The following is a 122,338-nucleotide window of genomic DNA, read 5'->3' on the forward strand; positions in this document are numbered from 1 at the left end:
AAAACTCCATGTTCCAATAACACATCCTTCCCTGGACCCGACCATATGAAACAACTACAGACCAATTTCTAACCTTCCTTTTCTGGGCAAGGTTCTGGAGCAGGTGGTTGCCTTGCAGCTTCAGGGATTCCTCAATGACACCCATTTTCTGGATTATACGCAGTCTGGCTTCAGGCCTGGGCACAGTACCGAGACGGCTTTGGTCGCCTTGGTGGATGACCTCCTCAGGGAACTGGACAGGAGGAGTGTGACCCTGCTTGTTCTCTAATCCTAACCCTTTCCCTTAGTCATCTGTCATCCAAGGTAAACCTTTCTGTTGGAATTCAACTCCACGCTGCCGAAGTCTACAGTCCTCAATTAGGAACAGTTAGCTTTAGAAGAGGCTGAGGGATCCCTCCCCCCATGACTCCTGAATGTGAGTTGGACATTCTATTTGCGCTCTCTCTCTCTCTTTCTGCTCTCATCCTGATTGGTGATGTAAAACAAATACTTTTCAGGTTGCATGCCTTTGTTTAAGACCTCTGCGTTTTCTGCCTTTGCAAGCAGACCTCTCTCTGCTTTGCATGTTTGAAGAGATGTAGTGTTTGGAGGTCTTCCTTTTGTTTACGCCTCTGAAGAGATGGAGTTCGAGAGAAGCTCAGACCCAGTTCTTTTCTATCAAGAAATGTAGTTCTTATGTTTTTAAATAAATCTTTTTGAAACTTTAAAGATTGAACTCTGCATCTTCAATCCCTTCAGGGAGATAGGGCGGAATATATATAAAGTCTTATTCTTATTCTCTTTGCCTCCTACGCTCAGCATTCTTTTACAGCCACAACACTTCCCCTTCTGCTTGATGTGAGCTGACTGCTCAGTGGAGTATCCTGTTTATGTTTTTGAATGCTCTGCTATTTTGGGGAGTTTTTCCTAACCATTTCCAGGTCATTCCTCACAAAGATCATATCCAAACTATCTTTTGCCCGAAACTCCAAATGTACAAGGTCCATCTGCTCCATTGCTTTTCCTTTCTTTTGCTCTTTCAGGTCATACCAAGCCCCTATACCTTATCTTACACACACACACACCTCTTACATTCTTACAATCCAATCTCACCCTTCCTGTTTCTTTGTGGACACTTCACCCCGGCCCTCTCTCTTTTCACTATTTCTAAAAATAACTTCTGAGGCCAAATGGAGCCCAGAGAAGTCACGTGGATGAAGGCCCTCTAGTCAGTTTGCAACTTTCCTGTGCAGTGCCTGAAATCAGTCCTCAATAAAGGGAAATTATAAAAGGAAAAGTTTGAAATCCACAGGACATTATGTTGCTACAGTAGAAGGTGTGTGTGAACTTTCCTGGTCACAGGGCCCCCTGACTCATTACCTGAGCAAATCAAACCAGCAGCTTCTCCAGATTCACAGGGTCCCCAATCCCTTACATCACAGAGTATAATAGAATCCCTTTTGATGATGCATTCGATAAATTTGACAAGATTATATTTTCTTCCAATGTGGGATCCTCTCAGGGTAGATAAGGCTGGTCCACAGTTTAACGTCCTACAAAAAATTTCAGCCGTCTTCAGATTCCAGTTATCATCACAAATGTCAGTCCACTGCTGCTCCCTGAATACTTCCAGTCTCCCAGAACATGGACTTGAACCGCTGACCAATCTAATCTGACCTGAAATGATGGAAAAGAAAGCTTGTTTTTTCCAACTTCATCCACTCTCCGTAGGAGCAGGCTTTTCACATTGAGGCTGTCCCAAGAGTTTGAGTGGTCATTTTAAGAGCACAGAGCCACCCCAAATATTTTTGTTCATTTACCTCGGGATATTAATGTAATGGAAATCCCCCCTCCCAATAGTGAGCATTTAAAAGATAAAGCACAGCACAGCAGAATAGCAGGAGGAAACAGTGTGACTGGAGGAATCCTAAGCTTAAAAACAATGAGCAGCAGGGCTTACCTTAAAGTGTGAAAAACAGTTTATTACAACACAAAGAACAATGTTTTATAGATAGGAATAATGGGATCTAGACTGTCTAAATCTTAATAAAAAAATTAAACCAAAAGGAAAGACTCAAAACTACATTCTGTATTCAGCTCTTACACACAAAGAGAGAACACACTGACTACGTAGTGTTGGTGGCTGAACACAAAAGGCATGCAACCTGAAACACATCAGATGTGTGACCCACACGATCTCTTTGATCATCTGGAGAGGCCCTGCTCACGCTCCCACCTCCAAGGGAGAGGGCTTTCTTGGTGGTGGCCCCTCGACTCTGGAACTCACTCCCCAAGGACATCAGGCATGCCCCAACCCTGGCAGTCTTTAGGAGGAGTCTGAAAACGTGGTTGTTCCAGTGTGCCTTCCCAGAATAAGGAAACTCCCAGCAATACGCCCTCGAAATGCACTTTACTATTGGTCTAGGAATGTCTGCATGCCCCATCCCTCTCTGAAAACTCTATCCTAGTTCATATTTCATCTGTTCATGCTCAGCACTATTCTTAAATTTTAATTATTACATTTGGCCCAGCCATTGGTTTTAAATGTCGTTGTGTTACTGCTATTGTTTATTGTTTATTTTTTGTTATGAGTTTTATTTTATTGTCTGTATTAATTGTTGTTATTGCTTTATCATTGATGTATTGTGGGCTCAGACTCATGTAAGCCGCACCGAGTCCCTCGGGAGATGGTAGCGGGGTATAACTAAAGTTTATTATTATTTATTATTGCGTCATCAATGAGGAGGGAATAGAGTGTGAGAAGACAGATAGAGACAACAGGTATTCCTCAGGGAGGATAATAGGGGAGGTCTTCCCTAGCCCAATCCTGATTGCTGCTTGAGTTCATATGTGCAGATGTGCATGTTTGCATCAATTCAAGACTATAAAACCCATGATCCAAAGACAATCAAAAATTGCACTTTTATTGCACGCTATCTTGTCTTGTCTTGATTGTAAGGATCAACGTTTAGTTAAACTATTGAATTTCAATCTCCCCAGTTTCTAGTCTCTGAATTGGGAAATAAAAAGGACTAGAGATATTAAGGCGTACAGATTGTCTGATTTGTTGACCTTAATAAATTTCAATCATTAATTCAGGGGTAAACCACTCTGAGTTGCCCTCGGGCTGAGAAAGGCGGTATATAGTAAATAAATAAATAAATAAATAAATAAATAAATAAATAAATAAATAAATAATATGGTACATCAACAATTTATTTTCTTTGTGAGAAAGTGTCCAGCCTACTAACTATAAAACCCGATGCTCTGAATTTTGCTTTGGTTCTACCTGTTCTAGCTACCTGCTATTCTAGAAACTCACCTGAGCACTTTACACTCACGTCCTGGCTGTGGTTGCAGCTGTGCTTTCCCCAAGGGCTTTTGGGACAGGCAGCCAGAGATTTTTCTCCTCCCGTACAGTTCACATTCTCCAGCCAAATCAGACCAGACCCTTGGCCATAGTGACCTCTTCCAAATGCTGTTGAGGCATCTCCACAATTCAGTTCCCGGCACACAACTTGAGCATCACGGGCATCCCAGCCACTGTCACACACAGTCCCCCACTGCTGGTTGTGTAGCATCTCAAGATACCCGGAGCAGCGATTGGGACCATTTACTAGGCGGAGCTCTGATGGGACAAATGAGTTAATTGTACAAAAATTTGTAAAATTAATTTTGAATTATCTCATCATAATCTTTTCATGGTTATGTTATCGAACACAACTACCCCCACTCCCAATAAAAAGGTTTTTTTGGTCATGTCAGGAGCGACTTGAGAAACTGCAAGTTGCTTCGGTGTGAGAGAATTGCCCGTCTTCAATTGCCTAGGGGACACCTGAATGGTTTGATGTTTTCTCATCCTTGTGGGAGGCCTCTCTCGTGTCCCCGCATGAGGAGCTGGAGCTGATAGCGGGAGCTCATCCGTGCTCTCCCCAGATTTGAAGCTGTAACCTGTTGTATTCAGTCCTACCGGCACAAGGGTTTAACCCACTGAGCCACCGGGGGCTACACCTAATAAAAAGTGATTTATAGTTAGGAATTTATAGTTTTCCAAGGGCAACAAGCCAGAATGCAATAAATTGGTGTCCTCTCTTTTGTATGTAGCCCCATCACCCCCATACCCTTCTCTCTCCTCATCTATCTTCTTTACCATAAACTATATTTTATTCCACTTTTATTTCTATAAATTTATGAAACATGCTCCATTTTACTTCTTGGCTCAAGGGCCATCACTCAAGAATGCTTCTCAGTCTCAGGCAAAGGATATAACAAAAGATAGACAATAGCTCTCAACTCCCCCAATGCAGCACCCTCAATGGACTTCCTGAAGACCCTTCTTTGTTTACCTGGAAAACCCTGTTTGTCTGCTTCCAGGAGCAAAGGCCTGGAATACATTTCTTTTGTTGTTTTATAAAACCTTGCCTTTGTGTTTGTATACCACCTTGAGTCGCCAACTGGCTGAGAAAGACGGTATACAAATACAGTAAATAAATAAATGATGTAACAGAAAATTGGATGAAGCTACATTTCCAGGCTGGGTCTTCCCACTTGATTTTTTGAATGTAAGCACATGATAAAGTGACAAAAAAGCATATGGAACTCCATGCTGAAGGAGAAATCTATGTAAATTGAGAAATACTATCCCCCTTCTCCAAAGGGGTGGTGGGGAGACAATACAGAGGATCATAGAATCATAGAATCAAAGAGTTGGAAGAGACCTCATGGGCCATCCAGTCCAACCCCATTCTGCCAAGAAGCAGGAATATTGCATTCAAATCACCCCTGACAGATGGCCATCCAGCCTCTGTTTAAAAGCTTCCAAAGAAGGAGCCTCCACCACACTCCGGGGCAGAGAGTTCCACTGCTGAACGGCTCTCACAGTCAGGAAGTTCTTCCTCATGTTCAGATGGAATCTCCTTTCTTGTAGTTTGAAGCCATTGTTCCATTGCGTCCTAGTCTCCAAGGAAGCAGAAAACAAGCTTGCTCCCTCCTCCCTGTGGCTTCCTCTCACATATTTATACATGGCTATCATATCTCATAGGAGTTGAGTCTTAAAGAAGAAGTATTTATTTGTCAGCCAGGAAATGGCAGGTAGTTTAGCTCCAGCTCAAGGAACTGCCATGTGTCCTCTCTGGGGTTGTAGCTTTCCAATCTCTTTACAGTGGATCAAAACAGTACATTTTTTAAAAAGTATTTTTATTGTTTTATCATAGTTATTACATTTGTTATACATTTGTTATAACAGTTACATATTATTCAACACACTCTTTAACATATAGTCTTATTATTCTGCTTAAGCATTCCCCCCCCCTTTTTCCCACCACTGTGCTCCCCTCCCCCCATCTCAAGCCACAACTTTTACATATCATCTGTCCAAAATCTCATTTCTTCTTGTGATGGTAACTTTCCTTCTTTGTTTTTTAAACCATTTACAACAAATTTACCCCATACAACATCAAAATCGCTTTGTTTCCATATACCTTTTTTAACTTTTAATATACATGTCAGCTTATCATTTATTGCCAGTTTCCATGCTTCCTTGTACCACTTCTCTATTTGTATATTGATTTCTTTTTTCCAGTTCCTTGCTATGAGCAGTCTTGCTATTGTTAATAAGTTTGTTATCGCTTCTTTATCCTCCTTTTTCAATTGTTTGTTGTTGTTGTTGTTCATTCGTTCAGTCGTCTCCGACTCTTCGTGACCTCATGGACCAGTCCACGCCAGAGCTCCCTGTCGGCCGTCACCACCCCCAGCTCCTTCAAGGTCAGTCCAGTCCCTTCAAGGATGCCATCCATCCATCTTGCCCTTGGTCGGCCCCTCTTCCTTTTGCCTTCCACTTTCTCCAGCATAATTGTCTTCTCTAGGCTTTGCTGTCTCCTCATGATGTGGCCAAAGTACTTCAACTTTGTCTCTAGTATCCTTCCCTCCAGGTTTTATTTCCTGGAAGATGGACTGGTTGGATCTTCTCGCAGTCCAAGGCACTCTCAGAACTTTCCTCCAACACCACAGCTCAAAAGCATCTCTCTTCCTCCGCTCAGCCTTCCCTAAGGTCCAGCTCTCACATCCGTAGGTGACTACAGGGAATACCATGGCTTTGACTAGGCAATGGATCTTTGTTGCCAGTCTGATGTCTCTACTCTTTACTATTTTATCGAGACTGGACATTGCTCTGCTCCCAAGAAGGAAGCGTCTTCTGATTTCCTGGCCACAGTCTGCATCTGCAGTCATCTTTGCGCCTAGAAATACAAAGTCTGTCACGGCCTCCACATTTTCTCCCTCTATTTCCCAGTTGTCAATCATTCTTGTTGCCATAATCTTGGTTTTTTTGATGTTTAGCTGCAACCCAGCTTTTGCGCTTTCTTCTTTCACCTTGATTAGAAGGCTCCTCAGCTCCTCCTCGCTTTCGGTCATCAGAGTGGTGTCATCTGCATATCTCAGGTTGTTAATGTTTCTTCCAGCAATTTTCACCCCAGCAGAGAAGTGTGAACATTATTTTACTGTTCCTATAAGGTTGCAATTCTGTGAGAAGGCAAAATGAAGTCAAGAAAAGGAGTTGTTGTTTTTTTCCACCCTCATATATTACAATAAAATTTATACAAAAAAGAGAAGTCAAAGAGTTTTCTTGTAACTATAACAGAAAAGCTATTTTTATTTATATAGAATTCCAAAGCTCTTTTCTTCCAAACACTCACTAATGACATGGCATGTGCAGTGGCCACCGTTACATATGTTAGATTTGAACGTTGGTCATGTCATGGTGATTATAAAATTGTAGGGTCTCTGTTATAATGGGTCTACGTGTTTCAGTTGTGCTTGATGTATGCCTATGTTGCCATCAAGGCCAGTAATGTTTATCTGTTGGAATCTGCCCCAATTCCAAAAGGGGAAGTAGGGTGAGATAACAAAAATTAGAAGTCTTTTGCTTATTTCTTTCTGACAACTGACTCAATCAAAATCTGGGAACACCAGGAGTTAGAGATTGGTTTTAAGGAACAACAGCCTTTCCGTTGTTTCAGGGTTCAGCTGGCTGCGTTGAGCAGTGGCCACATATCTGGCCATGTTGAACAGCCTCTCACTTGACACGCTGGTATGTCGGCAGGTGAGGTACTTCCTGGCCACAATGGCCAGATCTGGCCACCTCTGGTTGTGGGATGCCCAGTAAGACAACAGTCACAGGACAGATCCTCCAAAGGATCTTCCAAGTACTGCTGTACAGAAGTAGTTGGGTCTGTCTTTCGTTGCTGGCTGCTGCTCCTGGTTCTGAGTCAAAACTTCCTGGCAACTACCCTGGTATGGAGCCTTCTCTCAGAGTCCCATTGGTGCTGGCCTCCCTGGCTGCAACACTGGAGCTCATGCTCTGAGTCAGAGATATAGAAAGGGATTCATTCTCCAAGATGTTTGCGGTGCAAGGTGGTGATCACATTGCAATCCCCCCCTCCTCTCGTTGTTTGCACTTGGTGAGCGTTCTTCACAGCTTACAAGAGCTTGGCTTTCCATTCCTCCACATTGTTTGAGCTGCAGAATCCCACATTCAGTTATGGATTGCACATAGCAGTCAACATGTGCTCCATACTTGACATGAAGGGGTTGAGGTATCCGACCACAGATTTTGACAAGTGATTCACCACCTCCTGGACTTGTGGGGTCAGGTGTTGGTCACCAACAGATATGGCCACTCTCTGTTGCTGGCTTAGAGTGCTGCAGCACCGCACCAGCCCTTCCAGATGTTCCTTTATCCCCACCACTGAAGTCGAGGAGGAATTTAGAAGGGTCTTGCCCTGGAAGAAGAGACCCTACGGACCCACCAAAGAGGGCTCACTACTTTGGTGAGCAAAAGAAAGGAGAAGCTGCACTTTTAAAATTTCCCTAAGTTCCCAAAAATAATCTCACCAAAGCTGAAGGAAGCACCACTGAGTTGATTTTATTGCGATCCAGCTGGAAAGGATGCAAAGCCGCAATAATTTGTCAAGCAAAGCATACAGTGTACACAAAATACACCATATCACTCAGAGGCTCACCAGGCTCCTCAAGCCCTATCACCGTCCTCCCCTCATGTTGATTCATGTAGGAACCAATGATACTGCAAGGCATACGTTTCAAAAGATCACAAATGATTTTCGAGCTCTAGGAGCAATGCTAAAAGAATGTAATGTACAGGTGGTCTTTTCATCCCTCCTCCCTGTTGTAAGACACGGACCCACAAGAGCCAGAAAAATAGTACAGGTCAATGACTGGCTTAGAAAATGGTGTCAGGAGGAACGCTTTGGCTTCCTCGACCATGGCCTGCTTTTCCAGGAGGATGGCCTACTGGCAAGGGATGGGGTGCATCTCACACAAGTAGGAAAACACCTTTTTGCTCACAGACTCGCAAACCTCATTAGACGCACTTTAAACTAGGTCCACCGGGGGAGGGGGACAACAGCCTTGCGAATACTACTTTACCCATAATGTCTGGGAATCGCCAGAAGGCTAAACGGAGGGCTGCACAAACACAACAAGGACCAAGTACCAAAAGCACAATAATCCCAATTAAACAGCTCAAGGGAAGATCCCAGGGGCTCACATGTCTTTACACTAATGCACAGAGCATGGAAAATAAACAAGACGAACTCCAACTTTTAGCACAACACCACAAATATGATATCATAGCCATCACTGAAACCTGGTGGGATGACTCCTATCGCTGGAATGTAGATATCGAGGGGTATAACCTCTTTCACAGAAACCGAACAAAGGGGAGAGGAGACGGAGTAGCCTTATATGTCAAAAACTCTTATGCTGCAGAAGAGATTCAAGACAGCAATCTGGGAAACCAGCTTGAAATCATCTGGATAAGAATCAAGGGAACTGGGACTCAAAAAGATGTCGTTGTAGGTGTCTACTACAGACCCCCAAGCCAGGAGGAAGAACTTGATGAAGTCTTCTGCCAACAGTTGACCAAACAGGCACAGAAAAGAGATGTAGTAGTCATGGGCGATTTCAACTATCCCGATATTTGCTGGAAAACAAACTCGGCCAAGAGTACAAGGTCCAACAAATTCCTCACTTGCCTTGCAGACAATTTCATGGTCCAGAAGGTAGAAGAGGCAACAAAGGGATTGGCTACTCTTGATCTCATCCTAACAAATGCGGAGGACCTGATCGATGCGGTCGAAGTGGTAGGATCCTTAGGGGCAAGTGACCATGTGCTCCTGCAATTTGAGGTACAAAGGAAGGCCGAAACTAAGACAAGTCAAACCCGCATTTTGGACTTTAGGAGAGCTGATTTCCAAAAAATGAAGGAAACACTGAGCAGCATTCCATGGACACAAATACTAAAAGACAAGGGAGTTACGGATGGATGGGAATTTCTCAAGAGTGAAATACTCAAGACGCAAATGCAAACCGTGCCAACAAAGAGAAAAAATAGGACAAGTGCAAAGAAGCCAGAATGGATGTCCAAAGAACTTCTAACTGTGCTAAGACACAAAAGAGACATGCACAAGAAGTGGAAAAAGGAAGAAATCACCAAAGAAGAATTCAAACAAATAGCCAACACCTGTAGGGAAAAGGTCCGCAAGGCTAAAGCACAAAACGAGCTCAGACTTGCCAGGGACATTAAAAACAATAAAAAGGGCTTCTATTCTTATGTCAGTAGAAAAAGGAAAAACAAGGAGGCGATAGGACCTCTTCGAGGAGAAGATGGGGCAATGCTGACAGGGGATAGGGAAAAGGCAGAACTACTTAATGTCTTCTTTGCCTCGGTCTTCTCACAAAAAGAGAGTCTTCAACCTCAGCAAGATGGAGTGGATGAGGGATTGGAGGACATCCAACCCCAAATTGGGAAAGAAGTCGTCCAGGAATACCTGGCCACTCTTAATGAGTTCAAGTCCCCAGGGCCAGATCAACTACACCCCAGAGTATTGAAGGAACTAGCGGAAGTCATTTCGGAACCATTGGCAACCATCTTTGAGAGTTCTTGGAGAACGGGAGAAGTTCCAGCAGATTGGAGGAGGGCCAATGTGGTCCCAATCTTCAAGATCCCAATCTTTTGGCCTGCATCAATAGGAGAAGAGTGTCTAGATCGAAGGAAGTAATGCTACCCCTCTATTCTGCTTTGGTTAGACCACATCTGGAATATTGTGTCCAATTCTGGGCACCACAATTCAAGAGAGATATTGACAAGCTGGAATGTGTCCAGAGGAGGGCGACTAAAATGATCAAGGGTCTGGAGAACAAGCCCTATGAGGAGCGGCTTAGGGAACTGGGCATGTTTAGCCTGAAGAAGAGAAGGCTGAGAGGAGATATGATAGCCATGTATAAATATGTGAGAGGAAGCCACAGGGAGGAGGGAGCAAGTTTGTTTTCTGCTTCCTTGGAGACTAGGACGCGGAACAATGGCTTCAAACTACAAGAGAGGAGATTCCATCTGAACATTAGGAAGAACTTCCTGACTGTGAGAGCCATTCAGCAGTGGAACTCTCTGCCCCGGAGTGTGGTGGAGGCTCCTTCTTTGGAAGCTTTTAAGCAGAGGCTGGATGGCCATCTGTCAGGGGTGATTTGAATGCAATATTTCTGCTTCCTGGCAGGGGGTTGGACTGGATGGCCCATGAGGTCTCTTCCAACTCTTTGATTCTATGATTCTATGATTCTATAAAGCCTTTTTATACATAAAACAGAGCTGTCAGATTTTAATTTCCTGCTCCCCACCCCTCTGTCAGCTCGGCGATGATTGGCTGGTGCTCTATAGCTGGGAGGAGGCTTGGCCGCGTCCTGAGCACCTTAGCCAAAAGATGAGCTTCTGCCACCTCGGCTTTCTGGCCAATCAGGAGAGAGGGAGGCGGGACGAGAGGGAAAAAATGAATTCTTGAGTGGATTATGGAATTATGTGGTGTCCAAATGGCTGACGAGTCCTCAGGGGCCTTCTAGCCAACTAGCTTATTGTCTTAATGTGTGGCAATCAACGTTGAGGTCTGGCAAGCTAACCAAAAACCAGATTTTCTTTGAGCCGGGATATGGAAACAATGAGGCAATCTTGGCTGGAGTTTCGGCTGAGATAAGTTTGAATGAGCGAACAGGTCAGGACAAAGTGTGGCTTTCCGAAGGCCCTTTGCCCTGTTGAGATATGATTGCTTATGCCAAGTGGGCACCTTCCACTGGGGGGGTCAGACTCTGAGCCCCAGGGTCAAAGGCCATTGTATTGTCCATGCAAATATGTCCTTTGACAAAGTTCTTTTCAAACAGGAGATTTCCTCCTTCCAGGGTCACTGAGAGTGGCTTCCCATGATTTTTATACATTTTATAAGGGGAATAGGACAGAAGGGTCAAGCAAGGGTTAAATACATAAGGGAAAAATATAGAAATCATAATGTAGGAAATATATTTACTTATCCCACCCACCAGAGTTCCATAGAGAAATCGATGAGAGCCTCGATCATGGCTCAGTATATGTTCATAGTTCATAATATTTATATGAGAGTTCATAAAGGGAAGAAAAACCTTAAAGGGGCAGAAAAGGGTCTTTGGATCATAAGATGTGATTTGGTAAGTCCACTGAGCCAGAGCCGGGGGCTGAAGCTTGCCCTATGGTCCAAAGAGAACTACAATTCCCTCCAAGGTCTGGAGCGAGAGTGGCAGATCCACTTCCCGAGGGCCTCATGGAATGACCACATCAAGTTCCCCGGGTCCTGGGGTTCCAAAAGGACGAAGAAGCATCGGCGGGAGCAGCGCAGCAGCAGGAAGCCCAGTTTGACAATCAGCTGTTTCTTATTAAAATATATTCTTAAAACAAAAAGGTTATTCCCAGAGCGTAGGAGTCCGAAATACAAAAAGTGAGATAGCAGTTAGTGTTGGAATTTGGTTAGGAAAAATATGGCACCAAAATGGAGTCGTTTGGTTAACTTGCGAATACGGGGGCCCAAGGGCTTTCCGTATCTGTGGTTTAAAGAAACGCAGTTTCAGCCTCCCCGGGACAGCAGGAAGGCATCCCGGGCAAGCCGGCAGCTGCCCGCGGCTCGGAAAAGGATACATTCATGCATTAGATACCCTTGAGTCAAAAAATAGGCACAATGTATCACTATGAAGAGGTGAAGGTTACAATTCAATTAGTCTTTAATAGAGGTTACAATGTTTGGGCTGGTGAGAAAAGCAAAAGCATGAGGTTGGAGAGAGTCCTTGGTTGAGGCTGCTGCTGGGGCATATTTCATTTAAGTTGGCCCAACAAGGCATCCAGGAACTGTGGAACTCCCTGCAGCTGGTCAGATCAGCTGGAAAGCAGGAGCCTCGGGCGGGCTCGCCCTCACCACCAGAAGAACCACCAGGCTCTGCAGGGCTGCTTCCACACTAATGGACTTGGTAGCCTCCAGGAAGGGATGGAGCACTGAGACCAGCTGGGCATGATGTCTCTTTGCATCTTTGACAGGTGGCACATGTTGTGGCAGTTAGTGTCAAGGGACAGGGCATCAATGACTTTCTGCTGCTCCACTGACCATTGTAGCATGAGAAAGCTGGAGTTCCAACAGGTGCTAACATCCTGAAGGAGTTTGTGTTTGTTTGGCCTGCTTCTTCCTCAGAATTCTTCCACCATTGACACTGTGGTGGAAGTAGCCCGATAATTTGCGGCACTGTTCGACCAGCTGTCTGATCTGCAGAATGTTGTTAAACAGCCTGTGAAGCTCCTTTTGGCCCAAGGACAGGCCTAGTCTGCACCGTGATGTGAAGTCTGTAATCCAGACATGACACACCTGTAAACCCCATGGCTCTGACTGCCTGCACCACATTTGCCCCAGAATCTGACACAAAAAAGCAGGCCTGACCGTGAGCTGTCGCATCTTGGGAAGCCACGCTTCTACCATGCGCTTTGTGGCCTCTGTGATCTCTGCAGAAGTGTGGGCCTCATCAAAGACTTTGACGCTGAGCATGGTTCAGTGATGCCCTGTCTCCAGGTTCCCCTCTCTCTCCCACCAATGTCCTGTTAAGACAAGGTAGGCGTGGTCTGCCCCGGTGCAAGTCCACACAGGTCACGGGTGAAGTGGAAGAAGGTGACTGGCATTACAATGTAGGCACAATGCCATCCTTGAATATTCTGGATACAGAAATATAATTATTTTAAATTAATTTTGATAGGAGAGCCTCAGTAGACTGCCCCAGGACTCCATTCCCTGACGAACTACGGCCCACTCCCAAACCAACTGCCACTGGGCATCTCATAAGGATGGAAGGATGCAACTATCTTAAGGTCTAGGAAGGGATCCAGCTGGCAAATCAGATGGAGCTGGTAGTAAGCAGCACTCGTGACCATTGCATCTCCCTGGGCTGCCCTTGGAGAGATGATCCTGGAGCACTCCCAAGCTGTGAACACAGACTTTCAGTGGGAGTGGGGCTCCATCCAGAATTGGGTGAAACATCTGCAATCCTAGGTTAGGACCCTTCGTGCACTTTTGTGTTAGCTGGATTCAGTTTCAATTTGGTCAGCTCTAGCCATTCATTTAGAGGAGATATACTATCCTTTGCTAAAACCATTTTTGAAGGCATGGAGAAATAGATTTGGGTGTCATCAGTGTCTATCAGCATCCCACTGAATACTTCTGGATGATTTCTCCCAGCACTTTCATGTAAATGTTAATAATCCCTTGTGGGGTGCCATATCACAGCTCAGAGAAGCAGCTATCCCCAGGCACCACCATCTGGACCCTGCCTGTGAGGGACAATAGGAACCACTGCAAAACAGTGCCTCTGATTCTTATATCACCAGGTGTTCCAGAATCATAGAATCATAGAATCATAGAATCAAAGAGTTGGAAGAGACCTCATGGGCCATCCAGTCCAACCCCCTGCCAAGAAGCAGGAATATTGCATTCAAATCACCCCTGACAAATGGCCATCCAGCCTCTGCTTAAAAGCTTCCAAAGAAGGAGCCTCCACCACACTCCGGGGCAGAGAGTTCCACTGCTGAACGGCTCTCACAGTCAGGAAGTTCTTCCTAATGTTCAGATGGAATCTCTTCCTAATGTTCAGATGAAATATACCACTGTTGATATCAAATGCCATTCATAGATCTAGAAGCACCAACAGCAGCACACACCCCTTGTCAGTGGCAAAATGGAGATCATTCACTAAGATGGCCATAGCAGTCTGAACTCTGTATTCTGCTCTGAAGCCAGATTGAAATGGGTTGAGGAAATGTGTGTCATCCAAGCCTGCCTGCAGTTGAAGGGAATATGTGGTATTATTGAATATATATCATCATACATTACCTGAGCACACAACTGCAGCATCTTTTCCAAGTTGGCAGTATGCATATTTCTCATCAATATAGTCACAGTCACTGAGAGCATCTTCTGTTCCTTTACAGTGGAAAGAGAGTGTCCAGACAGGACTGTTTGTTCTTCCAAAGTAATCTCCCCAAGGAACTGATATGACATCTCCACACTCAAGTTCCTTGCACAAAACCTGAGCACGATTCAGATCCCATTTTGAGTCACACAGGAATCCCCACTCCTGATTGTGGAATACTTCAATTCTCCCAGAACATCGACTGAAACCATTCACCAGTCTGATCTTTCTTGGATCTGAAATAGGCAGGACTCCTGTTACTTCTTCTCACCATTGCTTCACCAAAGATACAACACGGATGATCACATTGTGGAAGCAGTTCAGAAATATTGCCAGAATGTGTGACTCTATAGCAGGCATGGGCACACTTTGGCCCTCCAGGTGTTTTAGACTTCAACTCAAATCATTCCTAAAAGCAGGAAAGGTGACGGGGATTTCTGGGAATGAAGTCCAAAACATCTGGAGGGCCAAAGTTTTCCCATGCCTGCTATAGAGTCACTCTCTGGATGCATCTGAAATTACATCATATGTGCTGCTTACTGACAAAACTTTTACTCGCATGTTTTGACTGTCACCCCATTGGCTTGATCCTGGGGAAGTTTCACCGCTTTCTACCTCCCAACGTTGGGCTTTAAATACCTTCAGTGAGCAGGAAGATCCTGAGATACAGAATCATAAACTCATAGAATTGGAAGATATTGCATGGAGCATCTAGTCTTACCCCTTGACATACAGGAAAAGCAAAATCAGATGGCCATCCAGCCTCTCTTTAAAAGCTTCCAGAGGGGGAGCTTGCACTACACTCCTAAGCAGGGAGTTCCACTGTTGAACAAGGGTCCTTCTACACAGCCATACAACCCAGCATGTCAGGGCAGAAAACCCCACAATATCTGCTTTGAACTGGTTATCTGAGTCCACACTGCCATAGATTCCAGTTCAAAGCCAATAATGTGGAATTTTATTCAGCTGTGTGGAAGGGGCCCAACTCTTAAGATCAGAAAGTTTTCACTGGTGGTCAGGTGGAATCTCCTTTCCTGTAATTTGCTCCTAATCTACAGGGCAGCAGAAATCAAACCTGTTCCCTCTTCTTTATGGTATCCTTTCACATATCTCCTGTCTCTTCTCACCCATTTCTTTAAGCTGCTCCACATGATCTCCAGACCTTTAATCACTTTAGTCACCCTCCTCTGGACATATTGCAGCTTGTCAATCTCTCTCTTAAACTGTGGTGACCAGAACTGAACACACCATGACTTCACTCGATCTAGATACTACAGGCAGTGTCCACTTTATGAACAAGATTGGTTTTGTAGGTTTGTTTTTAAGCTGAATTTGTATGTAAGTCAGAATACATACATATTTCAAGTCTAGATCCAGGTGTGTGTGTGTGTGTGTAGTGTATCTCTTCAGATAGCATTGGGGAAGGGTTAATATGGTGCTGCTGAACGCCAGATCTGTCAATGGCAAAACATCTTTCATCCAAGATCTAATCTTGGAGGAACGGGCAGATCTGGCGTGCATTACAGAGACCTGGCTGGATGAAGCTGGAGGAGTTAATTTGACCCAGCTTTGTCCGCCAGGATTCTCTGTACAGCACCAGTCGAGACCTGGAGGGCGGGGAGGCGGAGTTGCGGTGGTCTATAAAAATTCTATCCCTCTGACCAGAGGCCCCATTCCACAGTCAACCAATTTCGAGTGTGTCCACCTGAGGGTGGGCGACCGGGACAGAATAGGGATTCTGTTAGTGTACCGCCCACCTCGCTGCACTACGGTCTCCCTACCTGAGCTAGCGGGGGTGGTCTCGAGCCTGGCATTGGAGTCTCAACGGCTTCTTGTGCTGGGGGACTTCAATGTACATGCCGAGACTGCCCTAGGAGGAGCGGCTCAGGACTTCATGTCATCCATGGCAACCATGGGGCTGTCCCAACAAGTATCTGGCCCCACCCACTGTGCGGGACACACATTAGATTTGGTTTTCTGTCAGGGATGGGAGCAAGGTGGCGGTGTTGAGGAGTTATCCACCTCTCCGTTGCCATGGACCGACCACTATCTGGTCAGATTTAGACTCACCACACCTTCCAACCTCTGCAGAGGTGGGGGACCCATTAAGATGGTCCGCCCCAGGAGGCTTATGGATCCGAATGGATTCCTGACGGCTCTTGGGGACTTTCCTGCCACCTCGGTTGGTGATTCTGTTGAAGCCCTGGTGTCTCTCTGGAATGGGGAGATGACTAGGGCCATAAACACGATTGCTCCGGAACGTCCCCTCTCAAGTAGCCGAGCTAAACCAGCACCTTGGTTCAACGAGGAGCTGGCAGCGATGAAGCGAAGGAAGAGGAGACTAGAGCGCGTGTGGCGTTCGGACCCGAGCGAGTTAAATCAAACACGGTTTGTTGCCCTATTAAGGGCATATGCCGTGGCAATAAAGGCGGCAAAGAAAGCTTTCTTTGCGGCCAATATTGCGTCCGCAAAGAACCGTCCGGCGGAGTTGTTTCGAGTTGTCAGAGGGCTATTGAACCCCACCACTCCGGATGGGAACCCTGACAACTCGACGGCCCGCTGTGAAGCATTTGCTCGGTTCTTTGCGGACAAAGTCGCTTTGATCCGCTCTGGCCTGGATACCACGTTAACGGCAGTCTCTGAGGATGTAACACGAGCATCTGCTTGTCCGATTTTGATGGATTCATTTCAATTGGTGAAACCCGAGGATGTGGACAAGATACTTGGAGGAATGAGAGCTACCACATGCATCCTAGACCCCTGCCCATCCTGGCTTCTAAAGGAGGCCAGAGGGGGATTGGCCGAGTGGGTGGAGGTGGTGGTTAATGCCTCCCTTCGGGAAGGCAATATTCCAGCCAGCTTAAAACAAGCTGTAATAAAACCGCTGTTGAAAAAACCATCACTAGACCCCACTCAATTCGTCAACTATCGGCCTGTTTCCAATCTTCCCTTTTTGAGCAAAGTCCTGGAACGTGTGGTGGCCTCACAACTCCAGGTATTCTTGGTAGACACTGATTATCTGGATCCGGCACAGTCTGGCTTTAGGCCGGGACATGGTACCGAGACAGCCCTGGTCGCCTTAGTGGATGATCTCCGCAGAGAGCTCGACAGGGGGAGTGTGTCCCTGTTGGTCCTGCTGGATCTCTCAGCGGCCTTCGATACCGTCGACCACGGTATCCTTCTGGGACGCCTCGCGGGAATGGGCCTTGGTGGCACTGTTTTACAGTGGCTCGGGTCCTTCCTAGAGGATCGTACCCAGAAGGTGTTGATGGGGGACAGCTGCTCGTCCTCACAACCTTTGTCTTGTGGGGTCCCGCAGGGTTCAATACTGTCCCCCATGTTGTTTAACATCTACATGAAGCCGTTGGGAGAGATCATCCGGAGTTTCGGGGTGCGGTGTTATCTGTACGCAGATGATGTCCAACTCTGTCACTCCTTTCCACCTACTTCTAAGGAGGCTGTTCAGGTCCTGAACCGGTGCTTGGCTGCTGTGTCGGACTGGATGAGGGTGAACAAATTGAAGTTGAATCCAGACAAGACAGAGGCACTCCTGGTCAGTCGAAAGGCCGAACGGGGCATAGGGTTACAGCCTGTGTTGGACGGGGTTACACTCCCCCTGAAGACGCAGGTTCGCAGCTTGGGTGTGACCCTGGATTCATCGCTGAGCCTGGAGCCTCAGGTCTCAGCGGTGGCCAGGGGAGCATTTGCACAGCTTCGGCTCGTGCGCCAGCTGCGCCCGTACCTCGGGAAGTCGGACTTGGCCACGGTAGTCCACGCTCTGGTCACATCCCGCATAGATTACTGCAACGCGCTCTACGTGGGGCTGCCCTTGAAGACTGCCCGGAAGCTCCAGATGGTCCAGCGCTCGGCAGCCAGGTTGCTAACAGGAGCAGCTCTCAGGGAGCATACCACTCCTCTGTTGAGCCAGCTCCACTGGCTGCCAATTCCCTACCGGGCACAATTCAAGGTGCTGGCATTAGCCTACAAAGCCCTAAACGGTTCCGGCCCCACCTACCTCTCCGAACGCATCTCCTCCTATGAACCGACACGGACATTAAGATCGTCCGGGGAGGCCCTGCTCTCGGTTCCACCTGCGTCACAGGCACGGTTGGCGGGAACGAGAGACAGGGCCTTCTCGGTGGTGGCCCCTCGGTTATGGAATGCCCTACCAAGCGACATCAGACAGGCCCCTTCGTTGCTGGCATTTAGGAAGAAGCTCAAAACCTGGCTTTTTGAGCAAGCGTTTGGCTAATCAGCGCAATTGTACACAGAATGACGGTAAACTGAACATAGGAACGGTATAAGGATATGAGACTGGATCTTGGTTGCGATCGAGGCATTGTATGAATGGTTGTGTGTTTGTTATTGGGTATGCTGTGTTTTAATTGTTATTGTTGTGGTAATTAATATTGTGTAAACCGCATTGAGTCACCTATTATAGGTTGAGAAACGCGGTATAGAAATAAAGCAAATAAATAAATAAATAAATAAATAAATACAAGTTGTGGTGTTTGTTTTGCTGTCTGTGCCCCTGTTCAGAAGATTCAGAAAATTTTGCCTCACTTTCTGTCCTTGTGATAATTGGATTTTGAATCTGTTGAATAGCCCTGGTCCTAGGACAGAACCCTGCGGCATCCCACTGCTTACTTTCCTGATATTGATGTCAAGCTTACTGGGTGGTAATTGTTTGGGTTCTTATTTGTCCCCTTCCTGAAAACAGAGACAACATTTGCCGTCCTGAATGGAGAGTAACTTGAAAAGCTTTACTCCCAAAACCAGTAAAACCAAACATTTCTGTAATTGTCGAAGGCTTTCATGGCTGGAATCACTAGGTTCTTGTGGGTTTTTTCGGGCTATAGAGCCATGTTCTAGAGGCATTTCTCCTGACGTTTCACCTGCATCTATGGCAAGCATCCTCAGAGGTAGTGAGGTCTGTTGGAATTAGGACAATGGGTTTATATATCTGTGGAATGGCTGGGGTGGGGCAAGGAGCTCTTCCCTGCTGGAGCTAGGTGTGAATGTTTCAACTGATCACCTTCGTTAGCATTTGAAGGCCTGCCTGAGCCTGGGAAAATCTCTTGCTGGGAGGTGTTAAGATGTGCCTGGTTGTTTCCTCTCTGTTTTGCTGTTGTAATTTTAGAGTTTTTTAATACTGGTAGCCAGATTTTGTTCATTTTCATGGTCTCTTCCTTTCTGTTGAAATTGTCCACATGCTTGTGGATTTCAATGGCTTCTTTTTTTTTGTTTTTTGTTTTTTTTTTACTAACGACTTTTTGTATATATTCAGCATACTAGTCCATAGTCCAATGTCCTTAGCATATAGATATAATCCAAACTGTATAACTGTGCTCACTGAAGTTTGAAGAGAGACAAACCACCTCCATTGAGGTCTAAAAGCATACTGTATAACAAACATGGAGTCCTTCATCCTCCCACACCAAAGAGGTACAGTCAGAGGCGGCCCTAGGTAATTTTCAATGGTAAGCAAACAGTATTTTGGCACCCCCCTCCCCCAACCAATCACTGATATATATTTTCTGTTCCTTGTGGGAGTTCTCTGTGCCATATTTGGTTCAATTCCATCATTGGTGGAGTTCGGAATGTTCTTTGATTGTAGGTGAACTATACATCCCAGTAACTACAACTCGCATGTGTCAAGATCTATTTTCCCCCAAGAGTGCCCCAAGAGCGCCCCTGGGCAAAATCAACTATACTGCAAATGCTTACTTTGCGTAATGGGTTGAGCCGCCCCTGGGTACAGTCAAACTGGCAAACCAAAATGTACATACAGTACAGGTTAACAATTATACACATTTGCAAACAAACATCCTCAGAGGTTGTGAGGTCTGTTGGAAACTAGGAAAATTGTGTTTATATATCTGTGGAATGTCCAGGGTAGGAGAAAGAACTCTTGTCTGTTGGAACTAGGTGGAAATGTTTCAACTGTCCACTTTGATTCGCATTTAATGGCCTGACAGTTTTTAGGTGTGGTTTGTTACTGCCTTGGGGAATCCTTTGTTGAGGGTTGATTATGTTGAGGGTTGATTAGCTGTCTCTTACTGTTTCCTGTCTGAAGTTCCCCTATGTTTGAGTGTTATTCTCTATTTGCTGTTGTAATTTTAATTTTTTAATACTGGTAGCCAATTTTTGTTCATTTTCATGTTTTCTTCCTTTCTGTTGAAATTGGCCAAGGCACCCCCACCCTCCAAACACTCAACCACAAAAGGTCTCAAGCAGAGGTACAAACACATTGATACCTCAGCCACCAAAAAAACAACAAAGCCTTAAAAAAACTACCTACCTTACAAACAAGAAATAACTGCTCAGTTCTCTAGAACACTTCAAAAGGTCATGTTTTTCCCAAGCACAGGCCACCTCCTGCTTCCTCTTCAGCCTCTGAGTCTCTGCTACCACCTCCCCCTCCCTGAAAGCTCAGATGATCTAGCTGATGCATGTGACTGGAAAATGGTAATTTAGAGGGTTGTTTTAATTCAGAATAATTTATTTGTAGATGTTTTTCATTAAGACCGTTGTTTTTTTCTTGTTTATTTTGAGGCCGGCCAGATTGCCAGACTCTTCAATTTTATTCAGCCATTTCTTGATGTTGTCTCTCGGTTCTTCTACGAAGCAAATTAGGTCATCCGCGAAGGCTTTTATTTTGTATGTTTGTTTACCTACCTTTGGTCCTAATAGTTCCTGGTCTGTCCTTATATTTCTCATTAGTATCTCAATGGCAAGGATGAAGATTAAGGGCGAGAGGGGGCACCCTTGTCTTGTGCCTTTTAATATTTGAAAGCTCTCCGTCAGTTGGCCGTTTATCCATAATTTCGCGTTTTGTGTTTCGTAAATTGCCTTAATTGCATTGTTGAAATGAAAATCAATGTCGACTTCCTCTATTAGGAGTTTTAAAAAATCCCAATTTAAGTTATCGAATGCCTTCTCCGCGTCTAACGCAAGGAAGGCTATTTCTTTTTGATGGTTGGTCTTGTAAAATTCTATTAGATCTATGACCGTTCTCACATTGTCCTTAATGTGTCTCTCTGGTAGGAATCTGCTTTGGTCTTCTCCGATCCATTCTTTCAGCCATACTTTGAGCCGTTCTGCTAAAATATTCGCAAAAATCTTATAATCGATGTTGAGTAGCGATATTGGTCTGTAATTCCGGACGTCAGTCTCATCTGTATTTTCTTTGTATATCAGTGTGATAACGGCTTCTTTCCAGGTATCCGGGATGTTCTCTCCGGTTAGTACACGGTTCATCAGTATCTTGAGGAATGGTGTTATGTCCTCCTTCATTACTTTGTAAAATCCTGCCGTCAGGCCATCTGGCCCTGGTGCCTTGCTCCCATCAAGGTTCTTTATCGCTTTCTTTATCTCATCCTTGGTTATCTCTTTATTTAATATTTCTCTATGGTATTCTGATATTTTGTCTAGTTTTTGTTTTCCCAGGAAGTTCATGATGTCTTCTTTTTTGATTTGGTCTTTGCCGTACAATTTTGTGTAGAATTTAAAGAATTCGTCTTTGATGTCCTGTTCCGACACTAGTGTGTTGTTTTCTACTTTGATTCTGGTTATAAAGTTCACTTGTTTTTTTTTCCTTATCTTCCTAGCGAGTCAACGACCCGGTTTGTTTGCATTTTGGAAGTTTTTTTGTTTGATAAATTTTAATTCTTTGGCCATTTGTTCTATCTCTAAATGATGTTTTTGCTTTTTCAATGCATCCAGGTTTTGGGCTGCCTGTCTATCGTTTGGTTTTTGTTTAAGTTTTTTTTCCTCCCTGTTTATTTCTGTTTGTGTTTCTTGTAGTTTTTGTCGATGTTGTTTGTTTTTGGCCGCCGTTTGCTGGATAAAGTGGCCTCGCATAACCGCTTTGCAGGCGTCCCAAATTATCTCTGGTTTTACATCTGGTGTGATGTTTTTCTCAAAGTATTCTTTTATCAGTCCTTTGTTTTTTTAAATGTCTGTCTCTTTTTTCAGTAAGTTGTCATTTAGCCTCCATCTTCTTGTATTATTTCTGTGGTTAATTTTCATTTCTATTGGGCAATGATCCGAGTGGTTTCTGGCCAGAATTTTTATTTGGGGTATTTTGGAGGTTAGAGATTTTGAGGTCCAGGCCATATCGATCCTGGACCAGCTTAGATGTCTATTGGAGAAAAATGTATAATCCTTTTTTGTTGTGTTCGCCAGGTATCTTGTAGGTCGAATTCATTTTTCAATTTTAGCAGATATTTTGGGAGTGTGCTGATTTCTTCTTTTTTCCTGTTTTTCTTTTTGGGGTTTTTGTCTGCGTCTATATCTAGAACACCGTTGAAATCCCCAAAGATGATCAGATTATCAAAGTTTTGTTCTTCTATGAGTTGCTTTAATGTCTCTGTGAATTTGGTCTTTGGACCGTTTGGGGCATATATGTTACAAACTAAGGTTGTTGACCCTCCTATTCTTAGCTTTACCCCCACTATTCTGCCTTCCTGATCTTTAAAGGCGAGTTCAGCTGGTATATTCTCTTTTACATATGTAACCACCCTTCTTTTTTTTCCGTTACCAGAGAGTAAGATTCTTTACCTAAGTTTTTATTTGTCAAATATGATGCATGTTTCTGTCTTATATGGGTTTCCTGTTTGCATGTTTCTGTCTTATATGGGTTTCCTGTAACATCACTAGATCATATTTCGTTCTTTTAAGGTAATTAAAGACCTTTTCCTTTTAGACAATGAGTTGAGTCTGTTAATATTATTTGAGAAACACTTTATTTCTATCTGTATATCATTCATCATCATTTTTATTATTAAAAGGTATCTCATCCGGGGTAATTTCGCCTTCTTCGGTGTTGTTTGGCTGCTGGGAGTCTCTGCTGGTTGTTGCTTTGGTATAGTCTGGCGAGGAGTGGCGGCGTTTCTTCATTGTTCTTGTCTCATTTGGTTTGTTGGTGGTATTTTGTACGTTGTCTTTCTTCAACTTCTTATAGAAATCCCGTGCCTTTTCTTCGGAAGTAAGCCAATATCTTTGTTCTTTATAGGTAACCATTAGACCTTCGGATTTTTCCCATCTAAACCTAATTTGGAGTTTTTTTAGTTCGTCCGTCAAGAAAAAATATTTTCTTCTTTTGCTTAGAGTGGACATGGGGTGCTCTTTTAGGATGATCACTCTGTTTCCATTGGAGAAGGTTGGTGTCTCGCTGTTCTTCTTGAGAACTTCATCACGTGTTCTTTTCCTATTAAATTGCACCATTACATCTCTAGGGACTTTATTTCTTTTGGCAAAGGTAGTGGAGATCCTGAAGGTCCTGTCTATTTCCTGGTCCGTTTGTTCTATTTCGTTTTGCAGGATTGACGCTGTCATTTTCACAATTATCTGTCTTATGTTTTCTTTTGGTTATTCTTGGATATTTCTATACCTTAGTTGAACTTCTAATTCTTTTTGTTCTATTTTTTCCTGCATTTGTTCTAGCTTTGTGTTTTTTTCTTGTGTTGCTTCTATTTTCTCTTTGTCTTGTTGAGTACTTTCATTTCATTACATACTGCTTTAAGTTCTGCTTTTATAAAAAAAAACTAGAGAAAATAACAGACATGAAAACTTCATCCAAAATCAAATACCTAGGAATCCAAATTACAGCCAAAAACTCTCAATTAATGAAGAACAACTACGAATCACTGTGGTCGGACATCAAAAAAGATCTATCCTCCTGGAAAAGTTTAAAACTATCATTACTAGGCAGGATTGCAACAATCAAAATGAATATACTGCCAAGATTCCTATACCTGTTCCAAACTATTCCAATCATCAGAAACAACAAAACATTTGAAAAATGGAACAAGGACATTCTACGATTCATATGGGAAGGGAAAAGGCCCAGAATAAAAATCAAACACCTGATAGACAGCAAAAAAAAAAGAAGAGGTCTCGGCCTGCCAGATCTCAAACTGGCAGGATAACCCAAAGCGTGCGGGTTATCCTGGCTAAAAGATTGAATCACGCTTAAAAGAGAGAAAGTTCTAGCTCTGGAAGGGTTAGAAAGTTCTAGCTCTAGCTCTAGCTCTGGAAGGGTTCAACTTACGAGTTGGATGGCACGGCTATCTCTGGTATGAGAAGACAAAAGTAGAGAAGAACTTCAAAAACCATTTCGTAAGAGCGGCACTGATCAGGATTTGGGAGAAATACAAGAACCACTTTTACACAAAAACTCCGACTTGGATCTCACCCCTAGAAGCGAGCCAAAGGAGACTACTAGGCTGGTCGGAATGGCCAAAATACAGCGACTTACTAATGAAGAAAGAAAGGAAAATACATCTAAAACCACGAGAGGAGATAACAATTCAACACAAAAACATTACCTGGTTCCAATTCTTACAAATCAAAGAACACTTTAACAAAGACTCAAAGATAGGATTTACAGATAAGGAAGACTTCTGGGAACCCCTAATAAAGAACGGAAAGAAAATCATAACCAAGATCTACTCAAAACTACTAGAGTGGTCAACTGAGACCGAATTAATAAAGGAATGTATGATCAAGTGGGCCAGAAACATTATCAATAAACCTAAGAGAATGGGAACAAACATGGAAACTGAAACTAAAATACACGGAAACTAAAGGAACTACCAACCAAAGAAGAATGGGAAGCTAAGGTTTCTGAAATAATGGACATGGATCTATTAACATACTATCTGAAAGACCCAGAGGGCAAGCCAATAAACCCAACAGACTGGACCCTCTTCAAAAATTACATGGAATCACAACGAAACCCATGAAGACTTGCTACCCCCGAGTGAGTACAAGTGACAGAAATGAAAACAAGAAATCAGAGACTTGGAAAGTCCAAAAAAGAAGTGACCAATATTAAACAAAAATGCGGCACCAGAGTGAAGATAAAGGGAAGATAAAGGCAGAAGTCAACAAAAAGAAACAGTTTCTAAACTATCTCTTTTTTTTAACTGTCATATATCTGTCCCTTTTCTGCCTTCTTTCTCTCCCACTACTTCCCCCCTTGTTTCTTATCCTCCCCCCTTTTTTCCCCCTCGCCATCCCCCTGCCTTCTTCCCCCCTATTCTTGACGCCCGAATGCGTCCATCCCCTACCCCCAAGCTTACCCCTGCCTTCTCCCACACCTATCCACTATCTTCCATTTTCTCTTTCTAAGAATTCTATTGTTTTTAAATGTTTGTCAGCAAAACTACAATAAACATATTTTTTTTAAAAAAAGAATAATTTACTACTCAGGGAAAAGGTGTATCTACTTCACTTAGAACACAGGAAGTGTTGTAGTAGAGCCTGAGCCTGAGGCTGATGGGTGCACTGATGATTTAGAGAGAATTGTGGAATTTCCTGTTAGATTTCCTGGGGCACAAAGTGATGAAAATTCAAGTCAGAGAAACGATGGTTTTCTCTGGAGAAAATCTGACTCAGAAAGTACAAGGCTCCAAGGTCAGAGGAGCCAAAAACTGCAACATTAGATAAGGAGTTGGGTGAAGAATTAAGTGATACGGAAGGCTCCTGAGAAAAACACCTGGAGCTATGGAGGTAAACAAAAGCCTTTGTTTGCAGATTAGAGCAGAAAATAGACAGCTCCAGTCAGAGCGTCTACGTGGAAAAGTTGAAGAGGGAATTTGTGGGAAATGAAATGATTTCATGGCTGCTTATTAATTAGCAAGTTGTTTTTCCTAAGAGTTAGTTCAGGCAACATAATTACAAGAGAGAAGCTAGGCCTGAGTTCTCTGATTCTTGTTTCAAGTCAAGGCTTGGTTATGCATTCAAGTATCCTGGAGGTTTTCTATGTTCTTGTTTTCTATTCTTCCTCAAGGTTTACTAAATGTACCTTTGCTTGTGGACTTGTGCTATACTTGTGACCTTCTGGCTATTCCTGGACTATATTACCTTGGGATTCACATGAGGCATTTGGATTACTGCCTGGTTATCACTAATTGCTGACCTTTTCTTGGATTATACAATTTATATCTTTATTCCTGGTTTTTCATATATTTTATCTGTTTTTACAAAAAACGGTACGCTTGTACTTTGAACTCTTTTGTGGTGCTGCGGTCATAGGCGTTTCCAGGTGCAACAGAAAGTGGGTTTACAGAATTTAGGCCAAAATAGAAGGGGGGGGGGGAATAGAAGGAGCAGAAAAGAATACTGACATCCTGGTATCTATTTGGAATCATTGGAGGTTTTTCAATGGCCTCCTCTTGGGAATACTTTAACTGGCCATTCCCACACTGGCATTTTCACATTACATATGACCTCATCATAAAGACTTGCATTTTGGTGAATCTATGGGCTGCCAGAGAGATGTGTGGAGAAGCAGTCACTCCATGCATTGCATCACGCAAATTTGCTTACTTCTCATTCCATGGGGGGAAGCGTCACCATCCAACTTCCCCTTATTGCTGGGAAGCCAACACAGGAAGACTCCCGTGTTGTCGCTAAGACAGTGTGTGCCGCTTCCTCTCTTCTTTCAGCACAGAGCCTGGCCAGAAGTGCCTGTGTGTCATCTAATGGGCTCCATACTGAAAGTGGAGGGGAAACAGCATATGGAGGGCAAGTATTTATTTTTATTTTATTTGCTATACTTGTATACCGCCGTTTCTCAGCCTAGCCGGCGACTCAACGCGGTTTACAACAACTTATAACAAACAACAGTATACAGTTTAAAAGCATAAAAACATAATCCACAATACATATATCAATAAACAATCCAATTCATCTCTTGACTAAAATCGTGATCCAGTTTCGTCGTCCAGATTGCCAGTCCTTCAATCATTACACTTATTGCACTGAGTTAACCGAACGCCTGCTCGAACATCCACGTTTTTAGTCTTTTCCTGAATACCATCAATGAAGGAGCTGATCTTACCTCCATGGGAAGGGTGTTCCATAGCCGCGGGGCCACCACAGAAAAGGCCCTGTCTCTCGTCCCCGCCAGCCGCACCTGTGAAGCAGGCGGGATAGAGAGCAGGGCCCCCCCAGAAGATCTTAGGGTCCTGGTGGGCTGATAGGCCGAGATACGTTCGGATAGGTAAGTTGGGCCAGAACCGTTTAGGGCTTTAAAGGCCAACGCCAGCACTTTGAATTGAGCCCGGTAGCAAATCGGCAGCCAGTGGAGCTAGTGCAGCAGAGGAGTTGTATGCTTCCTGCGCTCCGCTCCTGTTAGTATCATGGCTGCCGAGCGTTGGACTAATTGGAGCTTCCGGGCCGTCTTCAAAGGCAACCCCACGTAGAGAGCGTTGCAGTAGTCTAAACGGGATGTAACCAGAGCGTGGACTACCGTGGCCAAGTCAGACTTCCCAAGGTACGGGCGCAGTTGGTGCACGAGTATTAACTGTGCGAATGCTCCCCTGGTCACCGCCGAAACCTGGGGTTCCAGGCTCAATGATGAGTCCAGGATCACACCCAAACTGCGAACCTGCGTCTTCAGGGGGAGTGCGACCCCATCCAACACAGGCTGTAACCCTATACCCTGTTCGGCCTTACGACTGACCAGGAGTACCTCTGTCTTGTCTGGATTCAATTTCAATTTGTTCGCCCCCATCCAGACCGTCACAGCGGCCAAGCACCGGTTCAGGACCTCGACAGCCTCCTTAGTAGCAGGTGGAAAGGAGTGACAGAGTTGGACATCAACCACGTACAGATGACATCGCACTCCGAAACTCCGGATGATCTCACCCGGGTAGGCTCATCTGATGAGGTGGATAGTCTTACACTGGATTTAACTCAACTATTCATTAAACCATTTCTTGATTGAATTGATACCCCGCCTTTCTCCTGAGATCAAACCAAAGGTCGCTTCAAACGATGCAACACAAGATTCAGACAGAGAAGAGCATTTTAAAAAAAAGTCTTTTTAAAGGTGAATTTGAGAGGGAGAATGGAATAATATGTGTCTTCACCTGACCTTTCTATGGTTACTCTTTCATGACAATTACCTGCACATTCCACACCGGCATCATTCCTGTGGTCACAGGTGTGATTGAGGCTCTTCTCTTGGGGACATTCCTTCAAAACTTTCTCTTCCCCTGTGCAGTTCACTTGATCCATCCAAATGGGACCAGACCCTTGGCCAAATCTCACTCCAGTGGTTGCTCCTAGAGGTTCTCCACAGCCTACTTCCTGGCACACCACACGGGCATCCTCTAAATCCCAGCCATTGTCACACACAGTTCCCCAACTCTTGTTAAGGAACACCTCCACTCGACCAGAGCATGGAGTGGGACCATTGACCAACCTTACCTCTGATTAGGGAGAGATAAAATAATATTAATATTTATTATTCACCTCTCCTTTCAGCCCGAGGCAGGGCACAACACAGTGAAATACCTCTATAAAATCATAAATTAAAACATAGTTAAAATGCAATCATAAAAACATATATTAAAACATACACATATTAAAACACCTGACTCAAAAGTCAAAACACAGTGAACATCGAATGTGATTTAATAGTCATAGTTAAAATTGACTGGGTAGGCCGGCTGGAAGAGATAGGTCTTCATTTGTGTTTTCAAGTCCGACAGCTCATTTTGAACAGTCTAACTTAAATGCATCAGGCTTTTATAAATAGGAAAACAACTGCCTATACAATCACTGCACAAATTCATAACACTGCTGTTTCTTTTAGATCGATTATGCACTTAGACTGTAACCTCATTTTGTAAAACCTGGTGTGCAAATACAGGTCTAATAGACATGTAATCACACACCTACTGAAGGGTTAAGTAGATGGCAGCTATACTATCCGTGCAGGCTGATCCAACTAAATTTGAGAAAAGCTGCTTATATGGTTGTACCCTGGATAAATCACTCAGGAAAACCAAACACCACACCAGGATTCTGGCAGTAGTTCTCATGCAGAATTGGCTATGGATTTCCCAACATCCATTGCATGCTTTCTGGGTTCATGTGACCTGGGGACATGGGATGGCTGTCCCCTCTGTCCCTGTCAGTGTCGGCTGCAAGAGCAACAGGGTGACTGATCACAGAGGATCTTTGGGGAAGAGAGAGGGTGGTCTTTCCCCTCTCTCTTCTCTCAATCACATGGCACAGAAAGAAGAAGAGGGACTGCCAAGCAACAGGTAGGTTCCCTATAGCTGGAGGATAGATATTTTTGTATTAGAAGGGATTCCAGGGACCATTTAGTCCAACACCACTAAAGTACTCTAGAAAGATGGTCACCTTGCTGTTGAAAACCAGACCTCAAAATGATGAAACGTATAGTCCTCAACCCCATAGAGAGTAATTAGGGAGCCCACGTGGTCATCATTCCTACTTTCAGAGTTATTTCCATTAACCCCCCTGGGATGTTGCATAAACACACCTCAGGGGATGACGACACCTTAGTTAACATAATCCCCTCACGAAGCCCTGGGAAGTCACATGGGACAAACATGGGTGGCTTTCAAAAGAGTGTCTGGGTGTTCTTTTGTTATGACCTGATTTATTTATGGGAATGTTTCCTCATATCTGTTTACCTGGCTGGTGCCCATTGTATTAACTGGAGCTGAAATACCAAAGCCCATTTCAGTCCATTATTCCTTGCCCCAATACATTCCTTTCGGTTCGCACTTCTCTCCTGGGAGGATGAATAAATGGGCACAAATTTTTAAAATAATCCAATTAGTTTATTAAATTTCCCACCATGGCTGGGACCCAGGTCTCCCAGAGTCTTGGCCCAAGACTCAAACCACTATGGCATACTTCTTTCTGTTAAATTTCCCTAATCCCTTCTGTTTGGAACAGAGCTGCAGTTCAACAGCATCTGGAAGGGGCCAGTTGGAAACCTCAGTTACTGAAAACAAAATGTATTCAAGCTAATCATGGTTGATAAACTTACCTGAACACACAACAGAAGCCGTTTCCCCACTCTCACAGTCATATCTCCCCAAAGGACTTGCCAAGCACTGATGCAGAGAAGATTCTGTCCCTCTGCAATGGATGTCATCCAACCAAATGGGGCCGGTTCCAGTCCCATTCCATGTTCCGCTTTGATCCATCCTGGCACTTCCACATCCCATCTCTTGGCATACCACTGTGGCTTCCTCAACGCCCCATCCATCTCCACAAATCATGCCCCATTCACCATGATGGAACAATTCTACTCTTCCACTACAATTATTTAGGCCTTCCACCAGTCGGATCTCTGTTTGGTGCATAGGATCAGAGCCCAAGAGCTGCCCTATGTAAAGCGTATGAGAGAAAGAGTAAAGAGACAAAGTATGTGGCTTTTCTCCTTTTCTATTCCTTTCATAACAAAGCCCTAGGAAAATCATGGGATTGGCATTAATTTACATGTGACTTGCAGGCATACACAAACACTGCCATCGAGGGCAGCCCAGACCCCTGCCTTCAAGCTGGTTTGACCGGCAGCAGGGAGTTCCGCAGTTCCTGGATGTCAAGTTGGGAAAACTGATGAAATGTGCCCCAGCAGCAGCCTCAACCAGGGACTCTCTGCAGCCGTCAACTCTGCTTTCACTCCTTTGCCTGCCCCAACAATGTAACAAATCCCTAAATAAAGGATAATCAAATTGTAACTTTTAAACTCTCTAACTTGATACTTTGTGTCTTTTTCTTGCCTAAAACTATCCAAATGCATGAAACTAACCTTTTCCAGGCCGCGGGAGACTGCGGGCCTGCCAGGAATGCCTCCCTGGCATTCCGGGGAGGCCGTATCTGCGCTCCTCCAAACCGCGGATACGGAAACCCTTCGGGCCCCCGTATCCGCGAGATGGAGGATCGACTCCATTTTGATGGCATATTTTTCCTTGCTAAATTCTAAGGCAAACTGCTATCTCGCTTTCTGCATTTCGGGCTTCTGCGCCTGGGGAATAACCTTTTTTATTTTAAGAATATAATTTTAAGGAAACAGCTGATTGTCAAAATCCAAGCCTCGCTGGTGCTGTGCTGCTGCTGTGTTAATTGCTTCTCCGTCCTTGCAAAGCCCCTGCCCTGGAGACTTGGTGCAGCTACCCCATGAGGCTTTTGGGGAACAGCCGGACTGTGGGGCTTCTGCCCTTCGTGAAAGTTGTAGTTTCCCAAGGACCAAGGACCAGCTTCGATCTCAGTGCTGCAGGACTCCATCCTTTGGCTCAGTGGAAATCAACAGACTCTTTTTGTGGCTTTGAACTTTCTACCAAGTGATTTGGACTCACACGGACATCCTTTGCACCTATGAATTTCCCTTAAATGAACTATGGACTCATGTTTTTCATAAATTATTTCTTTATTAAATTTCTCTGGTGGGTGGGATAGGGTGGGGGTGGCCGATATGAATTTCTTAGGGCTGGGCGGTTTCGTTAATTCGTAATTCGTTAAAAATTCGTTATTTTTTTTTATAACGAAGCGATAACGAACCATTCTGGAGCAACTTAAAAACGAAACGAATTTTTCAATTCGTTTTGTAAATGCTTCCGATTTCGTTATGTATTCGTTTCGTTATCGGTTTGATGTTGTTTTGTTATTATTTCCGCATGTCTGGGGCAAGTTTTATAGTTGTTTTTTGTTTAATTAGTGAAAAAAATTTATAATATCACACCAACAGTCAACAACAGAGGGAGAGGGAAGCTTCAGAAGTTCCCCCTGTCCCATTTGGAGGTTTTTTAGCATATTGCGCGGTCACGTCCGCCATTAACGAATCGATTCGTTATTGTCTCGTTAATGTTTCGTTAATGTTTTGTAATTTTTTAACATTTACGAAATTTCGTAAATATCGAACTTTTTTAAAGACAAATTTCAGAATTCTTTTAAATATCGAAACGCAAAAAAACCCAAAAAAGAATCAATTTTAGAAACAATTTTTTCCGTTGTTACCCAGGCCTAGAATTTCTTATGAAATTCTAGTATTTCTAGAATTTCTGGTGGGTGGGATAGGGTGGGGATGGCCGATATGAATTTCTTATGATTCCTATATTTCCCCATGTATTTTCCTTCACATTTCTGACCCAATCTTGAACCTTTTGCCCCCTTCCCCTCTCCGTGGGGGAAGTCAACAAGGAAGCTGCCCTTTGGCTCTGAAAAGGCAATCAGCAATCACAAAAGAACCCTGATCTTGAAACTTGTGCATGGACAAGAGAACTGGAAATCCCTTATTGATTTCGGAGTCGGGCCATCAATTCGGGGTTTCGCTTGGCAAAATTTTTGATCACATCACAATGGGGGTGAGACGACTCTCGGAAAGTCTCTTTCCCCCAACTCTGTTTTTTATTCAGCATTCCTCACAGTAAACATTCACCCCAGCCTCTCCTTTGTGCCTTATCTGACTGTAACAGGAAAACCCGTAATGATTAAGTAATCATTACTAATCAAAGACCCATCGCAGAACAATAAAGTTAGTTTCTTTAGCAGGTCGATCCCCCGGACTCAAGAGACCCAGGACATTGGAAATCTATAATCCTATCAAGAACGCATTGTTTCTTTTCCATCCTGCCTCCTTCCTTTTGATTCACTAGAGCACCGAGGCAGCAGGACCTTTCTGATAGGCTCCTGCATGCCGCAGGAGCTCTGTGATTGGCTCTGGTGAGGGGAGGGTGGCCGAGCCTCCTCCCAGCTGTTATCCTGCCAGCCAATCATCATCGAGCCGGGCGGGGGGTGGGAAGCGGGAGTTTTGAAACTTCTAAGCCTGTTTTTCCTATAAAAATGCCTTTGTTCTCTGGAATCACATGCTCTGTAGGTGAATGATTGCTACATTGCATCCTTTTCAGCTGAATCGCTAATAAAAACACCTCAGTGCCACTTCTTTGCTTTGGTGAGATTTATTTTGAAATCTTAAATTAAATAAAATTGCTGAAAATCAGGCTTCTCTGGCTCGCCAAAGTAGCGATCTCTCTTTGGTGGGATCCTAGGGACCTCTCCTCCTGGAGCAGACCCTCCCAAAGTTCCCATCGACTTCAACACTACCATTTCAAAACCTGAATAACAATGGACAAGAGCAAAAGCAAATGTGAATGATCTGGCTGACTCGGGCAAAGGCTTCTCTCCCTCAGCCAATATTATTTTCTTTAAATATCTGCCATAGTTCCTGTGGCATGGTGGCTTCATTTGACAAAGCTAACAATGCTTATGATAAAGAAAATCCTTGCACAAACTCTGTTTCATGCCAATCCAGTATCCCCTTTTTCCTTCTTTCTCTATTCCAAGGGTTCCCAAATTTATCCAGCCACTGAGTCCTTTTGGAAGCCAACGTTTCTACTGGAGCCCCAAGAAATGATTAAATGTTATATTATATTTGGTATGCTACTTGTACTCTATGGCACGTCCGGCCCTTCTATAGCCCGGTTGCACCCATTGTACTACTTTGCTGAGCATGATTTTGATTGGTTTTTAATGTTCCTGTTTTATATTGATATGTTTTGTTTTAATTGTGTTCTTATTTTAATTATGTTTTGTGTTATTGATGTTTTGTATTTGTGTACTGATCTAGAAGTATGTGCCTCTAGTTCATCTTCCATTTGGATTACTGAAACAAGCTCTACGTGAGGCTGCTTTTGAAGGTGGTTTGAGAATGTCACCCGGCCCAGAGACCACCTCCTCCCTTTTCTACCACTGCAATGCCCTTCCAGGGTTTGGATGTACGAATATTTCTCCAGAACAGATTGAGAAAGAAGTGATCACTTATCATCTGGACTGTGAAGAGGAAGCAAGTGAGCTCACTGATACAGTTCCTAAGCAATGCAGAGATGTGGAAGATATGAGAACCTTCACACTGATAGGAAGATTGTGATCTTTAAAAGATATCATGGCCAGGAAGACATCTATTTCCTTGGCTAAAGTACATTTGTATGTGAGGTCTATGCAGTTTGACTGGCCTTGCTTTGCACACTAAAAACTGTAGCCACCAAATTCAGCTATGCACCCATCTGCGAAACTTCCTCACCAGGAACACGTTTCCTTTAAGGGGAGAGTCCCTTGAAAGAGTAACCCTCGACCGCAGTCTTTGCTGAGGAAAGACTGAAGAAGAGCATGCCAGGTTGGGTGGCCCTGCTTGAAAACCATCAATCATTGTAGAAACATGCTCATTTTTGTTGTTGGCCACCACTAGCCTTTTGAAAAGGTAATGTGTGCCAGGAGAATGGAGAAGTGGGCATTCTTTCTTCAAGGGTGCTGTCATTTAGAGCAATAGATACAGAACAAATATGATGGTATTAATGGCTTGGTGCAGAGATTGCCCAGTTGAGGCTACTTGAGGTAGACAGCGATCAAAGCTGTGAGAATGCAGGGCTTTGAGGTCTATAGGCCAGGCATAGGTCTATGAAAGCTCAACCAGAATATAGAAAAAGTGAGTTTGCTTGTTGGAAAAAAATATAGAGAGAGAGTAAGATGAAGATCTGGGATCAAGAGTTATAGATGACCCCAAGAGTTATAGATGGGAAATATATTTGATGTAACTACAGAAAGAGAGACAGCAGGATCATGATGAAATGATAAAAATACAATCTAAATGAAAATTGTAGAAACGTCTTTGTAGACATTAATAATAAATAATTCAAGAAAAGTTTAAATGTGAAATAATCTGCTTGAATGTATTGTCGAAGGCTTTCATGGCCGGAATCATCTGCTTGAAAATTCAGTTTAATTTCCATTGATGAAGAATTGGAAAATAATATATGAAGACCAGGAGACAGAGTGGGAAGACAGAAGACGATACAATTAAGGTATAATGAAGACCAACACAATTAAGCAATTAATTTTGGTCAACACTGGGTGGGGTGTGGCCTCCGCTTCTGGTTTCGCTTTCGCTTTTGGTTCTCACTCCTTTGACACAAGACGATGCCATGCTTTTTGGGCTTTGCGGTGCTTGCAAGGACTGTGTAAGTTTCTTACACCATAAGATTTGTATTTGATGTAACACTGCAAGTTTATGTTTGACTCTGCTCAAAAGAGTAAAGTTTTCTGTTTTTCCCTTTGCAATTGTACAAAGTTATTGTGGTTTGGTCAGACTAGACTGAATTCCGCTTGAAACACAACAGATACAACCAATGGACTTAAAATTAAAATGGTTAGAATCCTCAATATATTATGTACTATGGGTTAAAGAAATAGAGATGACTTGTTGTAAACATGACAACATTGTAAAAGAACCCTGCATTCCTCAACAACCTTCGCCCTCTTTGTTTTCTCCCTGCAATATACTAGACATTTGTAAAGATGCTACTAACCAATAATTATCTATTATCCCCCAAAAATTATTTTTCCTTCCCTTGTCTCCCCATCCCGTTTTCCTAGTAAATGATTAATAAAAATTAGTTGGAAAAAAGATAGAGATGGAGACCTGGTGGTTGTTTTTGTGGTTGCTGCTGAAAGAATTTAAGATCCATAGTGATCAACTGCCCTGGGTATGTCTTGTAAACTCTGAGCCATGGCTTTCTTGATTGAATCAATCCGTCTGTAGTGCAGTCTCCCTCTTCCTTCACTACTCTGCACTTTACTACCAAATATTGCCATATTTTCCAATGAGTCACACTGGTCCAGGATATGTAAAAAATGTGATACTTGCAATTTAGTCCTCTTGGTGTCTAAGACCAATTTATTACCTGTACAACCTGCAGCCCTGCAACTGTTTTGGCCTCCAACTCCCAGAATTCCTGGTCATTGAACATGCTAGCTAGATTTTTTAATTTTTATCCCTCCCTTGCTCCTGATATAGAGACTCAAGAGATTAAGTGAAACTAAGGAACACATGTATATGTATCTCCCAGAGGGAATCTGGAGCATGTGAAGCTGATGAAGTCAATCAACCCACCTGAGCATATAACCCCAGCGGTTTCTTCATGGCTGCAGTCATGTTCTCCCCATGGACTTGCTGGGCACTCACTGAGGCTGGATTCCATCCCTCCACATCTGACATCATCGAGACCAATGAAGACACTTCCATTTCCAAACTGTGCTTCATGTGTGGCAGAGACTGCAGATCCACAGCCTAGCTGGCGGCAGACAACCATGGCCTCCTCAATGCCCCAACTGTCATCACAAACAGATGTCCATTGACCAGAAAGGAAGACTTCAATCCTTCCACTGCAGAGATCTGGACCTTCTGCCAGCCTGATCTCCATGTGGTCTGACTCTGCAATACTTGAGCGCATTACTACACATAGAGGAAACAGAATGGCAAAAATGCTTAAGGAGATGGCATCAGAACAATTTCTTCCCTGGGTTTTCCTTTGAAAAAGGCAGAAACACAGACAGGCACATTTTGTCACATGTGATGGTCTTGTAGAAAAGCAAACAAATATTGGAAGAATATATATGAGATAACACAGAAAATATTGAGGACAAGACTCCAGTTGAACCCAGAGTATTTTTAATTGGAATAACTGACATAAAATGGGATCAAACCAAAGACATTTTATTTAATTATTTTACTCCTGCAGGAAGAAAAATGTATGCAAAAAATGGAAGGCCAAGGCCAAGAGAAGAATGATTACTAAAGATTGCTGATATTATGAACATGGACAACTGAACACATCATCTGAAGAACTACCAAGGTGCCCTGAAAAAGGAAACAGATTGGACTCTATTTAAAGAATATTTGATACAAGAAGTAATGAAAATGTTAATTTGAACTCACAAAATAGTTTTGTACTGAAAAAGGTACAGAGGTGAGAGTGGGAGAAAGGAAAAATAAAGAAAAAATAATAATCAAAACTATAACAGAATGAAAATGATTGGAAGTCAACATACCTTTTTTCTGCTTTTTTGTCTGCTTTTTTTTTATTTTGCATCCCTTTCTTCCTTCTCCCATCTATCCTTTTATATATTTGAATCAAGGACACTTAATGGACTGTAAAAAATTTCTATCATTCACTCCACTTGCTTTTCCTTTGACCTCAGTCTTCCCTATCTGGTGCTTTAATTTGATTAATCATGTAAAATAGATAATAATCAAAATTGCTTTTAAAAATGGCAGAAATATTGGTTTGCTCGAAATTGCAGTTGCTGGATCTCAACAAGCAAAACAGTACGTCCAAAAAATTCAAAGTTTCAAAACAGCTTATGAAAACCTCTTTAAACTCCAACCCACAAAGAACATATAATAATGAAGACAAGACCGTGAGGCAATGATGCCTCACACACACCTGGGGGCAGGATTAGCATTCACCCCCCCCCCCCTCCAGCCTTGAGGAGGGGGTCATCCCATAAACAAGCATCAAAAGCAAAAACAGACTCAATTTTGGGGGAGAGGAGGGGGCCACTATGCAAACCTGATTAAAGGATAGGGTGGTTACCTATGATATTCTGGAATGCACAGAAAGCGACCATTCCTCATTAGTAGTGTCCTTGGGTCCACTTCTTGAACAGGCAAAATTAGCCAGAACAAAAAGTTTAACAGGAGAATTGCTGGGATAAGGAGGCAGAAGTGGTCAATTGGTCTAAGTAGTACTATCAAAGAGAAATTACACAGCAACTTTTTGATGAGCATACGTCAACAACTTTGTAACAAGTCAGCAAACCCTCTAGATATGTACCAACAAACTGTAAACAAACTTAGACCATGCATAACAACTACATATAAAAACTTTCAATCCACAATATATGGTTGATTTGACACGGAATGCAGGGCAGCCAAAAGAGATTTGGCAAATAAAATAAGAGAATCTCATAAAAATCCATCTGGAAAAAATATGGAGAACGCAGCCGAATGTAGGACAAAATATAAAAGTCTACTCAAAGATAAGAAAGGCAAACACACAAAATCCAAGTGGCAAGAACTGGACCAGGCACTCACAGAACAGAAGGAAGATAAATTTTGGGAACTTGTCACCAGAGGAACACAAGGAATAAGATACACATCAAAAGCTTCAATTGCTGCATCTACATGGATTAAGAATTTTTTGCCCCAAAGAAAATACATTGGAAATCAAAGGGCCGGACAAAGACAACGACTTCTCTGCTTCATCTGAGTGGGAAGCAGTCTCTAGCAAAGAAGTAAAATCTTTAAGTACATCCTTGAAACCCAAGAAAGCACCTGGAGAAGATATTCTTCCTCCAGAACTCTTCAATAAAATGCTGAATGGCAAAGCCCTTTCCTTGCTAACCTCTTGACCAGCATAAACAGCACAGGACGAATGCCATGTGGGTGAAAAATGAGCATTATAGTTCCAATCTATAAGAAAGGTGAGAGAAACAACCCACAAAACTATTGCCCAATCAGCCTACTTAACATCACCTCAAAGCTATATGTTCAATACCTGCTATACAAACTGACAGACTGGCGACAATTCATATATGAAGGACAGGCTGGGGTCCGAAATCAATATAGCACCATAGACCAATGCTTCACATTAAATCACATCATAAAAAAATCTTTCTTCTTTTTTGTGGAAAATATAGCTTAATACAAATTATTTATATATATAAAAATAAACCCTTTTTGAATAAGGATAACATCCCTAATCTAAATGGTCAGAATTATCATTAGACTAACTATGTCATTTATTATTAGTCGTATTCTTAGGAAAATCATCTTCAGGGCTTCAGTCAGAAAGCACCATTTTAGGCCCCTTCTACACTAATATATAATCCAGTTTCTGAATCCCAGTTATCGGTTTTGAGCTGGATTATATGGCAGCCAAGGCTCATACAATCCAGTAAAGACAGGTTATTTGGATTCAGAAACTGCATTATATGTCAGTGTAGATCCAGGCTTAGAAAGAGGAGAAAGACTAAGAAAAGAAGCCAATTCAGTTTGTCCCATGAGAAAGTTCCTGAGAATGCAAGGGGGGAAATACATGTTTGTTTGTTTATTATTATTTACTATATTTGCATACCACTTTTCTCAGCCCTTGGGCATCTCATGTCTCCTCTTTCCACCCTGTCATTACACCACCACTGGTCCCACTCCATTTCAACCTGTGCTACTCACCAAGGAAGGCGATGCCGAGAGAGAGCCACATGCTGAAAGGCCACTCAGCTCTTTGCTCAGCAGTCCAAGCTTTATGTCTCTGCAAGTGGAGCTCTCAGCGGAGGCTGCAGCTTCGGAAATGCAGTGTTGCTCAGGAACACTCCTCTGCCTTCCTATCCTTTATCAGTTCTCTTTGCTTTGAGAAAGAACACATCACGTGTCACCCTATAGACCACATCCCGTTTTAATCTGGAGCCAAAAAGCAAACTAGATGAATTGACCAGATGCCAAAGTCCTCATCTATAGCACTGTATTGATTCAACCTGGAGGACCTCTTTAGTGTTGAATTGAGGAGCCATCCTTTATTGTAGTCTAAACACAACCAATGGGATAGTGTTTTGTTTGGTCCCTTAGGGGAAGAATGTATGGGATCCTCTCCAGAGTCCTAGTTATATTCTGATGGATGCTTGTCCATCTTGGCAAACAGATGAAGTAGTTGCAACTTGCCTTATGACTAAACCTGCAGAGAACACCTTTGCAAAATATCACTTTTTGTCATTGTACTATCCTCAGCCTTTTGTTCAGCCATGTTCTCTCTCTCTCTTAAACATAATTATTGCATTTTGGTGCTACTATGAAGGCATTGTTATTGTTGTCTCATAACACATCCATGTAACGTTGCCAGATGTCAAGGCCTAGACCAGTGGTTCTCAACTTTCCTAATGCCATGACCCCATAATACAGTTCCTTATGTTGTGATGACCCCCAACCTTAAAATTATTTTCGTTGCTACTTCATAACTATAATTGTAATGTAAATATCTGATATGCAGAATGTATTTTCATTCACTGGACCAAATTAGGCACGAATGCCCCATACACCCAAATTTGAATACTGGTGGGGTTGGAGGAGATTGATTTTGTCATTTGGGTGTTGTAGTTGCTGGGATTTGTAGTTAACCTGCAATCAAAGAGTATTCTGAACTTCAGCAATGATAGAATTGGCCCAAATTTCCCACACGGAACCCCAATAACCAAGAAAAAATACTGAAAGTGTTTTGGTGGGCATTGACCTTGAGTTTTGGAGTTGTAGTTCACCTACATCCCGAGAGCACTGTGGACTCAAACAATTATGGATCTGGACCTAACTGGGCATGAATACTCAATATGCCCAAATGTGAACACTGGTGGAGTTTGAGGAAAATAGACCTTGACATTTGGGAGTTGTAGTTGCTGGGATTTATAGTTCACTTATAATCAAAGAGCATTCTGAACTTCACCAAGGATAGAATTGGGCCAAACTTCCCACACAGAACCCCCATGACCAACAGAAAATACTGTGTTTTCTGATGGACTTTGGGGACCCCTCTGACACCCCCTTCGTGACCCCCTCAGGGGTCCCGACCCCCAGGTTGAGAAACGCTGGCCTAGACCTAGGTCTCCAATTTTCAGGTTCAGCTCAACGTGGGAGGCCAGCTTTGGAGGACTCACCTCTAGTCAGGATGAAGCAATTGTATCTTAATATCCAGTTCACCCAGGAGAGCAACGGTTTGCTACAATTGGCAATGCTTCGTAGATTGCTTGCTGCAACTGGTAAACATTCACTTTGTGGGCCTGAGGTCTACATATCAGCAGTACAATGCTATGTAATGCAGTTTGAATCTGTATTATATGGTCCATGTATAGAATCATGGAATCATACATCTGGAAGAGACTGCATGGCTAACTAGTCCAACCCCCTGCCATGCAGGATAAGCACAAAGTACCCCTGACAGATGGCCATCCACCCTCTGTTTAAAAGCCTCCAAAGAAGAAGCTTCCACCAGACTCGGAGGCAGAGAGTTCCATTGCTGAACAGTTCATCTTACAATCAGGAACTTCTTCCTAATGTTCTGGTGGAATCTCATTTCCTGCAGTTTGAATCCATTCCTCCTTTTTGTCTTAGTCTCTGAGGCAGTAGAAAGCCAGCTTGTCCCATGCTCAATCTGACACCTCTTTAAATATTTAGACATGGCTATCTTATGTCTCCTTTCAGCCTCTTTTGCTTCAGGCTAAACATACCCAACTCCTTCAGCCTCTCCTCATTGGGCTTTTCCCCCTCATCTTCTTCCATTTGGGTCACCCTTCTCTGGATACCTTCCAACTTCCCAATGTCCTTCCTGAATTGTGGGGCCCAGGATTGGACACAATGTTATTCACAATGGGATTGGAAAGGAGCAGAATATTTATTTATGTATTTATTTACTTTGCTTATATACCGCTGTATCTCAAGCCCAAAGGCGACTCACAGCGGTTCACAAACAGTAAAAACAGTAGAAACAGCAGTGGTTCCATACAACATATAACAATTAACTTAATACATTATCCACTAATAACCAATAAGCAATTACAATGCACAATTATCACAAAAACAGCCGTACCCAATCGTTTCATCATCCAAGCAAAGTCCAGGTTCGTCGTCCATTATTCCATTCCTATGTTCAATTACCAGATTGCACTAGATTACTCAAACACCTGCACAAACATCCAGGTCTTCAACTTTCTTCGGAATGCCATGAGAGATGATGCCATCCTAATGTCTGTAGGGAGGGCGTTCCACAGCTGAGGCGCAACCACCGAGAAGGCCCTATCTCTCGTCCCCACCAACCGTGCTTGGGAAGTCGGCGGGATCAAGAGCAGGGCCTCCCCGGAAGATCTCAAAGTCCTGGTGGGTTCATAGGCCGAGATGCGGTCGGCTAGGTATCTTGGGCCGGAACCGTTTAGGGCTTTATAGACCAATGCCAACACCTTGAATTGAGCCCGGTAGCAAATCGGCAGCCAGTGGAGGTGGCGCAACAGGGGGGTTGTGTGCTCCCTGCGCTCCGCTCCTGTTAGAATCATGGCTGCCGCACGTTGGACTAATTGAAGCTTCCGGGCCGTCTTCAAGGGCAGCCCCATGTAGAGAGCGTTGCAGTAGTCTAGGCGGGATGTGACAAGAGCGTGAGACTTGTTTTTCCCTCAATGAGTCCAAATCTCTACCCATCATACTACACTGAAGTAGAATATGCCTCACGATTGTCTAACCTTTAGAGGTACAAGTCTCCAGCTCATCTTCCAACTGCAATGACATTTGGATTACTGAAACATGCTCTATCTGAGGCTACTTTCGAAGAATGTTTGGAAATGTCATCTGGCCCAGAGACCCCCCTCCTCCCTGTGATGCCACTGCCATGCCCGTCCTAAGTTTGGAGGTACCAATCTTTCTTCAGAAATGTTTTTGTAAAGGAAATGCTCAGTTATCATCTGGCCGGTGGACAGGAAGCAAGTGGGCTCACTGATAGAATTCCTAAGCAATGGCAGAGATGTGGGAGATATGAGAATACGCACACTGATAGGAAGATTGTGATCCTTAAAACAGGCTGTTATTGTGAAATAACACCAGAGAATAAAACAGTCTCATGAGAAGAGTGAAATAGCTGAAGGAAGGCAATGGGAAAAAACCCCAGGTCAGAATTGTACTGGAAAGGGCTGATGATTCTTAGAGGAACTCCAGAGGCAACTCAAGATGGTTCACACTCGATAGCGATTCGATGCCATAACAAATATCAAAATACAGTTAAAACAATTATAAAAACAATTCAACATTTAAAATGTTAAACAAAAAGCAATACAGTCTGAAGCCTTCTCAGTGTTGGGGGGGGGGGGGGCTACATAACACCAAAATAATATATGCCCACAAGTTAATGGTCAATAAACTGGTATAAAATACAAACTTATATTGAACTAGCAGTCCCCTGCCACGCGTTGCTGTGGCTCAGTCTGGTGATCTGGAAAATAAAGTAATGAGGAAGTGTTGGCTTCTAATATATGTAATGTCTTTCTGTTTGTGGGTAAACAGTATTTCTTGCTGTTTCTTTGCCAGTGTTGATGTGGAGATCGTCTGGTTTGCCTACTCTGGAACATGCAACATATAGTTGTCCTTCTTTAGGGGTCCCTTTCAAATCTTTGATACTGCATCTGTCGTATACATATATATGTGTGTGAATGGCTGGATGGCCCTTTGTCAGGAGGGCTTTGATTATGTTTTCTTGCCCTGGTGAAGGGAGTTGGACTGGATGGTCTTAAGGCAGCATTTCTCAACCCTGGGGGGGGGGTCACCAGGGGTTGTCAGGAGGGTCACCAAAGGCCACCAGAAAACACCGTATTTTCTGTTGGTCATGGGGCTTCTGTGTGGGATGTTTGGCCCAATTCCATCATTGGAGGGGTTCAGAATGCTCTTTGATTGTAAGTGAACTATACATCCTAGTAACTACAACTCCCAAATGTCAAGGTCTATTTTCCCCAAACTCCATCTGTGTTCACCTTTGGGCATATTGAGTATTCCTGGCAAGTTTGGCCAGATCTATCATTGTTTGAGTCCATAGTGCTCTCTAGATGTAGGTGAACTACAACTCCAAAACTCAAGGTCAATGCCCACCAAACCCTTGTAGTGTTTTCTGTTGTTCAGGGGAGTCCTGTGTGCCAAGTTTGGTTCAATTCCATTGTTGGTGAAGTTCAGAATGCTCTTTGACTATAGGTGAACTATAAATCCCAGCAACTACAACTCCCAAATGACAAAATCATATTTTTTTGAGTAATGGTCACTCCTTGTGTTGAGACGATTTGTTGCCAAATTTGGTGTGATTTCGTTCATTGGTTCTTTTGCTTTTAAGGTACTCATTACGCACAAAGCATTTTTATATATATAGATGAGTACAGAATTTACAATTGTTGATGCTCCATACATCAAAATGAATATATAACTAAACAATGCGTGCTCTATGTATAGTTTTGTCACTTGTATAATCAATCAGTTGAACTGTAGAGCATGTAGAATACACGACCGGTTTCAACTCTTGGTCCTCTGACTTTTGATGGGGTTATAGGCACTGTTTGTTCCATTTGTTTAGAACCCACCATTAGAAAAGGATCTAAGAATACAAACTTGAGAGAGGAATGTAAAGTGCTTTCATGAGAGTGTACATCAGTGAGTGCTTATACCAGATTCATGACTGTATTTATGTGGATTTGTTATACGCTCCTATTAATTTATTATAATATTCTCAGATAAATTCACTTGAGGAAGACTGAGTCAAAACTGGTCATGTGTTCTACATGCTCTTCGGTTCAACTGATTGATTTCGCAAGCGACAAAACTATATATAGAGCACACATTGTTTAGTTATATATTCATTTTGATGTATGGAGCATCAACAATTGTAAATTCTGTACTTATTGTATTTAATTCAATATAAGTTTATATTTTATTGACCATTTCCCAATGCATATTGTTGTACTTGTGGGTATATATTATTTTGGTGTAGAATCAGGAACCCTTTTGATAGAATCATAGAGTTGGAAGAGACCTCATGGGCCATCCAGTCTGACCCCCTGAAACATTACTTAATATGTGTCTACATAACAAACATCAGTCTTAGCTCTTGAGTGTTTTTGTTTTCTAAACGCAGAGTCTTGAGAATTTATTAGAGATTCTGCCTAAAGATTAGGAAGAACTTCTTTACTGGAAATGACATGCAAGAATGGAATAAACCACCTTTGAGTTTAGGGGCCTCTCCTTTTTGGGAGGTTTCCAAACAGAGGTTGTGTGGGTGTCTTTCAGGAGTGCTTCATTTGTGTATTCCTGGATAACCCCATGGCTGTAGTATTCTATGATCACTGTCGGTGGTTCTCTGGTGGTGAGAGACGTTCCTAGTCCCTGCTGCCTGTCAAGTGAGCTATGGAATAGTTTCATGGTTTCATTCTACACATCTCTTGCCTTGTTTCATCTACATTTTGGTTTTTAAGATCATGATATGAGCTTGCATGTCCTCATATCTATCACATCTCATGAAATGTTTCACTGCCTCCTGCCAAATTTTTATGGTATTTGTGCTGTTAGCATCCTCTGATGCTCATGTGAGGCTGCGCTGAGTCCCCCTTGTGGGGAGAAGGGCAGGATATAAATATATGAATAAATAAATAAATAAATAAATAAATGTCTCAATGCCTCCTGCCAAACAGCCCAGATCCTTTCTTCTGCAGACTCTGCTCTGAGGAATCTTCAATCATCACGCTATTATGAGATAGGCATGAGTAAGTCCTGCTACTCAGGAGGGGTAGAATATTCACCAAAAGGCAAGGGATATATTGTGCTAACAGAAGGAGAAAAGGCATAGCCCTTATGTTTCACGGTGCAAGGGTACCCAGTCATTGTCACATGTTGCACATGGTTCACACTCTGTTTAGGGGCTGGGTTTGCTGGCACTGTTTATCTCCACTTGGAGATATATATACTACACTGAGAAGTTGTGGTTGGAAACTCCTCAAGTATCAAGTGCTTGGAGCTTGTTTTAAAACCAATCACATCCTGATGTCTAGGCTTCCTGCTCCAGGATACATTATCATAATGCAAAGGTTTTTCCAAATTCTATTTAAATGTAAGTCGACATCTATCATCAGTTTCAATTCTATTGGATTGTCAATAAAGTTGGTATCAATCAAGCAGAAAACGAAAGCTAGTTTTCTATCAGCTACTTAGTTTAGTATCCTTAGTTTTATTCATCCACAACTGTTCCATAGTCACGACTTCTGCTTAGTAACAATGGTGACACAACTGTAATTCCTTTCAATCTACTTTAAGGGGCAGGAGCCTATGGAGAGAAAGAGGTCCATTCTGCTGGCAATGGGAGCATGGGGAGAAGACATTGCTCTCAGCTGGGAGAACGTTCCAGGCAAAAAGATTACTTACTTTTGTAGCTAAGTAATAATAGAGAATACTGGACAACACAGCATACAATTTTTCATATTATTTTTTTTTGTGCAGAATAAATCCTTGGTATAGTCCTGCCTCGTGTAAGCATTGACCCAAGACAGTTAGGCTTCCCTTGACTTACTGAGGTCTAATTGTCTGATCTGAGCTCTTGTTTCTGGTCTTCTCTTGTAAATAAAAGGAAGGGCAAAGGAAAGAGCTACTTTGCTGTTGGAGGAGTGATCAACAGACTACCTGAAGCTCGGTGGCTGCTCCCAGATAGAGAACTCCTTCCCTAAGAGGCTGGGATGGCTCCTCTCTTGGTCTCCCTCAACTGTGAAGTTCCCATTTTCCTATTCCGCCAGAGCTTTCATGAATCAGCTGTGCTTGGCTTTTTAACAATGTGCCGTGCTATTTTGTTGATTGATATTGTTTCAAAGTGAATTTTAAATAGTTTAACTGTACTGATGATTTAATATTTTCTAAAATATAACTTTGTGAGAACGAGTGTCTTGATTGGACAAATAACTGTGTACAGTGATCCAGAATGTCTTTGTAGCAATTGTGTTTGAGCTAAAATAAGAAGCTGAAGACCAGAAGAATGAGTTTAAAATGGAGAAAAGCCTCAATGCATGATGGCATACAGGTTCTGGCAGCCAAAAGTGAGGAATTGTTAGGGATTCCTCATCTTTGGAGGAGGAAGGGGAGCAGGGAAGTGCTCAGAAACAGAGGTGGCCCTAGGTAATTTTCAATGGTAAGCAAACAGTATTTTGCCCCCCCCCCCCAACCAATCATTAACATATATTTTCTGTTCGTTGTGGGAGATCTGTGTGCCATATTTGGTTCAATTCCATCATTGGTGGAGTTCAGAATGCTCTTTGATTGTAGGTGAACTATACATCCCAGTAACTACAACTCGCATATGTCAAGGTCTGTTTTCCCCCAAGAGCGCCTCAAGAGCACCCCTGGGCGAAATCAACTATACCGCAAATGCTTATTTTTCATAATGGTTGAGCCGCCCCTGTTCAGAAATTGGAGAGAGAGGAAGAGTCAGATGATGAGGCATTGCAGGTGCCTCCTTTTTTAGAGAGACGAAGGGAAACAGAGCACAGACGCAGATCAGCTCAAATAGCTGCTAAAAGATGCTGAGCTAATTAGGAGATGCCCTAGTACCTCCTGCGTGGGGAATTCAGGGCTATAAATCAGAGGCAGGTTTTAGTCAGTTTCCGCTGGTAACAACAACCCTGATAGTGCTGTTTTCACTTCTATGGAATTCTGCTTTATGTCCGCTGCTAAGAACTTTGTTCATTGTCTGTTGTCTGATAGAAGACTGGTGTTTCTTTTGAGGACCTTGTAAGAAACTTGACATTGTGTGTGGATTAAGACTTCCTTGTTTTCTTTTGCACTTTTCAATTGCATTTTGAATATCCTTTGTGTTTGCTGGAGCATTTTTCTTTTACTTTTTAATATTGTCTAAAGGCTGTTTTTGAAGGGCAACTCAGGACAGGAATATCTGAACCATGAACCGAACTTTACCAACTTGTTGAATGAAGAACATCAAGGGCTGGTACAGTCAAAGGAGTATTGCCCTTTGTCATTGTAGGGGGCTGCGTTTTGTAATTTTTTAAATCCCTTACCTATATAAACCTTACTCAAAATTTTGGTTTTTTATGAAAGTGTTGACAGGACGTGTTCTGCCTGACATTCGCTATTTGCTCACAAGATAAGGTCATGCAAACTGCAATAATGAATTGGCTTGCTGGATAATGTGTACGTGGGATGAACTATGAACATGTCACCTGAGTATAGTGATTACGTGGAACAAACTATGGACACTTCACCTGACGTGATGAATAATAACTTATATAACTTTACAAGACAACTACGGATGTCCAAAAGGATTGTAATAATCAGCAAGTTCCATTGTTAGCTCTCTGCGCATGCTTGTGTAAAACTCTCTAAATTGGAAAGCCACTACAGGAAAGGTGTGGCGGTGCATTTTCCGGGCATTAGCTAACTGTCACTTGCTCTTGGCCAAAAGTAAACTATCTTGAAGACAACTTGTGCTGTCAGTCTGCTTTCTTCACCCGCGTTCAAACAAAATTCTGCATCATGAGGGACTGAACATGAACTGAGTGGGAGGAGGACATGAGAGATTGTTCCTTCAACATGACTGATCAAGTGTAGACTAAGTTAAGAAGTAAATTGTGGACTACGTTGGAGCCCCCAGTGGTGAAGAGAGTTAAACATGGACTACGTTGAGGAATAACAAAGGAATAACTCCCTGATACCAGAACCAAGACATGGAAGGAACGATGAGATTACATGAAATGGAACGTAATGTTTATTGCCATAGAAGTCATAGACTAAACTTGCTCCTAAATAATATAAAAGAAGAGCTTCTTCTGATCTGGCTGTTGTTGTCAAATGAAGCACTGCATCAGCATCCCCTCACTTCTGCAAAGGAAACTGATCAGTCCTTTGTGAGAAGATTGGTGAGTGTGAGTGAATGTGTGTGAGTGTGGGTTCGCTTGGTGCCAAGGCAATGTATGATTTTAAATGCTGAATAAAAGTTACATGCATAGTGTTTAAACCCAGATCTGGTGTCACTGGTATATTCTCCAGAGCTATATAGTCTCAAGTGTACAGATTATCCAGTTTCTCCTCTTCTACAAAGAAAGGACACAAACTGTGTATTTGTGACAACTTTTATAACACACTCACACATGAACTGTCACTAGATTAATGGGGCTCACTAATTTGGGTTTTCAAAGTGCTCCTGAGTGAGAAATGTAGAAGTAGGCATAAAGAACCCAGATCCACACAGGTAATTAAGATTCATTAAATGGTTTATTGATATAAAATGTTCAATTCAGGAACATTAAAGAAATAACAGTAATATGAATTTCAGTGATTACAGGAGTTGTTTTCATTGTGTGCCTTTAAGAAATTTCTAACTTATGGTTAGGGTCAGGTGAACCCATCATGGAGTTTCCTTCTGGGGCAGAGAATTGGGGATTCATCCGAAGCACCCAGTGGGTGTCCATGGCCAAATAGAGCCCTGGTCATGGTCCTCCTCTCCTCCTCCTCCTCCTCCTCCTCCTCCTCCTCCTCCTCCTCCTCCTCCTCTTCCTCCTCCTCCTTCTTCTCCTCCTCCTCCTCCTCCTCCTCCTCCTCCTCCTCCTTCTCCTTCTCCTCCTCCTCTTCCTCCTCCTCCTCCTTATTTGTTGCCCATATCTCCTCATGGCTTCAAGTGGTGCGGAGCACAATTAAAGCATTGTATTATAAAATACATGCCATAAAATACAAATATTTAAAAATTAGCATAAAATATATGTAATAAAAAGCATAGTACAAGAATTAAAATTCAATACTAGTAGAATCTACATTTAACATTCGTAATATTAAATTGACTTGGTAGGCCTGCCTGAAGAGAGCACAAATTAAACCCAAAACAGTACATTAAAAAGCTCATCAGCATATCTTGAAATAAGTCAGATAATCCATTGCAGCCAATCAGAGTATATATCCCATACTGAGTTTGAAATTATCCCTTTGTTCTAGCTATTACACTTCCATTTTTCCACTGTACAAATCTGACTCTGACTTCTCCATAAATGGCAAGTACGTATTAATTAGTAATAAGAAATTGATGGTAGTGGAATGAGAGCACAAGGCGGTTCATTCCCACCACGTCAATCACCCATATGCTTAGAAAGACAAAAATGTAAGATTTATTTAATTGATTAATATTTCTGAAGAAGGAAGCTTCCCTAAATTCCTATGAAAGTAAATATGTAACAAACAAGACATGTGTCAATTTTTAAAAAGTAACATACAGATATAGAATGATATGCACTATTAACTGTATATTGTTATACTGATAGATTATGATGAACTCTAATATTCCTTCTGTCTCTGGCTCCACCGTACTGGGAGACAGACCTTGGTCCCTGGAACTGGCTGGTGAAGAGGGCTACTCAAGGCTGCTGCTGCTCTCTCCTCCTCCTCCTCCTCCTCCTCCTGATGGTCTTCCTCCTTCTCCTGCACCCAGCCTCAGCCACAATCCCTACCAAGGCAAGGGAGACCAAGGCAGCCACGCCCAGGTGAATGCTGATCTCAAGGGAGGATTCATCAGCTGCAATATAATATAATATAATATAATATAATATAATATAATATATTATATAGTATATACATATAATATTTATAATATTATAATGTAATACAATATAATACTACTAATAATATGATATTATAATTATATATTTTATATTACATATAATATTATGAATAATATTACAATATAATGGTATAGTACAATATAGTAATATGTAATACTGATATTGTACTAGGCTAATAATATAATATATTGTGTGTGCGCATGTGTGTGCGTGTGTGTGTGTGCGTGCGTGTGTGTGTGTGTGTGTGTGTGTATAGCAAGCTGCTCTGAGTCCCTTTTGAGGTGAGTAGGGCAGCATATAAATGTTGTAAATAAATAAATAATAACTACAATGACAACAAAGGACAAATCAGGAGTTGGCTGCAACATGAAATTGTTATTAACTGATCCCAGTGTCCTTGATTCAACTACTAATCCCAACCAAAATATATTGATTGAATCACTCACTGAAATGGAAGTGATGTACAGAGCTATGGAATATTTAACTGATTTATTATTCCAGGTGTCTCTTTTAGCTGGGACCCCAGTTAGATTTCGTTCCAATAGCACAATATTTTGCTCTTCTGTCTAGGCCCACACAGGCGTTTGGGAAGCCATTTTTTTCATGTTGTGGTCTTTCGTATGTTCTAGTATTGCAAGAAGTACACTGAACGCTCATAGAATCATAGAATCAAAGAGTTGGAAGAGACCTCATGGGCCATCCAGTCCAACCCCATTCTGCCAAGAAGCAGGAATATTGCATTCAAATCACCCCTGACAGATGGCCATCCAGCCTCTGTTTAAAAGCTTCTAAAGAAGGAGCCTCCACCACACTCCGGGGCAGAGAGTTCCACTGCTGAACAGCTCTCACAGTCAGGAGGTTCTTCCTCATGTTCAGGTGGAATCTCCTTTCTTGTAGTTTGAAGCCATTGTTCCTTGTCCTAATCTCCAGGGAAGCAGAAAACAAGCTTGCCCCCTCCTCCCTGTGGCTTCCTCTATACATGGCTATCATATCTCCGGAGCCCCCGGTGGCGCAGTGGATTAAAGCACTGAGCTGCTGAGCTTGTTGATCGAAAGGTCGCAGGTTCGATTCCGGGGAGCGGTGTGAGCTTCCGCTGTCAGCCCTAGCTTCTGCCAACCTAGCAGTTCGAAAACATGCAAATGTGAGTAGATCAATAGGTACCGCTCCGGTGGGAAGGTAACAGTGCTCCATGCAGTCATGCCGGCCACATGGCCTTGGAGGTGTCTACGGACAACGCTGGCTCTTCGGCTTAGAAATGGAGATGAGCACCACAACCCAGAGTCAGACATGACTGGACTTAATGTCAGGGGACTACCTTTACCTTTACCTTTTATCATATCTCCTCTCAGCCTTCTCTTCTTCAGGCTAAACATCCTTAAACTGCTCCTCATAGGGCTTGTTCTCCAGACCCTTGATCATTTTAGTCGCCCTCCTCTGGACACACTCCAGCTTGTCAATCTCTCTCTTGAATTGTTGTGCCCAGAATTGGACACAATATTCCAGGTGTGGTCTAAGCAAAGAGGAGGGTAGCATGACTTCCCTAGATCTAGACACTATGCTCCTATTGATGCAGACCAAAATCCCATTGGCTGTTTTGCCGCCACATCACATTCCTGGCTCATGTTTAACTTGTTGTCCACGAGGACTCCAAGATCTTTTTCACACGTACTGCTCTCGAGCCAGGCATCCCCCATTCTGTATCTTTGCATTTCGTTTTTTCTGCCCAAGTGGAGTATCTTGCATTTGTCCCTGTTGAACTTCATTTTGTTAGTTTTGGCCATTCATCTCTCTAATCTGTCAAGATCGTTTTGAATCATGCTCCTGAATCCTACTCATTTGGCTGTATAGTAATAGCAGCTGGAAATCTACGTCAACAGCTTAGTTAAGGAGATGCTACCGACTGCCTCAAACGATTGAGAATATTGTACATGATGTCCTCTATTGGCAGCTTTAACAAAACTCCAGAAAGAGGTTTTTGGAACAAATCCTGCCCTTCCTCTGGTTACTATTACTGGTTTCATAAATATTTTATAGTCAGGCAAATATCTCATGCTCAGAAAAAAAGATGGGAGGGTATATTGATAAGGGCTAAGTAGATGTAGTATGGCCTTTTAGGGACTTTGAAAGTGGTTGCCTTTTCTCTCTCTCCACTGTTTCTTTCAAAGATAAAGGAGATAAAGTCCAAATTTTGAATGTATAAAGCTTTTGCAGTGGGCTGAGCAGAATGGCAATCATTAGGAACAGGTTTCGGTGGATTATCATCTTTTGGGGGAAACAATACTCATAACAAAGATTTTGATGGTCTGTTGAAGAAGCTATTGAATATTTTTGGCATTAAGAGTGGATTACAATCTTTCTGAATATTTCCAGAGAAATACAGTCATCTAGATTGCACTCAAAACTTTTTATTAAACAGAACAGCTGGTGGTGATAGAAAAGAAAGACACTCATCCTGATCATGCTGGTTTTGAGGAGAGATTAACCTAATGCAGGCTGTAGTAAGGAATAGGCCTGGGTAACAACGCAAAAATTTGTTTCTAAAATCGATTTGTATTTGGGGTTTTTTTTTGTTTCGATATTTAAAATAATTACAAAATTTTCCTTTTAAAAAGTTCGATATTTACGAAATTTCGTAAATGGTAAAAAATTAACGAATTGATTTCCGAAACAATAACGAATTGATTCGTTAACGGCGGACGCGACCGCGAAATACGCTAAAAAACCTCCAAAAACTTCTGAAGCTTCCCTCTCCCTCTGTTCTTGACTGTTGGTGTGATATTATAATTTTTTTTCACTAATTAAACCATAAAACTGGCCCAGACATGCGGAAATAATAACGAAACGACCTCAGAACAATAATGAAACGAATACAATAACAAAATACGAAGCATTTACAAAACGTGTTTAAAAATTCATTTTTTTAAATGATTGCTCCAGAATGGTTCGTTATCGTTTTGTAATTGGAAAAATTAACGAATTATTAACGAATTACAAATTAACGAAACGAAACCGCCCAGGCCTAGTAAGGAAAACTGGGAAAGGCATGTACCTGAACACTCCACGCTGGCATCTTGGCTGTGGCTGCAACTGTGCTCTCCCCAGCCTCCCTTCTGGCACTCCTTCAGGAATGCTTCTTCTCCTGTACAGTTAATGCTCTCCAGCCAAATGGGGCCCGATCCTTGGCCATAGTGTGCTCCACCCAATGCTTTGGAGGCATTGCCACAGCCCAGCTGCCTGCAGACCACTTGGGCATCTTGTAAATCCCAGCCAGCATCACAAATGGTCCCCCATGCATCATTGTGAAAGACTTCAACCCGCCCAGAGCAGGGACTTGTGCCATTCAAACGGAGATCTTTAGGAGGAAAAAAGAGAAACTTGGTATGAAATGAATTGTGATGATAGAGTTATAATCAAAAGTTTTGTTGTTAGAATTCACTAGACAATAAACACTGAATCAATTATTTTTACCTATATGTTGATTCATCATTCAACCAATCAATGGATCTACTTTAGCTGGGAATAACCAACAGGATGCTAGTCATTGTGATGACTTTGAATCAAATTGGCAAGATAAAAGAATTTAGTATGAGGATGCCTTGGTCTCAGACCTTGCCACCCTAACTTAGCCTCTTGTTTCTTCTGTACTCAATGGGATAATTGGAACTGAGGTCTGCTCTCAACCAAACCTGGTACACATATCTATCATGACCAACTTAAAATAGTTGTGGGGTTTGAGAACAATGACAGAGGATGATGAGGGTTATGGCCCACCCATATCTGGAGTGGCATGTTAATCCCAGATACCCACAATGGATCTGAACTAATCTTGGTAAACATCTTCATCGTGACCACCTTAAAACACTGGTAGGGCTTAAGGGGGTTGATAAAGGATGATGGAAATTGTAACCCATGTGTGCATCTAGACAAACCTGGTACAAGGCCCCTTTGTTATTCCATTTACAATAATGATAGGATTTGGCAAGGGGGGGAGGCAAGAAAGAGGATGATGGAAGCAGGAGTCCATCTAAATCCAGAGCACTGCGTCAACGCTGGTTCCAATGCAAACAGATCTGGCTGATGGGATTTCCAGAAAAAAAGATCTCAGATTGGTGGGATTTGCACCCACCCAGACCTAAGGATGATGGGAATTCCACCTGGCCAGATCTGATCCTGGTGGCATTTTCAGCCAGCCAGTTCAATCTCTTATGTGAGTTTCAGATTCACCAGGTTTGGGGCTCATAGAAATTGGAACCCATCAGATTTATTTATTTATTTACTTACTTATTTATTTACTTACTTCATTTCTATACTGCTTTTCTCACCCCTCAGGGGACTCAGAGTGGTGTACAACATACATCCAAGCAAAAATGCAATGCCTCATTATACAAATCATATAAAGTATAACATAAATCACTAGAAACAATAAGCATATAAATAACATTTAAAACCATTAAACATAATATCCCCATACACAAATAAAACATTGGACCAATCCTTTAAGCACCCTACCAGGGCCTCCCCCTTCCCCTCCCATGATCCTAAGGCAGTACCTCTATGCTGGGCCTTGTCTCAGCCAGGCAGTCAGGGCCCAAGTCTGCAAGGAGTCAGTCACCAGGGGCTGAGGTCAAAGGCAGCCTGCAATGGACAAACACTGCCTTCTCCTCCAAGCTCCCTGCTGCCGATGTTCTTTGGCTGTCTTGGATAGTGCTTTTTAAAAGGTCCCATTATACAGCTATACATTTTCTAATGAGGCCATTAATAAAACCATAAAGCTAACCATGATTTTTTCCTCATGAATAGCATTTGAGAATGCATATGCAGGCAATGGCAGGTACACCTAAGCTAATCTGTCTATACACATATTAAAAGTGAAAATATATGTGTGTGTATGTGGCTGGGGTGTCCACTTCCACAAATAGGCTCCCACTTCTACAAATAGCTATAACCCACAGTGCTGAGGAGTCACCAAAAGAACTCCCTCCAATGACATTTCAGGTTATAGCGAGAGTCATGAACATGTAGCCCAACCCTGCCAATGTCTTCCCCAAATACTATGGCTCATCACCCAAGGAATGCTTTCATTCAGGGACAATTTCATCCTAGATTTTATGTGTTTTCTCCACCACAGGTAGGCATCCCAGGGTTCCTTTCTTTCTCCATTGGTGTGGAATTTACATGATCCCACTCATTGCCTCTTCCTTAACCCTTAACCACAGTTATAAGGGAAGGGAAAATAGCAGATGAGGAGACACAAATAAACAAAGCTGACAAGCTGAAAATGTGCTTTTAAAATCCAAACGGGATGGCTTCTAATCTGAAGCGGTCAAGAATAGTACAATTCTTGACTGCTTCAGATTAGAAGCCATCCCGTTTGCATTGCAATGTGCTTTGTTTATAGGAAATCCACAAACATTAGAAAGATAATAAACCATAAATATACCAGATTTATTAAGGGTGATATGAATAAAGCCAGAAGGATAGTGATAGCAATGGAAAACTCATTAAAATTGGAAATACTAGAAACAACAACAGATAAGGAAGACAGATATATATTAATAATATGTAAAATAAATGGCAGGATATATACAATAGGAAATGTATATGGCCCAAATACTTTAGAAAGTGGTTTAGGAAAGTACAAGGAATTTATCAAGGGGAGCTAATAGTTGGAAGGGACTTTAATATGGACCTTAGAAATATGCAATCTACATGGATAGATTGCATATTTTTAAAAAATCACTAATAGGTCTAGAATTTTAAATACACAAACACAACCTATCTGGATTTCAGATCATGGGTCTATTATAGTATTAGTGGAGTTAAACATAGAGGAGCCAGATGAAATGGAGGCAATAAAAACTTGAAGACATAAAAATTTAATAAATAAGCCAAAAAACGTAAGAAATAACTATTGGAAGAGATAAAAAAAGGGGAGCTCAGCAAGTATAGGAACAGTCTAGGATACAGTGGTAATTAGGGGTTATTGCATAGAAAAAGAATTTGCAGTAAAGAAATAGTAAGATAAAAAATGGAAAGAATGCTTAGAGAAATAAAGGAAACACAAAAACTATTACAAAGTAAATATCAAACGCAGGTGAAAGTAAAGTTGGAAAAATTAAAGAAACAATGAGAAGAAATGAATAATTTGGACTTCTGGAATAAAGAGATGTTTATTAAAATAATTTCCAAAGACAAAATACAAATACAATGAAAAAACTGGCTAATTATGCGAAAGAGAAAGGTAGAGTCATACAGTTAAAGAATAAATATAATAAAAAGATAAATTTGAGCAAGAAAATAAGAGAGGGATTGGTAGACTTTTACCAGGACTTATATAAAAAGCAAATACATGGAGGAAGTTTTAATGAAAATATCCAGAAGATATTAGATAGAGAAGACAATGGGAAACTAGGAATAAAAAGAAATAGAGCAGGTGATCAATACTTTGAAAAATGCAAAATCCCCAGGATGTGATGGTTACACTGCAAAGTTTTACCAAGAAACAAAAGAAATAATAATACCAGAATTGAAGAATTTATTTAATAGCATAATGAAAGGAGGACAACCCGCAGATACATGGAGAGAATCAGAGATAATCCTGCTGGATGCAGAGGCTGTTGATAGGCTCATAGCTGCAGCTAGACCGACCACTTGCTCCCTCGATCAGTGTCCCTCTTGGTTGGTGAAATCCTGCCCGGAGGGATTACGTGACCCTCTGTTGAAGATCATAAACAGCTCCCTTGAGCAAGGAGTTTTTCCAGAGAGTTTAAAAGAGGCGGTGGTCTCTCCATTGCTGAAGAAACCAGATTTAGATTGTTCGGTTCCCTCCAGTTACCGCCCAGTTTCAAATCTCTCGTTCCTGGGCAAGGTGATTGAGAGGGCAGCAGCGGAGCAGTTGCAGCAGTTCTTAGACGACACAGCCGGACTAGATCCCTTCCAGTCCGGCTTCCGTGCGGGGCATGGGACAGAGACTGTGCTGGTCTCCATCACGGATCACCTTCGATGCCAGCTTGACCAGGGCGGGTCGGCGCTGCTTGTGTTATTGGATCTCACAGCAGCATTTGACACAGTCGACCACAATCTTTTGACCTTGCTGCTGCTGGAGTCAGGGGGACAGCTTTAAATTGGCTGTCCTCCTTTCTTCACAACTGTGAACAGCGAGTGAAGAGGGGAGGCCTGGTCTCTGAGAGGTCCCCTCTACTCTGTGGGGTTCTTCAGGGGGCCATTCTCTCCCCTCTGTTGTTTAACATCTATATGCGACCACTTGCTCAGCTGGTTCGAGGTTTTGGCCTTGAGTGTTACCAGTACGCTGATGACACTCAGCTTATGCTGAAGATGGAAGGCCGACCGGATTCTGTACCTGACTATTTCCATCAGTGCCTCGAGGCCGTTACTGGATGGCTGCATGCCAGCAGGTTGAGGGTGAATCCAGCAAAGACGGAGATCCTATGGTTGGGTCGACCGGGCAGTGGAGATATCCAGCTGCCTACCCTGGATGGTGAGGCACTACGCCCATCATTATTGGTCAAGAGTCTGGGCGTCCTTTTGGACCCTCTGCTGATGATGGAAGCTCAGGTCTCCGCTGTTAGCAGAACCACCTTTTTTCATCTGCGGCAGGCTAGACGGCTGGCCCCCCTACCTGTCCAGGGACGACCTAGCTACGGTGATCCAGGCCACGGTAATCTCAAGACTGGACTACTGTAACGCCCTCTACATTGGACTTCCTCTGTCGGTGATCTGGAAGCTCAAGTTGGTACAAAATGCAGCTGCTCTGCTTCTTGCAGGAATTCCGATGAGATGCCACGTAACACCAAACTTATCACAGCTGCATTGGTTAGCAATTGAGCACCGGACCACTTTCAAAGTGATGGTACTCACCTTTAAGGCCTTGCATTGTCTGGGGCCGATGTACCTGAGGAACCGCCTCACCCCCTATCAACCCCAGAGATCCCTCCAGTCTGAGGACCAAGATTTATTGGAAATTCCCAGTGTCAAGACCTTGCGTCTAGCAGCAACCAGACACAGAGCCTTTACAGCAGTGGCACCATCACTCTGGAATACTCTGCCACCTGAAGTCTGTGCCTTGTGGGACTTACCAGCTTTCTGCAGGGCATGTAAGACATATTTGTTCCGGCAGGCCTTTGATCTTTGATGTTGCTGTTTTTAAATTGTTTTAATTGTTTTAAATTGTGTTAGATTTTAGCTTTCTTGTAAGCCGCTCTGAGCCCCAGGGGAGTGGCGGCATATAAGTTCGAATAATAAATAATAAGTTATATAGTAACATGAGAGCAAGAATAAGAGTAAATGAAGGTTTAACAGAATAAAATAGAAAGAGGAGTAAAACAAGGTTGCCCTCTATTTCTGCTATTATTTGTGGTAGCAATGGAACCTCTGGTAGATAGAATTTAAAACAATGTCAGGATAAAGTGATATGAGATTAAGAACAAAGAATTGAAGATAAATCTTTATGCGGATGACATTTTACTAATAATGGAAAACCTAGTAGAAGCAATAAGAGAAGTACAAATAATTCTAAAACATTTCGAAAGATACTCAGGATTGAAAGTGAATATGAGTAAATCAGAAATGCTTAAAACATCAGTGGGGATTTGGGAGAATGGAATATAAAGTAGGAACTCATTGTCCTCTTTACTGCCTTATGATTGTTATAAGAAAGCACAATTTGCAAACCACCACAGCACTTGCACATTTCACCACAATTTCTTCCCTGGGTTTGGACTCTTTTGAGGGAACTGTGGAAATTTCCTGAATTATCAACATTTCTTTAGTTTGTATTAGTTACCTGAGCACACAACACTGGCATCTTCTTCATGACGACACTCGTATAATGTGTGCATTTTGTAAAAACAGTTGTACAGGGAAACCTCTGTCCCATTGCATTGGACTTCATTTATCAAGATGGGATCTTTTCCTTTTCCAAAGTGGGCTTCTTCAGGAGCTGACACAGCTTCACCACAGCCGAGTTCTCTGCACACGACTTGAGCATCTCTCAGGTCCCATCCATCATCGCACACTGTTCCCCAGGTCCCATTGCGGAACACTTCGACTCTCCCAGAGCAATGGTCTGGACCATTCACCAATCTGGTTTCTATTGATGTTGGAAGAATGAAAAATGCTTTATTGATCTATAGTTCACTTCCTTGTTTTCTCCATCATATCTTCCTAGTCATGGGGCCATTCATAGTAAGTGTGCACAAGTAGGAAGTTAGCTGGCTATTGTGGAATCAATATAGAAACAAGGCTTTGTTGTGCAGGTCATCCTATCTCTTAGTAATACTCATTAGTTGTCATTGACTTCACCTGCCTTCTCTCAAATTCCAATAGTCCACACCTACATACTGCAGCTGGCAAATGAATGTGTCAGGATACACAGTTTGGAAAACTCTGGTCAAAGTATTTCATTGTCGGGCATTAATACATAAGTATATTCCTATTGTTATTTTATACAATACCCCCAACAATTTATAGTTTTTTGTAAGGGCATCGGAATAAAAATATAATTTTATGTTTTTTTCTGATCCTTTCCTGAACTACAGTGAATAAGGATACCAAGTGAATAAGGATGCCAAGAATGGACCAGTGGCAGCGACTCCCCACAAAGACTATATTGTTTCAACAATTTAATAAAATATATCCTTTCATTTCAACTTTCTATATTCCTTCTACTTTTTAATATTATTTCTCTCCCCATGTGTGTATATAGTTTATGGAACTCATGTCAAAATATAACTGTAGCTTGTCTTCATCCTGGTGAGAGGTTACTCTGTCCTGGTTCATTTAGTTTAGCTTAAATGCTTGCCAGGCATGGATCCTCTTACCCACGATCCTAGCTCTAAATTCAACTAAACTATCATGACATTACTTGTTCAGCACTTAAGTCACATAAATCCTCCAATGTTCCATTGCTGGCCCTGGAGCTTAAATCTATCTATCTTATCATCCTTGTACCCCGCTCTTCTCACCCCCAAAGGGGGACTCAGGGCAGCTTCACAGCAAGCACCATTTGGTACCATCACAATAATAAAAACAATCAACAAATTCATTAAAGCAGGACATTAAATAAACAGTTGTTGAAAACACACCAGTTAAGGTTTTGCTTCCAAGTACCATTTAGAGCAGGGGTTTTCAAACATTTTCAGCCGTAGAGCCCTTTTTGAAGCAAATGTGTCTGGTGGAGCATCAATAAATGTTTATGTATTAGAGGATATGGAAGGGATTTCCACCATATTTTGAGAATGGGCCTCCTCGGAGTCTTTTTTCTAATCTACACTCCATAGAACAATGCCTTGCTGCAACCTCCAACAGGCATTGATTATTTTGACTGAATGTGATGTATAATTTTATACATGAATTCAGAAAGAGATTTGCAAAGAATAAAGGACAGAATGTATGTGGTGCCTACCTCATTTTCTTTGTCCCATGTATTACCGCATGGGCCTACAACCGTGTTTCTCAACCTGTAGGTGCCCAGGTTTACCAGCTGTTATGATTTCTGGAAGTTGAAGGCCAAAACATCTGGGGAGCAACAGGTTGAGAACCACTGCCCTAAAGGCATCATATCTCATCTTGGATACTAAGCAGTGCTGCCATGTTTAACACTCAGACAGAGGACAGGTAATGAATATCATGTGCTGTGGGCTATAGTGTCATAAAATGTAATGTGTGGAAATTAAATGGATTTGATATGAATATGAAAGAATGGTATGAAAGGTATGAAATGGTATGAAATGGTATGAAAGAAGTATGACTGGGGCCTAATTGGGATGAAGGCATAATTGTAAAATATTGAGGCCTGGAAAACAACTACACTGCTGAATTGTAATTAAAAGTTGCTGATAAGAACCATGGCAATGATTAACTGTTCAGATTGCTGACTCGATTAACTCTTGGAAAACAACATGTTTACATAATCAAAGACAATGCTCTTTTAAGTTAAGGAAACCAGTGTCTGTTAAGAAGAAAAGTCAGCATCTGCCAGGAACTGGTGGAGAGCCAGGATGTTTCAGGCTGGAAAACAACTTGTCACTCATTTACAGCTTCTTCAACTTTTTGGAATGGCATCAGCAGAAAATTGATATAAAAGAGACCTTCTAATATTCCAAAATTGTGGCAGATAGCTGGTCTGCTCACCCGCTGCTCGCTTCCATGGGAAAGAGAAAGAGTTGGTGTATTAGGAGAGTGGCAGATCTGCAATGGATCTCAGAGTCTGGCCACTTGCTTCTTTCACAGAGGAAGGGAAAATGTGTATTTGAAGTATTGGAAAAGCCGCAGATTTGCAGGGAAGCAATCTGGCCTAAGTGCAAGTGTTCTTCTCGAGGAGACGGAGGAAGAATGGTGATGCATGCATGTGAAGGGTGAATGCATATGTGAAGGGTGAATGCATAACAGAAAATCCCTGGTGGCGCGAATGGTGGAGGCGGCGCCGGGTGGGCGTGGCCAGGCTTTCGGGCCAGGGAGGCGAGGATCGCTTGGCCACACCCACCCGGCGCCGCCTCCACCATTTGCGCCACCAGGGATTTTCTGTGGTAGAGCAATGGCGCCCGCTCTACTGCGCTTCTCCCTCCACAGGCTTCTCCATCCCGTGTGGAAGGAGAAGCCTGTGGAGGGAGAAGCGCAGCAGAGTGGACACCATTCATTCCTCTGTAACAGATGATCCCTGGTGGCAAGGAAGGCGTCCGCAAATGGTGGAGGCGGCGCCGGGTGGGCGTGGCCAAGCGATGCTGGGAAGCCTGGCCACGCCCACCCGGCGCCCCCTCCACCATTTGCGCACGCCTTCCTTGCCACCAGGGATCGTCTGTTACAGAGGAATGAATGGCGTCCGCTCTGCTGCGCTCTCTGTTCTCCGTGGGAGAGCAGAGAGCGCTTCTCCCTCCACAGGTTTCTCTATCCCACGCTGCTCTGGAAAGGTTTGGCCCAATTCTATTGTTGATGAGGTTCAGAATGCTCTGTGATTGTAGGTGAACTACAAATCCCAGCAACTACAACTTGCAAATGTCAAGATTCTATTTCCCCCATACTCCACCAGTGTTCACATTTGGGCATATGGAATATTCGTGCCAAGTTTGGGCCAGATCTTTCATTGAATCCACAGTGATTTATGGAGGCAGGTGAACTACAACTCCAAAACTCAAGGTCAATGCCCACCAAACCCTTCCAGTATTTTCTGTTGTTCATGGGAGTTCTGTGTAACAAGACTGGTTCAATTCCATCATTGGTAGAGTTTAGAATGCTCTTTGATTACAGGTGAACTATAAATCCCAACAAATGCAACCCCCAAATTTATATAGATTTATTTCCTATATTTATACCCTGCCCTTCTCCCCCTGAAAGGGGACTCATGCTTACATATTTCAAAAACCACTTTCAAAAAGACAGAAAATAGAATGCTTTCCTCATTTTAATTGGAACTATTTTATCTCTAGAAATGCTAAAACGATGCTTTATGTTCAGATTGTAACAATAAAAATACATCATGCATATCACATATTTACATTACAATTCATAACAGTAGCAAAATAGGACATATGCAGTGTGCATAGGAATTTGGTCATCGTTTTTTTTAAAAAAAACTATAGTCCGGCCCTCCAACGGTCTGGGGGACAGTAATCCGGCCCCCCGTTTAAAAAGTTTGAGGACCTCTGGTGTAAAGGTTACTCTGATATGCTCTCTTACTGAAAATGCAATAAAAGGACTTTTGTTTAAAAAGTGTTTATGACAATATATCATAGGTTGAAACGAGCACAACCACCTCTGAGGCCCCTTCTAAATTGCCCTATATCCCAGGATCTGATCCCAGATTATCTGCTTTAAACTAGGTTATGTGACTGGGTTGTTGTAGGTTTTTTCGGGCTATATGGCCCTGGTCTAGAGGCATTTTCTCCTGACGTTTCACCTTCATCTATGGCAGGCATCCTCAGAGGTAGTGAGGTCTGTTGGAACTAGGAAAATGGGTTTATATATCTGTGGAATGACCAGGGTGAGACAAAGGACTCTTGAGTGCTGGAGCTAGGTGTGAATGTTTCAATTGACTTAGGTTATGTGAGTTTCCACTGCCTGATAATCTGGGATCAGATCTTGGGATATAGGGGCAGTGTCAAAGTGGTCTGAGTATTCCTTGCCTAATTAAATCTTACGAACATCCATCCAAGCATGGGAAGTCAACAGGTGACTTACGGGGATGTGCATACACAGAAACACATGCAGAAACATTATTCATAGAGCTTATTAAAATTAATCTATTTATCCATCCATCAATCTATCTATTTCATCTATGTAACAGTTTCTAGAAATACTGGATAGCACTTAATTGAACAAATGACACATGCATCTTTTTAACAAGTGCAACTGAGCTTTCCCTGGGCTTTCAAGTGACAGAAGCTGAAATGCCTCTCTTTCTTGACATTCTGTATCAGATAGCCAGATGGAGCCATTCTCCACCAAAGTGAGCTTCTCATGGGACTGCCATTGCTTCTCTGCAATCAAGTTCCTTGCATACAATTTGAGCATTGTTCAGATCCCAACTGTCATGGCTGATCTGAGTTCCTCATTGAGGGAGAGAGGATGGAATATAAAACTAATTAAGTAAACAAACAAATAAATAAATACATGGTTTACCACGTCTGGTTATAAACACCTCAATCCTCCCAAAGTAACACTTTGGACCAATTATTTATTTATTTGTCATATTTATACCCCACCTTTCTCTACCACGGCTGGGGGACTCAAGGCGGCTTACAATGGCACATACATAGTGCCTTAAAACAACACATTCACCTAAAATAGTTTAAAATTACAATATATTAGATGTGATTAAAATATATTCAAAATTAAAAACACGACATCCAGATTTCAAGTAGGGAGGGGGATGATCTAATGTTGCTAGGAAGGGAGTTCCACAACTGAGGGGCCACCACTGAGAAGGCCTTGTCTCTCGTCCCCACCAGCTGTACTTGTGAGGCAGGCAGGACCGAGAGCAGGGCCTCCCAGATGATCTTAGTCTTCAAAGCTGGTTCATCGGGGAAGATACATTTGGACAGTTAGCCTGAGCCGGAACCATTTAGAGCTTTATAGGCTAAGGCCAGCACTTTGAATTGCACTCAGTAGTGGAGTTGTATGCTCCCTGAATGCCGCTCCAGTAAGCAACCTGGCTGCCGCTCACTGGACCAGTTGGAGCTTCCAAGCAGTCTTCAGAGGCAATCCCATGTAGAGTGCATCACAGTAATCTATACAGGATGTAACCGGAGCGTGGACCACCATGGCCAAGTCAGACTGCCCAAGGTACAGGCGCAGCTGGTGCACAAGTTTTAATTCTGCAAAAGCTCCCCTGGCCACCACTGAAACCTGAGGTTCCAGGTTCAGCAATGGCTCCAGGATCACTCCCAAACTGCTAACCTGCACCTTCAGGGGGAGTGTAACCCCATCCAGCACAGGCTGTAACCCTAACCCTTGTTTGGTCGTTTGACTGACCAGGAGGACCTCTGTCTTGTCTGGATTCAATTTTCATTCACATGGAAATAGAAGATAAAGACTCATACTATCCATGATCGCTTTGAGGATACATTAACCCCATGCAGCCTTTGGTAAGTACAACTTGTGAAAGGCATGTACCTGAACACTTCACGCTGGCATCCTGGCTGTGGCTGCAACTGTGCTCTCCCCAGCTCCCTTTCTGGCACTCCTTCAGGAATTCTTCTTCTCCTGTACAGTTGATGCTCTCCAACCAAATGGGGCCTGATCCTTGGCCATAGTGTGCTCCACCCAATGCTTTGGAGGCATTGCCACAGCCCAGCTGCCTGCAGACCACTTGGGCATCTTGTAAATCCCAGCCAGAGTCACAAATGGTCCCCCATGTGTCATTGTGAAAGACTTCAACCCGCCCAGAGCAGGGACTTGAGTCATTCCTTAAACGGAGATCTTTAAAAAAATATTAAATATAGTAAAAGATTAATGGCGATACATTTATGGACAAAAATTCTGTTCTTAGCCTTGACTACACACACACACAGTTGGGAGTAACTAGCAGGAATTCTTGCCATTATTCTTGCCTCTTTTGATCCAACTGGTAAAACAGGATTTAGTATGATTATTATTACTGGATCCTCTGTACTAGAAGGAATCATTGGACTGGATGTCTGCATGGCAGCTAAAAGTCTCAGGTTTTGTCCTATGCATATCATGGGATATGCATAGGACAAAACATGAGATATGCATGTGCTCCGGGCATGCTCAAAGCAGTTATTTCATGGCACTAGGCATAGCAAGAACTCCGGCATAAAAGGAGATTGGGTGAAATTATTCTCTCTTTGAGACAACACTGAGTGTGATCACAACATGGGCAATTAAAAACACCTATGTATAAACATGACCCCAAACTGTCTGCACTTGTATTTCAGGTGAGAACAGCCTTACATTCCCACAGGGAAGTACCCAATAAATATGTTAAGAAAGTGAAGTGGACATGTAAATTATCTCTACCTAATTTATTTGGATGCATCCAATACATTTGTGAAGACACGTTCTGCACGTGTATCTAGACTTACTTACTCAATGCTATGTCTTACTTGAAGCCATAAGAGTAGAGCATCCAATAAGCAAATAAATGCAGATTTTAGATCAAAACTGCAGAATGAATGATTAATCTTAAATTACATTAATAGTACAAACATAAGAAAATCTTGGTTGAGACTCTGCATGGTAGATAATGTATAGCTAAGGCTAAGGTCCATTTCCAGATCTTGGTTATTAGAAGTGTGTAAACTGTTTTTTCTCTTAGTTGTAAACTCCTTTTCCTTATAAGTTTTATAAGGAATGCTAAAGGTTGGGTATATGCTGTATTGAAGAAGTGGAAATGTGGGAGAAAGGCCTGTAAAGTCAAGTGGAAGACATTCCCCTCTTTGCTGGCTTACAGTGTTCACAAAGCAAGCGCCATACGTAGTCTTTCCCAGCACTAGACATTTCCACTGGGATTTCTTTTTTGAATATCCAGTTTTTAAGATGGGTTAATTTTAGACTCTTCTGCTGTAAAATGTAAAAGTCCAGAGTGAATAATCAATCTTACTTTAATTTTCAACAGTTACCTGAGCACACAACACCAGCCGATTCACGTGAGTGACATCGATATCTTAAATCAAACATACATTGGTTAAAGGCAATTTCTGTTCCCAAACATTTTGGTTCATAATACCAGTTTTCGACACCCTCTCCAGTCCCAAAAAGAGATCCTCCTGGGGCTGACAGGGCAGCTCCACAGCCAAGTTCTCTGCACACGACTTGAGCATCACGCAGGTCCCATTCGTCTTCACACACCGACCACCAGTACAAATAGAAAAACACTTCAACTCTGCCAGAGCAACGATTTGTACCATTCACCAATCTGGTTCCTGTTGGTTTTGGAAGAACAAAAAGTGCTTTCATTTATTTGAAGGCCAATTCCATGATTTCTCTTACATACTTTCCTGGTTATAGGACCCTTCGTGAGAGATAAGCTGGCAATCGTGAAATCAATGCAAGAGTGTCGCAAAGGCCTGCAGCAGAACTCCTATTTCCCAGGAATACACATTTGTTGCTATGGGACACTCCCTAACCCCATTCATAACCAATAGTCCCTTTTGTAGAGTTCTGTCTTTTGTCTTTCAGTGAACTGAGGAAAATGGAGTTACAGCTTAGAGTGGGACTGGATTTTAGAATTGAGAATCACAGAGGAATCTCTGTTCTCCTTCAACTTCCTTTCCATTTCCAATAGGCAAGATTCTCCAATGATAACAACCAGCTTGGAATATAAGATAATAATCATAATAAAAAAAAACTCCAGCTAGATAGAACTGAACTGCTTCCTGCTTCTTGGCCGGAGTTGGAGTGGATGGCTCGCAAGGATTCTATGATTCTATGAACTGATAAACACAGCTGAGCAAAACCTAAGCAGAAAGAATCATTGGAAGAGACCTCACGGGCCACCCAGTCCAACCCCATTCTACCAAGAAGCAGGAAAATTGTATTCAAAGCACCCCTGTCAGATGGCCATCCAGAGTTATGATCTTGAGTTTATGGTTGGATTTAATGGGGAAATCAGCCTCAGGGAAGAGCCAGAGGGAAATCACCCGCTGGGTAAAGCTTCCAGGTGCTTTTAGGGAGAACTTACTATATAAGCCTCAGGGGCCCATGTGCTTAGAGAGAGGAGCACAAGGTATGTGGGAAGGGGAGGGGGTCCTAGGCTGGGCAGGCAGAAGGCCCAGGCTCCCAACTCCCAAGAACAACCCAGACCCCCTGGAAGTGCTGGAGTCATGAGTAGCCAGGGACCGTTGGGTTGGGGAAATTCTATTTCTTGAAGCCTCTGGGTCGACATGATTCAGTAAAGAACAGTAGAGAACAACACTCAAAACCATGAATTCTAGACAGGGGAATTCCAGACAGGAAACAATCAGGGCCAGCTAATAATCTCCCAATGAAGGATTCCCCCAGGCAGTAAGCAGCCAGACCTTGAAGCTGCAAGGCCAATAAATGATAATCAAGGTGGCCAATTACAACACTCCCACCTGCCTCAAACAGACAAGAGTTCTTTCTCAAACCCTGGACATTCCATAGACATATAAATCCCACTTGCCTTGTTTACGACAGACCTCACAACCTCTGAGGGTGCCAGCTGTAGATGCAGGTGAAATGTCAGGAGAGAATGCTTCTGGAACATGGTCATATAGCCCAGAAAATTCACAGTAACCCAATGATTCAGTTTGTTTTCCAACTTTGTAACTACTCCTAACTATATCCTTTCCATGCCAATTTTTTGCTTGGAAGTAAAACTTCCTTTTAAAACTCTCCATTTCTTTCTTTCTCCTTTTATATGCCTTTTCCTCAGTGTGCATGTGCAGAGGGGATCTCCCCTTCCACCATAATCTCCCCTCTGGATCACTGAAATCAATGGGAGGGGGCAACTATTCCATATGGACTTCCCTTGCGAGTGTAAACAGTGGCATTGTCCAATAGGTGGTTCATGGTCAACATGGTCTTTAAGAAAGTCTTAAGAGTGGGGATTTCACCTCAGAAGGGAAGAATAAGCAGGAGCTCTTGCCTTAAATTAAATAAACAGTTCTTCTCTTTTCCTGCTTCCATCATAATATTATTAATTCAAAAAGCAAAACAAATGGTTTACTCAAACACCTTCTCTTTGCTCCTCTGGATATCTTTTCTCCTCTGAAAATGCCTGGCTGAATCCTGTTCAAGGAGGTTTGGTGTTTCAGAAAAGGTCACCAAGTGACGAAAAGTCCTTCAGTGTTGACTCTGCGTGCTTGTCATCTTTATTTCTCTGAACGACTTTGTCCCCATCCCTTCTCCTAGGATGACTTATTGGGAACCTTTAAGTTTTTTATGGCAGCCTGAACATGAGACCTAAATAGCCTAAAGCCACCAGATACCATTTAATTTTTTGTGGCTCAGCAGTGTCCATCCTGGTTGGTACTTGAATGGGAGACTATCAACAATTACCAGATATATTTCACTGGAAAAAATAGGCAATTTGTCCTCTTTGCCTTAGAAAGACCTATGACATTCATGAGGTGGCCATACATTGAGAGGCGACTGGAAAGCACAAGTACAAACCAAGTGTTTTCTATGTGACATTTGTTCAGAATGAGTTTGCCATTTCTTTCCTTTAAGACTTAAAAGTTTTGCTTCCACCTGGTCACCAAGCTGGTATTTGAACCCTGGTCTCCTCCCGTCCTAGTCTGACTCTCCAACCAGTTCACCAACCATTACCTGAACACTTAACAGCTTCTCCATGACTGCAGCTTTCCTGTTCGAAATGTGTCAGGTCACATTCAGCAAGTTCATTTGCTGTCCATTTACAGGAGTCTATAGATGGCCTCTTGTTACTGCCTGGAGGGTAAAATTGAAGTATTTTTGTGTCCCATGAGATCGCTCTACAGCCCACTTCCCTGCAGACAACATGGTTTTGATACTCATCCCAGTTTTTATCACATATGGATATGGCTTTCCATTGCTGCTTGTGGAGCATCTCGACTGTCCCAGAACAGTGGCTTGAACCATTGGCCAATCTGATCCAACCTGAAAAAGGGAAAGCCAATATTATTTCTCCCCCTCCCAGTTTCTGTCTGATGTCTGTTTCCCTTTCAGGCAAAGAATTATTTGTCACACAGAGACATTCAGGAGAAGTGGGTAGTGTCCCTTGCTAAAGCCATACAGCAGCAGTACATGGAGCAAACACGAGCTGTGGCATATGGTAAGCTGAGGGGCAAATGTACTAACAGGGAATAATAAGAAGAAAAGTGATATCTAGAGTTAGCAGATCAACATCCTCCCAGGGACCCCTGATGTTCTTCTCAAGCATAATGTATCATTTATTCTCAGCTGGTTTTCCCTCCTTCCCTCAGCTGGCTTCCCCCTGCCTTTCCCCATCTCTAATGCAGACAAGTGGGGCACCGTCTTATGTATTACATCTAATTTATCTTATGGGGGACATGAGAGAAGCCTCACAAGATTGCAAGACATCTAGGCATCCCTGGGCAATGTCTTCATAGACAGCTGGTTTTCTCACTCCAGAAGCAACCAGAAGCGACTTGCACAATGCAAACAAGCAAGCAAAACAACCAACAGACCTTTTCAGGACCAACCATGACAATAATCTCAATCAACATTGAAGGCATGTCAGCTGCCAAAGAACAACCACTCTCAAAGGACATCTAATAACTACCAAGCTTGCAAACTTTGTGTTTTGTTTATTTGTTTGTTTAAAAAATGCAATACAACGGTTTGGTTTGCTCCTGGCACGATACAAAAATAATTTATGTTATGTAGATGGTAAGCTGCTATGTGTTCCTTTGTGGTTGAAGAGTGGGGTAAAAACTCTCTAAATAAACAAAAAAAAAATAGAAAATTTAGACAGGTCGTTTTCAGGTGAGGATGCTGAACTGGCAACTGGGAAAGCTCATGGAAACTTGCAGATGTTTCTAGGCTAGAAGTGAGCATTTTCAGAACAGCAATGGTTTACAGAAAATTAGATGGTTTTCTGGTAAAATTGTGCAGCTTTTGTAGAAAGGTTGTGTAGTTCCCTTTCTTTGTAGATTATTATTATTATTATTATTATTATTATTATTATTATTATTTATTAACTTTATTTGTACCCCGCTACCATCTCCCCAAGGAACTCGGTGCGGCTTACATGAGGCCAAGCCCAAACACAACAATACAAGCAATAAAACAACAATACAAGCAATTAAAAACATAGATAATAAAATAAACAACATTATCAAAAAACAACACATAATTAAAAACAGAGGGGAGGCCAAATGTAAAGTTAAAATTGGAGATATGCTGGGACATGGACGGAAGATGATACTGGTGCTTATGGAAGGGCATACGAGCAGACTTAAAAAATGTAAAGTGCTTTGGAGGACAAAGTGCTATGGGAACATTATTCCGGGAAGGCACACTGGAACAGCCATGTCTTCAAGTTCCTCCTGAAGACTGCCAAGGTTGGAGCCTGTCTGATGTCTTTAGGGAGTGAGTTCCAAAGTCAAGAGGCCACCACCGAAAAGGGCCTCTCTCTCGTCCCCACCAATTGTGCCTGCGATGCTGGTGGGATCGAGAGCAGGGCCTCGCCGGATGATCGAAGAGATCGTGTGGGTTCGTATACAGAGATGCGGTCACGCAGGTAGGCGGGTCCCAAACCTTTCAGGGCTTTGTAGGTAAGAACCTGCACCTTGAATTGGGTCCGGTAGATGAAAGGCAGCCAGTGGAGCTCCTTAAACAGGAGGGATGACCTCTCTCTGTAAGGAGCCCTGGTTAACAACCTGGCTGCCGCTTATTGGATCATCTGAAATTTCCGGGCTGTTTTCAAGGGCAGCCCCACATAAAGTGCATTGCAGTAATCCAGTCTAAAGGTGACTAAGGCGTGGACCACCTTGGCCAGATCAACCTTCCGGAGGTATGGTCGCAGTTGGTGCACGGGTCTTAATTGTGCAAAGGCCCTCCCGGCCATCACCGATCCCTGAGCCTCAAATGTAAGTGAAGAATCCAGGAGGACCCCCAAACTGCGGACCTGTGACTTCAGGGGGAGTGCAACCCCGTCTAGCACAGGTTGCCGCCCTATACCCTGGTCTGGTTTACGATCGACCAGATAGACCTCTGTCTTGTCAGGATTAATCTTGAGCTTGTTAGTCCTCATCCAGACAGCCACAGCGGTCAGGCACTCATCTAGCACACGAGGGGCTTCCTTGGAGTTAGATGGAAAAGAGTAGTAGAGTTGTATGTCATCTGCCCAGCGGTTTCATGTAGATGTTAAAAAGCATGGGAAAAAAATTACAGGCCTATTTCCCTCCGTAACGTGGACTATAAAATCTTCGCTAGTATACTCGCCGAAAGGCTAAAGCTATTTTTGAAAGACTGGGTGAAAGACGAACAAGCTGTTTTCTTACCCAACAGGCAACTAAAAGACAATATTAAAACTGTCCTAAATACCATCGAATACTATGAGAAAAACAACCAAGAAGAGCTAGCACTATTAAGCCTTGACGCCGAAAAGGCGTTCGATAATCTCAACTGGGATTATCTAAAATTATTAACTAAAGAACTAGACCTTGGCTACCAGTTTAACAATGCCATCAACACAATCTACAACTCTCAAGAAGCCAAGATGATAGTAAATGCACAAGAATCTAGATCCTTAATGATATGCAAAGGCACGAGGCAAGGTTGCCCATTGTCGCCCCTATTATTCATACTAGGTTTAGAAATTCTTCTAAACTCCATTAGGGATGACCCCGACTTAAGAGGCATCAAAATAAATAGGGAAAACTACAAAATAAGGGCATTTGCCAACGATATAATGTGTATCATTAATAACCCCATAGAAACAATCTCCAAATGGATAATCAAAATCGAAGAATTCGGTAACATAGCTGGCCTGAAAATAAACAAAAAGAAGATGATGATACTAACCAAAAACATGTCTCAAAAGAGGAAAGAAGAGCTTTCTAAACTAACAGAATTCCAGGTATCAGAGAAAATACACTATCTAGGAATAACATTAACAGCAAAAAACTCCCAACTGATAAAAAATAATTATGAAAACAAATGGAAGAAAGTAGAATTTCAATCATAAAGATGAACATTCTGCCCAAGATGTTATTCCTCTTCCAATCACTACCAGTCATCAAAAACTTTAACATCTTTAACGAGTGGAATAAAACCATCTCTAAATTTATATGGCAAGGGAAAAAAACTAGAATAAAATGCCTTACACTCATAGATGATAAAAGAAGAGGTAGTCTCGGCCTTCCGGACCTGAGGAGCTATTATGAAGCCTGTTATCTTATATGGGTAAGGGACTGGACGTTACTAACAAACAGAAACTTACTGACCTTAGAAGGTGCCGATCTCAGGTGGGGCTGGCACACCTACCTTTGTTATGGTAAAACAAAGATTGAAAAGAACTTTAACAACCATTATATAAGAGTGGGGCTTATGAAAATATGGGAGAGATATAAAAAAAGATTGTATAGCAAGACCCCACTCTGGCTATCCCCGCTAGAAGCATTTCATAGGAGAGAAATAGGTTGGCAACACTGGCCCACTTACCGAGATGCCCTAGAGAAGGCAGATGGGAAGTACAAACTGAAGGAAGAAAAGGAAATCAGAGAAACATTCCCCAATCTCTCATGGCTGAACTATAGACAATTGACCGACTGTTATAAAATAGACAAAGGCTCAGAATTCGCAGACCAAAATGGCTTCTGGGATAGCATTATGAAGTCAAATAACAAACTGATCACAAAATTATATAAAAAACTACTAGAGTGGGCCACTGAAACGGAACATATAAAAGATTCAATGATTAAATGGGCACAAAACATAGGCCACCAAATAGAACTATATAAATGGGAGAAGGTCTGGAATCGAAGAATAAATCACACTTACTCTTATGAACTCAAAGAAAACCTCATCAAAATGATACACCGGTGGTACCTAATGCCCCAGATAATATCAAAGTGCTACAAGAACGCATCGAACAAATGCTGGAAGTGTGACCACCAGATTGGGACTTTCTTCCACATGTGGTGGTCCTGCCCTGTAGCTAAAAAATTCTGGACCATGATACAAAAAGACATACAAAAGATCTTAGAAATCCAAATAGAGAAAGAACCAGAGCTCTTTCTCCTAGAAATGCTCGACCTTGATGGCGAGAGAAATAAGGAAAAACTTTTTCATTATCAACTACTGTGGCACGTATTGTGTATGCTAAGAAATGGAAAGAAACTCCCCAAAGAGAAGACTGGTATAATAAAATCCTGGACATAATGAATATGGACGAACTGACTTACTGGATAACATCAAATTATGGAATTCCAAACAAACCCATAAACTGGGACCCGGTAAAGGACTATCTTAGGAAATGGAAAATTGATATAATTTACTAATAAGAGTAAATCACAACAATGAATATACAAAGAAGGAAGAAATGTCACAGAACCAATCTTGGAAACATCTGCAAAAATCCTCCTCGAATAGATGGAAGTTTTTTTAAATTATATCCTAACCTACCCCTTTCCCTTCCCGCCAGTACCTCCCTCCTCTTTTTTCATTCTCTTTTTTTTCTTTTTCTTTTTCTCTCTCTTTCCGCTCCTTCTTTGTCCTTCGCCACACCTTCTTTCTCTCTCATCTCCCATCTCTTCTCTTCAACCTCCCCGCCCACCTATCCCTTTCTTTTTTCTTGTTTTCTTTTCCTACTATACTATCCTCTATATATTGTTCCCCCACTGTCCATGTATTTATATATAACTCTAATAAAAATTTATTTTAAAAAAAGCATGGGAGACAAAATGGAGCCTTGCGGGACTCCACAGGTCAAAGGCCAGGGGTCTGAGCGGGTGTCTCCCAGCTTCACCCTCTGGGATCGACCCTCCAGGAAGGACCGGAGCCACGACAGAGCCGTGCCTCCAAGGCCCATCCCAGAGAGGCGTCCCAGAAGGATACCATGATTGATGATATCAAAAGCCACTGAGATGTCCAAGAGAACCAACAGGGTCACACTCCCCCTGTCCAGCTCCCTGCGGAGGTCATCCACCAAGGCGACCAAAGCCATCTCAGTACCATGGCCAGGCCTGAAGCCAGACTGTGACTGGTCCAGGTAATTGATGTCATCAAGGAAACCCTGGAGCTGAGCAGCAACCTCCCGCTCCAACACCTTGCCCAGAAAAGGGAGGTTTGAGATTGGTCTATAGTAATTTAAGATTGTGGAATCAAGGGAAGTCTTTTTCAGGAGTGGTTTAACAACTGCCTGTTTTAAACCTGATGGAAAAATTCCTTACTCTAACAATGTGTTGATGATTAACATAAACCAATCAATCAGACCATCATGGGTCGATTTAATTAGCCAAGATGGGCAAGGGCCCAGAGCCGATGTGGTGGCTCTCACTGCCCCAAGGGCCACCTCCATGGCCTCAGAACGAACAAGCCGGAAGGAATCCCACAAAACCGGACAAGCAGATGCCTTGGTCACCTCTCTTGGAACTGCGATCAAACTGGAGTCCAGCTCAAGACGTATCTGAGCAACTTTGTCTGCAAAGTGCTGCGCAAATTCGCAGCACCGAGTTTTCGGGTCGTCAAAGGTCTCCTCCACCTGAGGAGGGTGAAGAAGTTCTCCAACGACCCGAAACAACCCTGAAGATCTATTAGATGCAGACGCTATACGGGCAGTCGTGAAGGTCTCCCTGGCTACCCCTATAGCCGCAGAATAGGCCCTAAGTGAGGCCATAGCCCGTGCTTGGTCAGACACATCCTGAGATTTCCTCTATTTGCACCCTAGCCTCCTTCTCATGCGCTTCATCACTGCCAACTCCCCTGTAAACCAAGGAGACGGTGTGTTTCTGCGCAACGATAGGGGGCGTTCGGGAGTGATCAAGTCTATCACCCTGGCCATCTCACTATTATAGCAGTCAACCAGGGTGTCAACATGATCGCCAGGCTCCACGGCAGGAAGAGCCCCAGGATTCCTCAGGAATCCTTCCGGATCTATCAGTCTCCTGGTGCGGATCATCTTAGTTGATCCTCCACCCCTGTGAAGGTTTGAATGCGCAGTGAGTCTAACGCTAACCAGATGATGATCAGACCATGACAATGGAAAGATGTTTTGCTCTTCCACTCTGACCAATCCACCGTCCACCACAAAAACCAAGTCGAGTGTATGTCCAGCCTGATGAGCGGGCCTGGATATAACTTGTGATAGCCCCATGGTAATCATGGCAACCATGAAATCTTGAGCTGCCCCTGTTAAGGAGGTCTCAGCGTGTATATTGAAGTCTCCCAGCACAATCAAGCGCTGGGAGACCAAGGCCGAATTGAAGACCACATCTGCTAGCTCAGGCAGGGAAACTGCTGAGTCACGGGGTGGGTGGTACACCAGCAGAATCCCCAAACTATCACGGTTTCCCACCCTCAGGTGAACACACTCGAACCTGGGGGGTTGCGGAACAGCATATCTGATTACAGCAGTGGACTACCGAAAGACTACTGCGACCCCACCTCCCCGTCCCCCGGACCTGGCCTGCTGGTGCACCCCAAAACCAGGTGGGCACAACTGGGAGAGATTTACCCCCCCCCCAGCCCGTCCAACCAAGTCTCGGTGATGCAAGCCAGGTCCGCCTTCTCATCCAGGATCAAGTCCTGAATGGCAGCGGTCTTACCATTGATGGACCTGGCATTTAAGAGCAAGACCTTAAGTCCGGGGGAACTGCCATGGAGACTACCATGTCCTACCTTCTCCAGGGTCACAAGAACTCTGTTGCGCTTCTCTCTGGGATGTTTGTGACCAGTGAATCTCCACCCCCACACGACCTGGATGGCGCCCGACTCCTCCGGAACCCCCCCCCTCCCTGGGAATTAGATTCCATAGCTAGTCAGCCCTCTATGACCAGGGGGCTTGAGCGTGGGTTGTTCTGAGGGTCATGCACAGATGTTTCCAGTGTCGTGAGAGAAAGGGAATCATCGAGGGAACTGAGGGGGCTAAAAAGGGGGAGTGTCCTAGGGTGGGAGAGTGTGGCCGATTGGATAGAGGCAACTGATATGGATGGAGTTTCAAACTGATACAGCCCGGGGGGGGGGGGGTCCTATCTGGGGAGCCAATTGTGGATTTATCATTGGAACCAGATGGTGCATGGTGAGATGGTTCCAGTGTGTCAACAAGGGGGCAAACACAAGGGTCCACAAACACCTTCCTGATGGTAATGCCCCACTTTTTTAAGCGTGATTGACTCGCTAAAAGCTCACCAAGCCATGAGTTGTCTTCAGGTGCAATTAAAAGACAGGTATAGGGATCATCCGATTGATAGTCTACGTAACCATGTTATGGTCTCTTTGATAATAGTTCTGCCAGAGATTTACAGACCACCCTCTTTGAAATCCATCTACCTCTATTGATTATCAAATCAGCGATTTCCACCGCAAAGTTGTCCGTTTTCAAAAGTTCTTGTTCTTGTTCTTGGCCACGATCAGAGGTGGAAATGGCAATAGAATCGGATGTTAAATTAGCAGTTGTCCACAGAGTATCTGCAATTGTCTCCTGCCGCTCAGGACCATCCTGATTCCTATACATATTAAAAAAGCCCTCCCATTCCCACAGTCCTCTCACATTCTGTCCTTTCCTTGTTCTCAATGTCCAGCAGCCCTCTTTCTCCTATTAAGCATGAGTCCTCAATCAAGTTCGCAAGAAGGGGAATGTCTGCCCTTGGGGGGTCATATTGCACAGGTGTTTTGATAATCAAGGCAATTCCTTTAAAGAGGTGATCAATTTTCTCTCTCAAGGTCTCCAATTGGTGAGAAAGAAGAGTGAACGATCTTCCCAAGAGGTCACACAGATGGGACAATTCATTTTTAAGAGGAAAGTTGCTGAATGCCTGAAAGCTGTAGGAAGAAAAACTTACTTATTGTTCCTGATATCTACCTGGATATAAAAATATGGAGGTTTATCATTCTTCATATCAGGTTGAAGATAAGAATCATTTGTACAGATTAACATTTTGAGTGGCTTGGCCTTTAAATGTTTATAAACAACCATGTATTGAAATAGTCCTGCCAGGTGTTGCCGCATGTTTTGTGTCCTTGACGGTATTGCAGGAGATCTTACTCTTTTACTGATATGGCACATAAAAAAGAACTATGCTTTCCTACCTGATTGAGAAGATCTCTAAATTACTAAGAATAACCCTGAACTCTACAGTAGAATTAAAAGGCAAGTGGTGGCAGCTCCTTCTTTGGAGGCTTTTAAGCAGAGGCTGCATGGTCATCTCTCAGGGGTGCTTTGAATGTGATTTTCCTGCTTCTTGGCAGAAAGGGCTTGTACTGGATTGATTCCGACTCTATGATTCCATGATTCTATGTTTAAGTGATAGCACCTCCAAAATTGTGGGTGATGTGATCAGGTCCTATGATGTCATTTCCTGAGTGGGCAGATTTGGCATCTAGGTTGGCAAGGTCCCATCTCCCTATCTGTGTTGTGTGTCCTCTCAGTAGTTAAGAAAACATATCAGATTGGGAAGCTGATTGAAGGCGTGTAAATCTCTGCCACTAAGAGCTCTTGAGAAAATAATATTATTGTCCCAAATGGTTTAGAAGAATTAAATATCAAAGTGGTCCCAGTTGGAAGCTATACGTGACTATCATTGCAGTTCTGCAATTTTTTAATAGATTAATCCCAAATCGTGTCTTGTTGATACTTTTTTTTAAAAAAAAACAAAACATATGATGAGGACTGTAGTTGATTAGTAGTTATAATTCTATTAGTTTGACATTCCTGTCTTCTGGAACTGAACATATATGATTGCATCAGGAAGTATGTTTATAAATGAAGGATTTGGTTGTTTGCTTAGGGTGGAGACTGGAGGCATGTGGGTATGGAAATGTGGCCAGTGCTTATCCATAGCTACCAAGATCTGTTTCTAGAGACTTAACTTCAGGTACCTGAGGAAGTAGACCTTAGTCTACACAAGCTTCTGACACCTACTTCTTTCTTACAGTCAATTTCCAAAGTGCTGCAAAACCCCTTGGCACTCTGCCTCTGCCGTTGTCTCTTTTCATGCCCTCTTCTCCTGCATCCTTTGCCAGAAACCTACCTGTGCACTCCACGCTGGCATCCTGGCTGTGGTTGCAGTGGTGCTCTCCCCATGGGCTTCGGGGACACTCCCTCAGGGATGCCTCTTTCCCCATACAGTCCAGTCCCTCCAGCCAGATGGGACCGGATCCTTGGCCATGATGAGCTCCTCTGAAGGCTTTGAGGGCATTGCCACAGCCCACCTCTCTGCATACAACCTGAGCATCGTGCATGTCCCAGCTGTTATCACACACGGTTCCCCACTCTTGGTTGTGCAACAGCTCTATCTGCCCAGAGCAGGGATTTGGGCCATTCACCAGGCGAGCCTCTGATGGGAGAAAATAAAATAAGGTTGAAATGTATCCATATAATTAGATCCAGCAGTTTAAACACAGCATTTATATCAAGGGGAGAAATCAATAATAATGTTCTGTGGAAACTTTCAGGGGGGAGACAACTTGTTCTGCTTTCAGGAGAAATCAGATATGTTAAATCTTTATATTTTAATTCTAATTCGGAATGGCATTGTAAAATGAATATTATATTTCTCTGACTGCCCCTACACAAGGAATAAAGAGCACCATTCAAATGCCAGAATATCTGCTTCTTCATTATTGTCTCTCCCAAAAAGTTTAGCAGATCTATAGGGATAACATGGGTCACAGAAGAAGAGGAGAAATACTTCTGGTCTGAGAGGCCTATTTCCACTTTTGAGTATTGCACCGACTGAATTCTGTAACTGTGCATGGCTTCTTCCTCACCAATGCACTCTTGTCTCGGGCCAAAAAAGGCACCTATGCATTTCCACCTGGCAATCAGAATAAGAGCTCTATTCTCACTTCTTCATGAGGAGGAAATCAGGATGAGGGACTTCCACTCCATAGATATCTACTGAGACATGTAGTCAGGTCTCAACTCCAAGCTGTTTTTCCATACATAAATGAATAGCCCTAAACGGTTCTGGCCCCACTTACCTCTCCGAACGCATCTCCACCTATGAACCGACTAGAACATTAAGATCATCTGGGGAGGCCCTGCTCTCGGTCCCGCCTGCGTCACAGGCGCGCTTGGCGGGGACGAGAGACAGGGCCTTCTCAGTGGTGGCCCCTCGGCTATGGAATGCAATTACCAGTGGACATCAGACAGGCACCATCATTGCTGGCGTTTCGGAGAAAGGTCAAGACCTGGCTTTATGAACAAGCGTTTGGTTAACAGTGCAACTGAACATAGGAAGACGGTAAATGGAACATAGGAATGATACAAGGATGATGAGTTTGGATCCGATTTCATTGAGGCGCTATGTTTGTTTCATGTTGTTTGTTAATTGTTGTGGATCGGTGTTGATCCTGTTGTTAGAATTGTTGTGTTTTTAATTGCACTAAGATTGTTATGATAATTTGTACCCTGTAAACCGCATTGAGTCACCTTTTTGGGCTGAAAATGCGGTATAGAAATGAAGCAAATAAATAAATAAATAAATATTTTTGCATAAATGTAGTAATTTCTGCACAGAAAATGCTGTTTTCTACCACATGTGAAATCTGTGCCAATAAAATCTACCCAAATTCTTAGTATCAGATTGATACTCAAAAAACTTTTGTCTACAATATTTCAAATAAGTATAAATATTTATTTGCAGACATTGTTTCAAGTGCTGCATTTCAACTTTCTGATGGAATATATTTTAGTGTTCAAAGGCAGCAGCATCTTTAAAGACCCTAAGATGGCAGTGCAATTGCTGATAATCTTAAGATTAGACTTCTTCCCCATCTAGTCCTCCCTCCCTCTCTTCAGCAGATGGTCTAAATAAAATTCCATGTTCCAATGACACATCCTCCCTTCCTGATGACGTGGAGGGGATCCTTGGGACAGTGAGAGCTACCACTTACGCTCTAGATCCTTGTCCTTCCTGGCTAGTTAAACTGGCCAGAGAGGGGTTATTGGAACAGTTTGTTGCAATAATAAATGCTTCACCGGGCCAGGGGAAATTCCCATCCTGCCTCAAGCAGGTGGTGGTAAGACTTCTATTAAAGAAGACTTCCCTGGACCCAACCATATGTAACAACTACAGACCAATTTCCAACCTCAGTTTTTTGGGCAAGGTTCTGGAGCGGGTGGTTGCCTCACAGCTTCAGGGATTCCTTGATGACACCGATTTTCTGGATCGTTCAAAGTCTGGCTTCAGGCCTGGGCATAGTACCGAGACAGCTTTGGTCTCCTTGGTGGATGACCTCTGCAGGGAACTGGACAGGGGGAGTGTGACCCTGCTTGTTCTCTAACCCTAACCCTATCCCTTAGTCATCTGTCATCCAACATAAACATATCTAGATGCCTACATTTCTGTTGGAATTCAACTCCACACTGCCTAAGTCTACAGTCCTCAATAAGGAACAGTTAGCTTTAGAAGAGGCTGAGGGAATCTCTCCCCCCCCCCCCCCCCGCCACGACTCCTGAATGTCAGTTGGATATTCTATTTGCTCTCTCTCTCTCTTTCTGCTCTCATCCTGATTGGTGATGTAAAACAAATACTTTTCAGGTTGCATGCCTTTGTTTAAGACCTCTGTGTTTTCTGCCTTTGCAAGCAGACCTCTCTCTGCTTTGTGTGTTTGAAGAGATGTAGTGTTTGGAGCTCTTCCTCTTGTTTAAGCCTCTGAAGAGATGGAGTTCGAGAGAAGCTCAGACCCAGTTCTTTTCTATCAAGAAATGTAGTTCTTATATTTTTAAATAAACCTTTTTGAAACTTTAAAGATTGAACTCTGCATCTTCAGTCCCCTCGGGGAGATAGGGCGGAATATGAATAAGGTCTTATTCTTATTATCTTTGCCTCCTAAGCTCAGAATTCTTTTGCAGCCACAACACTTCCCCTTCTGCTTGATGTGAGCTGACTCCTCAGCTGGGTATCCTGTTTATGTTTTTGAATGCTCTGCTCTTTTGGGGAGTTTTTCCTAACCATTTCCAGGTCATTCCTCACGAAGATCGCATCCAAACTATCTTTTGCCTGACACTCCAAATGTACAAGGTCCACCTGCTCCATTGCTTTTCCTTTCTTTTGCTCTTTCAGGTCATACCAAGCCCCTATACCTTATCTTACACACACATTCACACACCTCTTACATTCTTACAATCCAATCTCACCCTTCCTGTTTCTTTGTGGACACTTCACCCCGGCCCTCTCTCTTTTCACTATTTCTAAAAAGAATTCTGAGGCCAAATGGAGCCCAGAGAAGTCTCATGGATGAAGGCCCTCTAGTCAGTTTGCAACTTTCCTGTGCAGTGCCTGAAATCAGTCCTCAATAAAGGGAAATTATAAAAGGAAAAGTTTAAAATCCACAGAACACTATGTTGCTACAGTAGTCAGTGTGTGTGAACTTTCCTGGTCAAAGGGCCCCCTGACTCATTACCTGAGCAAATCAGACCAGCAGCTTCTCCAGATTCACAGGGTCCCCAATCCCTTAAATCACAGAGTATAATAGAATCCCCTTTCATGATACAAGAATTAAAGAGTAACTTGATGAGATTATATTTTCTTCCAAAGTGGGATCCTCTCGGGGTTGATAAGGCTGGTCCACAGTTTAATGCCCTACAAAAATATTCCGCCGTCTCCAGATTCCAGTAATCATCACAAATGGCATTCCACTGCTGCTCCCCGAACATTTCCAGTCTCCCAAAACATGGATTTGAACCGTTGACCAATCTGATCTGACCTGAAATGACGGAAAAGAAAGCTTGTTATTTTCCAACTTCATTCACTCTCCGTAGGAGAAGGCTTTTCACACTGAGGCTGCCCCAAGCGTTTGAGTGGTCATTTTAAGAACATAGAGCCACCCCATATATTCTTGTTCATTTGAGATATTAATGTAATGGAAAGCACCTCCCTCCCAATAGGAAGCATTTCAAAGATAAAGCACAGCACAGCAGGATAGCTTACTCACGCACAGCAAGAGGAAACAGTGTGACTGGAGGAATCCTGAGCTTAAAACCAATGAGCAGCAGAGCTTACCTTGAAGTGTGAAAAACAGTTTATTGCAACATAAAAAACTACATTTTATAGATAGGAAAAAATGGGGTCTAGACCAGGGGTCCCCAAGCTCTTTGAACAGGGGGCCAGTTCACTGTCCCTCAGACTGTTGGAGGGCCGAACTATAGTTTATATGGGAATATTGTGAAACATTTGTTTTATATATTGTAAAACATTTATTTGTAATTACAAATAAATGAAATTTTGACTTCAAGCATGTCGTGGCATGGGTAACAGGTTTACTATAGCAGCAGGAATCCATGAATATGTTTACTGATTAGCCTATCGGCCCAACTCCCATGATCTCTTGTCATGGGAGTTTGGCTGATAGTTTGTGGCAGCCACACAAAGTTTCTGGATGAGTAGAGGCGGCCCTAGGTAATTTTCAAAGGTAAGCAAACAGTATTTTGGCGCCCCCCCCCCAACCAATCACAGGAAGGCCCCGATCTGCTTGGCTGCCTTCTCGCTCCCTCCATTCAGATCCAGCACACACAGCATCCACACCTCCACCTCCCTCTTCCTTCCCAGCCCTCGAGCAGGAGAACAGCAGCATCCAGGCTGCTATTGGTTCAGCCGCCCCTTCAAGGGTTGGATAAATGCCCCCAGGGGGCCGGATCCAGCCCCCGGGCCATAGTTTGAGGACCCCTGGTCTAGACTGTCAAAATAGAAACTTGATTTAATCTCTATTTCCATCTAAACTTAAACCAAAAGGAAAGACTCAAAACTACATTCTGTATTCAGCTCTCTCACACAAAGACTTAAGAGAGAACACACTGACTGTGAGGTCTTGGTGGCTGAACACAAAAGGCATGCAACCTGAAACACATCAGTCTACGTCATCAATGAGGACGAGAATAGAGTGAAAGACAGACCGAGACAACAGGTTTTCAGGGCGGATAATGGGGAAGGTCTTCCCTTGCCTAATCCTGATTGCTACTTGATTTCTTGGGCGCACATGTTCATGTTTGTGTCAGTTCGATACTATAAAACCCATGATCCAAAGACAATCAAACATGGCACTTTTATTGTACGTCTTGTCTTGTCTTGAAAGTAAGGATCAAGGCTTAGTTAAACTCTAGAAATTCAGTCTCCTCGGTTTCTAGTCTCTGAATTGGGAAATAAAAAGGACTAGAGATATTAAGATGTATGGATTGTCTAGTCTGTTGATCTTAATACATTTCATTCATTCGGGGATACTGTGCATCAACAATTTCCTTTCTTTGTGAGAAAGTGTCCCGCCTACTAACTATAAAGCCTGATGCTCAGAATTTTGCTTTGGCTCTACCTGTTCTAGTTACCTGCTATTCTAGAAACTCACCTGAGCACTTTACACTCACATCCTGGCTGTGGTTGCAGTTGTGCTTTCCCCAAGGGCTTTTGGGACAGGCAGCCAGAGATATTTCTCCTCCCGTACAGTTCACATTCTCCAGCCAAATCAGAGCAGACCCTTGGCCATAGCGAACTCTCCCAAATGCTGTTGAGGCATCTCCACAATTCAGTTCCCGGCACACAACTTGAGCATCATGGGCATCCCAGCCACTGTCACACACAGTCCCCCACTGCTGGTTGTGTAACACCTCAAGATTCCCGGAGCAGCGATCGGGGCCATTTACTAGGCGGAGCTCTGATGGGACAAATGAGTTAACTGTGCAATAAGTTGTAAAATTCATTTTGAACTGTCTCGTCATAGTCTTTTCGTGGTTATGTTATCAAACACGACTACCCCAACCCCTAATAAAAAGTGATTTATCGTTAGGAATTTACAGTTTCCCAAGGGCAACAAGCCAGGATAAGATAGTGGCTTAGCCCCATCACCCCCAGACCCTTCTCTCTCCCCATCTATCCTCTTAACCATAAACTTAATTTTATTCCATTTTTATTTATTTGAACTGTCTCGTCATAGTGTTTTCATGGTTGTGTTATCAAACACAACTACCCCCACTCCTAATAAAAAGGGGGGTTTTTTGGTCATGTCAGGAGCGACTTGAGAAACTGCAAGTTGCTTCTGGTGTGAGAGAATTGGCCGTCTGCAAGGACGTTGCCAAGGGGACGCCCGGATGTTTGATGGTTTATCATCCTTGTGGGAGGCTTCTTTCATGTCCGTGCTCTCCCCAGATTCGAATCTGCAACCTGTTGGTCTTCAGTCCTGCTGGCACAAGGGTTTAGCCCACTAAGCCACTGGGGGCTCCACCTAATAAAAAGTGATTTATAGTTAGGAATGTATAGTTTTCCAAGGGCAGCAAGCCAGAATGCGATAAACTGGTGTCCTCTCTTTTGCATGTAGCCCCATCACCCCCAGACCCTTATCTTGCCCCCTCTATTCTCCTAACCATAAACTATATTTTATTCCACTTTTATTTCTATACATTTATGAAACATATTCTATTTTACTTCTTGGCTCAAGGGCCATCACTCAAGAACATTTCTCAGCCTCTGGATAAGGATATAACAAAAGATAGACAATAGCTCTCAACTGCCCCACTGCAGCCACCTCAATGGACTTCCTGAAGACCCTTCTTTGTTTACCTGGAAAACCCTGTTTCTGCGCTTCCAGGAGCAAAGGCCACATGATAAAGAGACAAAACACCGGTCTTGTCATATGGAACTCCATTCTGAAGGGGAAATCTATGTAAATCGAGAAATCCTCTCTAAAAGGATGGCGGGGAGACAACACGGAGGAGTTGACTCTTAATGAAGAAGTATTTATTTGTCAGCCTGCAAATGGCGGATAGTTTAGTTCAAGCTCAAAGGACTGCCACGTCTCCTCTCTGGGGTTGTAGCCTTTCAATCTGCAGATCGAGTTGCTTATAAAGTCTGCCTTTTTCACTATTGGCCCACTTTCACTTATTACATCTCTATTGTCTCACAGTAGAAAGCAAAGTGAACACCTGGAGTAGACACAAGGTCTCAAGTAGTAAGCGCCTGCCAAACACCGGTCTTGTCTTCTAGTTTCGTTCATGAGAAATTGGGAGGGGGAGAGTTCAAGAAGAAGGAAAAAACAATTGAAATGTCAAACTGCATTGTAATGTACAGATTAAGTTCTGAAAGGTTTGGAAATAGTGTTTTACAAGCAGCATTGGATATTCCAGTGGCATTAACATTAACATGTGTGATGGCGCGAGTGGCGCCACCTATGTATAGAACTGTTAGTTGTAAGATTTAAACTGTTGTATCATGCTTAATCCTGCCCCTTTTACCCTGCTTATGTATAGTTGTATGGATTGGTTACTTATAGCTGTCAATCAGTACTGTTTGGCTCCACCTCTTCCTACAGGAGAGGAGTGCTTCCTTTCTTTTCATTCTGCCATCAGAGTTTGTACCAGATGGACGTGAGTAAGATACTTGACTCTAAAAGACCCTGATTTAAATTACCTCTCAGCACCGGTTCTGAGGGTTTTTACCCTTGAGACTTGTGCTTCATGTTCAGACCAACCTGAATGACATTGGAAGTCTCAAGCGCCTTCAAACCGGTTCTTTTGGCACCAGAGGAAAATCCTGAGTCTTCAAACATAGGCTATCTGAACTGGGGTTGTGGTTTGTTCCGGCATTCATAGCCATTGAGGAAAGAGGAAACTTGGTGAAGCTTCTCAGCTTCAAACACCTTGGACCCAGGACTAACTGAGACTGTAACGTATATTTTCCTTCACCCCTCTGACGTTTCCAGCTCATTGCTTTAAAGAAATAACTCTTTGTGATCGATAAAACTTATTTTGAGTTATTTACAGCGTTTTGGGTTTTTGAGAGTTCCAGTTTCCTATAGGAGGGCAAGAAGCAATCCCCTGGGGAGAGATGCCACGTCCATGCCCCCTTCAATAAAAATAATAGCCCCCAGGCGCAACGGCACAACATGCAAAAGGAATATGATCAATGTGTTGTTGAAGGATTTCATGGCTGGAATCACTGGGTTCCCGTGAGTTTTCTGGGCTGAGTGGCCATGTTCCAGAAGCATTCTGTCCTGACATTTTGCCCACATCTATGGCAGGCATCCTCGAGGTTGTGAGGTATATTGGAAAGGCAAGGGAGGTGGATGCTGTTGATGTGGTCCAGGGGCTTGTTTAGTTCTTCCTATCCATGGCTACAAATGGTGAAGGTGTCATCCGCAAATTGGAACCACAGAGTGGGCTTTTTTGGTATTGTTTCTAGGACTTGTTTTTCAAAGTGCCTCAACCCAGGAATATGATCATCCGAGTTAAGTGAAAAACCCATGCTGCCAGCAGTGCATGAGTTAAACCAATGCAATGTAGAGCGTGTGTAGATCAGAGAAGGTAGTTAGATGGTATAACAACCAGAGACTTGAATCTGAATTAATGAGCTGATAACAATTTTGTATAAATGAGTCAGTCGCCATTTGTCCTGTCTCTTTCACTGTGATCATAAAAACAAGTAAGTGTCATTGTAATGACTAAAATGTAAATAAAACTTAGAGAAAAGAAAGTGTTTGAAGCTAGTTAATTGGGTAGCAATAAGCCAGATCATTACATTGATATATCCCCCAAACTAATTGCTTTACCAGTGCCACTAGTGGGTACACCTCATAAGGCTACAAGCCAATCAGCAGGCCCAGTGCAGTCGCAGTCAATCTACTTTACCCTTCTTTGGAAAACTTCCTAACTTTAACTCTGTCTCTCTGCCTAAGAAACCCCTTCTGCCCATGCATTTCAGTAAACATATTACTCGATGCAGCAGCAAGATGGCCAAGGAGGGCCAACAACACCAAAGGCATTGCTCTCAGTTTGATTCCGAAGTACAAGTTTGTGGGAGATGGGAGCCTCAGTGGACTACCCTGGGAATCCATTCCCTGACCAACTACGGCCCACTTCCAAATGAACTGCCACTGGGCATCTCATAAGGATGGAAGGATGCAACTATCTTAAGGTCTAGGAAGGGATCTAGCTGGCAAATCAGATGGAGCTGGTAGTAAGCAGCACTCGTGACCACTGCATCTCCTTGGGCTGCCCTTGGAGAGATGATCCTGGCGCACTCCCAAGCTGCGAATAGTCTTTCAGTGGAAGTGGGGCTCCATCCAGAACTGGGTGAAACATCTGAAATCCTAGGTTAAGACCCTTAATGCACTTTTGTGTTAGCTGGGTTCAGTTTCAATTTGGTCAGCTCTAGCCATTCATTTAGAGGAGATATACTATCCTTTGTAAAAACCATTTTTGAAGGCACGGAGAAATAGATTTGGGTGTCATCAGTGTGCATCAGCACCCCACTGAATACTTCTGGATGATTTCTCCCAGCACTTTCATGTAAATGTTAATAATCCCTTGTGGGGTGCCATATAACAGCTCAGAGAAGCAGCTATCCCCAGGCACCACTATCTGGACCCTGCCTGTGAGGGACAACAGGAACCACTGCAAAACAGTGCCTCTGATTCTTATATTACCAGGTGTTCCAGAAAGTTATCACTGTTGATATCAAATGCCATTCATAGATCTAGAAGCACCAACAGCAGCACACACCCCTTGTCAGTGGTAAAATGGAGATCATCCACTAAGATGGCCATAGCAGTGTCAACTCTGTATCCTGCTCTGAAGCCAGATTGAAATGGGTTGAGGAAATGTATGTCATCCAAGACTGCCTGCAGTTGAAGGGAATATGTGGTATTATTGAATATATGTCATCATACATTACCTGAGCACACAACTGAAGCATCTTTTCCAAGTTGGCAGTATGGATATTCCTCATCAATATAGTCACAGTCACTGAGAGCATCTTCTGTTCCTTTACAACTGAAAGAGAGTGGCCAGACAGGACTGTTTGTTCTTCCAAAGTAATCTCCCCAAGGAACTGATATGACATCTCCACACTCAAGTTCCTTGCACAAAACCTGAGCTTGATTCAGATCCCATCGAAAGCCACACAGGCCCCCCCACTCCTGGTTGCGGAATACTTCAATTTCCCCAGAACAGCGACTGAATCCATTCACCAATCTGAACTTTCTTGGATCTGAAATAGGCAGAACTCCTGTTACTTCTTCTCACCATTTCTTCACCAAAGATACAACACGGATGATCACATGGGGAGGGCAGTTTAGAAATATTGCTGGGATGTGTGACTCTATAGGAGGCAAACTTTGGCCCTCCATGTGTTTTGGATTTCAACTCCCATCATTCATAAAAGCAGGGAAGCTGATAGGGATTTCTGGGAGAGAAGTCCAAAACATCTGGAGGGCCAAAGTTTTCCCATGCCTGCTATAGAGTCACTCTCTGGATGGATCTGAAATTACAATATATGTGCTTACTGACAAAACTTTTACTCGCATGTTTTGACTGCCTCCTCATTGCTTCAATCCTGGGGAAGTTTCACTGCTTTCCACCTCCCAATGTTGGGCTTTAAATATCTTCAGTGAGCAGGAAGATCCTGAGATACAGAATCATCAACTCATAGAGTTGGAAGATATTGCATGGGGCATCTAGTCCTACCCCCGACATACAGGAAAAGGAAAATCAGATGGCCACCCAGCCTCTGTTTAAAAGCTTCCAGAGGGGGAGCTTGCACTACACTCCAAAGCAGAGGGTTCCACTATTGAACAAGGGCCCTTCCACATAGACATTTAACCCAGCATGCCAGGGCAGAAAATCCCACAATATCTGCTTTGAACTGGTTATCTGAGTCCACATTGCCATATATTCCAGTTCAAAGCCGATAATGTGGGATTTTATTCACCTATGTGGAAGGGGCCCAACTCTTGAGGTCAGAAAGTTTTTCCTGGTGGTCAGGTAGAATCTCCTTTCCTGTCATTTGAACCTATTGCTTAGTCTCCAAGGCAGCAGAAATCAAACCTGTTCCTTATGACATCCTTTCACATACTGAAACATGTGAATCACATACTGAAACATCTCGCTTCTCCTCTCACCCAGCTCTTTAAGCCCCTCCACAGAGAACATGGTCTCCATACTTTTTATCACTTTAGTCACTCTCTACTGGACATGCTCCAGCTTGTCAATATCTCTCTTAAATTGTGCTGACCAGAACTGAACACACCATGACTTCTCTTGATCTGGACATTAAAGTTAGTCCACAAAGTTATGAACAAGATTGGTTCTGTCGATTTGTTCTTAAGCTGAGTTTGTATGTAAGTCAGAACAGCTAAATGTTTTAAGTGTAGCTCCAGATATGTGTGTGTTTGTGTGTGCATATATATAAGCTTCAGATAGCATAGGGAACAATTAACACACACTGTGGTGTTTGTTTTGCTGTCTGTGCCCCTGTTCAGAAGATTCAGAAGATTTCACCTCACTTTCTGTCCCTGTGAAAATTGGATTTTGAATGTGTTGAATAGCCCTGGGCCTAGACAGAACCCTGCGGCACGTCAACACTCACTTTTCCTGGTATTGATGTCAAGCTAACTGGATGGTAATGGTTTGGGTCCTATTTTTTCCCTTCTTGAAAACAGGGACAACATTTGCTGTCCTGAACGGAGAGTGAGTAACTGGAAAAACTATACCCCCAAAACCAGCAAAACCAAACATTTCTGTAATTTATGTGACCCAATTAAAAATATGATAATGCTTAGTAAAATGGAAGAAAGTAGAAAAAGAAGGAGACCATAACAGACGGCCTTATTCGAATCAAGAAAATTGTGGACTTGAATTTGCGAGACAGGAGCAGGACAATAAATGTCCCAAGGTCTTGGAGGTCTCTCATTCATGAGGTAGTCATAAGTCAGAAACAACATGATTGCAAATAACAAGAATAACAACTTGGCAACTTGCCTCTATACCGATTCAATATTTCATAGTGATGCAATCCTACCTGCACATTCCACACTTGCGTCTCTGCTGTGGTCACAGCCGTGTTCTCCCCACTGTCCTTTGGGGCATTGCCTTAAAGAGTTTTCTTTCCCGGTGCAGTCCATGCCCTCTAGCCAGATGGGACCAGTCCCTCCTCCAAAACGTGCTCCACCAGATGCCCTCAAGGCCTCTCCACAGCCCAGTTCCCTGCACACAACTTGGGCATCCTGTAGATCCCAGCCAGCATCACAAATAGTCCCCCACGTTTCATTGTGAAACACCTCGACCCTTCCAGAACAGTTACTGGAGCCATTCACAAGGCGAAGCTCTGATGAAACAGAAGAGTTACAGCGTCACACTAATTTTTCAGTCTTAGGAAATTTCCTGGGGATCTCACAATAAAGATTGGAAATGCTGTGAAGGTATTAATGTGGGGTAGGAGGGGAAAAATCAGATATACAGACATGTACAACACCAGTGGGTTGTATGGAGAAGTAGCATGGGTAATGCAAAAGACGAGTTAAATTCAAATTCAAAACACATGGGAAATCCATCATCTTTTTAATAATAATAATAATAATAATAATAATAATAATAATATTTTTATTTCTTACCTGCCTCTCCTTGTGGCTCGAGGTGGGTTACAGAATAGTTTAAACACATAAACATTGCAAAAATACCACAAATACACATATTAAAATGTATTTCCATAAAATACATATTAAAATACAAAAAACAGGGGGGAAAGGACACATGTTTAAAACTGACTGGTACATAATGCAGTTCAATGCATTTAAACTGGATCTTCAGTCTAAAATGACTAGATAATGCAGTTTCATTATATGGCATTTATTTATTTATTTATTTATTTATTTATCGCTTTTATAGTCCGCCCTTCTCACCCCGCAGGGGACTCAGGGTGAATTACAGTGTACACATATATAGCAAACATTCAATGCCAATTTTTGACATACAAACATATACAGACATACACGGAGGCTATTTAACTTTTTCTAGCCACCAGGGGAGCTGTCGCTTTCATCGTCCATCTGCGATGCTGATGAAGTACCTCCGCATTCCTCGCATGCTTCCCCGCTGGAGTGTTTCTTTATGGCCTCATAGATTAGTTAATTTAGCCTCCCCACACTTTAAGGTGGTACCTTATTTTCCTACTTGACAGATGCAACTGTCTTTCGAGTTGCAAAGGTCGACAACAGGCTACACAATTGGTTGGAAACCCACTCCAACCCGGGCTGGCTTCGAACTCATGACCTTTTGGTCGAAGTGATCTTAATGCAGCTGACACTCAGCCAGCTGCGCCACAATCCCGGTGCTGAGATGGGGGCTGAGATAAATTTCCTGACAAAGATGTAAGATGTGAAAAGTGATCTGTCTATTAGTGTTGGGGAACCTGAGCTGTTAGGCTCAAAAATAACCCTCAGTTAGAGTAATTCCACCAAAATATAGTACCATGAGTAAACTCCATAACCAGCAGAGACTTATGTACGGTGAGCAGGGATAGCCTTCTAATCATCAGGATGGCTGAGGATTAAAGTTAAGGTTCAAAAGATTTATTAAAGTAAAAAGAAATACATTCTTGATGGAAAAGTCTTGGAGTTCACTAACTTGCTAAATCTCATATTCTAAAGAAGGTAAAAGGTTAAAAAAAAAGTCCATGCAGCTACATTTTGCCTACAGAGAGGCAAACTGCATCCTCACAGGGAGAAAGAAAAACAGAAGTAACAATGGTGGAGACCGCATGGCCTTCCCAGGGCCATTTAAACTTAGAAGGAAGTTCCCTCACAGAATCCCATGGCTACATCATCAAAGGGGAGGAGACAGTGGCTAGCAGTGAAGACAAAAGACAAAGACCTTTAGGAAACATGCAGAGGAATGCGGAGAACAGGAATCTCTGACCTTGGGCCTACTCATTGAGGACTGGAAACTTGATGACATAAAGACTTGTGCAGTCCAGGGATGAAACCCAACAATTAGAAAATATGAAATGGATAAACTGTAGGAACTGTACCTAATTAAAGATTGGGCGGCATAAGTTAAGGCACCTTCAGTCCTTGGAGTAAGAGAATGGAGTGAGGGAAACATGCCTTCCTCAGGATGGAAATGAATGACCCAGATGGACAGGCAGAAGCCATTTAGCTTTTGGACTCTTATCCATTTCTATTCTGTTCTTTTACTTTAGTAGTACAGAAGAGATGAATAACAAAAATATTTCATGCTCCTGGTTTCAGATGCAAATTATAATGATAATGACTTACCTGTACATATGACACCGGCCATAGGAAATACCCGATATCTTTCGAAATAATACTCCTGTCTTGGTCCTCTTTCACATTCACTGAGGGAGGTCTCTGACCCATTACAGTGAAAACCATACAGCCAGAAGGGAGCTGTTATTTCTCCATAAACTGGATAGATTGGGGCAGGCAGAGCAGTTCCACAGCCAAGGTACCTGCACACCACCCTGGCTTCTTTATCACCCAAGCCTTCTTCATCTACCATTCTCCATTGGTGCTCATGGAGGAGCTCAACTTTCCCAGCACAGCGATTATGGCCATCAGCTAATCTCAACACTGAGAAGGATGAAGAACAACAGTCATTATCAGGTTTTCAAGTGTGAATAGTAACAAATTTTTTTTACAACCATTCCAAAATGACTAAAAACCATGTTTGTTGACTATCCTGATGGTATTTTCAGTGCAAAAATACTATTTTCTATGGAAAAGGCAGATTTCTGTACATAAATAATATTTTCTGAGAAAAATGTTAGGTGTACTTTTATGGAGAACAAGTTCTGAGCTGTGAATAATCTTTGGAAGTAGGGAGAGACCAGAAGGGTCATCTAGTCAAAACCCATTCTGCCTTCAATCAAAGCACCCCTGACAGATGGCCACCCAGTGACTCCTGAGAAATGGCCAGAGAAGGAGACTCCATTATGTTCCTCCACTTATTAACTTCAAGAAAGAAGTGAATGAAAAAGGTTATCCAATGCCACAGAATGTGGGGGAAGCCCCTTCTTTGGAGGCCTGAGAACAGAGGCTGGATGGACCTCCTTCAGGACTACTTCGTACTTTTCCTGCATGGCAGGAGCTTGGACTAAATTGCCCATGTGGTCTGCTCCGACTCTATCATTCTGTGATTCAAAGCTATATTCTCTCGTTAGTATCTTCTCAAAATGCACCCTTTCACCTTCGATTAACATACATTTTTGCTGGGACAAGGGAGATGGGAGAGAAGGCTACAAATCAACCTCATCATGGATGGTCAGGAAAAAGACCTTTCCAAAATGTGAACATGGCTATCATGCCATCTCTTTGCCTACTCTTCTCCAGGCTAAGCATGCCCAGCTCCTTCAGTGGTTCCTCATAGGGCTTGGCTTCCAGATGTTCAACATTTTGGCTGTGCTTCTCTGGCCCTACTCTAGCTTGTCAATGTCATGCCTGAACTCTGATAAACTATTGGACATTACATAACCTATTGGAAATAACTGCACCATAACTGAACCATAACCTTATTGAAAATGTAAAAATGATGTCACATCAGCTTGGCAAATGTGAATCTCCATGAACATGTGGAGACCACCTTTTGAAAATCACTAGCCAAGAAAAGCATGACCTTGTTAGAAGTCAAACCCTTTGAACAAGTGATATTCATAAGCATTCTTGTAATGGCACACAGATTCCATCTGAACATGAGGAAGAACTTCCTGATTGTGAGAGCCGTTCAGGAGTGGAACTCTCTGCCCTGGAGTGTGGTGGAGGCTCCTTCTTTGGAAGCTTTTAAACAGAGGCTGGATGGCCATCTGTCAGGGGTGATTTGAATGCAATATTCCTGCTTCTTGGCAATATTCCTGCTTCTTGGCAGGGGGTTGGACTGGATGGCCCATGAGGTCTCTTCCAACTCTTTGATTCTATGATTCTTTGGTGTGGGAGGGGCTTCAGACACAGGACTCCATGTTTGTTATACAGTATGCTTTTAGACCTCAATGGAGGAGGGTGCCATTTGTCTCTTTTCAAACTTCAGTGAGCACAGTTATACAGTTTGGATTATATCTCTATGCTTAAAGACATTGGACTATGGACTAGTGTGCTGAACATATACAAAAAGTTGTTAGTAAACCTGAGATGTTATTTTTAAAGAAGACTATTTTGTTTTGTCTCTTGAGTGGATATTTTTACTAAGAGGTTTTAAGGGAGTGTATATTTTTTGGACAATTGCAAATTCTACTTCAAAGAAGCAACCATCCTCTGCTAACCAAATATGGCATGTCTTTATCCTTGGCAGTTTAAAGACATGGTTCTTCAGTTTAACAGCTGAATCATAGAATCAAAGAGTTGGAAGAGACCTCACGGGCCATCCAGTCCAACCCCCTGCCAAGAAGCAGGAATATTGCATTCAAATCACCCCTGACAGATGGCCATCCAGCCTCTGCTTAAAAGCTTCCAATGAAGGAGCCTCCACCACACTCCGGGGCAGAGAGTTCCACTGCTGAACAGCTCTCACAGTCAGGAAGTTCTTCCTAATGTTCAGTTGGAATCTCCTCTCTTGTAGTTTGAAGCCATTGTTCCATTGCGTCCTAGTCTCCAAGGAAGCAGAAAACAAGCTTGCTCCCTCCTCCTCCTTGTGGTTTCCTCTCACATATTTATACATGGCTATCATATCCCCTCTCAGCCTTCTCTTCTTCAGGCTAAACATGCCTAGCTCCTTAAGCCGCTCCTCATAGGGCTTGTTCTCCAGACCTTTTATCATTTTAGTCGCCCTCCTCTGGACACATTCCAGCTTGTCAATATCTCTCTTGAATTGTGGTGCCCAGAATTGGACACAATATTCCAGGTGTGGTCTAACCAAAGCAGAATAGAGGGGTAGCATGACTTCCCTGGACCTAGACACTATGCTCCTATTGATGCAGGTCAAAATCCCATTGGCTTTTTTGCTGCCACATCACATTCCTGGCTCATGTTTAACTTGTTGTCCACGAGGACTCCAAGATCTTTTTCACACGTACTGCTCTCGAGCCAGGCATCCCCCATTCTGTATCTTTGCATCTCATTTTTTCTGCCAAAGTGAAGTATCTTGCATTTGTCCCTGTTGAACTTTATTTTGTTAATTTTGGCCCATCTCTCTAATCTGTCAAGATTGTTTTGAATTCTGCTCCTGTTCTCTGGACTATTGGCTATCCCTCCCAATTTGGTGTCATCTGCAAACTTGATGATCCTGCCTTCTAACCCTTCATCTAAGTCATTAATAAAGATGTTGAACAGGACCGGGCCCAGGACGGAACCCTGCGGCACTCCGCTCGTCACTTCTTTCCAGGATGAAGAGGAAGCATTGGTGAGCACCCTCTGGGTTCGCCCATTTAACCAATTACAGATCCACCTCACCGTAGTTTTGCCTAGCCCACATTTGACTAGTTTCCTTGCCAGAAGGTCATGGGGGACCTTGTCGAAGGCCTTACTGAAATCCAGGTACGCTACATCCACGGCATTCCCCGCATCTACCCAGCTTGTAGCTCTATCGAAGAAGGAGATCAGATTAGTCTGGCATGACTTGTTTTTGATAAATCCATGTTGACTATTAGCGATGACCGCATTTGTTTCTAAGTGTTTGCAGACCACTTCCTTGACAATCTTTTCCAGAATCTTGCCTGGTATCGACGTGAGGCTGACCGGACGGTAGTTGTTTGGGTCGTCCTTTTTTCCCTTCTTGAAGATTGGGACCACATTGGCCCTCCTCCAATCTGCTGGAACTTCTCCCGTTCTCCAAGAACTCTCAAAGATGGTTGCCAATGGTTCCGAAATGACTTCTGCTAGTTCCTTCAATAGTTGATCTGGCCCTGGGGACTTGAACTCATTTAGAGCGGCCAGGTATTCCTGTATGACTTGTTTCCCAATTTGGAGTTGGATGTCCTCAAATTCCTCATCCACTCCATCTTGCTGAGGTTGAAGATGACTTTCTTTTTGTGAGAAGAACGAGGCAAAGAAGGTATTTAGTAGTTCTGCCTTTTCCCTATCCCCTGTCAGCATTGCCCCATCTTCTCCTCGAAGAGGCCCTATCGCCTCCTTGTTTTTCCTTTTTCTACTGACATAAGAAAAGAATCCCTTTTTCTTGTTTTTAATGTCCCTGGCAAGCCTGAGCTCGTTTTGTGCTTTAGCCTTGCGGACCTTTTCCCTGCAGGTGTTGGCTATTTGTTTGAATTCGTCTTTGGTGATTTCTCCCTTTTTCCAGTTCTTGTGCATGTCTCTTTTGTGTCTCAGCACAGTTAGAAGTTCTTTGGACATCCATTCTGGAGGTATAGTCAAACTGGCAAACCAAAATGTACATATAGTATAGGTTAACAATTGTACACATTTACAAGCAAATATCCTCAGAGGTTGTGAGGTCTGTTGGAAACTAGGAAAATTGGGTCTATATATCTGTGGAAAGTCCAGGGTGGGAGAAAGAACTCTTGTCTGTTGGAGCTAGATGGGAATGTTTCAACTGGCCACCTTCATTTGATGACCTGCACTTTTTAGGTGTGACTTGTTACTGCCTGGGGGAATCCTTTGTTGAGAGTTGATTAGCTGTTCCTTACTATTTCCTGTCTGGAGTTCCCCAATGTTTGAGTGTTATTCTCTATTTGCTGTTATAATTTTAATTTTTTTAAATACTTGTAGCCAAATTTTGTTCATTTTCATGTTTTCTTCCTTTCTGTTGAAACTGGCCAAGGTACCCCCACCCTCCCAACACACAACCTCAAAAGGCCTCAAGCAGAGGTGCCAACACACTGATATCTCATCCGCCAAAACAACCACAAAGCCTTAAAAAAACCTCCCTACCTTACAAACAAGAAATAACCACTCAGTTCTCTAGCACACTTCAAAAGATAAGGTTTTTCCCAAGCACAGATCACTTCCTGCTTCCTCTTCAGCCTCTGGGTCTCTGCTACTGCCCCCCCCCCTCCCTGAAAGCTCAGATGATCTAGCTGATGCATATGACTGGAAAATGGTAATTTACAGGGTTATTCTAATTCAGAATAATTTACTACTCAAGGAGAAGGGTGTGCCTACTTTGCTTAGAACACAGGAAGTGTTGTAGTACAGCTTGAACCTGAGGCTGATGGTTTAGAGAGAATTGTGGGATTTTCTGTGAGATTTCCTGGGGCACAAAGTGATGAAAATTCAAGTACAATGTATTGTAATGTAATATAGCTGAGTCATGCACTGCTAATAGGCTTCTATTGGAAATGCTGAGTCATGCATTAACTGTATATAGAACTTCATTTGGGGAATGTGTTCTGTCCTAGTCCAGGTGATTGTGAATGATGCAATTCTGGGTTTGAGTTAAGTTAATGAGTTGGGAACCAATCAGTGATTGCTATGTGTAATGGTATAGAATTGTATTATAAGGAAGTCATGTAGAGTGTATACTCTCTCCTTGTGCTGTGATGTTGTTCGTCGAAGGCTCTATGTAATTGATTAAAAGAACCTGTCTGCTAACTGTATGCTGTGGTAAGTTTGTAATGTCATCTAGATTGGGGGAAAGACAATGGTAAAACTGACAATGGCTGGACATGTGCTCAAGTGTCTGTAAAAGGTTCCAGAGTGACTGCAGGCTGTGGGAGCCGTTGACTGAAAATACTGTGCAGGAAGAAGCTGTCAGAGTGAGACCCCCGGGGGGTCTATGCACAGCGGAATTGAGGTTACCAGATCACACAGACGCAAATCAGGACTCACTGCAGTGTTCAGTTTCAAAAATACCAAAGTTTACTTAACACATCTTTAAGACAGATCTACTTCCAAGTGGGCTACATCATGAAGACTACAAATCACAGCACACACAACAGTTTTAGACCATCTGCTTATCTCATTTCTCTGATTGGCTGGATCCTCCCTTTTCCTTCCCAGGCAGGAAAATTTCTTAACTTACTTCTGTCAAGGTCTTTACTCTCCCTGCCTCTAGCAACAACAATTCCAGAATACAATTGAACATAACTGAATCCATTTTGAATACATATGAACACCATTGTTAAACATATTGAAACTCATTGAAAAAACATACATGCATACTTTCAATAATCCTGACAATAATTGTTAAACATATTGAAACTCATTGAAAAAACATACATGCATACTTTCAATAATCCTGATAGAAGCTACTGGAAAGCGCTGAAGTTGCGCAACTGATCTGCTGCTGAATTGTGAAATTAATCTCAACAAAGTGAGATAAATGATGGTTTTCTCTGGAGCAAATCTGACTGAGAAAGTACAAGGCTCCAAGGTCAGACAGAGGAGCCAAAAACTGCAACATTAGATAAGGAATTGGGTGAAGAGTTAAGTGATATGGAAGGCTCCTAAGAAAAACACCTGGAGCTATGGAGGTCAACAAAAGCTTTTGTTTACAGATTAGAGCAGAAAATAGACAGCTCCAGTCAGAATGTCTATGTGGAAAAGTTGAAGAGAGAATTTGTGGGAAACGAAATTATTTCATGGCTGCTTATTAATTATCAAGTTGTTTTTCCTAAGAGTTAGTTCAGGCAACATAGTACAAGAGAAAAGCTAGGCCTGAGTCCTCTGGTTCTTGTTTCAAGTCAAGGTTTGGTTATGCATTCAAGTGTCCTGGAAGCTTTCTATGTTCTTGTTTTCTATTATTGCTCAAGATTTGCTAAATATACCTTTGCTTGTGGACATATGCTATACTTGCGATTTTTTGGCTATTCCTGGACTATATTACCTTAGGATTATTATTATTATTATTATTATTATTATTATTATTATTACTTTATTTGTACCCCGCTAGCATCTCCCGCAGGATTCGATGCGGCTCACAATAGGCCGAAGCCCAACACAATACAACAATACAATATCTAGCAAATAAAAACAGTTAAGCAGAAAAACAATAACAATAGCAATACGACAAGACATTATTAAAAACTGAGTCAGCCGGAGTAGGGGTACAAGGTTAAAAGTGCTGATGTATCGGAGGGGTGTGGGATTATGATATAAGTGCGGTGTGCAGTGTGCGGTGATTTGGTACTAAAGTGCTTCTGGGATTTGGTAGTGGGAGATTCCTAATCTGAAAAGGCACATTGGAACAGCCAGGTTTTCAAATTCTTTCTGAAGACTGCCAGTGTAGTGGCTTGTCTGAGATTCACATGAGACATTTGAATTACTGCCTGGTTATGACCTTTTCTTGGATTATATGTCTTCTACACTTATTCCTGATTTTTCATATATTTTATGTGTTTTTACAATAAACTGTTTGCTTGCACTTTGGACTCTTGTGTGGTGCTGTGGTCATAAGCGTTTCAAGGTCTGGGGTGCAACAGAAAGTGGGGGAGAAATAATTGAGCAGGAAAGAATACTGACATCCTGGTATCTATGGGGAATCATTGGAGGGTTTTTGATGGTCTCCTCTTGGGAATACTTTAACTGGCCATTCCCACATTGGCATTTCCACATTACATGTGACCTCATCATAAAGACCCATAGGTTTACCCTGCATTGTAGTGAATCTATGGGCTGCCAGAGAGATGTGTGGAGAAGCAGTCACTCCATGCATCACATCACGCAAATTCGCTTACCCCTCATCCCATGGATTCCCACCCAACTTCCCCTCATTGCTGGGAAGGCAACACAGGAAGACTCGCGTGTTGCCGCTAAGAGAGTGTGCACTGCTTCCTCTCTTCTTTCAGCACGAAACCTGAGCAGAAGTGCCTGCATGTCGTCTAATGGGGTCCATACTGAAAGTGGAGGGGAAGCAGCATATGGAGGGCAAATTGGCTCATCTGATGAGGTGGATAGTCTTACACTTAATTTAGCTACTCATTAAGTCATTTGTTGATTGAATTGATACCCTGCCTTTGTCCTGAGATCAAACCAAAGGTCGCTTCAAATGATGTTAACACAAGATTCAGATTGAGAAGAGTAATTTGTAAAAAGTATTTTTAAAGACTTTTCAATGGTTACTCTTTCATGACAATTACCTGCACATTCCACACCGGCATCATTCCTGTGGTCACAGGTGAGATTGGGGCTCTTCTCTTGAGGACATTCCTTCAAAACTTTCTCTTCCCCTGTGCAGTTCACTTGATCCATCCAAATGGGACCAGACCCTTGGCCAAATCTCACTCCAGTGGCTGCTCCTAGAGGTTCTCCACAGCCTACTTCCTGGCACACCACTTGGGCATCCTCTAAATCCCAGCCATTGTCACACACGGTTCCCCAACTCTTGTTATGGAACACCTCCACTCGACCAGAGCATGGAGTCGGACCATTGACCAACCTTACCTCTGATTAGGGAGAGATAAAATAATATTAATATTTATTATTCGCCTCTCCTTTCAGCTCGAGGTAGGGCACAACAAAGTGAAATACCTCTATAAAATCATAAATTAAAACAGCTAAAATGCAACCATGAGAGCATATATTTAAACATACACATATTGAAACACCTGATACAAAAGTTAAAACACAGTGAACATAGAATGTGATTTAAAAGTCATAGTTAAAATTGAGCGGGTAGACAGGTTGGAAGAGATAGGTCTTCAGTTGTGTTTTCAAGTCCAACGGCTCATTTAGAACAGTCTAACACGAATGCATCAGGGTTTTATAAATATGAAAACAACTGCCTATACAATCACTGCACAAGCTCATAATACTGCTGTTTCTTTTAGATAGATTATGCACTTAGATGGGAATGCATTGATTGTAATCCCATTGTGTAAAACCTGGTGTGCAAATACAGATCTAATAGACATGTAATCACACACCAACTGAAGAGTTAAGTAGATGGCAGCTATACTATCCGTGCAGGCTGATCCAACTGAATTTGAGAAATACTGCTTATATGGTTGTACCCTGGATAAATTACTCAGGAAAACCCAAACACCACACCAGGATTCGGGTTTTCCCCAGAGTTCTGGCAGTGGTTCTCATGCAGAATTGGCTATGGATTTCCCTACATCCATTGCATGCTTTCTGGGTTCATGTGACCTGGGGACATGGGATGGCTGTCCCCTCTGTCCCTGTCAGTGTTGGCTTCAAGAACAATCAGGTGACTGATCACAGAGGGTCTTTGGGGAAGAGAGAGGGTGGCCTTTCCCTTCTCTCTTCTCTCAGTCAGATGGCACAGAAAGAGGAAGAGGGACTGCCAAGCAACAGGTAGGTTCCCTATAGCTGGAGGATAGATATTTTTGTGTTAGAATGGATTCTAAGGGCCATTTAGTCTAACACCACTAAAGTACTCTAGAAAGATGGTCATCTTGCTGTTGAAAAGCAGGCCCCAAAATGATAAAACGTATAGTCCTCGGCCCCATGGAGAGTAATTAGGGAGCCCATGTGGACATCATCCCTAGTTTCAGAGTTATTTCCATTAACCCCCCGGGGATCTTGCATAGACACACCTCAGGGGATGGTGACACCTTAGTTAACACAATCCCCTCACAAAGCCCTGGGAAGTCACATGGGACAAACATGGGTGGCTTTCAAAATAGGGTCTGGGTGTTTTCTTGTTATGACCTGATTTATTTATGGGAATATTTGCTCATATCTGTTTAGCTGGCTGGTACCCATTGTATTAACTGGAGCTGAAATACCAAAACCCTTATCAGTCCATTATCCCTTGCTCCAATACATTCCTTTCGGCTCGCACTTCTCTCCTGGGAGGATGAATAAATGGACACAAATTTTAAAATAATCCAATCAGTTTATTAAATTTCCCACCATGGCTGGGACCCAGGTCTCCCAGAGTCCTAGCCCAAGACACAAACCACTATGGCATACTTCTTCCTGTTATCTTCCACTAATCCCTTCTCTTTGGAACACAGCTGCAGGTCAACAACATCTGGAAGGGGCCAGCTGGAAACCTCAGTTACTGAAAAAAATGCATTCAAGCTAATCATGGTTGATAAACTTACCCGAACACACAACAGAAGCCGTTTCCCCACTATCACAGTCATATCTCCCCAGAGGACTTGCCAGGCACTGATGCAGAGCAGATTCTGTCCCTCTGCAATGGACGTCATCCAACCAAATGGGGCCGGTTCCACTCCCATTCCATGTTCTGCTTTGATCCATCCTGGCACTTCCACATCCCATCTCTTGGCACACCACCGTGGCTTCCTCAATGCCCCATCCATCTCCACAAATCATGCCCCATTCACCATGATGGAACAACTCTACTCTTCCGCTGCAATTATTTAGGCCTTCCACCAGTCGCATCTCTGTTTGGTGCATGGGATCAGAGTCCAAGAGCTGCCCTATGTAAAGCATATGAGAGAAAGTATAAACAGACAGAATAGGCAGCTTTTTGCCTTCTCTATTTCTTGCACAACAAAGCCCTAGGAAACTCATGGGGTTGCCATTGATCTACATGCGATTTGCAGGCATACAGAAACACTACCATTTCAAAACCTGAATAACCATGGACAAGAGCAAGAACAAAGGTGAACTATCTAGCTCAGCCAGTATTGTTTTCTTTAAATAACTGCCATGGTTCCTATGGCATGGTGGCTTCATTTGATAAAGCTAACAATGCTCACGACAAAGAAAATCCTTGCACAAACTTTGTTTCATGCCAATCCAGTATCCTCTTTCTTCCTTCTTTCTCTATCCCAGGGATTCTCAGACTTTTTCAGCCATGGAGCTCTTTTAGAAGCCAAAGTTTACAGTGGAACCCCAATAAATGTTTATATGATAAACTAGCCATCCCCTACCACACCTTGCTGTGGCCCAGTCTGTGTATATGTGTTTTGTGTGTGTATATATGCATATATGTGTGCGCATAAATTTGTGTACATGTGTATATATGGTGTGTTTGTGTACATATGTGGTTTTGAGCATGCGCTGTAATGTATTTTTGGTTTGTTTGTTTTTGCTTTTTAAGTCTCTTCTGCTACGTTCTCCAGTGTTTTTATGAGTGATGGTCACTCATTGGCCTGATAGCTGTCTTGTGTCCAAATTTGGTGTCAATTCATCCAATGGTTTTTGAGTTATGTTAATTCCACAAACATTTTTATTTATATAGATTATATTTGGTATGCTACTTGTACTATTGCATGCCTGGACCTTCTATAGCCTGGTTGCACCCATTGTCCTACTTTGCTGAGCATGATTTTTATTGGTTTCCAACGTTTCTATTTTATATTGATACGTTTTATTTTGTGTTCTTATTTTATTTTTTATTTTATTGTGTTCTGATGTTAATTATGTTTTGTTTTATTGATGTTTTGTATTTGCATCTTGTGGGCATTTTACTCCATATGTAAGCTGCCCTGAGAATAATGTATATATTAGGCATGGGCCAGGCCTGTGACAGATGGATGGAGAGTATTTGTGCGAAAGAAAAGGAAAGGAAAAGAAAGAACAATACAATATTCCAAATGAAGAACAATTTTAACCAACATAAAATTATCACTGGGTTGTTGTAGGTTTTTTCGGGTTATATGGCCATATCCTAGAGGCATTCTCTCCTGACGTTTCACCTGCATTTATGGCAAGCATCCTCAGAGGTAGATTGCTTGCCATAGATGCAAGCGAAACGTCAGGAGAGAATGCCTCTAGAGCATGGCCATATAGCCTGAAAAAACCTACAACAACCCAGTGATTCCGGCTGTGAAAGCCTACGACAATACATACAATTATCAGTATTTCTGTTCTTCTTTAAAATTGTTTTCACCCTCATTCATCCCATCAGTTTCCAGCAGTGTAAGTGCAAGTTATGTCATGTCTAACGAAGTTCTCGGAAAGCTGGCAATGATTGTAGAACCTGCATTTTTCACACACTGTTTATTAGATTTTTGAAAATCATTGATGGCCTAAAACAACAATTCTCATTTATGTTCTTCTGTTGTATAACTGCATTCATAACTAGTGAAGTAAAATAAAGAATTTCTGCTGTTAGAGGTGTGTTCTGGTATAGCTGTACCAGGAGCTCTAATTTTGTTTGCTTTGCATTGAATGCTTGTTTGCAGTCCTAAGTTTCAGGGACTCTGCAGATAGGTGGCTTCTTTTGGCTGCAGTCATAGGGCAGGCTACCTGCCCCTTGCTCAGGGCAATTGGGAAGGGAGGTGAGCCTTTTTGTTAGTTAGTCTCAGCCAGGTTAGCTTATGTATAGGATGTGTGTAACTTCCCGTGTACATAAGCTTCAACCTTCAAGAACTCCAGGGAAGCATTCCCACAGCTTTAAGAATTTCCAGGAAAACAGCCCTAAAGACTAAAGAACTCCAGCTGGAGAACATCCACTGCCTTGCTGGTAGGTCCACTCGGCATTCGAGAAGCAGTTCGGCCCGGTAGCAGAGCCCACATCAGTGAGGGTTGGATTTCAGTTAGCCTGGGAGAAGTTAAAAAGGGGTTTTTCCTTTAAAGAAAAAGTTATTGAAGTCAGTTGCCTGTCCTTCGTGGGCAAGATTAGGAATTCACCAGTTCCCTAAAAGCTTGGAATCATTTGCTTAACTTTACTGAAGACAAGAGAAGTTCAGTAAAGTTAAGCAAATGATTCCAAGCTTTTAGGGAACTGGTGAATTCCTAATCTTGCCCACGAAGGACAGGCAACTGACTTCAATAACTTTTTCTTTAAAGGAAAAACCCCCTTTTAACTTCTCCCAGGCTAACTGAAATCCAACCCTCACTGATGTGGGCTCTGCTACCGGGCCGAACTGCTTCTCGAATGCCGAGTGGACCTACCAGCAAGGCAGTGGATGTTCTCCAGCTGGAGTTCTTTAGTCTTTAGGGCTGTTTTCCTGGAAATTCTTAAAGCTGTGGGAATGCTTCCCTGGAGTTCTTAAAGGTTGAAACTTATGTACACGGGAAGTTACAAGAGAAGACAAGAGAAGTTTCTGTTTGATTGTTCATTAATAAAAGACTTTGTTGTCCTGCTCAAGCCATCTGAAGACTCTTTGTGGTGGAAACCTCTGAGAACTTCTCCTTGGGTCCCTGGCTTCCAGCTGGGCAAAGGTTATGTGGCAGCGAGCAGAAGAAAAGAAAAAATGTATTTAAAATGAATATAAGGAAACTTACCTTCCAATTCTGAACCGAAGGAGAATTTGCGGCAAAGAGAAGTGATTTGTTCTTAGCTTAGGCTCAGGGAAGTTAAATATTAACTGGGACATGGCATTTGGGAAACAATAGTAAAGTGAGATGTTTTGACATCAAAGGCAAGTAGTCTTGGCAGCCAGACAAGTGTTGTTGGCAGCCAGTCAAGAACATTTGCGTAATTGATCTAAAACTGGAAAAGGTCAAAAAAAGCGGCATCTGGTGGTTCAGTGAGGTAAATAGCAGGCAACTTTAGATTTTATAATGGAATCAAGTCTAGCGAATGACGAATATGGGAATAATTAAGATTTGAAACAATTGGGAGTACGTCATTGCAACGCGTCATCGTGATGTATGGGAAAAGGTCATGCGTAATGCCTCTGTTAATGATTAGATCTATGTAAATGTCAAGACAGTTGTACGCATGTCTAGACCAGTGGATTTCTGCTATAAATATTGCAACCTGACTGACTATCCAGTACGCTTCAGATCTTTGCTTCTGAGCGTCCTATCAACTTGATAGTAAATCTGCCTGGAATCAAATTGCTGTCTCCTTCTTTTTCCTGCTTGATTGTGCTCTAAATTGATCTCGGGTAACGGATATGCCGCAACAGTTACACATCCTATTTTTAAAGTCAGTGTTCTGTCAGCGCGCGACAGAACACTGTTACAGTCCCAGCGCGCGACAGAACACTGGATGGCCAGGGGCCATCCAGTTTAACCCTTTCTGTCATGCAGGAAAAACACTATCAAAGCAGTCCAGCCTTTGTTATAGTAATACTAATACTACTATTACTACTAATGGCAGAAACCCCAGAGTCCATTCAGTCCAGCCTCTTCTGCCATGCAGGGAAAAAAACACTATAAAAGCACGTCCTAAGTGGTGGAAGTGAAATAGTGTTTTAGAAGCAAGGAAAGCAGAGGGAGAAGGTTTGGGTGGCAAGGAAAAGAACCTGGACAGCCAGGGATAAGAGAAGGGTCTGCGCCCTGGAAGGACACTTCTGCCACTGTTGTTTCTGGCAGCTCAAAAGTTTAATTTCCCTGCATTTCGATTACTGATGAACTGCTCCCAATCCTAAGCACTTTAAGCACTTTATGAACTGCCCTACTGTAGTAGTTGGAACATCAGTTACCATCGGTATTGCTGCTACCCATGTGGTCCCCTGCCCCCATTTGTGTATTGTTCCTGTCGCTGCTTTGTTGCCGGGGGGGCTTTAGGGGTGGTGCTCTGGAGCCTATGATTGAAGATGTGGTGGGGAGGGGGGAGGAGGGGGAGAGGGGATGCTGGCAAGAACCTATAAGCTTAACAACTATAGGAGAAAGGGACCACATGGCTCAGAACTGCGGCATGGAGGGGGGGAGGTGTTCCACTAGCCGAGGGGCCCCCATAGAGGTCGTGGTGGGAAGGAGGAGATGCGGGAGAAGGAGACCTCGAATTCGGCTTAATTCGGACCGTTTATCTAAATTAACTATCCCCAATCGGTCTCCGAAGGTAAATTGGTGTAACCAGGTGAGCGGGCCCTCTGGCTTGAAGGTGGTGTTGTTGAACGCCAGATCTGTCAACGGTAAGACATCTTGGATCCAGGACTTAATCCTGGAGGAGCGGGCAGATCTGGCGTGCATCACGGAGACCTGGCTGGATGAAGCGGGGGGCGTAAACCTCTCCCAGCTCTGTCCTCCAGGTTTCTCCGTGCAACACCAACCAAGAGCCGGAGGACGGGGAGGCGGTGTCGCAGTGGTCTATAGAGATTCCATCCATCTAACCAGGAGCCCCATCCCGCAGACCACAAATTTTGAATGCGTCCACCTGAGGGTGGGTGACCGGGACAGAATAGGGATTCTGCTAGTGTACCGTCCACCTCGCTGCACTACAGTCTCCCTACCTGAGCTAGCGGGGGTGGTCTCGAGCCTGGCGGTGGAGTCCCAACGGCTTCTTGTGCTGGGGGACTTCAACATCCACGCCGAGGCAACCCTCACAGGTGCGGCTCAGGACTTCATGTCCGCCATGGCAACCATGGGGCTGTCCCAACGAATAACTGGCCCCACCCACTGTGCTGGACACACATTGGACTTGGTTTTCTGTCAGGGATGGGAGCAGGGTGGCGGTGTGGAGGAGTTGTCCATCTCCCCGTTGCCATGGTCCGACCACTTCCTGATTAGATTTAGGCTCACTGCGCCCCCTAACCTCCGCAAGGGTGGAGGACCCATTAGGATGGTCCGCCCCAGGAGGCTAATGGATCCGAGCGGATTCCTGACGGCTCTTGGGGAGTTCCCCGCCACCGCGGTAGGTGATCATGTCGAGGCCTTGGTCGCTCTCTGGAATGGGGAGATGACCAGGGCTATTGACAAGATCGCTCCGGAACGTCCCCTCTCGAGTAACCGAGCTAAACCAGCCCCTTGGTTTACTGAGGAGCTGGCAGCGATGAAGCGAAAGAAGAGGGTTCTAGAGAGCGTGTGGCGCTCAGACCCAAGCGAGTCAAACCGAACACGGTTTGTGTCCTTTTTAAGGGCATATGCCGCGGCAATAAAAGCCGCAAAGAAAACTTTCTTTGCGGCCACTATTGCGTCTGCAAAAAACCGTCCGGCGGAGTTGTTTCGGGTTGTCAGAGGTCTTTTAACTCCCCCTACTTCAGGGAGCCCTGACAACTCGGCAGCGCGCTGTGAAGCATTTGCTCGGTTCTTTGCAGACAAAGTCGCTCTGATCCGCGCTGGACTGGACGCCACATTAGATGCAGTCTCTGTGGATGTGACACAAGCACCTGCTTGTCCGATTTTGTTGGATTCTTTTCAGTTTGTGAAACCCGAGGATGTGGACAAGATACTTGGAGGAATGAGACCCACCACGTCCATCCTAGACCCCTGCCCATCCTGGCTTCTGAAGGAGGCCAGAGGGGGATTGGCCGAGTGGGTAACGGTGGTGGTTAATGCCTCCCTTCGGGAAGGCAAGATTCCAGCGAGCCTCAAACAGGCTGTTGTAAAGCCGCTGTTGAAGAAACCATCACTTGACCCCACTAAATTGGACAACTTTCGGCCTGTTTCCAATCTTCCCTTCTTGGGCAAAGTCATGGAAAGCGTGGTGGCCTCACAACTCCAGGTATTCTTGAGAGACACGGATAATCTGGATCCGGCACAGTCTGGTTTCAGACCGGGACATGGTACCGAGACGGTCTTGGTCGCCTTAGTGGATGATCTGCGCCGGGAGCTAGACAGGGGGAGTGTGTCCCTGTTGGTGCTCCTGGACCTCTCAGCGGCCTTCGATACCGTCGACCACGGTATTCTTCTGGGGCGCCTTGCAGAGATGGGTCTCGGGGGCACTGCTTTGCAGTGGCTCCAGTCATTTCTGGAGGGTCGTACTCAGAAGGTGTTGCTGGGGGACTCCTGTTCAGCGCCACAGCCGTTGATCTGTGGCGTTCCTCAGGGTTCCATCTTGTCCCCCTTGCTGTTTAACATCTACATGAAGCCGCTGGGTGAGATCATCCGGAGTTTCGGGGTGCGGTGTCACCTGTACGCAGATGATGTCCAACTCTGTCACTCCTTCCCACCTGCTACTAAGGAGGCCGTCGAAGTCCTGAACCGGTGCCTGGCCGCTGTAATGGTCTGGATGAGGGCGAACAAACTGAAATTAAATCCAGACAAGACAGAGGTACTCCTGGTCAGTCGCAAGGCCGAACAGGGTATAGGGTTACAGCCTGTGCTGGACGGGGTCGCACTCCCCTTGAAGGCGCAGGTTCGCAGCTTGGGTGTGACCCTGGACTCATCGCTGAGCCTGGAGCCCCAGGTTTCAGCGGTGACCAGGGGAGCATTTGCACAGCTTAGGCTCGTGCGCCAGCTGCGCCCGTATCTTGGGAAGTCTGACTTGGCCACGGTGGTACATGCTTTGGTCACATCCCGCCTCGACTACTGCAACGCTCTCTACGTGGGGCTGCCCTTGAAGACGGCCCGGAAGCTTCAGCTAGTCCAACGCGCGGCAGCCATGTTGTTAACGGGAGCAGGACGCAGAGAGCATACAACGCCCCTGCTGTCCCAGCTCCACTGGCTGCCGATTCGCTACCGGGCCCAATTTAAGGTGCTGGTGTTATCCTACAAAGCCCTAAACGGTTCCGGCCCAAAATACCTGGCAGACCGCATCTCGGCCTATGAGCCCACGAGGGCCTTGAGATCATCCGGGGAGGCCCTTCTCTCGGTCCCGCCGGCCTCACAGGCACGTCTAGCGGGGACGAGGGAGCGAGCCTTCTCGGTGGTGGCCCCCCGGCTGTGGAACACCCTCCCTGTTGAAGTGAGACAAGCGCCCTCCTTGATGGCCTTTCGTAGGGGCCTGAAGACCTGGCTCTTCGAGCAGGCCTTCAACTGAATGTATCCTGAACGACATTGGAACGGACTAGGACTATGATTTTTGGCTATGACCCCAGGACTTGACGAAGCGGATTTTTAGGATAAGTATTTGTTATGTGTGTATCGTCTGGTTTGTATTGTCTTGATTTATTGTACACCGTCCTTTTTGTTGTTGTTCACCGCCCCGAGTCGCCTCCGGGCTGAGAGGGGCGGTCAATAAATGCAAAAAATAAATAAATAAATAAATAAATTTCTCAGGAGGAGGAAAGAGGAGGAGGCAGGAAGCTGCAGGTCACCATGCATGGCCCTCACTATCACTCATGGAGCCTTAAGAGCTCAATGGAGCACAGTTTGAGAACCCCTGCTCTAGCTGAAAGGTTTTCTTTTTAAAAATCTGCATCAGCATTGGAAGGGTTGTCCAAGAAGGCTGGAGAAATACAGACTTTCAGGATTAGTTTGAAGAGGAATGTCTGCAATATACAATAAACTGTGCAATGGGTCTTGACTGTGAAAATAATGAGATCCTATTGCAGCTGATCCTACTGTACCAAATGAACATACAAGGAAAACAAGCAACTGCATTCTGAATCCTTTCCTGAGTATGGAGGAACAGCAAAAGAGGGATAAAAAAGGGGAAAGAGATAAAACTGCTTCTCTATCTTAACCCCAGCATGTGAAAAAAAGCATAGATTTGGCCTCCAAATTAGAAAGGCTAAGACAAATGGAAGTTATCATTAGAAATCATCCTTCTATGCATTCAGGAAGAAGCATTGAAGTAGTCCCCAGAAGATTCAAAATGTTTATATTTACTTATGGAAGTCTTCACTGGCCCAACATTAAACTAGCGAATAATGTTGTAAAGGTATGCCAAAATACAATGAACTATTCATCTTTTTTGTGGTGTGAGAACCTATCTCTTTAAATTCCATCTTATTCTGCCTTGGGTATCACATTTTCTCTTAAACGAGTCGTGTCCAGGAACACATCAACTTCCTTGACCTTGCTTGTCACTCCAAAAGCTGTCGTTACCAAGTTCAGCTTCGGGAAAACTCCTGACTGGGAAGACTTTTCCTTTAAGGGGGGAGTCCCCTGAATAATAGCCCTCTACCACTGTGTTTACTGAGGGAAGGATGGAAGAAGAGCATGCCAATATATTTCATGAATTGTGAGGTCCAGAAATGGGCACAGTCTTATTCCTGATGAGGTCGGAAGGAACAGAATAGAGTGGGACTTGTTCTTCCCTCAATGAGTCCAAATGTCAATACATAATATTACACTGAAGTAGTATATGACCCATGAGTGTCTAACCTTTAGAGCAATGGTTCTCAACCTGTAGGTTCCCAGGTGATTTGGCCTACAACTCCCAGAAATCCTAGCCAGTTTACCAGCTGTTGGGATTTCTAGGAGTTGAAGGCCAAAATATCTGGGGACCCACAGGTTGAGAACCACTGCTACACGTCTCTAGTTCATCTTGCAATTGCAATGACATTTGGATTTCTGAAACATACTCTATGTGGGGCTGTTTTTGAAGGAGGTTTGGGAATGTCACCCAGCCCAGAGGTAACTTCCTCCCTTTGAATACCACTGCAATGCCCTTCCTGGGTTTGGATGTACCAATATTTCTCCAGAAAAGATTGAGAAAGAAGTGATCACTTATCATCTGGACTGTGAAGAGGAAGCAAGTGAGCTCACTGACACATTTCCTAAGCAATGCAGAGATGTGGAAAATATGAGAACCTTCACACTGATAGGAAGATTGTGATCTTTAAAAGATATCATAGCCAGGAACATATCTATTTCCTTGGCTAAAGTACATTCGTATGTGAGGTCTATGCAGTTTGACTGGCCTTGCTTCGCACACTAAAAACTGTAAACACCAAGTTCAGCTATATACCCATCTGGGAAACTTCCTCACTGGGAACACTTTTCCTTTAAGAGGAAAGTCCCTTGAAACAGTAACCCTCGACCGCAGTCTTTGCTGAGGGAAGGACTGAAGAAGAGCATGCCAGGTTGGGTGGCCCTGCTTGAAAACCATCAATCATTGTAGAAACATGCTCACTTTGTTGTTGGCCACCAGTAGCCTTTTAGAAAGGTAATGTGTGCCAGGAGAATGGAGAAATAGACGTTCTTTCTTCAAGGGAACTGTCATTTAGAGCAATAGATATAGAACAAAAATGATGATTTTAATGGCTTGGTGCAGAGATTGCCCAGTTGGGGCTACTTGAGGTAGACAGCGATCAAAGCTGTGGGGACGCAGGGCTTTGAAGTCTCTAAACCAGGCGTAGGTCTATGAAAGCCCAACCAGAATATAGAAAGAGTGAATTGGCTTGTTGGGAAAAAAATAGTTTGAGATGAAGATCTGGGGTCAAGAGTTATAGATGGGAAATATGTTTGATGTAACTACAGAAAGAGAGACAGCAGGATCATGATGAAATGATAAAAATACAATCTAAATGAAATTTGTAGAAATGTCTTTGTAGACATTAATAATAAACAATTTAAGAAAAGTTTAAATGTGAAATAATCTACTTGAAAATTCAGTTTAATTTCCATTGACGAAGAATTGGGAAAGAATATATGAAGAGCAGGAGACAGTGTGGGAAGACAGAAGAAGATACAATAAAGGTATAATGAAGACCAACACAATTAAGCAATTAAGTTTGGACCACAGCAGCTGGGGTGTGGCCTCCGCTTCTGCTTTCGCTTTCGCTTTCAATTCTCACTCCTTTAGCACAAGACAATGTCATGCTTTTTGGTCTTTGCAATGCTTGAAAGGGACTGTGTAAGTTTCTTACACCATAAGATTTGTATTTGATGTAACATTGCAAGTTTATGTTTGACTCTGCTCAAAAGAGTAAAGTTTTCTGTTTTTCCCTTTGCAATTGTACAAAGTTATTGTGGTTTGGTCAGACTAGATTGAATTCCGCTTGAAACACAACAGATACAACCAATGGACTTAAAATTAAAATGGTTAGAATCTCAATATATTATGTAATATGTGTTAAAGAAATAGAGACGACTTCTTGTAACAATGATAACATTGTAAAAGAACCCTGCATTCCTCGACAACCTTCACCCTCTTTGTTTTCTCCTTGCAATATACTAGACATTTGTAAAGATGCTACTAACCAATAATTAATCTATTATCCCCAAAATTTTCCTTTTCCTTCCCTTGTCTCCCCATCCCCTGTTTTCCTAGTAAATGTTTAGTAAAAATTAGTTGGAAAAAAGATAGAGATGGAGACCTGGTGGTTGTTTTTGTGGCTGCTGCTGAAAGAATTTAAGATCCACAGTGATCAACTGCTCTGCGTATATCTTGTAAACTCTGAGCCATGGCTTTCTTGATTGAATCAATCCGTCTGTAGTGCAGTCTCCCTCTTCCTTCACTACTCTGCACTTTACTACCAAATATTGCCATATTTTCCAATGAGTCACACTGGTCCGGGATATGTAAAAAAATGTGATACTTGCAATTTAGTCCTCTTGGTGTCTAAGACCAATTTATTACCTGTACAACCTGCAGCCCTGCAACTATTTTGGCCTCCAACTCCTAGAATTCCTGGTCATTGAACATGCTAGCTAGATTTTTTATTTTTATCCCTACCTTGCTCTTGATATAGAGACTCAAGAGATTAAATGTAACTAAGGAACATATGTATATGTATCTCCCAGAGGGAATCTGGAGCATGTGAAGCTGATGAAGTCAATCAACCCACCTGAGCATATAACCCCAGCGGTTTCTTCATGGCTGCAATCATGTTCTCCCCATGGACTTGCTGGGCACTCACTGAGGGCAGATTCCGTCCCTCCACATCTGACATCATCGAGACCAATGGTGACCCTTCCCTTTCCAAACTGTGCTTCATGTGTGGCAGAGACTGCAGATCCACAGCCCAGCTGGCGGCAGACAACCGTGGCCTCCTCAATGCCCCAACTGTCGTCACAAACAGATGTCCACTGACCAGAAAGGAAGACTTCAACCCTTCCACTGCAGAAATTTGGACCTCTCACCAGCCTGATCTCCATGTGGTCTGACTCTGCAATACTTGAGCTCATTACTACACAAAGAGGAAACAGAATGGCAAAATGCTTTAGCAGGTGGCATCAGAACAATTTTTTCCCTGGGTTATCCTTTTGAAAAGGCAGAAACACAGACTGGCATATTTTGTCACATGTGATGGTCTTGTAGAAAAGCAAACAAATATTGGAAGAATGTATATGAGATAACACAGAAAATATTGAAGACAAGACTCCAGGTGAACCCAGAGTATTATTAATTGGAATAACTGACATAAAATGGGATCAAACCAAAGACATTTTATTTATTTATTTTACTCCTGCAGGAAAAATAATGTATGCAAAAAAATGGAAGGCCAAAGAAATCCCAACAAGAGAAGAATGATTACTAAAGATTGCTGATATTATGAACATGGACAACTGCACACATCATCTGAAGAACTACCAAGGTATCCCGAAAAAGGAAACAGGTTGGACTCTATTTAAAGAATATTTGATACAAGAAGAAATAAAAATGTTAATTTAAACTCACAAAATAGTACTAAAAAGGTACAGAGTTGAGAGTGGAAGCAAGGAAAAATAAAGAAAAAGAAGAAGAAAACTATAACAGAATGAAAATGATTGGAAGTCAACATACCTTTTTTCTGCTTTTTTGTCTGCTTTTTTTTATTTTGCATCCCTTTCTTCCTTCTCCCATCTATCCTTTTATATATTTGAATCAAGGACACTTAATGGACTTAATTTTTTTTCTATCACTCACTCCACTTACCTTTCCTTTGACCTCAGTCTTCCCTATCTAGTGCTTTAATTTCATTAATCATGTAAAATAGATAATAATCAAAATTGCCTTTAAAAATGGCGGAAATATTAGTTTGCTTGAAATTGCAGTTGCTGGATCTCAAAAAGCAAAACAGTACGTCCAAACAAAAGTTTCAAAACAGCTTATTGAAAACTTTAAACTCCAACCCACAGAGAACATATAATAATGAAGACAAGACCGTGAGGCAATGATGCCTCACACACACCTGGGGGCAGGATTAGCATTCACCCCCCCCCTCCAGCCTTGAGGAGGGGGTCATCCCATAAACAGCCTCAGCAATACTAAACAAGCATCAAAAGCAAAAACAGACTCAATTTTGGGGGAGAGGAGGGGGCCACTATGCAAACCTGATTAAAGGATAGGGTGGTTACCTATGATATTCTGGAATGCACAGAAAGCGACCATTTCTCATTAGTAGTGTCCTTGGGTCCACTTCTTGAACAGGCAAAATTAGCCAGAACAAAAAATTTAACAGGAGAATTGCTGGGAGAAAGGAGGCAGAAGTGGTCAATTGGTCTAAGTAGTACTATCGAAGAGAAATTACACAGCAACTTTTTGATGAGCATACGTCAACAACTTTGTAACAAGTCAGCAAACCCTCTAGATATGTACCAACAAACTGTAAACAAACTTAGACCATGCATAACAACTACATATAAAAACGTTCAATCCACAATATATGGTTGATTTGACACTGAGTGCAGGGCAGCCAAAAGAGATTTGGCAAATAAAATAAGAGAATCTCATATAAAATCCATCTGGAAAAAATATGGAGAACGCAGCCGAATGTAGGACAAAATATAAAAGTCTACTCAAAGATAAGAAAGGCAAACACACAAAATCCAAGTGGCCGGGACTGCACCAGGCACTCACAGAACAGAAGGAAGATAAATTTTGGGAACTTGTCACCAGAGGAACACAAGGAATAAGATACACATCAAAAGCTTCAATTGCTGCATCTACATGGATTAAGAATTTTTTGCCCCAAAGCAAATACATTGGAAATCAAAGGGCCGGACAAAGACAATGACTTCTCTGCTTCACCTGAGTGGGAAGCAATCTCTAGCAAAGAAGTAAAATCTTTAACTGCATCCTTGAAACCCAAGAAAGCACTTGGAGAAGATATGCTTCCTCCAGAACTCTTCAATAAAATGCTGAATGGCGAAGCCCTTTCCTTGCTAACCTCTTGACCAGCATAAACAGCACAGGACGAATGCCATGTGGGTGAAAAATGAGTATTGTAGTTCCAATCTATAAGAATGATGAGATAAACAACCCACAAAACTACTGCCCAATCAGCCTACTTAACATCACCTCAAAGCTATATGTTCAATACCTGCTATACAAAATGACAGACTGGCTACAATTCATATATGAAGGACAGGCTGGGGTCCGAAATCAATATAGCACCATACACCAATGCTTCACATTAAATCATATCATAAAGAAATCTTTCTTCTTTTTTGTGAAAAATATAGCTTAATACAAATTATTTATATATAAAAAATAAACCCTTTTTGAATAAGGATAACATCCCAAATCCAAATGGTCAGAATTATCATCAGACTAACTGTGTCATTTATTATTAGTCATATTCTTAGGAAAATCATCTTCAGGGCTTCAGTCAGAAAGCACCATTTTAGGCCCCTTCTACACTAATATATAATCCGGTTTCTGAATCCCAGTTATCGGTTTTGAGCTGGATTATATGGCAGCCAAGGCTCATACAATCCAGTAAAGACAGGTTATTTGGATTCAGAAACTGCGTTATATGTCGGTGTTGATCCAACCTTAGAAAGAGGAGAAAGACCAAGAAAAGAAGCCAATTCAGTTAGTCCCATGAGAAAGTTCCTGAGAATGCAAGGGGGGAAATACATGTTTGTTTATTTATTATTATTTGCTATATTTGTATACCACTTTTCTCAGCCCTCGGGCAACTCCTGTCTCCTCTTTCCACCCTGTCATTACACCACCACTGGTCCCACTCCATTTCAACCTGTGCTACTCACCAAGGAAGGTGATGCCGAGAGAGAGCCACATGCTGAAAGGCCACTCAGCTCTTTGGTCAGCAGTCCAAGCTTTATGGCCCTGCAAGTGGAGCTCTCAACTGAGGTTGCAGCTTCGGAAATGCAGTGCTGCTCAGGAACACTCCTCCGCCGTACCATCCTTTATCAGTTCTCTTTGCTCTGACAAAAAACACATCATGTGTCACCCTATAGACCACATCCCATTTTAATCTGGAGCCAAAAAGCAAACTAGATGAACAGACCAGACGCCAAAGTCCTCATCTATAGCACTGTATTGATTCAACCTGGGAAGACCTCTTTAGTGTTGAATTGAGGAGCCATCCTTTATTGTAGTCTAAACACAACTAATGGGATAGTGTTTTGTTTGGTCCCTTTGGGGAAGAATGTATGGGATCCTCTCTAGAGTCCTAGTTATATTCTGATGGATGCTTGTCCATCTTGGCAAACTGATGAAGTAATTACAACTTGCCTTATGACTAAACCTGCAGATAACATATGAGGAGCAGCTTAAGGAGCTGGGCATGTTTAGCCTGAAGAAGAGAAGGCTGAGAGGGGATATGATAGCCATGTATAAATATGTGAGAGGAAGCCACAGGGAGGAGGGAGCAAGCTTGTTTTCTGCTTCCCTGGAGACTAGGACGCGGAACAATGGCTTCAAACTACAAGAGAGGAGATTCCAACTGAACATGAGGAAGAACTTCCTGACTGTGAGAGCCGTTCAGCAGTGGAACTCTCTGCCCTGGAGCGTGGTGGAGGCTCCTTCTTTGGAAGCTTTTAAACAGAGGCTGGATGGCCATCTGTCAGGGGTGATTTGAATGCAATATTCCTGCTTCTTGGCAGGGGGTTGGACTGGATGGCCCATGAGGTCTCTTCCAACTCTTTGATTCTATGATTCTATGATTCTAACACCTATGCAAAATATCACTTTTTGTCATTGTACTGTCCTGAGCCTTTTGTTCAGCCAAGTTCTTTCTCTCTCATTCATAATTCTTGAATGTTGGTGCTACTATTGTTGTCTCATAACACATCCATGTAACGTTGCCAGATGTCAAGGCCTAGACCTAGGTCTCCAATATTCAGGTTCAGCTCAACGTGGGAGGCCAGTTTTGGAGGACGAACTTCTAGTCAGGATGAAGCAATTGTATCTTAATATCCAGTTCACCCAGGAGAGCAACAGTTTGCTACAATTGGCAATGCTTCATAGATTGCTTGCTGCAACTGGTAAACATTCACTTTGTGGGCCTGAGGTCTACGTATCAGCAGTGTCCGGATGTACAATGCTATGTAACGCAGTTTGAATCTGTATTATATGGTCCATGTATAGAATCATGGAATCATACATCTGGAAGAGACTGCATGGCTAACTAGTCCAACCCCCTGCCATGCAGGAAAAGCACAAAATACCCCTGACAGATGGCCATCCACCCTCTGTTTAAAAGCTTCCAAAGAAGAAGCTTCCACCAGACTTGGAGGCAGAGAGTTCCATTGCTGAACAGTTCATCTTACAATCAGGAACTTCTTCCTAATGTTCTGGTGGAATCTCATTTCCTGCAGTTTGAATGCATTGCTCCATTTTGTCTTAGTCTCTGAAGCAGCAGAAAGCCAGCTTGTCCCCTGCTCAATCTGACACCTCTTTAAATATTTAGACATAGCTATATTATGTCTCCTTTCAGCCTCTTTTGCTTCAGGCTAAACATACCCAACTCCTTCAGCCTCTCCTCATTGGGCTTTCCTCCTCATCTTCTTCCATTTGGATCACCCTTCTCTGGATACCTTCCAACTTCCCAATGTCCTTCCTGAATTGTGGGGCCCAGGATTGGACACAATGTTATTCACAATGGGATTGGAAAGGAGCAGAATAGTGTGAGACTCGTTTTTCCTTCAATGAGTCCAAATCTCTATCCCTTATACTACACTGAAGTAGAATATGCCTCACGATTGTCTAACCTTTAGAGGTACAAGTCTCCAGTTCATCTTCCAACTGCAATGACATTTGGATTACTGAAACATGCTCCATCTGAGGCCACTTTTGAAGAATGTTTGGAAATGTCATCTGGCCCAGAGATCCCCTCCTCCCTGTGATGCCACTGCCATGCCCGTCCTAGGTTTGGAGGTACCAATCTTTCTTCAGAAATGTTTTTGTAAAGGAAATGCTAAGTTATCATCTCAGCTGTGGACAGGAAGCAAGTGGGCTCACTGATAGAGTTCCTAAGCAATGGCAGAGATGTGGGAGATAGGAGAATATGCACACTGATAGGAAGATTGTGATCCTCAAAACAGGCTGTTATTGTGAAATAACACCAGAGAATAAAACAGTCTCACTAGAAGAGTGAAATAGCTGAAGGAAGGCAATGGGGAAAAAAAAACCCAGGTCAGAATTGTACTGGAAAGGGCTGATGATTCTTAGAGGAACTCCAGAGGCGACTCAAGATGGTTCACACTCGATAGCGATTCGATGCCATAACAAATATCAAAATACAGTTAAAACAATTATAAAAACAATTCAACATTTAAAATGTAATACAAAAAGCAATACAGTCTGAAGCCTTCTCAATGTTGGGGTGTCTAGTCGACATAACACCAAAATAATATATGCCCAAAAGTTAATGGTCAATAAACTGGTATAAAATACAAACTTATATTGAACTAGCAGTCCCCTGCCACGCGTTGCTGTGGCGCAGTCTGGTGATCTGGAAAATAAAGTAATGAGAAAGTGTTGGCTTCTAATATATGTAATGTCTTTCTGCTTGTGGGTAAACAGTATTTCTTGCTGTTTCTTTGCCAGTGTTGATGTGGAGATTGTTTGGTTTGCCTACTCTGGAATATGCAACATATCATTGTTCTTCTTTAGGGGTCCCTTTCAAATCTTTGATACTGCATCTGTCATATACATATATATGTGTGTGAATGGCTGGATGGCCCTTTGTCAGGAGGGCTTTGATTATGTTTTCTTGCCCTGGTGAAGGGAGTTGGACTGGATGGTCTTAAGGCAGCATTTCTCAACCCTGGGGGGGGGGTCACCAGGGGTTGTCAGAAGGGTCACCAAAGACCACCAGAAAACACCGTATTTTCTGTTGGTCATGGGAGTTCTGTATGGGATGTTTGGCCCAATTCCATCATTGGAGGGGTTCAGAATGCTCTTTGATTGTAAGTGAACTATACATCCTAGTAACTACAACTCTCAAATGTCAAGGTCTATTTTCCCCAAACTCCATCTGTGTTCACATTTGGGCATATTGAGTATTCCTGGCAAGTTTGGCCAGACCTATCATTGTTTGAGTCCATAGTGCTCTCTAGATGTAGGTGAACTACAACTCCAAAACTCAAGGTCAATGCCCACCAAAACCTTGTAGTGTTTTCCGTTGTTCAGGGGAGTCCCGTGTGCCAAATTTGGTTCAATTCCATTGTTGGTGAAGTTCAGAATGCTCTTTGACTATAGGTGAACTATAAATACCAGCAACTACAATTCCCAAATGACAAAATCATAATTTTTTGAGTGATGGTCACTCCTTGTGTTGTGAGACGTTTTGTTGCCAAATTTGGTGTGATTTCGTTCATTGGTTCTTTTGCTTTTAAGGTACTCATTACGCACAGAGCATTTTTTTAGATATATAGATGAGTACAGAATTTACAATTGTTGATGCTCCATACGTCAAAATGAATATATAACTAAACAATGCGTGCTCTATGTATAGTTTTGCCGCTTGTAAAATCAATCAGTTGAACTGAAGAGCATGTAGAACACACGACCGGTTTCAACTCTTGGTCCTCTGACTTTTGATGGGGTTATAGGCACTGTTTGTTCCATTTGTTTAGAACCCACCTGTACAGAAGTGTTTATAATAATATGCTTATAACTGTATTTATGTTTGCATTGGTTGCCCTAAGGCTGGAGCGGCCTAGCTGTGAGAAATGTGTTACCATGGAAACGAGGCAGAAGAGGAGGTGGGAGGAGCTTAGAGAGTAAGGTTTTAAAAAGTGACAGTTAGAGTCAGTCAGGGAAGAGACTCTGAGAGAGCAGCAGAGTCAGTTTTAGACTCTGAGGAGTGAAGAAGTGAAGAGTCAAGTTTTATTGTTCGTGAATAGTAGAGATTTCTTCAGCTAGGAAGCTGAAGGGGCAAACCTTGTTAGCTGCTTTAGTTAGAAAGAACTAACAGAGGCTTGTTAGGATCGCCAGTCGGGGAAAGACTGGAAATCTGTGATTTGATCAAGTATAGATCAAACAGAGAGACTATTCACTGCAGGGAACACTGGTTAATAAAACGCTTCACCACAGCAAGAGTTTATAAGTTGTAACATCGAAAGTCTGAATTGTATCGCAACCAAGTTACATGTAACCATCAAGTATTTGCCAAGCTTAACATCTTCATACTGCAACCATACGCTTTGTTAAAAAATAAACTTGTTCTCTTTGGTTTTTAAAACTGCCTCATCTCCATTAATTTTACGTTCTGAGCACCCACTCTACCAAAATTACCTCACCACACAAACAGAGCTTTTAATACCAGAGCCTTTTTCAAATCAGTGGCTCCTCTCTCCTAAACCTAGGCGCTTCCTCATTAATTGGTAGCGTCTCTTTACAATTAGGTGGCAGCTTCATTACCATTGGCGGAGATCCTTTACAATTTGGTGGCAGACGACGGGATACGGTTTAACAACTGATCAAGTGCCTTAAGACTATTTTAAGAATAAGTTGTGAGATAAAAGTTATTGGAATATGGCTACCAGGCGACAGAGAAAGCTTGCTGAGGAAACAGAGGGAGACCAAGAAGGAAGTTCGGGCTCTGAGGCGGAAACGGAGCCAGGGCCTGTGTCAGAAATGGCTTATAAGTACAAACTAGAGATGAAATGATTGGAGATGGAGAGAGAGGCGAAACAAAGAGAATTTGAAGAAAGACAAAAAGAGAGAGAACAGGAGATAGAATTGAAGAGAATGGAATTTGAGCTGCAGAAGCAAAGATTGGCTTTGTCTCAAACATCCAGTGACATCCAGGAAGGGAGATCTGGAGTGGATACCCCAGATCTGATAAAGAGATTCCCTAAATTTACCAAGGATGACGATGTAGAGAAATTTTTGATCTCTTTTGAGAGATGTTGTAGAGATTTTGGGGTTGCTAAGGAAAAATGGATGATATATCTAAGGCCATAGATAACTGGAAGACTTTTGCAGATTTATGGAGATCTGCCTGAGGGGTCTTATGGAGATTATGATTTATTTAAGAAACAAATTCTACAAGAGTTTCGATTAACTCCTGAATTCTACAGATTTAAGTTCAGGACCCTAAAGAGAGATAAAACCCAAAGTTTTGCTCAGGTGGCCTCTAAATTGTCTCAACTGTTTGATAGTTGGCTAAGGACGTCTGAGGTGGAAGATTACCAACAGCTGAGAGAACCTTTAAAGTTGGAACAATTTTTTCAATTAGTGCGTTATGATATTCGCTGGGTGATTCAGGATCGCAAACCATCCACTATAGTAGAGGCAGCGGTTATGGTAGATCAAATAATAACCCTAAAAGAAGGATTCAAAAGGGAAGATCTGCCAAGTGATAAAAGAACAAACAGGCAGCCATTTTACCAACAACAAACGCGCCCACAGCAAGAAAAAGGTTCTGACATAGAAAACACCACCTGGAGGAGGCAGGGTGTAACAAGACAAACTGCTCCTGAGGGAAAAAGAAGGTGCTTCCAGTGTGGAAAGTGGGACCATATAAAGTATCAATGTCCCCTTTTAAGAAAAGAGAAAACAACCCTCTTTGTGAATAAAGTAAAAGAAACACAAAAAGCAGAACCAGATACTTTGTCAAAGGAGAGTTCAGAATCAGAGCCTCAAGAGAAACAATGTTTGTTCATCTTGTCAAACAACCTATCTAAAGATTACTTAGAATCCATTTCCATTGACAACAAAGACGTGAAAGGACTTCGAGATACAGGCTCCGAAGTATGTATAGTACATCCAGAAATAATACCTCAGAAATTTCAGCGGCCTACCTCTGAAATAAGATTAAAAGGTTTGGGACCTGCGATACCAACAGCAGTGGTGACTTTGCCAATAGAATATGGAGGATGGAAGGGTATGTGGGATTTTGCAGTCAGTCCTGACATACCATACAGATGTTTAATTGGAAATGATCTGGCTAAGAAGATTGAAAACTGGAGGATGACGTGTGAGGAGGAAGAATATAAC

The 122,338-nt window shown here is 43.0% G+C and overlaps 2 protein-coding genes and 2 long non-coding RNA genes across 4 annotated transcripts; all 4 read right to left on the bottom strand.

Annotated features, from left to right (window-relative positions):
- Positions 1 to 30,121: 30,121 nt before the first annotated feature.
- On the bottom strand, positions 30,122 to 39,275 carry LOC132765867 (uncharacterized). The gene is made up of 3 exons (XR_010909379.1): positions 39,137 to 39,275; positions 36,017 to 36,358; positions 30,122 to 30,457 (listed from the first exon to the last, which is right to left on the bottom strand). It is a non-coding gene; the product is annotated as an uncharacterized lncRNA (long non-coding RNA).
- Positions 39,276 to 41,128: 1,853 nt separating this feature from the next.
- On the bottom strand, positions 41,129 to 78,411 carry LOC137095984 (deleted in malignant brain tumors 1 protein-like). Its single transcript, XM_067463255.1, has 6 exons — positions 78,201 to 78,411; positions 66,162 to 66,464; positions 64,693 to 64,998; positions 58,868 to 59,173; positions 53,065 to 53,416; positions 41,129 to 41,273 (listed from the first exon to the last, which is right to left on the bottom strand). The coding sequence occupies exons 1-6, from the start codon at positions 78,409 to 78,411 to the stop codon at positions 41,129 to 41,131; spliced, it is 1,623 nt and encodes a 540-aa protein (XP_067319356.1).
- A 26-nt stretch (positions 78,412 to 78,437) lies between these two features.
- On the bottom strand, positions 78,438 to 84,292 carry LOC137096251 (uncharacterized). Its single transcript, XR_010909377.1, has 3 exons — positions 83,515 to 84,292; positions 81,580 to 81,882; positions 78,438 to 78,506 (listed from the first exon to the last, which is right to left on the bottom strand). It is a non-coding gene; the product is annotated as an uncharacterized lncRNA (long non-coding RNA).
- A 7,424-nt stretch (positions 84,293 to 91,716) lies between these two features.
- LOC137095985 (scavenger receptor cysteine-rich domain-containing group B protein-like) lies at positions 91,717 to 113,336 on the bottom strand. Its single transcript, XM_067463256.1, has 5 exons — positions 113,007 to 113,336; positions 101,844 to 102,185; positions 99,912 to 100,217; positions 92,328 to 92,523; positions 91,717 to 91,804 (listed from the first exon to the last, which is right to left on the bottom strand). The coding sequence occupies exons 1-5, from the start codon at positions 113,314 to 113,316 to the stop codon at positions 91,717 to 91,719; spliced, it is 1,242 nt and encodes a 413-aa protein (XP_067319357.1). The 5' UTR covers positions 113,317 to 113,336.
- Positions 113,337 to 122,338: the final 9,002 nt, after the last annotated feature.

The sequence above is a fragment of the Anolis sagrei genome, chromosome 2 (assembly GCF_037176765.1).
Source record: "Anolis sagrei isolate rAnoSag1 chromosome 2, rAnoSag1.mat, whole genome shotgun sequence".
NCBI classification, from domain to species: domain Eukaryota; kingdom Metazoa; phylum Chordata; class Lepidosauria; order Squamata; family Dactyloidae; genus Anolis; species Anolis sagrei.

What these genes read in the sequence shown, in the direction of transcription:
- LOC137095984 (XM_067463255.1), bottom strand. Translation starts at nt 78,411, where the DNA reads ATGCACGATGCTCAGGTTGTATGCAGAGAGGTGGGCTGTGGCAATGCC. An exon ending in GGCTGGTGTTGTGTGCTCAG is followed by an intron (nt 64,999 to 66,161) that starts GTAACTGTTGAA and finishes ATTTTTTTAAAG; the next exon opens with ATCTCCGTTTAAGGAATGAC. An exon ending in TGCCAGCGTGAAGTGTTCAG is followed by an intron (nt 59,174 to 64,692) that starts GTACATGCCTTT and finishes CAACATCAATAG; the next exon opens with AAACCAGATTGGTGAATGGT.
- LOC137095985 (XM_067463256.1), bottom strand. Translation starts at nt 113,316, where the DNA reads ATGGAGATCAGGCTGGTGAGAGGTCCAAATTTCTGCAGTGGAAGGGTT. An exon ending in GGCTTCTGTTGTGTGTTCGG is followed by an intron (nt 100,218 to 101,843) that starts GTAAGTTTATCA and finishes CTCCCTAATCAG; the next exon opens with AGGTAAGGTTGGTCAATGGT. An exon ending in ATAACAGCTCCCTTCTGGCT is followed by an intron (nt 91,805 to 92,327) that starts GTATGGTTTTCA and finishes TGTTTCCTAAAG; the next exon opens with GTCTTTGTCTTTTGTCTTCA.